The sequence below is a fragment of the Aedes albopictus genome, chromosome 2 (genome assembly GCF_035046485.1).
Source record: "Aedes albopictus strain Foshan chromosome 2, AalbF5, whole genome shotgun sequence".
Lineage (NCBI taxonomy): Eukaryota > Metazoa > Arthropoda > Insecta > Diptera > Culicidae > Aedes > Aedes albopictus.
In genome coordinates, this window is record NC_085137.1 from 273,637,488 (window position 1) to 273,781,666 (window position 144,179).

Sequence of the window (144,179 nt, forward strand, 5' to 3'; positions counted from 1 at the left end):
CATCAATTTCCTTCTCCGTTATGATTATGGTTTATTTTAATAAATCCCATCCTCGTACGCCATTTGTGGTGGGTGGCAACCGTCTTTATTGACAACTCAACAACTTCTGCATTTTCATAAATGCTTGGCTTACTATGTTGCTACTCAACTACCACACCATGTAATGTATAAAGTGTTAGCGCGCTACTGTGTACGCTGGGTAACCGTGAATAGGATAAAACCCAACAATCATTGCCATGTAATGTATAAAGTGTTAGCGCGCTACTGTGTACGCTGGGTAACCGTGAATAGGATAAAAGCGTTTTTTTCGATCATAGATGATCAAGAAATGACACGAAGTTTCCATTTAGATTTTATAGGCCCACATTGGTTTTTTCCAGGTACGAGCAGAGTTTCAGTATGCGTTAATGAAACAAAAGCGTTTGTTTGATTGTTGGTCATCGATAAATGACACAAATCACAATTTCCAGGTACGAACATATTGTCTGAGTTGGTATATGCCCAAGAAAGTCAGCGTTGATAGCATATATTAGTAATCCCATGCAATCAGTCAATGTTACCGCGCTACTGTGTATGCCAGGTCACCCCTAAAGTGTCCAAAGCTCCTATTGCAGCGTTTTAATATGCGTTAATGGCATAAAAGCGCTTATTCTGATCATAGTTCATCAAGAAATGACACAAATCTTGCGTTAATGCAATAAAAGCGCTCATTTAGATCAAAGTGCCCCCAAAAAGGACACAAATCTTGTGTTTGTTTTTTTTTCGGGCCATTTTAGTTACTTCAAGATGACTTAGTTGGTATATGCGCAAGCAAGTCAGCGTTAAGATGTTCAGAGCACATATTGCAGCGTTTCAATATGTGTTATGGCCGATTTTTTTCTCCTCGACTTAACTGGTAAGCCAGGCTTACCCATATAGTTCAAGTTTATCGAGAAATGACACAAATCTTATGATTGAGCTTTATCCGGGCCATAATAAGAACATATTGTCAGGCCAGGCCAGGTACGAACATATTGTCTGAGTTGGTATATGCCCAAGCAAGTCAGCGCTATTATTATTATTATTTATTTTTTAACTAAAAATTTTGCAAGAGGGAAAAACCCCTTTGAGTGATTTCCGCAATTTTGAAATCTTTCTCAAAAAGGCACAAAACCTCTTCATCTTTTCAAAAAACATTACAATATAAACTATATCTAAAGGCTCCTCCGGAAAGCAATCCATAACCGAGCCGCAGTCTTCGCTAAGAGATGAACAAAGGCCAATGTACTCTGTCTGGAACGGAATTTCGAAGACTGAAAAAAAACCAAACAAAGGCAGTATCAAACATTATGAGAAATATCCTGTAAATATGAAAAGAGGAGTTTCATTATTGATAAATTTTTACTTCCAAGAATATCACGTAAGGATTGGGGTAAAGTATAATTTGAATTTTGAATACTTTCAATAAATTTTCTTCGAGGTAAATGGTAACGTTTACAATTAAAAACAATATGGTCAATATCCTGATATGATTCACCACAATCACATAAATTAGATTCTTCAATATTGATGCGGAATAAATGATTATTGCAAATGTAATGATTTGAAATTAATCTTGAGAATGTACAAATAAAATTTGCCCAACATTCAAATGTTTTAACCATGCATCATTTTTTACCACTGGATATATTGAATGACAATAACGACCTTTCTCACTAGAATTCCAATCAGACTGCCAAGTTTCATTTGAATGTGTTTTTATTTTAGCGAAATATTCCGAACTAAAAATTTTACGATTGTAAATTCTTCCACGAATAGCACCTAATTTAGCTAACAAATCAGCTTGCTCATTTCCATAAATTTGACAATGAGCTGGAACCCAAACAAATTTTATTATAAAACCCCTGGAGTGTAAATTATATAACAATTCTTTTACCAAAAGTATAATATAATGTGTTTTACAATTGAACTGGTTGGAATTAATAGAATTTATGGAACTCATGCTATCTGAACAAATAATAAACAAATCCGGTGATAATTTCTGAATTAATTGACATGTGAAATACAATGCAATTAATTAAGCAACAAATATGGAACAAGGAGATTCTAGTTTAAAAAAATGAGCCATACAAAAATTATAAACTCCGAATGCGGCATTGTTTGCAATAAAAGAACCATCAGTATAGTATAATTGTTTAGGATCAATTCCAATGAATTTACGTTCAAATAATAATTTAGCATACCGTGAGTGTTCATATTTTGGAATTTGTTTTAATTCTAATTGAAGGGAAATAGGGTAAGTGACCCAATTATGGCTATAGTACCAATTATTCACCATAGTTGATTTTCACTCTTTAACGGTGTAAATCAGCAAGAAAATTTTTGTGAACAACAGATCACGTTCACAGAAGATGGTTGCACTCATTTAAACTCCACATTTTGCTCAAATTATGGTAGAAACAAATATTTTTCCTTAAAATTTTAGCTTCCTTGCACCCTTTTTCGCCATAGTGTACCAGTTATGGCTAAGCCCATAAGGAATACATGGAAATAGTGCGAAAAGGAACCGAAGTTATAAAATGTGGCCATAATTGGTACAGGGTTCCTATCATTGGCACACGCTGTAATAAATACTAAAAGTAGTTTTTTCTCCGTTTCTATATTTTTCCTGTAAAGCATGGAAGCTAAGCTATGTTTTAACATATTGATGATGATATTGGTCTTCACGTTATTTTTGTACAAATAGTTTTCCTTAGGTAGTGCCATAATTGGTACAGGCACCCTATCAATTAAAGGAATAAATGAATAAACTTGAATGTCACAGTTTTTGAAATAGTTTGTTTTAATGGGACTAATATTTAATGTGGAACAATATATAAATGAATTTAAAATTCTGCATGAAGGGTTAGTTTCATATAAATCCTTTAATATATGAATAATTGAATGATTATTGGAAAAGCATTGTGCTAAAAATTTATTATTGAGTTCTTGAAAACGTATTTTTAGTGGAACAACCCCGGCTAATACTTCTATTGATTGAGTGTGGGTAGAATAGGAAGCAATCAGTGAAGTACTAGATTGAAAGTAGTGAGCTGGATTTTTGTATGGTGAGATGATCAGTTCTCCGTTTCTGCAATAAAATGGTGCAAACAGCTTGGGTTTGCCTAATTTGATGCTGTTTGAGCAAAAGTTTGGGTAACTGTGTTGTTGTATTATTTATTTCTTGCAACTTCAACAACACAGTTACCCAAACTTTTGCTCAAACAGCATCAAATTAGGCAAGGACTCATATAACCCACGCTGTTTGCACCATTTCATTGCAAAAACGGAGAACTGATCATCTCACCATACAAAAATCCAGCTCACTACTTTCAATCTAGTACTTCACTGATTGCTTCCTATTCATTAATTTCAAACAAATTCTAAGACTACGAAATTGAATTTTTTCAAGCTTCGAAAAGTGTGTTTGAGATGCAGATCCGAAAGTAAAACATCCATATTCTAATATAGAACGTATTGTAGTTATGTAAAGAGTTATCATATCTGAAGGATGAGCACCCCACCAAGTACCGGTGATAGTGCGAAGAAAATTAATTCACTTGGCACAAATTTTTTGGATGTATTTAATATGATAACTCCAAACTAATTTAGAATTGTACCAAATTCCAAGATATTTATAATCAAAAACTTGTTCAATTTCATGTCCGCAAAGATACAAATTTACACTGATGGTGGAATGTTTACGCGAGAATATAATAAATTTAGTTTTCTGAACTGAAAAAGTAAAACCATTGTCATGAGCCCATAAAGTAATATTATCTAATGAACATTGTATGTAATGTCGAATAATTTCTCTATTTTTACCGCTGATCGACATTACTTTATCATCAGCAAATTGAATAAAATAACTGCCATTAGGTATTACAGAATATAAATCGCAAGTAAATAAATTATATAAGAAAGGACTCAAGCAAGAACCTTGAGGAAGACCGAAATAACTATAACGAATCATTTTGGAAGATCCATTATGAAAGAAATTCATTATTTTAAATGAAAATAAATTGTAAATAAAATTGGAAAAAATAACTGGAATTTTGTAATGATTCATTTTATGAAAAAGCAAATCAATTAGCACAGAATCATAAGCTCCGGAAACATCAAGAAAGGTGGAAATAACATCTTGTTTTCTATTAAGAGCTAACTGAATTAGTGATGCTAATAGAGCAGTACAATCACGAGTGAGACGATGAAAATATATTATTTTTTTCTGCCCACAACTCCAAACGATTCAAAATCATCCTTTCCATTAATTTTCGGAGACATGATAATAAACTTATTGGTCTACGACTTTCAGCCATAGAAGGATCTTTTCCAGGTTTCAATATACTTACTACTTTTATAGATCGCCATTCTAATGGCAAAATATTTTGACAAAGAAAGGAATTATAAATAGAAAGTAAATACATTTTTCCTTCAATTGGTAAATTTTTAAGTACAATAAATTTTATGTCATCCATACCAGGAGCAGTATTATTCGTAATAGATAAAGCCAAATCAAATTCTTCTAACGAAAAAGCACTAGATAATTCAGGAAAATAATTATTGGACTGTGAATTTTTGAATTTCACTGAATGTTGAACAAAATCAGGACAAATTTTTGATGCAAATTGATCAATCCAATTATCAGAATACTCAAGAGAATTTGGCGTAGAAGAATCATAATTTCTTAAATTTTTTGCAACAGACCATAATGTTGATAAAGAAGTCTCTCTATCAAGGCTTTCAATGAAAGTCTTCCAATAATTACGTTTTTTAAATTTGGTAATCCTGGTAAATAATGCTTCAGCTTTACAATACGAAAAATAATCCTCTCTAGCACCTGTACGACGGAATGTTTTGAAAGCATCAGATTTGGATTTCAATGCCAAATAACATTCATTATCCCACCAAAACGTAGGACGACTTTTCTTTTTAACATTACAATTTGGAATATATTTTTGGGATTTAGTTAAACATTGTATGAGAACATTTTTAAATTGTTCATAATTAACAATTGGACAAACTGAACCATTGAGGTTTATTAATGATAAGGATATTAAATCAGCAAATTTAACCCAATCCACATTTTTCGATAAATCAGGAACTACAATTAATATAGGTAGATGATCACTACCATTAGGATCATCAATTGTTTTCCAAGATGAACAAAACGACAAACTACTTGAGCAAAGAGATAAATCCACACTAGAATTAGTTAAAGGTGGAACAGCAACTCTAGTGAATGACCCATCATTTAAAGTGTTAAGATTTAACTCGTCAATCAAATCTAATATCAAGGAACCTCTACCATCATTTTTTTCACAACCCCAAGCAAAATTATGGGCATTTAAATCTCCCAAAACGAAAAAAGGAGAAGGGACCTTATCTAAAATGGCCTTCAAGTCGAAAATTGAAAATGATGCATTAGGAGGGATATATAAACAAACTATATAAAAATTGAGCCCTCTATCTTGAACAAAAACTACCAAATATTCTATCTGTGTATGAAATGAAAAATTTAAATATTTAAATTGAATTCCTTCTCGAATACCGACCAAAATACCACCAAATGAATCGTTCCTATCTTTTCTAATTATATTGAAGGATGGAATTTGGAAAAATTTAGTATCTACTAATTAAGTTTCATTCAAACAAAATATATCTAAACTATTAATCGCAATCAATGCTTTTAATCTATTTATTTTGGAATTATACTACGGCAATTCCATTGCAAAATATTTAATTTACCAGCATTATTGGAAGCCATTACGATGCAAAAAATGAGGCAATGAGAGGACCAAATGAATTCAGTTTTTCAAAAAGGGAAGCAAGAAAGGGTAAAATTTTCTTTATTAAAGATTTCCAAAATTCACTAAAACCCAGGAGTTCAACTAACTCTTCCAAAATTGACAAAATTGATGATTTATTCTCCGCATTAGATGATTCATTAACATTTGTATTATTATTATTGTTCGATGAAGGAGAATCAACCTTTTGAAATCCAGGAATAATTCGTGAAGAAGAATTCAAACGAGGAAAATGTTTGTCAAAAGACTGTGTAAGCTGAGATGAAAAATTTGCCGAAGGTATTTTATTTGAATTTACAATCTTTTTTCTTTTTGTAGGAGGTTTGTAAATGAATTCATTTGAATTAAAGGAATCGTCCTGCTCATCAACAGCTAAATTGTCAAAAATATTTGGATCACAAAAATTTCCTGATGATTTTAGAATTTGTGAATAAGAAAATTGGTTTTTATTTTTCAATTTTTGATTAAGTTGTTTTTGATTACTAATATAAACAGAACATTCCTTCAAAGAAATATGCTTCTGTTTACAATAAATACAAATATCAGAAATTTTGCTACAATTTGTAGATAAATGAGGTTCACCACATTTACCATATTTAGGTTTGTTAGAACAAAATTTTAAAGTATGTCCAAATTGAAGGCAACGTTCGCAGTGCATTAGCTTTGGGAAATAAAGCCGCACATCAAAAGTTACATTGTCAACCATGACAAAGTCAGGGAGAACTGAACCAGCGAACGTTATTTTAAAACAGTTTGAATGAACATATTTTGTATCTTTGTCATTCACAACTAATTTTGATAATCTATTGCATTCCAAAACTTGAACAGGTGCAAAGTATTATTTTTAAAAATACCAATGCCAAATTTTCTATCATCGTCACAATCTAATGTTTCATCATATATAACTCCATTGATTTCGCACAAATCACATGGAGCATATACACGGTAAGAATTAATAAATAGTTTAGATTCAAGGAGAGAATTAGCATCGTCTCTTGAACTAAAAATAACTCGCAATTTGTCCAAGGAATTTTTTTTAATTTCCTTGACTGAGGAGTATTTTTTATAAATTTCGGAGGAAATAAGCAAAACATTTATCGGTTTTTCTTTTTTCCTGAAATAAACCACAAACGGTCCATCAAATGAGGGAGGGTACACTTTAATTCTAAATGAATTCATATCAGAAGGTCCTGGAGGAGGGTCACCTTCTTTTGAAACATCAATATCCATACCAAACTACTAATACTAAATTAAGCTACGATGAATAAATAAATAATTAATTGGAAAAGTACTTAATTTAACAAACTGAACGTCAAAGGGGCACAGCCAACACCAACACCAGAGAATTTGAACTTGAAACGCCAGAAAACTTGCCAACGCAAACGGGTAAACTTGAATAAACTTGAATGGGGGGAGGTCCACCTCAGGATCCACAGAAACGAAAATCCAAATCAGCTACTACTATGCCTGCAATCCAGTATCACGGAGAAAAAAATCACCTGAAAATGGAAAAAATGACAAGCGCGAGAAAAAAGACCTGAAACCTGGTCAAGGCCTACTTACCGCAATCGCAAGTCAGCGTTGATAGCATATATTATTATAAATTCGGTTCTTCTTCTTCTTCTTATTCTGATCGGTGGTGCTTTCTTTTGCGCACTCACCTTCCTAATGGACCGGCATCGCAGGCCATATGTCCAACCTACTTCTATTTATACTCCGTGGAGTTTACAATTCGTGTTCTTCTTTATCGACTGTTTTTTCTACTTGACAGTTGTGTGTTGGTGTGTTAGCCCTTAGGCTTTACAATTCATTTTAGTGTCCGAAGACTGCATTATTCTTTTATAGTCCGTAGACTGTTACCCACTCACCCCTCTCACCCCTGGAGGGGGTGGGAATTGAACCCATGACCTTCTGATTAACAGTCAGAAGCCTAACCACTACGCTAGATCCCCCCCCCCCCATAAATTCGGTTGGAAATCAAATAACTTTTTTTTGAGAAAAATATTTTTGTTTATTTTGGTTTGTTTACAACATCCATCGGAAGTGACGTATATAATGGTGCATCATTGAACGCACACAGCGCACTACACCCGGTACTGAAAAAAAAAGTGTCGCTAGTCGAAAAGTATCGCTAGTCAAAACGTCGCTATTCGGTTTGGTGCTGGCGTCATAATAGCATTCCCATGCAATCAGTCAAAAGTCCTGAGGTTGAACTTGCTTGAAGTTGCTGCATCCTACTCTTACCCATTTGTCAACAAACGGGAAAGAGCGGGATGAAGCAACTTCGAGCAAGTTCAACCTACGTCGTTGAACAGGACTAATGTTACCGCACTACTGTGTATGCTAGGTCACCAAAACCCCTATTGCAGCGTTTAAATATGCGTTGATGGCATAAAAGCGCTCATTTTGATCATAGTTCATCAAAAATGACACAAATCTTGCGTTAATGGCATAAAAGCGCTAATTTCGATCAAAGTGCAATTTCGATGTGTGCAAAAAGGACACAAATCTTGTGTTTGTTCTTTCTCGGGCCATTTTAATTACTTCAAGGCAGGGATGGCATGTCACGCATAAACTGTGTCCATTTACGCTCATCTTTCACTGAACTTCTCAGTTTTATTTACCTTACTTTTGAGAAAGAGAAAAAACGCACAATGTACATAATGTACATAATTTCTCTCACGCAGAGTTTTTGTGCGGATGATTAGAGTGCTGCGTGAGAACAATGAGAACCCACAAGTCATAATCCCAGTGCGCAATTTCTGCGCGCACGCAGAAAAAACCAGAACTCAGTGCACACGCAGTGTGTTCAAAGTGGTCAATGTTGTTTGAGCATTTGGTGAACCGAAAACATGCCAGTGAGCCCAAAACCCGCTAAGGGGTATCAAATCCTGTGATATCAGAGACATGCAGACGTCTTAAGCTGGTCAAGGACTTACAGTTGATGGATATTTTGGTTCCAAATTCCACCAACATTCAGTGCTAGTGAGCTAACAAATTTTGTTTTTCATATATATAAGGAAAATTTGCAAAAAATTGCAACTAGCGCCGCCTAGCTGCAAAAACTCGAACCAAACGATAATTATTCTGAAAGCCCTTGATCTACCAAACAATTTTGCCAAAGACACCATCTTTCTAAAGAATCAGAATGCTGAGATATGTGAAATGTAAAATTTCTACGCTATCTAGCGCCGCCTAGCGATGAAATCACGAATCATATTCTGAAAGCCCTTGACTAGCTGAACAACTTTGCCAAAGAAACCAACTCTCTAAGTAATCAGGATCCTGAGATATATGGGATAGAAATTTTGTCAATGTTGCATCTGTTTGTCTAGGATATCACATAAATCACAGACAAGTAGATGTGACACAAACGAATTTTCAATCTCATATATCTCATGATCCTGATTACTTAGATAGTTGGTGTCTTCGGCAAAGCTGTTTGGCTGGTCAAGAACTAACCGATAATAACACTTAATGTTCAAAATTCCACCGCTAGGCGGCGCTAGAGAGCAAACAAATTTTAAATTTCGCATATCTCAGCATCCTCGTTTTGTAGAAAGATGGTGTCTTCGGCAATATTGTTTGGTAGATCAAGGGCTTTCAGAATAATTACCGTTTGGTTCAAGTTTCTGCAGCTAGGCGGCGCTAGTTGCAATTTCTTACAAATTTTCTTGATATTTATCAAAAACAAAATTTGTTAGCTCACTAGCACCGCCTAGCGGTTGAATTTTGAATCTTAAGTCTTATTATCGGTTAGTCCTTGACCAGCCAAACAACTTTGCCGAAGAAACCAACTCTCTAAGTAATCAGGATCATGAGTTATATGAGATTGAAATTTTGTTAGTGTCACATCTATTTGTCTGTGATTTATGTTTATGTTTATATTTATATTTGTGTTTATGTTTATGGCCCATCAACTGTAAGCCCTTGGATTTCCAAAATACTTTGCCGAAAAAAACATCTGAGTACTTTCATATTCCTGTGGTACACACAGTATTGCACTGGAAGCACGACTAAAAGCGCTAATTTCGATCAAAGTGCAATTTCGATGTGTGCAAAAAGGACACAAATCTTGTGTTTGTTCTTTCTCGGGCCATTTTAGTTACTTCAAGGCAGGGATGGCATGTCACGCGTAAACTGTGTCCATTTACGCTCATCTTTCACTGAACTTCTCAGTTTTATTTACCTTACTTATAAAAAGAAAGAGTAAAAACGCACAATGTACATAATGTACATAATTTCTCTCACGCAGAGTTTTTGTGCGGATGATTAGAGTGCTGCGTGAGAACAATGAGAACCCACAAGTCATAATCCCAGTGTGCAATTTCTGCGCGCACGCAGAAAAAACCAGAGCTCAGTGCACACGCAGTGTGTTCAAAGAGGTCAATGTTGTTTGAGCATTTGGTGAACCGAAAACAGCCCAAAACTCGCTAAGGGGTATCAAATCCTGTGATATCAGAGACATGCAGACGTCTTAAGCTGGTCAAGGACTTACAGTTGATGGATATTTTGGTTCCAAATTCCACCAACATTCAGTGCTAGTGAGCTAACAAATTTTGTTTTTCATATATATATAAGGAAAATTTGCAAAAAAATGCAACTAGCGCCGCCTAGCTGCAAAAACTCGAACCAAACGATAATTATTCTAAAAGCCCTTGATCTACCAAACAATTTTGCCAAAGACACCATCTTACTAAAGAATCAGAATGCTGAGATATGTGAAATGTAAAATTTCTACGCTATCTCGCGCCGCCTAGCGGTGAAATCACGAATCATATTCTGAAAGCCCTTGACTAGCTGAACAACTTTGCCAAAGAAACCAACTCTCTAAGTAATCAGGATCCTGAGATATATGGGATAGAAATTTTGTCAGTGTTGCATCTGCTTGTCTAGGATATCAAATAAATCACAGACAAGTAGATGTGACACTAACGAAATTTCACGAGATATATGAGATTGAAATTTTGTTAGTGTCACATCCATTTGTCTGTGATTTCTGTTTATGTTTATATTTATACTTATGTTTATATTTATGGCCCATCAACTGTAAGCCCTTGGTTTCCAAGTACGAACATAGTATCTAAGTTGGTATATGCCCCAGCAAGTCAGCGTTGCTGTAAGGGTCGAAACCCAAAAATCATTGCCATGTAATGTATAAAGTGATAGCGCGCTACTGTGTACGCTGGGTAACCGTGAATAGGATAAAAGCGTTTTTTTTTCGATCATAGATGATCAAGAAATGACACAAAGTTTCTATTTAGATTTTGTAGGCCCACATTGGTCATTTCCAGGTACGAGCAGCGTTTCAGTATGCGTTAATGAAACAAAAGCGCTTATTTGATTGTAGGTCATCGAGAAATGACACAAATCACAATTTCCAGATACGAACATATTGTCTGAGTTGGTATATGCCCAAGAAAGTCAGCGTTGATAGCATATATTAGCAATCCCATGCAATCAGTCAATGTTACCGCGCTACTGTGTATGCCAGGTCACCCCTAAAGTGTCCAAAGCTCCTATTGCAGCGTTTTAATATGCGTTGATGGCATAAAAGCGCTAATTTTGATCATAGTTCATCAAGAAATGACACAAATCTTGCGTTAATGCAATAAAAGCGCTCATTTCGATCAAAGTGCACCCAAAAAGGACACAAATCTTGTGGTTGTTTTTTTTTTTGGGCCATTTTAGTTACTTCAAGATGACTTAGGGCCGATTTCTTCACCTCGGCTTAATCGGTAAGCCAGGCTTACCCATATAGTTAAACCTGGTTTAACGCTTAAGCCAGAGTGAAGAAATCGGCCCTTAGTTGGTATATGCGCAAGCAAGTCAGCGTTAAGATGTTCAGAGCACATATTGCAGCGTTTCAATATGTGTTATGGCCGATTTTTTTCTCCTTGGCTTAACTGGTAAGCCAGGCTTACCCATATAGTTAAAGTTTATCGAGAAATGACACAAATCTTATGTTTGGGCTTTATCCGGGTCATAATACGAAAATATTGTCAGGCAAGGCCAGGTACGAACATATTGTCTAAGTTGGTATACGCCCAAGCAAGTCAGCGTTGATAGCATATATTAGCAATCCCATGCAATCAGTCAATGTTACCGCACTACTGTGTATGCTAGGTCACTCCTAAAGTGTCCAAAACCCCTATTGCAGCGTTTATATATGCGTTGATGGCATAAAAGCGCTCATTTTGATCATAGTTCATCAAAAAATGACACAAATCTTGCGTTAATGGCATAAAAGCGCTATAGCGCTATGCAAAAACTCGAACCAAACGATAATTATTCTGAAAGTCCTTGATCTAACAAACAATTTTGCCAAAGACACCATCTTTCTAAAGAATCAGAATGCTGAGATATGTAAAATATAAAATTTCTACGCTATCTAGCGCCGCCTAGCGGTGAAATCACGAATCATATTCTGAAAGCCCTTGACTAGCTGAACAACTTTGCCAAAGAAACCAACTCTCTAAGTAGTTAGGATCCTGAGATATATGGGATAGAAATTTTGTCAGTGTTGCATCTGCTTGTCTAGGATATCACATAAATCACAGACGTGTAGATGTGACACAAACGAATTTTCAATCTCATATATCTCATGATCCTGATTACTTAGAGAGTTGGTGTCTTCGGCAAAGTTGTTTGGCTGGTCAAGAACTAACCGATAATTAGACTTAATGTTCAAAATTCCACCGCTAGGCGGCGCTAGAGAGCAAACAAATTTTAAATTTCGCATATCTCAGCATCCTCGTTTTGTAGAAAGATGGTGTCTTCGGCAATATTGTTTGGTAGATCAAGGGCTTTCAGAATAATTACCGTTTGGTTAAAGTTTCTGCAGCTAGGCGGCGCTAATTGCAATTTCTTACAAATTTTCCTGATATTTATGAAAAACAAAATTTGTTAGCTTACTAGCACCGCCTAGCGGTTGAATTTTGAATCTTAAGTCTTATTATCGGTCAGTCCTTGACCAGCCAAACAACTTTACCGAAGAAACCAACTCTCTAAGTAATCAGGATCATGAGATATATGAGATTGAAATTTTGTTAGTGTCACATCTATTTGTCTGTGATTTATGTTTATGTTTATATTTATATTTATGTTTATGTTTATGGCCCATCAACTGTAACTCCTTGGATTTCCAAAATACTTTGCCGAAAAAAAACATCTGAGTACTTTCATATTCCTGTGGTACACACAGTATTGCACTGGAAGCACGACTAAAAGCGCTAATTTCGATCAAAGTGCAATTTCGATGTGTGCAAAAAGGACACAAATCTTGTGTTTGTTCTTTCTCGGGCCATTTTAGTTACTTCAAGGCAGGGAAGGCATGTCACGCATAAACTGTGTCCATTTACGCTCATCTTTCACTGAACTTCTCAGTTTTATTTACCTTACTTTTGAGAAAGAGAAAAAACGAACAATGTACATAATTTCTCTCACGCACAGAGTTTTTGTGCGGATGATTAGAGTGCTGCGTGAGAACAATGAGAACCCACAAGTCATAATCCCAGTGCGCAATTTCTGCGCGCACGCAGAAAAAACCAGAACTCAGTGCACACGCAGTGTGTTCAAAGTGGTCAATGTTGTTTGAGCATTCGGTGAACCGAAAACATGCCAGTGAGCCCAAAACCCGCTAAGGGGTATCAAATCCTGTGATATCAGAGACATGCAGACGTCTTAAGCTGGTCAAGGACTTACAGTTGATGGATATTTTGGTTCCAAATTCCACCAACATTCAGAGCTAGTGAGCTAACAAATTTTGTTTTTCATATATATAAGGAAAATTTGCAAAAAATTGCAACTAGCGCCGCCTAGCTGCAAAAACTCGAACCAAACGATAATTATTTTGAAAGCCCTTGATCTACCAAACAATTTTGCCAAAGACACCATCTTTCTAAAGAATCAGAATGCTGAGATATGTGAAATGTAAAATTTCTACGCTATCTCGCGCCGCCTAGCGGTGAAATCACGAATCATATTCTGAAAGCCCTTGACTAGCTGAACAACTTTGCCAAAGAAACTAACTCTCTAAGTAATCAGGAGCCTGAGATATATGGGATAGAAATTTTGTCAGTGTTGCATCTGCTTGTCTAGGATATCACATAAATCACAGACAAGTAGATGTGATACTAACGAAATTTCAATCTTATATATCTCATGATCCTGATTACTTAGAGAGATGGTGTCTTCGGCAAAGTTGTTTGGCTGGTCAAGAACTAACCGATAATAACACTTCATGTTCAAAATTCCACCGCTAGGCGGCGCTAGAGAGCAAACAAATTTTAAATTTCGCATATCTCAGCATCCTCGTTTTGTAGAAAGATGGTGTCTTCGGCAATATTGTTTGGTAGATCAAGGGCTTTCAGAATAATTACCGTTTGGCTCAAGTTGCAATTTCTTACAAATTTTCCTGATATTTATGAAAAACAAAATTTGTTAGCTCACTAGCACCGCCTAGCGGTTCAATTTTGAATCTTAAGTCTTATTATCGGTTAGTCCTTGACCAGCCAAACAACTTTGCCGAAGAAACCAACTCTCTAAGTAATCAGGATCATGAGATATATGAGAATGAAATTTTGTTAGTGTCACATCTATTTGTCTGTGATTTATGTTTATATTCATATTTATGTTTATATTTATGGCCCATCAACTGTAAGCCATTGGATTTCAAAAATACTTTGCCGAAAAAACATCTGAGTACTTTCATATTCCTGTGGTACACACAGTATTGCACTGGAAGCACGACTAAAAGCGCTAATTTCGATCAAAGTGCAATTTCGATGTGTGCAAAAAGGACACAAATCTTGTGTTTGTTCTTTCTCGGGCCATTTTAGTTACTTCAAGGCAGGGATGGCATGTCACGCATAAACTGTGTCCATTTACGCTCATCTTTCACTGAACTTCTCAGTTTTATTTACCTTACTTTTGAGAACGAGAAAAAAACGCACAATGTGCATAATGTACATAATTTCTCTCACGCGGAGTTTTTGTGCGGATGATTAGAGTGCTGCGTGAGAACAATGAGAACCCACAAGTCATAATCCCAGTGCGCAATTTCTGCGCGCACGCAGAAAAAACCAGAACTCAGTGCACACGCAGTGTGTTCAAAGGGATCAATGTTGTTTGAGCATTTGGTGAACCGAAAACATGCCAGTGAGCCCAAAACCCGCTAAGGGGTATCAAATCCTGTGATATCAGAGACATGCAGACGTCTTAAGCTGGTCAAGGACTTACAGTTGATGGATATTTTGGTTCCAAATTCCACCAACATTCAGTGCTAGTGAGCTAACAAATTTTGTTTTTCGTATATATATAAGGAAAATTTGCAAAAAATTGCAACTAGCGCCGCCTAGCTGCAAAAACTCGAACCAAACGATAATTATTCTGAAAGCCCTTTGTTGAATACGCCCCGTCGTCATCTACAGCCGTAGGTGACACGTCATTGCTCCCATAGAAATCCATCTGCGCGACACACAATAGATTGATAAGGACATCCAACGAAAACAATCTGTATAATAATATAGCCTATCCAAAGCGTGAATTTCCCATAAGAAGATTATTCTATCGAACTAATAACCATATATTGTTGAACTATTAGCACAATTAGACTAGTTACGTGAACTTCTTGTCGCCGTCACCAAGAATTTAGCTATTATGCCTCTCAAGAAAAATCGGAATATGGCGATTATCTGCCTCTGGCTTCTGATATCAGCGCGACAGTCACTAATCATAACAGCGTCACCAGATTTAAAAGTATATAATTCCACTATATGGGGTTTGACAGCAAGAACACTCATTCCACTGAGCTACTCTTGCCGTTCGTCACAAATACATTCAAAAACATCTGTCACTTCGCGAGACCCACGTGCTTTTGTTTTTGGCGGGAACACTTTTTCTTTTGTTTTGCCTTGCGACTGTCATGCGGTGGTATGCCATGCGAGCGTACGACCGCCGCAGGACTCTAATAAAAGATAAGCGCGACAATATTTACAGTGGTGTAAAGGTGAGCGAAGATAAAAACATATCGACATGCTGTAATAGAAATATTATGTTTACTGCTCCTTTTGTTCACTTAGGCTAGACAAACCATCAAATATTTGCCAGTAGTAACATATTCCCAATGCTAGAACTAAGCTTATAAGCACTAGAGGTAAGCGCTGTTATAATCAATTAATTTACCGTTCTGAAATCATTAATGCATACATACATTTCAAACCAGGGATTCTCAAACGGGAAACGAAGAGAAACTAGTTGCGTGAGGAGAGAATTACCGAATTGATCACTAACAGTAAGCCAAATTTCATTTCCTAAATGTAAATCGCTAACAATCTCTTTTGCCAGGAATTTTGTAATTTTATCATCAATAAATTCACGGAATTACGATCATAGTTCTTCGACTCCGCAACAGTTTACAAAATTCTGTTAATATGTCGAAAAAGTCGACGAATCTTGCAGCGTCTCAGTTCACGGAGCCACGGGAAAGTACATACAACGCCACCGATGGGCTCACGGCAAATAGCGCAGGTTGTGTACCCACTGTCGTCAACTTGCTCCCTCCGAGCTCTGGAAACCAGGTAAATGTTGATGTTACCGATACTAATACAGTTTGTGGAGCTACAGTAAACGTAGCCAACCTTGTCGGCCAGAGGAACACCGGTGCCGCGACCAATGTCCGTAGGAATCCATTACGCGAAGTCCGGAGAAATGTAGACCATCAGTGCCAGCTATGTGATAACCGTGACAATCAGGAGATGGTGCAATGTGATGGATGTGATAGGTGGTTCCACTTCGTATGTGTCCAAGTTACGGAGGATATCGCCAATGTCAGTTGGATTTGTCCGATTTGCAAAACTGCATCTTTCATCGCCCTCCCCACCAACTCCAAACTTCAGTCAAGTGTCCAGCACAGCCAAATTCCACCCCCACGAAAGACCGTATCAAAGCGATCAGCGAGCAAGGCAAGCTCTCGGAGTGAGGCAAGAAGACTGAAAGACCTCGAACTGAAGAAGCTTGAGGAAGAGTTCGAGATGGAGAAGCGCTTCCTCGAGCGAAAGTATAAACTACTAATGGAGTGCGGTAGCGAAACATCATCAACGACTGAGGAATACGAAGATGACAGGCTGTCGAAGATCGAGGAGTGGTTAGCCGAAACGGGCCGCTATGGTGAAGCTGAGGATTCCGGATTAGCAGAAGCAGCAATTGAGCAAACATCGAACAGTTCGAGCAAGCTCGGGGAGCATCAGACTCCGGTTGTCAAGCGAAGCGCAATTCCATCGATTCTCCGAACCAACCAACAGGCTCAACGTCCTCAAGATGATCTACGTCTGCTCCTAGTAGAGCAACGCCATCAGCAATGTCAAGCAGGTTTCTCGGGTTCCATTCCGGATGCTCAGCCCAACCGTCCTCTGCGAGGCGTACAGTATTCTAGCGGTACACGACAGCCGTTTCCACTCGAACAAATTCGGAGCGAACGTCCTCGAGTTGAAGGTCTACCAGAACAGTTAGCTCGTCAACGGTTGTCCGATCACCCGATGTTGGCATCTTCTGGCACGCGCCACCGTCGACTTACCAGCGAAGGTCAAGTAGAGCATCAACACTCACAAGCGCCCGCCAGGGCAACGATAACATCAGCTGTGAACCCAGGTAGGCTAAGCGAGTTCATCCCCGGCCAGCGTTCAACCCCGATCGTTCCTCCTCTAGTCGAGCCCGGCCAGTCAGCTATAAATGACGAAACCGTTTGCATTCTCAATCGGAGTCAAATTGCAGCACGTCAGGCGGTTTCTAGAGATCTACCAGATTTCGACGGATCGTTGGAGGATTGGCCTCTGTTTTTTGCCACGTTTAACTCGTCCACGCAGATGTGCGGGTTTACGAATGAAGAAAATATGCTTCGGTTGCGCAAGTGCCTGAAAGGAAAGGCACTAGAGGCGGTAAAATGCGAATTACTACACCCGTCAAATGTTGCTGACATCATATCAACGTTAAAAATGCTATACGGACGACCAGATGCCATCATTCAGTCTATCATCAAAAGGATCAAACACCTTCCCCCGCCAAACACGGAAAAGCTTGAAACCTTGGTGACCTTTGCACTAACAGTAAAGAACATGGTTGCGACAATTCAAGCTTGTAATGTCGACGACTATCTATTCAACGCAGCTCTTCGTTTCGAGCTAATAGAGCGTCTACCGCCGTCTCTCAAGCTGGACTGGGCAAGGTTCGCCAGAAGTAATTCCAACCCGAATCTCGTTGATCTTAGTGCCTGGCTGTATACCATAGCCGAAGATGCCAGCACAGTAATGGCAACAACATGTACCGATCCACGAAGCCGAGGTGTTAAAAAGGACGGATTTCTGAATTTTCATTCCGAGTCGGAATCAAGCAACGATCCGGTAGTTGAGTCAGCGAACATGCCGAAGTCCACAATAGGAATGGATCATTCTAAAACTATGTGTGTGGTTTGTAAAGGAAGCTGCGTATCTGTTGTAAAGTGCAGCAGATTCGAGGAACTAAGCTACGATTCAAGATGGGCGATAGTGAAAGAATGTAAGTTGTGTCGCAAATGTCTTCGAAGGCACAATGGGTCATGCCGACTGCTACAAAAGTGCGGAACAAACGGATGCGTCTTTCAACACCATCCGTTACTGCATAAACCGGATAACCGCAATCTCAAGCCGTCAACTACAACGCCGACTGAAGTTCCTGCGCCAACAGAAGCAGAACCAAGCTGTAATCTCCACCAAGGCCAATCGGCCGTGCTGTTTCGAATCGTTCCAGTCATGTTGTACGGACCAACGAAAACAGTGCGCACGTATGCGTTCATTGATGACGGATCCGAGCTCACCCTTATTGAGCAAAGTCTTGCTAATGAACTGGGAGTCGAAGGTCCGAAGAAGTCATTGTGCTTAAAGTGGACTGGAGGGACCCGCAAGGTAGAGGATGACTCGCAACAAGTAAATCTTCAAATATCAGGAGTCCGCAGTTCAGCAAAGTTCGACTTGTCGGGTATAAATACGCTCTCGACACTACAAATTCGCCCGCAGACGTTGTTACTATCCGAGATGCAGAAAAGGTTCCCCTACCTCGATGGGCTACCACTGGAAGAGTATCGGGACGTTAGCCCACGGCTCCTCATCGGTTTGGACTACGCAAATCTCGGGCACGGAATCAAAGGCCGAGAGGGAAAGAGGAATGAACCAATAGCCGTGAAAACTCGCTTGGGTTGGATGGTATATGGAAACTGTACGGGAAAAGAATCAACTGACGGATATATGAACTATCACAGCGTTCAAAGATGTGACTGTAATCAAGAAGATGATGACAATTTACACAAGGCGATGAAGTCCTACTTCACACTCGATAGCATGGGAATTGCGAAGCCGAACAAACTTCTCCTTTCTCGAGATGATCAGCGTGCACAAACATTGTTAGAATCTTTAACTCATCTAACAAACAACCGATACGAATCCGGCCTTCTATGGAGATACGACCATGTTCGATTGCCTGACAGCAGACCAATGGCTCTACGACGTTGGAAATGTTTGGAAAATCGGATGAGTAAAGACCCAGTGCTAGCTGGAGCGCTCAAGGAGAAGATTCAGGATCACGTAGATAAAGGATATATCAGAAAACTGACAGCAGAAGAGCTTCGAAGGCCATACGAGCGAGTGTGGTATCTTCCTATCTTCGTTGTCGTCAATCCGAACAAACCGGGTAAAATACGACTAGTGTGGGATGCGGCTGCTACAGTCCATGGCGTATCATTGAATTCTGTTCTGCTGAAAGGGCCGGATCAGTTAACGTCCCTGCTGTCTGTTCTGATCCGCTTTCGTGAGTTCCGAGTGGCGATATGTGGTGATATTAAAGAAATGTTTCACCAGGTGCAAATACGGGATGAGGATCAACATTGCCAACGATTCTTTTGGAAAGGTGAAGAAGATCAACCCAGCGTGTACGTCGTCCAGGTTATGACTTTCGGCGCCTGTTGTTCGCCAAGTACTGCGCAACATGTGAAGAACAGCAACGCAACGTGTTTTGAGCAAGATCATCCAGACGCAGTGGAAGCTATCATCAAAAGACACTATGTCGACGATATGCTCACAAGTACGGAGACGGAGGAAGAGGCTCTGAAACTAGCGAGAGAGGTGAAAGAAATCCACAGTCACGCCGGGTTCGATATTAGAAACTGGATATCCAACTCGAACTATGTTCAAACGACGTTGAAGGATACTTCGACGGAGGAGAAGAACATGAACATCGGAGAAGATGCAGCTACAGAGAAAGTACTCGGAATGTGGTGGAATACGTCAACCGATCACTTCACATACAAGGTGTCCACGCAATATGATGAAGACTTACTATCCGGGAAACATCGGCCAACGAAACGTGAAGTTCTTCGAACGTTGAGGATGATCTTCGATCCTTTAGGCTTCATCGCACATCTACTGATGTACCTCAAAGTCCTCCTGCAAGAAATTTGGCAAACAGCGGTCGGATGGGACGACCCTATTGGAGATGCACAGTTTGACAAATGGCTGACATGGCTCCAAGTGTTTCCAAATATTTGCACTGTTGAAGTTCCTCGATGCTATCGCTCGCTCACGTCGGTGAAAGCTGAAGTGGAACTTCATACGTTCGTTGACGCTAGTGAGAGCGGGTTCGCCGCAGTAGTTTACCTTCGATTCAAGGAAGCAGATACGATCGAATGCGCTCTGGTTGGAGCAAAAACTAGAGTTGCTCCTCTCAAATTTCTATCTATCCCACGGTCTGAACTACAAGCTGCCCTGCTCGGCGTCCGTCTGGCCGATACAATATCGTCATCCCTCTCGATAAAAGCTAACAAGCGTCTCTTCTGGACGGATTCCAAGGATGTACTTTGTTGGTTAAGATCCGACCATCGCCGATACAGTCAATTTGTAGCCTTCCGAGTCAGCGAAATTTTGGAATCGACTGACATACATGAATGGCGATGGATTCCAACAAAACAGAACGTGGCCGATGAGGGAACAAAGTGGATAAAGGTTCCAGATTTGTCCGCTAATAGTCGCTGGTTTCATGGACCGGATTTTCTCTGGCAAGATGAGCACAATTGGCCCGAAGCGCGGCATTTCGAGAAAGCGACTGACGAAGAACTTCGTCCCCACTTGCTCTTTCATCAAACTCCGAATCAGCCAGTGATTAACCCTCAAAACTTCTCGAAGTGGATACCTCTTCTTCGGCAAACTGCATATATCTTCCGCTACGTTGACAACCTGAAGCGTAGTATGGAGAAAGGACAACGTATCGAGGGACCACTAACACAAGAGGAGAGGCAGAACATTATTTGTTCCGGGTAGCACAGTCAGAAGTTTACGCCGACAACGTCGCAACGTTAGCCGCCAATCGTTCATTGAAGGGTTCGTCAAGGCGAATCATACGAAACGATCCTCTGTTTCGGAAAGCGTTTGCCGATGAAGCCGGTGTAGCACGTGTGAAAGGGCGAACAAAGGCGTGTGCGTTTATCGGTCGTGATGCTGCCGAACCCATCATTCTCCCTCGACAACATTATATTACGCATCTGATCATAGCTGACGCCCACGAACGATATGGTCATCAAAACCATAATACGATCATCAATGAGCTACTCCAACGCTATTGGATCCCTCGACTGAAAGCAACGTACTACACTGTGAGGCGAAATTGTCAGCATTGTAAGAATCAGCTCGCAAAGCCAAAACCGCCAGCGATGGCTGATTTACCTCAAGCTCGACTGGCAGCGTTTAGTCGACCTTTCACCTATACGGGGGTAGATTACTTCGGCCCGATTCTAGTATCGGTAGGCAGACATTCCGAAAAACGGTGGGGGGGTTCTCGCCACTTGTTTAACTACTCGCGCCATCCACCTACAAGTCGCGCACAGTTAAACAACCGACTCCTGTGTTATGGCTATCCGTAATATTATGGCCAGGAGGGGAACCCCGGCTGTTATTTACAGTGATCGAGGCACTAACTTCCGAGCTACCAGTAAGGAATTGAAGGAAGCGATCGAAAATCTCGACTACGATAAGTTGAGGATGGAGTTCACCTCACCCCGCACCCAGTGGACCTTCATACCACCGCTATCCCCGCATATGGGTGGCGCGTGGGAGCGGCTAATCCAAACTGTCAAGAAGAACCTGAACATACTACAACCCAATAGACTACCTACCGACGAGTTGCTGCTGAACGCGATGGTAGAGGTCGAAAACATCGTCAATTCTCGACCGCTAACTGACATCCCGATCGACAATGACAACTCTGCCGTGCTAACGCCCAATCACTTCCTGTTGGGATCAGCTAACGGTTTGAGGTCTTGGACACCATTTGATGACAGCCCGGCTGTTGTGGTGGTGATTTAGCGTAAAACTGGCAACCCTGTTTAGGGCTATATAAATCAGAAGTGATTATACAGTTGTGATGGTTGGGCGGTTGTCCTATTAGTTAGTGTGAAATCAACACCAAATTGTATGTAAATAACTAAAATTTGTATGATATAAGTAAATAATAAATGTATGAATTTCAGCATTGAAGCTGCCATCGAAATGCTGCTTTCAATTATTGTGTGTTCGCGCTAAAGGTGACTCGTCCCAACATTCTTCAATGAATTTGTTGGTCCGCTCTATGGTACAGTATAAGCGGCATGGAGAATACAATGCGGAGACTTGAACAGCTCGAGGAGCAAACCAAGTTATGGAGGAAGCATTGGGAGGAAGAGAAGAAACGTATAGAAGAAGAATATGATCACGAACTGGCTGAAATCGAAAAGGAGTTCATAGAAGGAACAAGAAAAATTCAGTTGGAATTCCGTGCCAAAAGAGAAGCTTTAAGAAAGCAACATTGCACAAATGATGTGCCCAAATCCGTAGTGCCTTTGGCCCATTCTGTTTGTGAAAATAACTGCAATCCGGTTAAAATTCTTCAGCCATCATCAGAATCGCAACCAAGATCGCAACCGAGTGTTCCCGAAGTTCAACCACAAACACAAATCGTAACGAGACCACTGGCAACAATACCATCACCTGTGTCATCGATCGAAAATGGCAAGGAATTAAATAGGCCTGAGGGAATAGTAGAGCGCCAATCGGGAGAACAACAATTTGCTGGACGTCCTCATTGCAACGTAGGCTACAGATGGGATATGGATACGAATTGTTCAATAAATGAAATGGTGCCTGTTATTTTTGATCCCGGTGGCGCCTGCATGAACAATCGTACGGCGACAACAGTGCCTACACTCTTCCATTCATCAGCTTGCTGGCGACAAACGAACGCAACAACTGATCGTATTGTTATAGATTCGATGTTCGTCATTACATGTGAATACGGCAACCAATTGATCAGACCCGTTACCAGTTTTACGGGTGGGGGTATGTTGTGGTGGTGATTTAGCGTAAAACTGGCAACCCTGTTTAGGGCTATATAAATCAGAAGTGATTATACAGTTGTGATGGTTGGGCGGTTGTCCTATTAGTTAGTGTGAAATCAACACCAAATTGTATGTAAATAACTAAAATTTGTATGATATAAGTAAATAATAAATGTATGAATTTCAGCATTGAAGCTGCCATCGAAATGCTGCTTTCAATTATTGTGTGTTCGCGCTAAAGGTGACTCGTCCCAACACCGGCATATCTGAGGAACTGTTATCAGCAATCTCAGCGCATTGCAGATATGTTCTGGAAGCAATGGGTTCGCGACTATTTGCCCACTATTACTCGAAGAACCAAGTGGCATACATCAGCGACTCCGATTGTTGTCGGGGATATTGTAGTAATCGTGGATCCAAAATTCCCCCGAAACTGCTGGCCAAAGGGAAGAGTGATTGCCACACACCCGTCCCCCGATGGACAAATGCGTCGCGCAACTGTACAGACAGCATCGGGAATATATGAGCGGTCCACCGTATCTCTAGCTGTGCTCGACGTAGGCGTTAGGACGAATGCGCTTCCGGAACATCCTTCGCACATTCCGGGGGGGAGTGTTGAATACGCCCCGTCGTCATCTACAGCCGTAGGTGACACGTCATTGCTCCCATAGAAATCCATCTGCGCGACACACAATAGATTGATAAGGACATCCAACGAAAACAATCTGTATAATAATATAGCCTATCCAAAGCGTGAATTTCCCATAAGAAGATTATTCTATCGAACTAATAACCATATATTGTTGAACTATTAGCACAATTAGACTAGTTACGTGAACTTCTTGTCGCCGTCACCAAGAATTTACACTGAAATAAATTTTGTTGTGGAAACTATCGATTCCATAGTAAAATTACTAACCGTACCTATGATTCTCAACCGACAACAATTTCCAGTTAATTCCATTAAAACACTGTCAACTTAACTAGCAGTGCAGTTAACATTACCAAAAATAATCTTAATTTAACAAAAGAGCATTGTATTTTTAACCATACTGTGTTGTAAAATGCGTGTCCTGGAAAAATTAACAATGTTTTGTTGTTGAGACGACTATGCTTTTAGTTGAATTTACTAGAATACATTGTAATTTCAAGCATATTTCAGTTACCTTAACAGATTTTGTTGTCGGTTGAGAATCATAGGTACAGTTAGTAATTTTACTATGGAATCGGTAGTTTCCACAACAAAATTTATTTCAGTGTAGCTATTTACAGTGGTGTAAAGGTGAGCGAAGATAAAAACATATCGACATGCTGTAATAGAAATATTATGTTTACTGCTCCTTTTGTTCACTTAGGCTAGACAAACCATCAAATATTTGCCAGTAGTAACATATTCCCAATGCTAGAACTAAGCTTATAAGCTAGCACTAGAGGTAAGCGCTGTTATAATCAATTAATTTACCGTTCTGAAATCATTAATGCATACATACATTTCAAACCAGGGATTCTCAAACGGGAAACGAAGAGAAACTAGTTGCGTGAGGAGAGAATTACCGAATTGATCACTAACAGTAAGCCAAATTTCATTTCCTAAATGTAAGTCGCTAACAATCTCTTTTGCCAGGAATTTTGTAATTTTATCATCAATAAATTCACGGAATTACGATCATAGTTCTTCGACTCCGCAACACCCTTGATCTACCAAACAATTTTGCCAAAGACACCATCTTTCTAAAGAATCAGAATGCTGAGATATGTGAAATGTAAAATTTCACTGATTCTGATTCTTTCTAAAGAATCAGAATGCTGAGATATGTGAAATGTAAAATTTCTGCGCTATCAAGCGCCGCCTAGCGGTGAAATCACGAATCATATTCTGAAAGCCCTTGAATAGCTGAACAACTTTGCCAAAGAAACCAAGTCTCTAAGTAATCAGGAGCCTGAGATATATAGGATAGAAATTTTGTCAGTGTTGCATCTGTTTGTCTAGGATATCACATAAATCACAGACAAGTAGATGTGACACTAACGAAATTTCAATCTCATATATCTCTCTCTCTCTTCTTGGCGTAACGTCCTCATTGGGACAAAGCCTGCTTCTCAGCTTAGTGTTCTATGAGCACTTCCACAGTTATTAACTGAGAGCTTCCTCTGCCAATGACCATTTCGCATGTGTATATCGTGTGGCAGGCACGAAGATACTCTATGCCCAAGGAAGTCAAGGAAATTTCCTTTACGAAAAGATCCTGGACCGACCGGGAATCGAACCCGTCACCCTCAGCATGGTCATGCTGAATACCCGTGCGTTTACCGCCTCGGCTATATGGGTCCTCATATATCTCATGATCCTGATTACTTAGAGAGTTGGTGTCTTCGGCAAAGTTGTTTGGCTGGTCAAGAACTAACCGATAATAAGACTTAATGTTCAAAATTCCACCGCTAGGCGGCGCTACAGAGCAAACAAATTTTAAATTTCGCATATCTCAGCATCCTCGTTCTGTAGAAAGATGGTGTCTTCGGCAATATTGTTTGGTAGATCAAGGGCTTTCAGAATAATTACCGTTTGGTTCAAGTTTCTGCAGCTAGGTGGCGCTAGTTGCAATTTCTTACAAATTTTCCTGATATTTATGAAAAACAAAATTGGTTAGCTCACTAGCACCGCCTAGCGGTTGAATTTTGAATCTTAAGTCTTATTATCGGTTAGTCCTTGACAAGCCAAACAACTTTACCGAAGAAACCAACACTCTAAGTAATCAGGATCATGAGATATATGAGATTGAGATTTTGTTAGTGTCACATCTATTTGTCTGTGATTTATGTTTATGTTTATATTTATATTTATGTTTATATTTATGGCCCATCAACTGTAAGCCCTTGGATTTCCAAAATACTTTGCCGAAAAAACATCTGAGTACTTTCATATTCCTGTGGTACACACAGTATTGCACTGGAAGCACGACTGCGTGCGCTCTCAACGCGAATTCGCGCACAAAATGTGCACGCAGAAACTGGAAAAACATGTTTGTTCTAACATTTGTTTGAGCACTCATTTTGAGTGTGACGCTGATGGATGCTAGAGAGTGAGCGGCTGGTTTGTGTGTGAAAAAAAGTTGCGTAGTTCACCCTCGCTCTCGTTGAAAGTCGTGTGTAGAGTGTATGTTTTCTCTTCTCACGTTTCGCACTGAGGAGCATACCATCTCTGCTTCAAGGTACGAAGCATTGCGTTGATGGCATATTTGTCATTTGTATGTCTATTGTCTGTGACGCTTTGGTTCAAGCTTTGGTCGTCTATTTGTCTATGGAAATGTCATTATTGTGAAGCTCAAAATAAACAATAATAGCATAAGTGTAACCACATCGGAAAGTGGAGTGACTAATAAATCGCTGTTCGTAACTTGAGTGAGGTATGTGGAATTTCTGCAGCATCCGAGACTGCACGTAATCCGGAGCGACTCGACAATTTGGCGCAGCCGGTACGATTTGTTTGCTACGGTAAGTTTCCTTTACACTGCCGTTCCGGTTTTTGAGAAAGGACTTGAAAGGTGAACGATAATAAATGGATGTTTTGAGTTCTTGATGCTACATGTTCGGTCAGTGATCATCATTGTGTGTATGCTTGAGAGGATTGTGTACGATGTAGATTATTGATTGCGGGGACGATTTGAAAAATTCCATGGCATCGTGAGGGATGTCGAAAGTTCTAAAATGAAAATCGATTCTCTAGAAGTTGGATGCTTAAAAGTGAAATCGCAGTGAAGAAAAGATGCGAGTCCGGTTGATGACCGAAGCGCACATCGAGGATGAAGTGAAAAAAAAAGATGCGAGTTCGGTTGGCGACCGTAGCGCACAACTGAAGAAGAAATGAAAAGATGCGAGTCCGGCTGAAGACCGTAGCGCACACCTAGAGTGTTTTGAAAAGATGCGAGACCGGTTGAAGACCGTAGCGCCAAGAATAGAGGGTTTCAATGCTATTGACAGTTCACAGAGTATGCTTCTCAGGAACCCTTGCGGGTTTTGGCCATTTTTGAAGCTTGGATAGCGGTTCATGATACAAAGCCCAAGAATTATGCGGATTTTTTTTTATGATTGAAGGGGCACAACGATGTCTGCTTAGCAAAAAGACGACTGAGGATCTCAAGGTGTTGAAAGTTGGGTTAGAGGTTTAAATACAGTGTTGTCCAAAAGAGGGTTGCGTTTCAAAAATTTCCGAACGTCCAGGTGGAGCTGTCGATTGATTATACCATGCCTCCAAGGAAGTTGGCTTACCTCAGAGTCCCTGTAGCAATGGAGGCTAGAGTCAATCAGGGGCTTCAGGAAGTGCTCGATGCCGATATGATTGAACCAGTTATTGGGCCATCTGACTGAATTTCTCCAATGGTAGTGGTCCCCAAGGGGACTGATGATATGCGGCTATGTACTGATGTGCGATATCCCAATCAAGCGATACAACGTGAGCACTATCCACTTCCAATTTTCGATAATTTTCTTAATAAGCTCAAAGGAGCGGTTGTTTTCCCAAAGCTTGATGTTCCTTCTGCCTACTACCACGTGGAACTACACCCTGAATCGCGAGAGGTAACAACCTTCATGACGAGCGGGGGTCTGATGCGTTTCAGGCGCCTAATGTTTGGCATAAATTGCGCGCCAGAGATTTTTCAACGAATAATGAGCGAGATGTTGGCGGGCATTGATGGGGTGATAGTTTGTATCGATGATGTTGTTGTGTGGAGAGCGACTGACCGAACACAATGAATGGTTACAAAAGGTGTTGGCTGTAATTGAGAGGAATCACGCTTTGCTGAACAAGGATGGATGCTTGTTTGGGGTGGAAGAGCTGGAGATACTTGGTTTCAAGATCAGCGGTCATGGTCCTGTCGACGACAAAGTGGCAGCAGTCAGAAGCTTAAGGATGCCGGAGACAAGGGGAGAGGTTCGAAGCTTGTAATGATTTTTCTGTTAAAATAATAAAAAAACATCGTCCTATGATTGGTATAAGATTCTTGATACCACCATCAGATTGGCTGTCGATGATATCATAAATTAAGTTTTCTCACCAATCACCAATCAGTAGGGAGCCTCCGCGCTATAGTATAAATAGAGGCTACCAACGCGCATTAGGGGAAGTATTTGTGCACCCTTCGGGCCAGTGACGACCGAATCCAGCCTGCCTGCCGATCGTGAAACGTGAGCAGTTTCGCCGAACGACCTAGCCGATCGAGAGCTGCTGTGGATACGCTGGTAGGCGTCCATCCGATCAGCAACGACCAACTGGTGCCTGTGAATGCCTGATCTCTGCAATTCTCATTGCATGAGAAATCAGATGAGAGTTATCAGAATGTTTTCCCTATCGCCAGTCCAGAGCAATGTTGGTCCACCGAAGGGAACTTTGTGGCTATCACGGATCCGCAGACCGACGTAAGTAGCCTGTGCCTGCAAATCAGTGAAACAATGCAGTAATGTGTGCTTTCTAACAGCGCTTACGGGCGGTCGGTTTTTTTTTTGTACGCCACCGATGCAAATACGCAAGCAAGAAGAGTGCACTGTGAAAAATGCACGAAGAAAATGCGAAAGTTAGGACTAGATTTTTTAAATTAAATAAATGTGGGCAAATGTTAAACCACCTATGCAAAAGTCTAGAAAATTATATGTCGTGATTGTGAGAACACTAATAGTAATAAAGTTTTCTTTGAGTGGTTTTGATTCTTTTACGTTTTTTTTTTCTTTTTCTGATGGAACTCCTCTATTGCTATTGTGTCGGACCTACGACTTCCCGACTGAGAGCTGGGCAACCCTTAAATGAAATATCAGCATTCCTTTTCAGGAATGGCGCTAAAGCTGAAATTTTTGTAACGAGGATTCTTTTTGGACATATAGCCTAAATTTTTATTTTATTTATTTTACCACCGGGAGAAAACGTTACAAGCTTTGCGTCGTTTCATAAGAGGTGAGGTGGACTTGTTTGGTACTGAGCAGAGGACAGCAGAGGACCTGCGCAGCGAGCTAACCGGCACTGTTTATCGTCTGGGATTCTTTGACCCTAATGACCCAACCGAACTGTCACCGAACGTCAGCAGAGGGTCTTGGTGCCGTGTTGACGCAGTTGTGTATGTTCCTGGAGCCGACAATATCTCGGACATCTTCTCGAGGCTGTGTCAGCGGCAGAGATGGGCAATTAGATCCGGACCCGTTGAAAAGATCCGGATCCGTGCAGTGAGTGAGCGAACCGTGGCTCTTTTCCAGAGAGAGCCGGATCACCCGTCCGCATGCTTCTGTACGAAAGACCCGAGAATAGAACCGTTCGCTTCTCTTTGTATCGCTCTGGATTGCTTGCATCTCCTTCTCTCAGACACAGCATTCGACACTCACTCTCTTGATGTGTTATGACATTCCCGCATCCACATTACCCCTAGCTGCGTGTTTGGGTCGTTCGAGTCAGGTCGCCTAGGACAGTCGGATCTGCGATCTTCCGATTGAGCATCGTGTGCGTTGTAAGCGGATCGCATGAGTGAATTCTTCGCCAGGGAACAGAGCAGGGTTTCCCATTGCTCATGTGTACATAAATGTGACAGCGAGCCTCCCACCAAATTGTCTCCCAGCACTTCAAAATCGCAGTGTGCTGCGCTGCTAAGAGGCTCACGAAAATCTGGTGGGTGCGAGCTAGGCACCTAGCTCCCGGGGAGCTCGTCACATGCGCTGCGTGAGCTGTTGGTATCTAAGGTGAAAAACAACTTCTTGGTAACGAAGAACCTCAACAACTTTTTTCCATACAGAACACAAGTGTCTGGTTGGTCTATGCGATACGACTAGGGACTCTCAATGCAAAGGTTAAGGTTTCAATTCTCGTTCGTTTAGGAAGTTTTTGTCGTGAAATTTTCTAATTTAATCAGCACATGAGACGAAGCTCATGAGACATATCTTGAGAAAAATGAGGCACGCAACTTTCAGTCTCAAAATGTACTGTGCTCCTGGGAGCTGACTTGCAATGAGGCTCCCGTACATGGGACTACAGCACGTGTACATCAACTCTGGAACAGAACGCGGTTGGTATACGACTGTAGTGGTGAGGGTTCGGAGCCACCGCTGTTTAGCAGTGTTTGCTTGGCGTGAGGAAAAAGCACGTGTCGTGAAGTTATGACTGCTCAGTGCGGTTCGGTCATTCATGACTAAGCCGCAGATCCGTTCAGAAGATCCGGTTCATTCAAGAGTGATTGATCTCGGTTTCGATCGCTGAAGTGAGCCGTTTTGCTCACCTCTAGTCAGCGGACAGCTCCACCATTCGATGAGACTTCGGAGCAATATGTTTGTCGGCCGTCACGTTGGATGAGATTAGAAAGAGAGCCAGTAATGATGACGTACTCACAGAGGTTGCAAAGGCTATTGAACCTCAAGTGTGGCCATTAGTGTGGGACACGCTTGTATGAAAAAAATAAATCCTCGCTCCAGTCGACTTTTTAGATCCCATTTAGGCCCCATATGAACTGTACAAAATTTCAGCGCAATCGATGAAACTATAATTTAGCGCAAGCGGTTCAAAGTTTGCATAGGATTTACTATGGGAAAAGTTACACTTTCAAACAAAAAATCCCAGAGGTCGCCCTTTGTCCCCTTAATTCAAATCGATCAATGCTTCTCGTAGAAATAACATTTACGAAACTTTCCTTCGAAGACCGCAAAACGATTGGATGCTTGTGGAAAAAGTTATAGATTTATTACCAATTAGTGATCGAACGAACGGCTTTTTGTTTTGTTTTATCAGCAGCACTGCTGCTGCCGTTGTTGCATGGGGTGGCGGGAGGCATCACCACCCCCAGAAACAGCAGCAGCCAAGGCAGCAGCTACAGTGCTGCTAATAAAACAAAACAAAAAGCCGTTCGTTCGATCACTAATCGGTAATAAATCAATAACTTTTTCCACAAGCACCCAATCGTTTTGCGGTCTTCGAAGGAAAGTTTCATAAATGATTTTTCTACAAGAAGCATTGATCGATTTGAATTAAGGGGACAAGGGACGACCTCTGGGATTTTTTATCTGAAAGTGTAACTTTCCCCATAGTAAATCCTATGAAAACTTTGAACCGCTTGCGCTAAATTATAGTTTCACCGATTGCGCTGAAATTTTGTACAGTGCATATGGGACCTAAATGGAATCGAAAAAGTCGACTGGAGCGAGAATTTGATGTTTGTCCCATACTAGTGGCCATCACAGATGCTTTCATATCAGGTTTTTCCGAAGGAACTGGGGTCATAGATGGTCTAATGGTGAGAAATGGCGGAGTCATTTTTCCATCGGGGCTTCAGCATGGTGCGTTGGATATCGCACATAGGGGCCATCCTGGAGTTGTTTCAATGAGAATATGGCCGTATATGGACCGTTTCGTGGGAAATCGCGTGCAAGGGTGTGCAGAGTGTGCATCAGTAAGCCAATACGGAAATCTTGAGCCGATGCTACGTAAAGATATGCCTGATCGTGCGTGTTGGGATTTGGCATTGGATTTTTTTTTCTGCAAAGGAGAGTGTGACACTTTTGGTTAAAGTTAATTGCTGCAGCCGATTTTTGACTGTGCAGCACCGCCCCGCATTCTGTTGCCGGGGGGTCTCCGATGGAGCTGCTTACTGGAGGACCTGTAAGGGACCTGCTGCCTTCATTAGCACTTCACTGTAAGGGAGGCTGTGCGCCGATAAGCGACAGCACGCCAAAGGGGCAGATGTAGCAATTGGAGACGCCGTCATGATCAAGGGCTATGAGACGGGAGAATTTGAGCCTAGCTTTCGACCGGAGTGTTCGGTGATTCAGAGAGGCGGAAGTGACGTTGTTGTTCTTGTTGGCAGTGGAGTTGGATATCATCGGCCTGTAGCGCACTTGAGCGGGATGGCCCATTCCGCATGATGCAACGACCGATCCTACAGATCCAGCTACGACAGATCCCGCTGTGACAGGTGCAGCTATGGCAGATGCAAAAACAGCTACCGAGAATGAGATGACTCGAAGCCCGATTCTAAGGAAACGCCACCACCCAAGCGCTCCAGAAGAATTTCAAATATGCCAGCGCGTTATAACGAATGATTGGGTCAATTTTATTTTGCAACACTATGTCGGTATTAATAAAATTCTTTGTTTTTATGCATATTTCAATCCTTGGACCAGGTGAGGAATACTTACCTTACCGGTCAGGCTAAGGCCGGGGTGGCCTCTGCTGTACATAGTAGCCGCCTCCATTCCACTCGGTCCATGGCTGTTTGTCTCCAGTTCCGCACTCTGCGTAGGGTCCGCGATCGTCCTCTACTTGGTCGACCCACCTAGCTCGCTGCGCTCCACGTTTTCTTGTACCAGTCGGATGACTCTCGAGAACCATTTTAGTGGGGTTGCTATCCGACATCCTGATGACGTGAACTGCCCACCGTAGCCTCCCGATTTTCGCGGTATGGACGATGGGTTGGTTCTCCCAGCAGCTGATGCAGCTCGTGGTTCATTCGCTTTCTCCACGTCCCGTCTTCCATCTGCACTCCGCCGTAGATGTACGCAACACCTTCCGTTCGAAAACTCCAAGGGCGCGTTGGTCCTCTGCACGTAGGGTCCATGTTTCGTGCCCATTAGGCCGTCCCTTATTTTGCAAAAATTGGAAATGTTATAAGTTCGTTAGTGGAAAAAGATCGTTTTAGCTAAAAAATTATCGTATCAAAATTTGAAGTCCGTATCTCAAGGCTAAGTGGTCCCTCAAGGGGCCTAAAGTTGTCAAAAATTGTATGGGACCAAAAAAACATAAATTTTTTTCAACAAAAAAATACGCTAGTCTACTAAAACCGGTGATTTTAGGACCCTAAAGGGTCAAAAATGTGCTTAGAATTGCGATATCTCTACTCGTTTTTGAGTTATTGAACAAAATAGGGTAGGTTTCCTTCGGAATCTAAAAAAATGGTCAAAAATGCTGATTTTTCGGTCGTTTTTTGTCAATATCTTCGAAACGTGTAGAGATATCGCAAATCTAAGCACATTTTTGGCCCTTTAGGGTCCTAAAATCACCGGTTTTAGTGGAATAGCGTATTTGTTTTGTCGAAAAAAATTTGATGTTTTTTTGGTCCCATACAATTTTTGACAACTTTAGGCCCCTTGAGGGACCACTTAGCCTTGAGATACGGACTTCAAATTTTGACACGGTCATTTTTTAGCTAAAACGATCATTTTCCACTAATGAACTTATAACATTTCTAATTTTTGCAAAATAAGGGACGGCCTAGTGCCCATAGAGGACGACCGGTCTAATCAACGTTTTGTAGATGGTTAACTTCGTGTTACGGCGAACTTAATTCGATCGTAGAGTTCTGCGGAGTCCAAAGTAGGCACGATTTCCTGCCACAATGCGCCTCTGAATTTCTCTGCTGGTGTCGTTGTCGTCGGTCACCAGTGAGCCCAAGTACACGAATTCTTCAACCGCCTCGATTTCATCACCGTCGATATGAATTCGGGGTGGCGGGCGCGGTGATTCCTCCCTGGAGCCCTTTGCCATCATGTACTTTGTCTTCGACACATTAATGACTAATCCGATTCGCCTGTTTTCACTCTTTAGTCGGATGTACGTTGGGTGAGGAATTTAGAGTATTTAAACACTATTGATGTACCCTGCGGTAATTGAATTTGTATTATATTTGTCATTTGTATGTCTATTGTCTGTGACGCTTTGGTTCAAGCTTTGGTCGTCTATTTGTCTATGGAAATGTCATTATTGTGAAGCTCAAAATAAACAATAATAGTAGAAGTGTAACCACATCGGAAAGCGGAGTGACTAATAAATCGCTGTTCGTAACTTGAGTGAGGTATGTGGAATTTCTGCAGCATCCGAAACTGCACGTAATCTGGAGCGACTCGTCAAGTGTCTTAGTTGGCATATTTTCCAGCAAATCAGCGTTGATAGCATACAAATATAATCATGCGATCAGTCAGTGTGGACGCGCTACTGTGTATGCTAGGTCACTCCTAAGTGTTCATAGCAACTATTGCAACGTTTTTGGCATTCAAGCGCTCATTTCGATCGTATTTCATCAATAAATGACACAAATCTTGTGTTTGGTCATAATAGTTATTTTTAAGTACGAACATAGTATCTAAGTTGGTATATGCCCCAGCAGGTCAGCGTTGATGGCATATATACGCTGTATGGGTCGAAACCCAAAAATCATTGCCATGTAATGTATAAAGTGTTAGCGCGCTACTGTGTACGCTGGGTAACCGTGAATAGGATAAAAGCGTTTTTTTTTCGATCATAGATGATCAAGAAATGACACAAAGTTTCTATTTAGATTTTGTAGGCCCACATTGGTTTTTTTCCAGGTACGAGCAGAGTTTCAGTATGCGTTAATGAAATAAAAGCGCTTATTTTGATTGTAGGTCATCGAGAAATGACACAAAGCATACTTTCCAGGTACGAACATATTGTCTGAGTTGGTATATGCCCAAGAAAGTCAGCGTTGATAGCATATATTAGCAATCCCTTGCAATCAGTCATTGTTACCGCGCTACTGTGTAAGCCAGGTCACCCCTAAAGTGTCCAAAGCTCCTATTGCTAAATTATAGTTTCACCGATTGCGCTGAAATTTTGTACAGTGCATATGGGACCTAAATGGAATCGAAAAAGTCGACTGGAGCGAGAATTTGATGTTTGTCCCATACTAGTGGCCATCACAGATGCTTTCATATCAGGTTTTTCCGAAGGAACTGGGGTCATAGATGGTCTAATGGTGAGAAATGGCGGAGTCATTTTTCCATCGGGGCTTCAGCATGGTGCGTTGGATATCGCACATAGGGGCCATCCTGGAGTTGTTTCAATGAGAATATGGCCGTATATGGACCGTTTCGTGGGAAATCGCGTGCAAGGGTGTGCAGAGTGTGCATCAGTAAGCCAATACGGAAATCTTGAGCCGATGCTACGTAAAGATATGCCTGATCGTGCGTGTTGGGATTTGGCATTGGATTTTTTTTTCTGCAAAGGAGAGTGTGACACTTTTGGTTAAAGTTAATTGCTGCAGCCGATTTTTGACTGTGCAGCACCGCCCCGCATTCTGTTGCCGGGGGGTCTCCGATGGAGCTGCTTACTGGAGGACCTGTAAGGGACCTGCTGCCTTCATTAGCACTTCACTGTAAGGGAGGCTGTGCGCCGATAAGCGACAGCACGCCAAAGGGGCAGATGTAGCAATTGGAGACGCCGTCATGATCAAGGGCTATGAGACGGGAGAATTTGAGCCTAGCTTTCGACCGGAGTGTTCGGTGATTCAGAGAGGCGGAAGTGACGTTGTTGTTCTTGTTGGCAGTGGAGTTGGATATCATCGGCCTGTAGCGCACTTGAGCGGGATGGCCCATTCCGCATGATGCAACGACCGATCCTACAGATCCAGCTACGACAGATCCCGCTGTGACAGGTGCAGCTATGGCAGATGCAAAAACAGCTACCGAGAATGAGATGACTCGAAGCCCGATTCTAAGGAAACGCCACCACCCAAGCGCTCCAGAAGAATTTCAAATATGCCAGCGCGTTATAACGAATGATTGGGTCAATTTTATTTTGCAACACTATGTCGGTATTAATAAAATTCTTTGTTTTTATGCATATTTCAATCCTTGGACCAGGTGAGGAATACTTACCTTACCGGTCAGGCTAAGGCCGGGGTGGCCTCTGCTGTACATAGTAGCCGCCTCCATTCCACTCGGTCCATGGCTGTTTGTCTCCAGTTCCGCACTCTGCGTAGGGTCCGCGATCGTCCTCTACTTGGTCGACCCACCTAGCTCGCTGCGCTCCACGTTTTCTTGTACCAGTCGGATGACTCTCGAGAACCATTTTAGTGGGGTTGCTATCCGACATCCTGATGACGTGAACTGCCCACCGTAGCCTCCCGATTTTCGCGGTATGGACGATGGGTTGGTTCTCCCAGCAGCTGATGCAGCTCGTGGTTCATTCGCTTTCTCCACGTCCCGTCTTCCATCTGCACTCCGCCGTAGATGTACGCAACACCTTCCGTTCGAAAACTCCAAGGGCGCGTTGGTCCTCTGCACGTAGGGTCCATGTTTCGTGCCCATTAGGCCGTCCCTTATTTTGCAAAAATTGGAAATGTTATAAGTTCGTTAGTGGAAAAAGATCGTTTTAGCTAAAAAATTATCGTATCAAAATTTGAAGTCCGTATCTCAAGGCTAAGTGGTCCCTCAAGGGGCCTAAAGTTGTCAAAAATTGTATGGGACCAAAAAAACATAAATTTTTTTCAACAAAAAAATACGCTAGTCTACTAAAACCGGTGATTTTAGGACCCTAAAGGGTCAAAAATGTGCTTAGAATTGCGATATCTCTACTCGTTTTTGAGTTATTGAACAAAATAGGGTAGGTTTCCTTCGGAATCTAAAAAAATGGTCAAAAATGCTGATTTTTCGGTCGTTTTTTGTCAATATCTTCGAAACGTGTAGAGATATCGCAAATCTAAGCACATTTTTGGCCCTTTAGGGTCCTAAAATCACCGGTTTTAGTGGAATAGCGTATTTGTTTTGTCGAAAAAAATTTGATGTTTTTTTGGTCCCATACAATTTTTGACAACTTTAGGCCCCTTGAGGGACCACTTAGCCTTGAGATACGGACTTCAAATTTTGACACGGTCATTTTTTAGCTAAAACGATCATTTTCCACTAATGAACTTATAACATTTCTAATTTTTGCAAAATAAGGGACGGCCTAGTGCCCATAGAGGACGACCGGTCTAATCAACGTTTTGTAGATGGTTAACTTCGTGTTACGGCGAACTTAATTCGATCGTAGAGTTCTGCGGAGTCCAAAGTAGGCACGATTTCCTGCCACAATGCGCCTCTGAATTTCTCTGCTGGTGTCGTTGTCGTCGGTCACCAGTGAGCCCAAGTACACGAATTCTTCAACCGCCTCGATTTCATCACCGTCGATATGAATTCGGGGTGGCGGGCGCGGTGATTCCTCCCTGGAGCCCTTTGCCATCATGTACTTTGTCTTCGACACATTAATGACTAATCCGATTCGCCTGTTTTCACTCTTTAGTCGGATGTACGTTGGGTGAGGAATTTAGAGTATTTAAACACTATTGATGTACCCTGCGGTAATTGAATTTGTATTATATTTGTCATTTGTATGTCTATTGTCTGTGACGCTTTGGTTCAAGCTTTGGTCGTCTATTTGTCTATGGAAATGTCATTATTGTGAAGCTCAAAATAAACAATAATAGTAGAAGTGTAACCACATCGGAAAGCGGAGTGACTAATAAATCGCTGTTCGTAACTTGAGTGAGGTATGTGGAATTTCTGCAGCATCCGAAACTGCACGTAATCTGGAGCGACTCGTCAAGTGTCTTAGTTGGCATATTTTCCAGCAAATCAGCGTTGATAGCATACAAATATAATCATGCGATCAGTCAGTGTGGACGCGCTACTGTGTATGCTAGGTCACTCCTAAGTGTTCATAGCAACTATTGCAACGTTTTTGGCATTCAAGCGCTCATTTCGATCGTATTTCATCAATAAATGACACAAATCTTGTGTTTGGTCATAATAGTTATTTTTAAGTACGAACATAGTATCTAAGTTGGTATATGCCCCAGCAGGTCAGCGTTGATGGCATATATACGCTGTATGGGTCGAAACCCAAAAATCATTGCCATGTAATGTATAAAGTGTTAGCGCGCTACTGTGTACGCTGGGTAACCGTGAATAGGATAAAAGCGTTTTTTTTTCGATCATAGATGATCAAGAAATGACACAAAGTTTCTATTTAGATTTTGTAGGCCCACATTGGTTTTTTTCCAGGTACGAGCAGAGTTTCAGTATGCGTTAATGAAATAAAAGCGCTTATTTTGATTGTAGGTCATCGAGAAATGACACAAAGCATACTTTCCAGGTACGAACATATTGTCTGAGTTGGTATATGCCCAAGAAAGTCAGCGTTGATAGCATATATTAGCAATCCCTTGCAATCAGTCATTGTTACCGCGCTACTGTGTAAGCCAGGTCACCCCTAAAGTGTCCAAAGCTCCTATTGCAGCGTTTTAATATGCGTTGATGGCATAAAAGTGCTCATTTTGATCATAGTTCATCAAGAAATGACACAAATCTTGCGTTAATGCTATGGGGCACGTTCGGTGTAGTACTAGATTTGTAGTAATGAGCTGAATTTTTGTATGGTGAGAAGGTCAGTTCTCCGTTTCTGCAATGAAATGGTGCAAAAAGTGTGGGTATAATGATTCCTTGCCTAATTTGATGCTGTTTGAGCAAAACTTTGGATAACTTTGTTGTTTATGTTGCAAGAAATGGAGAAAACAACAACACTGTTGCCCAAAGTTTTGCTCAAACAGCATCAAATTAGGCAAGGAATCATAATACCCACGCTTTTTGCACCATTTCATTGCAGAAACGGAGAATTGACCTTCTCACCATACTAAAATTCAGCTCATTACTACAAATCTAGTACTTCACCTATCTGTCCTATAAAAGCGCTCATTTCGATCAAAGTGCACCCAAAAAGGACACAAATCTTGTGTTTGTTTTTTTCGGGCCATTTTAGTTACTTCAAGATGACTTAGTTGGCGCAAGCAAGTCAGCGTTAAGATGTTCAGAGCACATATTGCAGCGTTTCAATATGTGTTATGGCCGATTTTTTTCTCCTCGGTTTAACTGGTAAGCCAGGCTTACCCATATAGTTGAAGTCTATCGAGAAATGACACAAATCTCATGTTTGGGCTTTATCCGGGCCATAATACGAACATATTGTCAGGCCAGGCCAGGTACGAACATATTGTCTGAGTTGGTATATGCCCAAGCAAGTCAGCGTTGATAGCATATATTAGCAATCCCATGCAATCAGTCAATGTTACCGCACTACTGTGTATGCTAGGTCACCCCTAAAGTGTCCAAAACCCCTATTGCAGTGTTTAAATATGCGTTGATGGCATAAAAGCGCTCATTTTGATCATAGATCATCAAAAAATGACACAAATCTTGCGTTAATGGCATAAAAGCGCTAATTTCGATCAAAGTGCAATTTCTATGTGTGCAAAAAGGACACAAATCTTGTGTTTGCTCTTTCTCGGGCCATTTTAGTTACTTCAAGGCAAGGATGGCATGTCTTGCATAAACTGTGTCCAATAACGCTCATCTTTCACTGAACTTTTCAGTTTTATTTACCTTACTTTTGAGAAATAGAAAAAAACGCACAATGTACATAATGTACATAATTTCTCTCACGCAGAGTTTTTGTGCGGATGATTAGACTGCTGCGTGAGAACAATGAGAACCCACAAGTCATAATCCCAGTGCGCAATTTCTGCGCGCACGCAGAAAAAACCAGAACTCAATGCACACGCAGTGTGTTCAAAGGGGTCAATGTTGTTTGAGCATTTGGTGAACCGAAAACATGCCAGTGAGCCCAAAACCCGCTAAGGGGTATCAAATCCTGTGATATCAGAGACATGCAGACGTCTTAAGCTGGTCAAGGACTTACAGTTGATGGATATTGTGATTCCAAATTCCACCAACATTCAGTGCTAGTGAGCTAACAAATTTTGTTTTTCATATATATAAGGTAAATTTGCAAAAAATTGCAACTAGCGCCGCCTAGCTGCAAAAACTCGAACCAAACGATAATTATTCTGAAAGCCCTTGATCTACCAAACAATTTTGCCAAAGACACCATCTTTCTAAAGAATCAGAATGCTGAGATATGTGAAATGTAAAATTTCTACGCTATCCAGCGCCGCCTAGCGGTAAAATCACGAATCATATTCTGAAAGCCCTTGACTAGCTGAACAACTTTGCCAAAGAAACCAACTCTCTAAGTAGTTAGGATCCTTAGATATATGGGATAGAAATTTTGTCAGTGTTGCATCTGCTTGTCTAGGATATCACATAAATCACAAACAAGTAGATGTGACACTAACGAAATTTCAATCTCATATATCTCATGATCCTGATTACTTAGAGAGATGGTGTCTTCGGCAAAGTTGTTTGGCTGGTCAAGGACTAACCGATAATAAGACTTAATGTTCAAAATTCCACCGCTAGGCGGCGCTAGAAAGCAAATAAATTTTAAATTTCGCATATCTCAGCATCCTCGTTTTGTAGAAAGATGGTGTCTTCGGCAATATTGTTTGGTAGATCAAGGGCTTTCAGAATAATTACCGTTTGGTTCAAGTTTCTGCAGCTAGGCGGCGCTAGTTGCAATTTCTTACAAATTTTTGTGATATTAATGCAAAATAAAATTTGTTAGCTCACTAGCACCGCCTAGCGGTTGAATTTTGAATCTTAAGTCTTATTATCGGTTAGTCCTTGACCAGCCAAACAACTTTGCCGAAGAAACCAACTCTCTAAGTAATCAGGATCATGAGATATATGAGATTGAAATTTTGTTAGTGTCACATCTATTTGTCTGTGATTTATGTTTATGTTTATATTTATATTTATGTTTATGTTTATGGCCCATCAACTGTAAGCCCTTGGATTTTCAAAATACTTTGCCGAAAAAAACATCTGAGTACTTTCATATTCCTGTGGTACACACAGTATTGCACTGGAAGCACGACTAAGAGCGCTAATTTCGATCAAAGTGCAATTTCGATGTGTGCAAAAAGGACACAAATCTTGTGTTTGTTCTTTCTCGGGCCATTTTAGTTACTTCAAGGCATGGATGGCATGTCATGCATAAACTGTGTCCATTTACGCTCATCTTTCACTGAACTTCTCAGTTTTATTTACCTTACTTTTGAGAAAGAAAAAAAACGCACAATGTACATAATGTACATAATTTCTCTCACGCAGAGTTTTTGTGCGGATGATTAGAGTGCTGCGAGAGAACAATGAGAACCCACAAGTCATAATCCCAGTGCGCAATTTCTGCGCGCACGCAGAAAAAACCAGAACTCAATGCACACGCAGTGTGTTCAAAGGGGTCAATGTTGTTTGAGCATTTGGTGAACCGAAAACATGCCAGTGAGCCCGAAACCCGCTAAGGGGTATCAAATCCTGTGATATCAGAGACATGCAGACGTCTTAAGCTGGTCAAGGACTTACAGTTGATGGATATTTTGGTTCCAAATTCCACCAACATTCAGTGCTAGTGAGCTAACATTTTTTTTTTCATGTATATAAGGAAAATTTGCAAAAAAATGCAACTAGCGCCGCCTAGCTGCAAAAACTCGAACCAAACGATAATTATTCTGAAAGTCCTTGATCTACCAAACAATTTTGCCAAAGACACCATCTTTCTAAAGAATCAGAATGCTGAGATATGTGAAATGTAAAATTTCTACGCTATCTAGCGCCGCCTAGCGGTAAAATCACGAATCATATTCTGAAAGCCCTTGACTAGCTGAACAACTTTGCCAAAGAAACCAACTCTCTAAGTAATCAAAATCCTGAGATATATGGGATAGAAATTTTGTCAGTGTTGCATCTGCTTGTCTAGGATATCACATAAATCACAAACAAGGGGATGGCCAAAATGTTTGGGATAGGCAACTTTTTTTTCTCTCACAAAAAAGTTCAACAAGCTATAACTTATCATAGAGCGCTTCAAAAATTCTCAAATTTTGACTGTTTGTCAACCTATTATGTGTGCATCATTGGTACAAATTTGGGCTCGATTGATTAATATTTCGCAAAGTTAGAACCGTTCGCGTAAAACACTATTTTTCAGACAACTCATTTTTGAGGTGTCATATCTCAGAAACCAGTGAACCGAATTGAATGAAATTTTGAACGTACACTAACAATATGTAAATGCTTCACAAACTATTAAAACATAAATACTTTTTAAACGATGTAAAAAGTTATCATGGATTGACACTTTTTGGATTTTTCTCGAAAAAAATGTATTTTTTTACATCAATGTCAATAAACTTTAGTGTTGATATCCAAAGATATTCCACTTCTGTTCTCAAGTTATCTCTAATCAGATATATTAGAGGCTATTGAGATTGAAGGAAGAACTCATTTAGTATTTTTTGTGTGGTATTGTAAATTTGACTTATTTTCCTCTATATGGGTAACCATTTTAATGCGGTATAACTTAATTCGCCGTGAGAAAATATTACATTTTATAACGTCGTATTAAGTATCAATATATTGTTGATAAACGTAAAAAAAAATCATTCAATTCGGTTCACTGGTTTCCGAGATAAGACAGTTCAAAAATTTGTTGTCTAAATAATGGTGTTTTACCCGAACGGTTCTAACTTCGCGAAAAATTATTCAATCGAGCCCAAATTTGTACCAATGATGCACATATAATAGGTTGACAAACAGTCAAAATTTGAGATTTTTTGATGCACTCTATGAAAAGTTACAGCATGTTGAATTTTTTTGTGGGAGAAAAAAAGTTGCCTATCCCAAACATTTTGGCCATCCCCTGTAGATGTGACACTAACGAAATTTCAATCTCATATATCTCATGATCCTGATTACTTAGAGAGATGGTGTCTTCGGCAAAGTTGTTTGGCTGGTCAAGAACTAACCGATAATAAGACTTAATGTTCAAAATTCCACCGCAAGGCGACGCTAGAGAGCAAACAAATTTTAAATTTCGCATATCTCAGCATCCTCGTTTTGTAGAAAGATGGTGTCTTCGGCAATATTGTTTGGTAGATCCAGGGCTTTCAGAATAATTACCGTTTGGTTCAAGTTTCTGCAGCTAGGCGGCGCTAGTTGCAATTTCTTACAAATTTTCCTGATATTTATGAAAAACAAAATTTGTTAGCTCACTAGCACCGCCTAGCGGTTGAGTTTTGAATCTTTTGAGTCTTATTATCGGTTAGTCCTTGACCAGCCAAACAACTTTGCCGAAGAAACCAACTCTCTAAGTAATCAGGATCATGCCACAAAAGTTCAGCTTATTGGACGCAGTGGCTTTAATTCCATAACAGGGGAGGAATAAAAATCAGGATCATGAGATATATGAGATTGAAATTTTGTTAGTGTTACATCTATTTGTCGGTTATTCATGTTTATGTTTATATTTATATTTATGTTTATATTTATGGCCCATCAACTGTAAGCCCTTGGTTTCCAAGTACGAACATAGTATCTAAGTTGGTATATGCCCCAGCAGGTCAGCGTTGATGGCATATATACGCTGTAAGGGTCGAAACCCAAAAATCATTGCCTTGTAATGTATAAAGTGTTAGCGCGCTACTGTGTACGCTGGGTAATTGTGAATAGGATAAAAGCGTTTTTTTCGATCATAGATGATCAAGAAATGACACAAAGTTTCTATTTAGATTTTGTAGGCCCACATTGGTTTTTTCCAGGTACGAGCAGAGTTTCAGTATGCGTTAATGAAATAAAAGCGCTTATTTTGATTGTAGGTCATCGAGAAATTGCAATTAAATGCGCGAGCAACTGCGCGAGCAGTGTAAGACAGAGTGCCTACCACCGGGGGTAAACGAGCGTGCCGCTGCATCGCGCGAGCAAAAAATTTATTTGCAGCGCAATATCGAGTTCTGAAATTCTGTGCCGCTACATCGCGCGAGCAAACCGTTAACCAACATGCGCTAGAAGTTTTAAAATAACTTATGAAGTGTGAGCCAAGCTTTGAACGGTATTTCCTGTATATGACAATTTAACTGAAATTTTACTCCAATTCAAAATTCTAAAAAAAATGTTCGGGGAGCAAAAAAGTAATATCGTCAAACTTTCCAGGATGCTCCTACAGACATATGGGAACGTGACTGCATCTTTGGTTTTGGGCCCTAGGCCGGCAATGTTGCCAAAATCACGATATTTTCTGTATATAACAATTTAACTGAAATTTTACTCCAATTCACAATTCGAAAAAAAAATGATCGGGGAGCAAAAAAGTAATATCGTCAAGCTTCCCAGGATGCTCCTACAGACATATGGGAACGTGACTGCATCTTTGGTTTTGGGCCCTAGGCCGGCAATGTTGCCAAAATCACGATATTTTCTGTATATAACAATTTAACTGAAATTTTACTCCAATTCACAATTCGAAAAAAAAATGTTCGGGGAGCAAAAAAGTAATATCGTCAAACTTTCCAGGATGCTCCTACAGACATATGGGAACGTGACTGCATCTTTGGTTTTGGCCCCTAGGCCGGCAATGTTGCCAGAATCACGATTTTCGCTGTATATGACAATTTAACTGAAATTTTACTCCAATTCACTATTTGGAAAAAAATGTTCGGAGAGCAAAAAAATAATATCGTCAAACTTTCCAGGATGCTCCTACAGACATATGGGAACGTGACTGCATCTTTGGTTTTGGCCCCTAGGCCGGCAATGTTGCCAGAATCACGATTTTCGCTGCATATGGAAATTTAATTGAAATTTTACTCCAAGTCACAATTCGAAAAAAAATTTTCGGGGAGCAAAAAAGTAATATCGTCAAACTTTCTAGGATGCTCCTACAGACATATGGGAACGTGACTGCATCTTTGGTTTTGGGCCCTAGGCCGGCAATGTTGCCAAAATCACGATATTCTTCGTATACGGAAATTTCACCGAAATTTTACTCCAAGTCAGAGTTCGAAAAAAAAATGTTCGGGTAGCAAAAAAGTAATATCGTCAAACTTTCTAGGATGCTCCTACAGACATATGGGAACGTGACTGCATCTTTGGTTTTGGGCCCTAGGCCGGCAATGTTGCCAAAATCACGATATTCGCTGCATATGGAAATTTAATGGAAATTTTACTCCAGGTCACAACTCTAGAAAAAATGTTCGGGGAGCAAAAAAGTAATATCGTCAAACTTTCCAGGATGCTCCTACAGACATATGGGAACGTGACTGCATCTTTGGTTTTTGGCCCTAGGCTGGAAATGTTGCTCAACATGTTTTTCATATATTTAAGGCATAAATCCTACGAATAGGGGCAAAACATTATGAAATTGACGCGAAAATATTTTTGGCCACCTGTTTGTATGGAGCCGCCCCATAGTGGTCAGGATTGGCGCGCATCCTGAAAGGTTAAAAAGGAGCTATTTCATAAATGAGCAAGCTAAAATCAGAATAAGGTTCAAAAGCTCTTTCAACTTTTCTATTTCATATGTAAATAATAAAATAAAGTTCACTATATCACAGAAAAACTCGCATTAAACGCCTGAAAGTAGACAAATTTCTAATAAAAGAAAAAATATCCATAGACTACCTACCACCGGGGGTAAGCAAGCGTGCCGCTGCATCGCGCGAGCAATTTTTTTTATTTGCAGCGCAAACCCGTGTTCTGAAATTGTGTGCCGCTACATCGCGTGAGCAACCCATTAACCAACATGCGCTAAAAGTTTTTGAGTAACTTATGAACTGTGAACGATATGCATTCTTTGGAAACGAAATTAAACTGAATTTTTGTTCCCCGAACATTTTTTTTTCGAGTTGTGACTTGGAGTAAAATTTCAGTGAAATTTCCATATGTGTCGAATATCGTGATTCTGGCAACATTGCCGGCCTTGGGCCCAAAACCAAAGATGCAGTCACGTTCCCATATGTCTGTAGGAGCATCCTAGAATGTTTGACGATATTACTTTTTTGCTCCCCGAACATTTTTTTTTTCAAATTGTGACTTGGATTAAAATTTCTGTGAAATTTCCATATACGAAGAATATCGTGATTTTGGCAACATTGCCGGCCTAGGGCCCAAAACCAAAGATGTAGTCACGTTCCCATATGTCTGTAGGAGCATCCTAGAAAGTTTGACGATATTCCTTTTTTGCTCCCCGAACATTTTTTTTTCATATTGTGACTTGGAGTAAAATTTCTGTGAAATTCCCATATACGAAGAATATCGTGATTTTGGCAACATTGCCGGCCTAGGGCCCAAAACCAAAGATGCAGTCACGTTCCCATATGTCTGTAGGAGCATCCTGGAAAGTTTGACGATATTACTTTTTTGCTCCCCGAACATTTTTTTTTCGAACTCTGACTTGGAGTAAAATTTCTGTGAAATTTACCTATACGAAGAATATCGTGATTTTGGCAACATTGCCGACCTAGGGCCCAAAACCAAAGATGCAGTCACGTTCCCATATGTCTGTAGGAGCATCCTGGAAAGTTTGACGATATTACTTTTTTGCTCCCCGAACATTTTTTTTCGAATTGTGACTTGGAGTAAAATTTCAATTAAATTTCCATATGCAGCGAATATCGTGATTCTGGCAACATTGCCGGTCTAGGGCCCAAAACCAAAGATGCAGTCACGTTCCCATATGTCTGTAGGAGCATCCTGGAAAGTTTCACGATATTACTTTTTTGCTCCCCGAACAATTTTTTCCGAATTGTGAATTGGAGTAAAATTTCAATTAAATTTCCATATGCGGCGAATATCGTGATTCTGGCAAAATTGCCGGCCTAGGGGCCAAAACCAAAGATGCAGTGACGTTCCCATATGTATGTAGGAGCATCCTGGAAAGTTTGACGATATTACTTTTTTGCTCCCCGAACATTTTTTTTCGAGTTGTGACTTGGAGTAAAATTTCAATTAAATTTCAATATGCAGCGAATATCGTGATTTTGGCAACATTGCCGGCCTAGGGCCCAAAACCAAAGATGCAGTCACGTTCCCATATGTCTGTAGGAGCATCCTAGAAAGTTTGACGATATTCCTTTTTTGCTCCCCGAACATTTTTTTTCGAACTCTGACTTGGAGTAAAATTTCTGTGAAATTTCCGTATACGAAGAATATCGTGATTTTGGCAACATTGCCGGCCAAGGGCCCAAACCCAAAGATGCAGTCACGTTCCCTGTAGGAGCATCCTAGAAAGTTTGACGATATTACTTTTTTGCTCCCCGAACATTTTTTTTTCAAATTGTGACTTGGAGTAAAATTTCTGTGAAATTTCCATATACGAAGAATATCGTGGTTTTGGCAACATGGCCGGCCTAGGGCCCAAAACCAAAGATGCAGTCACGTTCTCATATGTCTGTAGGAGAATCCTAGAAAGTTTGACGATATTACTTTTTTGCTCCCCGAACATTTTTTTTTCGAACTCTGACTTGGAGTAAAATTTCTGTGAAATTTCCATATACGAAGAATATCGTGATTTTGGCAAAATTGCCGGCCTAGGGCCCAAAACCAAAGATGCAGTCACGTTCCCATATGTCTGTAGGAGCATCCTAGAAAGTTTGACGATATTACTTTTTTGCTCCCCGAACATTTTTTTTTCGAACTCTGACTTGGAGTAAAATTTCGGTGAAATTTCAGTATACGAAGAATATCGTGATTTTGGCAACATTGCCGGCCTAGGGCCCAAAACCAAAGATGCAATCACGTTTCCATATGTCTGTAGGAGCATCCTAGAAAGTTTGACGTTATTACTTCTTTGCTCCCCGAACATTTTTTTTCGAACCCTGACTTGGAGTAAAATTTCGGTGAAATTTCCGTATACGAAGAAAATCGTGATTTTGGCAACATTGCCGGCCTAGGGCCCAAAACCAAAGATGCAGTCACGTTCCCATATGTCTGTAGGAGCATCCTAGAAAGTTTGACGATATTACTTTTTTGCTCTCCGAAATTTTTTTTTCGAACTCTGACTTGGAGTAAAATTTCGGTGAAATTTCCGTATACGAAGAATATCGTGATTTTTGCAACATTGCCGGCCTAGGGCCCAAAACCAAAGATGCAGTCACGTTCCCATATGTCTGTAGGAGCATCCTGGAAAGTTTGACGATATTACTTTTTTGCTCCCCGAACATTTATATTCGAATTGTGAATTGGAGTAAAATTTCAGTTAAATTGTCATACACAGCTAATATCGTGATTCTGGCAACATTGCCGGCCTAGGGGCCAAAACCAAAGATGCAGTCACGTTCCCATATGTCTGTAGGAGCATCCTGGAAAGTTTGACGATATTACTTTTTTGCTCCCCGAACATTTTTATTCGAATTGTGAATTGGAGCAAAATTTCAGTTAAATTGTCATACACAGCAAATATCGTGATTCTGGCAACATTGCCGACCTAGGGGCCAAAACCAAAGATGCATCACGTTCCCATATGTCTGTAGGAGCATCCTGGAAAGTTTGACGATATTACTTTTTTGCTCCCCGAACATTTTTTTTCCGAATTGTGAATGGGAGTAAAATTTCAGTTAAATTGTCATATACAGCGAAAATCGTGATTCTGGCAACATTGCCGGCCTAGGGGCCAAAACCAAAGATGCAGTCACGTTCCCATATGTCTGTAGGAGCATCCTGGAAAGTTTGACGATATTACTTTTTTGCACCCCGAACATTTTTTTTTTCGAATTGTGAATTGGAGTATAATTTCAGTTAAATTGTTATATACAGAAAATATCGTGATTTTTGCAACATTGCCGGCCTAGGGCCCAAAATCAAAGATGCAGTCACGTTCCCATATGTCTGTAGGAGCATCCTAGAAAGTTTGACGATATTACTTTTTTGCTCCCCGAACATTTTTTTTTTCAAATTGTGACTTGGAGTAAAATTTCTGTGAAATTTCCATATACGAAGAATATCGTGATTTTGGCAACCTTGCCGGCCTAGGACCCAAAACCAAAGATGCAGTCACGTTCCCATATGGGTAATTCTCGCTGAGACCGTCCCACTATTTACACCTTGTCTTCAAAAATGTTTAAGGTTCCGATTTTCTGAAAGCCCTCGCCTAAAAAGTAAGAAAAATGCATTTGGTTACTCAAATTGATGGACCCCCCGTTAGTTAGTGCCACAACAATTTTTGCAGACCCCTCGATTTTGGTCAAATGGAGGCTCACTAAAACCGTTATAACTCGAAAGTTTCACTGAAAACCACCTCAAAACGAAATATTGTTGAAAAGAGCAGAGATAGAGCTACTATCTACAATAATAAAAAGTTGGGTCGGCCATATTGATTTTGGCCGCCATCTTGGATTTTTATACAAAAACATTTTTTTCACCATGAGGGCAACCGCCGATTTAAGAAATTTTTGCATCAATTGAAAGCTGGGACATTTATACATAACATATCAAAAAATTAGAGATGTCTTTTTCTTCTTTCAAAAGTTATCTGCCGTTTCGTAAATCATGCCACTTTTGCGCACTGGGCCCGGTGCCGACCGTTTACATAATTGCAGCGTTTTTTCGCAGTGTTAACAAACAAGAATTAAAATTCTGAACCCACTAATGGAAAGTTGAAGGTTTAAGCTTTTCTAAACACTAAAAAAAGTTATAAAAACAATGCCCGCATCATTGAGAAACAGTCAAAACGGAAACGAACCTCCGATTTGGCCAAATTTTGCGGCACGCGCCTTTGTGTATACATGCAGGCGTAAACTCGGATGCTGTTGCATGTCTTTGCCGGTGCGCATGCAAATGTATGGAGAAAACGTGGCTCAATTTACAAAACTGTAGATAACTTTTAAAAGAAGAAAAAGACATCTTTAATTTTTTGATATGCTATGTATAAATGTCCCAGCTTTCAATTGATGCAAAAATTTCTTAAATCGGCGGTTGCCCTCATGGTGAAAAAAATGTTTTTGTATAAAAATCCAAGATGGTGGCCAAAATCAATATGGCCGACCCAACTTTTTATTATTGTAAATAGTAGCTCTATCTCTCCTCTTTTCAACAACATTTCGTTTTGAGGTGGTTTTCGGTGAAACTTTCGAGTTATAACGGTTTTAGTGAGCCACCATTTGACCAAAATCGAGGGGTCTGCAAAAATTGTTGTGGCTCTAACTAACGGGGGGTCCATCAATTTGAGTAACCAAATGCATTTTTCTTACTTTTTAGGCGAGGGCTTTCAGAAAATCGGCACCTTAAACATTTTTGAAGACAAGGTGTAAATAGTGGGCCGGTCTCAGCGAGAATTACCCATATGTCTGTAGGAGCATCCTGGGAAGTTTGACGATATTACTTTTTTGCTCCCCGAACATTTTTTTTTTCGAACTCTGACTTGGAGTAAAATTTCTGTGAAATTTCCGTATACGAAGAATATCGTGATTTTGGCAACATTGCCGGCCTAGGGCCCAAAACCAAAGATGCAGTCACGTTCCCATATGTCTGTAGGAGCATCCTAGAAAGTTTGACGATATTACTTTTTTTCTCCCCGAACATTTTTTTTCGAACTCTGACTTGGAGTAAAATTTCTGTGAAATTTCCCTATACGAAGAATATCGTGATTTTGGCAACATTGCCGGCCTAGGGCCCAAAACCAAAGATGCAGTCACGTTCCCATATGTCTGTAGGAGCATCCTAGAAAATTTGACGATATTCCTTTTTTGCTCCCCGAACATTTTTTTTTTCAAATTGTGACTTGGAGTAAAATTTCTGTGAAATTTCCATATACGAAGAATATCGTGATTTTGGCAACATTGCCGGCCTAGGGCCCAAAACCAAAGATGCAGTCAAGTTCCCATATATCTGTAGGAGCATCCTGGGAAGTTTGACGATATTACTTTTTTGCTCCCCGAACATTTTTTTTTAGAATTGTGATTTGGAGTAAAATTTCAGTTAAATTGTCATATACAGGAAATCCGTTCAAAGCTTGGCTCACACTTCATAAGTTATTTTAAAACTTCTAGCGCATGTTGGTTAACGGTTTGTTCGCGCGATGTAGCGGCACAGAATTTCAGAACTCGATATTGCGCTGCAAATAAATTTTTTGCTCGCGCGATGCAGCGAGGTGGTAGGCACTCTGTCTTACACTGCTCGCGCAGTTGCTCGCGCATTTAATTTGGATCTCTTCACGGCGATTCGCTGGCTAAACTCAGTCATCCGATGTGAAACAAGCAACGACGACTGCCTAGTTTTCATTCTCGTCGTCGACTTTTTTGTTCAGACGGTGATGATTTTCAGCCCTGTCTAAAACAATCAAACCCAATATGCATCATAAAATCAAAAATAATTTGTCGGATGATTTTTTTTTACTTTTTAGCGCTGTTTGCAGTTCAGAAGAAATTTTTCGGCCTATCTTGATGCATGGGAAATTCCTTGCCTGAATCGCCCAAGAAACCGTTTTTCTTCGATCACAGTACGCAGTTGCGAAGAAATGACAGTTCAAATGGCAGTCACCGTGGAAAGTTTCTGCCAGGAATCGGTCAAGAAGTTTCTTGAGCGATTCCTTTCAAACACCAAACTAGGCTTTTACCACAATTGTTAATGAAACAATCAAAGCATTATAATATAGGAAATCTTCTTCACCAAGTGGTCCACCACACTCTGCTGTCAGTCTCCTCAACTCCTTGCTTGCTGTGATCATCAGAAGAAAACTCGACTACCACATTGAATGTATGTATTTATGTATCAATCAACTATCACCCTTTTCATCGCATGTCAAAAAATCATGGTAACATAAAAAAAAACAACTGATGCTATCTATCTCATGGATTACCTTATTGTTATAATACGAATTGTCACTAAAAAGGGGAATCTTTCTAATAAAACAGCCAACAAAGTTTGTTGAGCCAACAAGCTATAATAACATTTTAGAATATAATAAATAATTTTAATAAATTAAACTTAAATACACAGCCAATTTAGAAAGCCTTTAAATCATTATTGTAATGATCTTTAAACTTGATGGATCCTCGTAAGCTTTTAGGTTTTTGTTTATCAGCAACTTTTTTCCTGCTTGTTGCATATGATTCTAGTGCCACCTGATATGATTCTAGTTTCCTATTAAATGTGTGACCGTAAGGGAAATTTTGTTTTAACTGTTTAGAAAGAGTGATTATTTCAGGCGAATTAAGTGCACTAATAGTTGTGTTATCTGAATTAATTTCATTTTGGTTATAATTTTCCCATGTTTGAGTACTGCTGCTATTCTTATTCTTAACCAAGTCTAGTTTCTTTGACACATTTACACGAAAACGTGATAATTTCTTATCCATTGATGTTTGGATACCTCTCTGTATCAATGTTGTAGTTGATGGCTTAATTGGATCACTGGCATTTCTGTATCGTGCAAGTTTGCGTTCTTTTTGTTTTAGACGCTTGGTATTGAATATTGATAAAGCAGATTTTTCTGTTTTCTTGGAATTACTGGCATTTTTTGAAGTCGATGAATTCATTGTTTTGTGGACAACAAAACCGATATCTTCCTCTTTCAAATTTGAATAAGCTGTTACTTTGTCCAAGTGTTTTGTATTGTTTTGTTTTGGCATTATTTTGTTTAGCTCGGTTATGGTTCTATCAAAATGCGGGATTTTATTCAAATTATGTTCATTGCGGACATTCAAACTATATAAATCTGAAGATGCGACTTTATTTATACTATCGGTAGAATTGTGTGTCTTTGGTATAGTGTTATGAGTTTCGAATAATGTATGTATAGTTGCTTCTACCTTTTGTTCTTCACGTTTCTCTAAATCACGAATGACAGCATTTTCAAAATGCGAATAACCTGATATACCTAAATCGGACATTAGAGCGTCGTATTTGTTGAGCATTGCCTTATTTGAAGCAAGAAATTTCTGCAGTGTTTTTGGTTTGTTAAAAAAGTATGGTATGTACATTGGATTATTTTGTCTAGTAAATGGAGTTTCAACAATATGTTTTCCAGTATTATACAATGATTCTGAATAAGGCTTGTATTTGAGCAGCGGAGCTTCATTAGTAAGCGTTTTCAACTTGTGTGATTTTGTGAAATGATGTGGTCCTGTACCTATCTGATTTGAAACATGAGAACGAAGTTGTACTAAAGCTGAATTCAGGTTTTTATATTTCAAAGTGCTCTGAGTCAATCCCGGTTTGATAATTTTTATTATTTTTCTGTTTTCTTCTAGGTTACTGGTAACAGTTTGTATCTGATTGCTTGGTGCAGCATTTAATTTCTGTGAGAAAGCTGGAACAGAAGCTGTATCAGCGATTTGGGATTGGATGACATAACTATCTCGGTTCTTCGGGATTGTAGCAGATCTGTAATTTAAAAAAAAAGTTATATATATTAGGCCTGTCCAGTTTTCAAAAATGTTCTTTGATTCTCAAGTCCACCATTATATTTTGATTGGTAAATATCCAAAGTAAGATACTGGTCAAAATTTCATTAACAGTAAGATGCGCATCAAATCAATTATGTGTTTTTCGACTATTGTCGAACTTAAAAAAATCATAACTATACTAAAACTTGACGAAAAATAATTCTTCTACCACGAATAGGAAGATATTTTTGTGGATTCTATAACATTCCCTAGAAAACCATTCCCCAGAAAACCAATCCCCAGAAAACCATTTCCCAGAATGTATCATTCTCCTGAATGTACCATTTTCCAGAAATCCATTCCCCAGTATGCACCATTCCCTAGAATGCACCATTCCCCAGAATGTACCAATTCCCAAAAAAGCTCAATATACTCTGCTAAAAATTTTTATTCGATACACAATCAGTACAATTTTTATCCTAATGGTATTATTATAGACAAGGATTTTAACATGATTGTATGTCATTCCCCAGAAAACCATTCCCCAGAACGACATTCCGCAGAATGGAATTCCCCAGAATGACCCAATCCCCAGAAATCCATTCCCCAGAATGGGACATTCCCCAGAAAAATATGAGAATCAGTAGTTCCATGGGAATTCTGGTGAGCAAGCAACACACATGTTATATAAAAGTTACGACAGCGCAAGTTTTGGTTGTATAGAAGTTTATTTTACGTTATTTCAACACTATGTTAGAATTACGTAAAATAAACTTCTATACAACCAAAACTTGCGCTGTCGTAACTCTATTATAACAAGTGTGTTGCTTGGGTTGTTTTTAGAGCTCAAGGTGATGTGACCGAACTTCAGCGGAAGACCTTAAGTGTTCTGGTCTTTTTATTTATCCATATTATTTTTCAGTTTATGAAATGTTTGTCCTAATGAGCCACCATCTTTTTATTTCATTTTTCATAACACTGGTATTTGCATATTAAACTTCATGCAAAAATATGGAACTCTACAACTTAACGTACTGCTGAAACAGTCATGCCGAGGTGTGTCCAATAGAATAGCTACTTTTTTCATCTGAAATTTGCCTTCTTTAATTAACAGGCTGTTCTTTTTTGAATTTTTTGGAATTGAGATTTTCTTTTTATTGGATTTTATTTAAAGTTGAATGATAAAATGTCTGACATTAGTTACCATTCTTATAGAAATACAACCTTCTTCAAGTAAGGTTGCCGCATTTTTGTTCTTAACTCAATATTCATTTGAGATACACTGAAGAAGGCGTCATTATATGTAAACCATGTCCATTTGAAAGTTATCTCATTCAACGATTTTAAATTTTCCAGGACGGAAGGGTGATTTGAACCACGCTAAGGTATTTTGATCTTCTGCTGGAGTTCGGTCAAATCACCTAGAGCTCTAAAAACTAACAATTCACCTGAATTCCCATGGAACTACTGATTCTCATATTTTTCTGGGGAATGTCCCATTCTGGGGAATAATTTTCTGGGAAATGTCCCATTCTGGAGAATGGATTTCTGGGGATTGGGTCATTCTGGGGAATTTCATTCTGGGGAATGTCGTTCTGGGGAATGGGTTTCTGGGGAATGACATACAATCCTTTCATGTATACTCTTTGGAATCAGAATGTTATAATATGAATGATATATTATATTAACTGCAATGGAATAATTTGATTATACTTTCAGGGAAATTGAGGTGAAACAGGCTTTACACCCCGCTGAAGCAATGTCGTAAGTACAAGAATCATTCGTATAGAAATTATCTGCCAAACAAGCTATTTGTCAGCTTATATGGTCATTCAAGCTTTTTGATTGTTTTTTTTTTTTTCATTTAACCCCATTGTACCCTAAATTTCCAAATTTCATAGAATGTAGAGATATTACTGGTTAGCTCTTCGTCAATATTAACTCACATCATGCATAGAAGTTTCAAGTTAAAGTTGAGGGGGTCAGAAGCAGAGGGGTGTAAGTGACCAAAACTTGATTTTGAGATATTGAACGAAAACTTTGACATCTTATAAAAAAATCAACAATATTCGTAAAAAATTGGATTCGCTCCGAACACTCTACTATCAAGTAACTCCACCATCTGAGATGGAAACAGACATTATATACGCTGTTTTTTTTTGCAGATAGGACAATTTGATTTTTTGGGTTAGTGTCACTTACACCCCTTTACCACCAAATTGTTGACTTACACCCCTTTGGCACCAAACAAGTTCTCAATAGGCCATATACTCTACATGTAGACTCAAGTATTACTATGAATAAAATTGTCCCTAAAATGTTTAAGGGCCTGTTCATAAACTACGTAGACTTTGAGGGGGACGGGGAAGTCTGGTGTAAGTCTACGGTCCTTACAAATTTCGAAAATTTTGTATGAACAAAAGTCTACGAGGGGGAGGGTCTAAGGTTGCCAAAATCAAGTCTACGTAGTTTATGGACAGCGTCTAATTTCGTTTTAAATGAATAATGCAAGCAACCATGATGATGTGGAAGAATTATTACTTTTCTGAATTCAAAAATCAGATGAAGTATTGAGAAATAATGAAAAAGCCCTAAATTTAACCCTAGTGGGATGTTGGGATTATTATCCAGGCTTTCTGGACGAACACTGCGCTATCGTGATGCGTCTAGCGTAACATAAAACCTTAGTGACCATTTTGTCGGATCATTGTTACGTCATTGTAGCGGTCCTGCCGACCGAAGGAAGCATTTCCCTCCCTGTATTGAATAATTCTAAAGATCAATGATCACCATTGATCTAAGAAAGACCCTTTATTTCCCCATGGTGCTCCACGCAATTATTGGATTACATCACATGTGGATTTCACGGTCATGTTTATAGACCAACGCCGGTTAACCAAGAAACAAGCGATGCAAGCAGAGAGAATGCTTAGTGCTTGTTGCTGGTTGACCTGGTGATGTAACGTTCTCGCTCCAATGCCGGAGAAATGTTTTCGTTTTAATTTTTGTTTGCCGCCCGGCAGCGCTGACTGAACCCCAACAAGGTCTCAGTCACGTGGCCGAACTAATGAAGCCAGAGCGGACGACGCCCGGTTTTTCTTTTCTCTTTTCTCTTATTTCTTTTCAGATCGGGAGAATGAGTTCTTGCGACGGAAAGTTAAAATACCCGCGATTGACGCCGGGGCGTTGTTGTATTGTTGTGGTGTCGTTGTCCGGTGGGATCGTCGTCCGTGTGGGATCGTTTGCGGCGTGAGTTTGGTTGGAGTTTCGGTTCGCGGGTGTGGTGCATCGATTTTATTATTACATACAATCTATCTTTAGTTAATAAAGTGTTTGTAGTTTGTTTCAGTGTACCTAGAGTTACATTAAGTGAAACGAAAGAAAGCCAGTGCCGTGACCACCACGGATATACATACTGGTGACAGCGCAAAAGCGCTAAACAAGTGCAGGCACGCTGTTTGTGACTGGAAAGTAAAAAAGAATAAAAACCTATTGAAGTATCTTAGACCCAGCTGGTTACTACAGAAGATATCGTGTAAGTGTTGCGCAAAAAACTATTAGGCGAAACAGTGTGAATCATTCAGTTGAGTAGAACTCTTGAACCGTGCACAGTTTGAGTGTGATGCTGATCTCGGATTCCTTTCAACGAAAATTGTTGTGTTACTCATCGAGTCAAAACAGAGAAGAAGTTGGACCCACTGGATACTACTGAGTCGCACATTTGCAAACCGCTTGCAAATCGATCACTGCCAGATCATTTCCTACAAGAGGAACTACGTATCTTCATCGGACCCAGCAATATGATGCAGAATAATGGTAAGTCGAATCAATATTTTTTTTAATTGAGTGATTTTAAGTGAAGTGCGTATGTGTATATGATTTTAGTTCTCTTAGCACAAAATGAAAGTTACAACATTCTAATAGAATGCTATTATTGTATTTTTTTTTATTTGAGTTTGAGAAAGGCAAGTGACAAAAATTGCACGTAAATAAATCCTTTTTTTTTATAATTATATTTGTTGGCTTTTTCACATGAACTCTTGATCAAATTGAAGATTATGAACTATGAATATTGCAATCTTTGGAATGCTTGAACATTCTATGGCAGTTTCGTTTCTCAAGATCATGTTAGTAAAGCATGTAGAAAAGTTTTATTATTTGCGAATAAATCCTTTTTGCTTTTCTCACACCATAAAAACATTAAATAAATACCACTTGTATTCGATCCACAGCCCTGAGTAACGGGAGCAACATATTTTGACTAATTAGATAAAGTGTTATTCAATGAATTTCTTATCCATTTGTTGATCAATTCAAAATATTTTGGTGGTAAACAAAATGTACGATATTGCAAAATTTATAAGAAAAAAATAATTTTAAAGAATCATCTGATTTAATCATGTGGTTATAGAGGAACGAATCTATCAAAAATCTATCAACAATTTATTTCCCGGTTGGTTTCTCCTACTATTCTAACGGATTTGGGATCCCTTAAAAGAAGGTTAGGATCTATTGTAAACTATAATAGCAATTTTACCTCGATTCAACATTATCCAACCACGTATTGCAATAACATGATATTTTTTAAATTTATATCGTACACCTTCAAGCTGGTAATTTCAAGAATGACCAAAACGCACAGCGACACAAAATAAACATGTTAGATAATGTGACAAAAAAAAAACAGCAATTCTTTTGATAAGTGTAAGAAGGGCTCCTTCCACCATTGGTGGATTAAATCAGATCTTTTTGTTTTTAATCTCGGAATGCTTGAAAAAACAAATTTGTTTTTTTTTTCATTTTTATCATTTTTTGTATTAATATTTATTATTACTTATCAAAAATTTAGTAAGAGGGACAATCTCCTCGCGATTTTCTTTTAATCCGTTTGCACAGACCGTCAAACTTGCCGAATGACAAGACTAGACGAGATAAGGGAGTACGTAGAGAGGGAATTTAAAAATCTCTGCAAAAGCAAAAATAGGGCAAGATCATTACAGGGTGTTCTAACGAAACAAGAGCTTCTCAAAGACCATTTAATCGAATTTGAGACACTCGTAAAAGCGTATGAACACAGACATAACACAGAGGACTGGAACAAATTGACTGACGATCTAGAATTCGTCAGAACACGAGTAAACCAATCGCTGAAACTTTTAAACGGGACATCGATAGCCCCAGAAAGATTAGAAAATAGGTCAAGGAGAAATTCAGACTACTGCCTTGAAATGCAAACCCCTGCATTAGGGCAAGGTGAGCCCTTAGAACAAGGAGATAGTCAGGTCTGGGAAACCCCACAATTCTCATCGTCGTTTAATAGCTCGAGAATAAGTCAAATTCAATTCCCAGAACACATAGGTTCAAGGGAAATAACACAAGAGGAACGTAGCTGTCAGGATCACTCAGAAGAAATTGATCTGGACAACACGAGCTTCATTAAAACATTAGACAATCTTAAATTAAAATTTTATAAATATAGTGGGATACTAAATAAATCATTTAGTAAAATGGCAAACCCTGTCCCATATGATTTCCCCATGGTAACAGCGGTCCAGTGTATTCCAGAATTTCACGGAAAACCAGAGGAACTTCAACTATTCCTCATTCAAATAGAATACTTTGCTAATGGTATTCCAGTGGGAACTCCACACACACCACTATTGAACGTGGTGTATACAAAGCTGAGAGGGGAGGCACTACTTCGCCTCCAGGACATCCAAGATGTGACATGGCCGGGGATGAAGAAAAAATTAGAAGAGACTTTCCAGCCAGAAATAGAAACACTAAACCAGGGCGGCACAGAATCATTTGACAGTTATAAAACACGTGCGATGAAGTTGTACCGGTATATTAGCACCATGCCAGACCATGGGAACGATTCCTACGTAGGATCGACATTACGTAAACATTTCCTGGGAGGACTCTGTAGTCGCGCGCTAGCACTAACGGGGAAATCCCAGAGGGATAAAACATTTCCGGAACTCCTGAAATGGCTCGAGAGAGAGTATGAGGAAGTGGAAGAATTAAGAGACATTCATAGGCGACTACAACCGGGTCGGGTTGATAAGCCACGAGGCAATAATAACAACAACAATTACAACCGCAACAACAACAATTACAACCGCAACAACAACAATTACAACCGCAACAACAACAATTACAACCACAACAACAACAACAATTACAACCACAACAACAACAACAATTACAACCAGAACAACAACATAATTCCATAATTGTAATCAACCAAAACAACAACAATTACAACCACAACAGCTACAACAACAATGGTTATAATCAACATAACAACAATAGGGCCGTTAAAAATAATAGGAATGGAAGCGGACCAAGTAACCAAAATGGACCAAGATACCAAAATAATTACAACTTTAGGGAAGGAAACCATAATAACTACGGTCAAAGAGGGCAACAGCAGAACCCACAAAGAAATCGGGACGAAGGATACCATCAAAGGAATTTCGATCACCCGTCAGACCAGCGACGTGACGGTTCAAAAAACTGAATAGACGGGATTCCGGTGACTCACAGGGATCCCGACATAAACATTGTTTAGTTACAGACGCAGTTGAGCACCGAAACACAGAACCAAAAAAAAAACAAGATTACATTAAGGAAGGGGTAGTTCCCATCAAATTCACTAAGGACGAGCGTTTTTGTATAGAGATCAGCACACTTGAAGCCCCAACAAAAATCACCGAGTTTTTGTTAGACACGGGAGCACAAGTAAATCTCATAACTGCCAAACGAGCAAAAGAAATCGGAGTAGAAACAATTGATACCAGAAAATTCTTATGTATCCAAGGGATAACAAAAAACACTATAAGGACGATTGGTTCAATATGGGTCAGTCTGAAAATAGCGGATTTTGTAATACCAACCGAGTTTTATGTTGTCCAAGAGCTTAGCATACCAGCGATTCTTGGAGCAAAGTTCATTAAAAAACACTTATATTCCATTGAAGAAAACTTCAAAGCAGGGGTTTTCAAAACGAATGCCATGGAAAGACTACCTTACATGCAAGAAGACCGAGTAAGTTGGGATATCTTAGATTTCATCCTACGAGGTATTGGAAACCCGAAAAAAATTGAAGATTATGTACAGCCGGAAGAATTAAGTGATTCCGAGTCTATGTACCAGGAGGAAACATACACTAAAGAAGAAGAATACTTCGAAAACACTTTAGTGAATGATGACTTAGTAAAGTTAAATCGGGAAATGGGGGAGGTTTTCATTGCCAGAAAACATACATCTGGATTCGAACAAACAATGGAACACCCTCAGCTAACGACAAACAAAGAAATGATAGATCTAGACGGGAATATGGATTATGATGTAGTCGGAAACCGAAATTGGAAAAAAATAGAGGACAAGAACGTTTAAACAAACTCATGGGTAGAGTCAAATTGGATCACTTAGACGAGGGAAATAAGGAAAATATCTTTCCCATGATCAAGGAATTTGAAGATGTCTTTTTCTTAGAAGGAGATGACTTAACGTTTACTGATGCCGCTGCCCACGAGATTGAAACAACTTGAAATATTCCCATTAATAAGCGACAGTATCGGTTCACGGAGGCTACGAAAAAACATATCAATGAGCAAGTAGATGAGATGCTGGAACAAGGAATCATACGACCGAGTAAGAGCCCCTGGAATGCACCCGTATTGTGCGTGCCAAAGAAGCCTGATGCAAATGGGAATAAAAGATACAGGATAGTCGTTGACTTCAGGTCTCTGAACACAATGACAAAACAATTTGTATACCCGATTCCAATAACACAGCGTAACAAAAATTAGCTTTTGGTCTGTCTCAAGAGCAAACTTATGTGTCTCCGAAGGATTTTGGGCCGCTGAATCCGAATCCGGACTCAGATTTGCTCTAACACGTCACAATTTTGAGCTATACCTCAATTTATAGGGCAAAATATGCGATTTTGGGCTTATTTGACTGCAAGCCATTAAGCAAGGAAATATTTTTTTTAAGCAATCAAAAGGTTAGTTGGTCAATCAACATCTAAATTAACGATCCATGCAAAATATTTCGTTTTACCAAATCAAATTTGAGAGATTTAAGCATTTTATGTTAGTATGTAAACTTGCATGCAACTTTTGGAGGGTGACTTGTATGGGAAATATCGTACCTAACTTAAATCGCTTAAAACTATTAAATTTGATTTGGTAAAACGAAATATTTTGCATGAGTCGTTAATTTAGATGTTAATTGACCAATTTATCCTTTGATTGATTGAAAAATATATTTCCATGCTTAATGGCTAGCAGTCAAAAAAGCCCAAAATCGCATATTTTGCCCTATAAATTGAGGTATAGCTCAAAATTGTGACGTGTTAGAGCAAATCTGAGCCCGGATTCGGATTCAGCGGCCCAAAATCCTTCGGAGACACATAAGTTTGCTCTTGAGACAAAAAAATGTTGCGCTGTGTAATCAACGAATTGTTGGATACTATCGGAAATAACAAATACTTTTCAACATTAGATTTAAAATCGGGATTTTACCAAGTCCCTATACACCCAAGGGATGCGGCCAAAACAGCTTCTTCTACTCCTAAGGGTCACTTCGAGTTCACGAGAATGCCGATTCCAAAAACTAATGAACACAGTTTTATACGAACTTGGAGAAATAAAAGCAATAGTCTACCTTGACGACATAATTATTTTTGGGGAAACGATCGAGGAACATAATTCTAATCTATACCGTGTTTTGGAAGCACTTCGAAAACATAATCTGAAGTTAGAACCAGAGAAATGTCATATCCTTAAGGAAGAAATTCAGTACTTGGGGCACATAGTTGACCAGGATGGAATTCGACCGATGGGTAACAATGCTGAAGCAATTAAAAACATGAAGCTTCCCGCAACTGTGAAACAGGTGCGCTCATTTTTGGGATCAGTAAATTTTTATGGAAAATTTATATTTAATATTGCAGGACTAAGAAAACCATTAAACGACTTACTAAAGAAAGATGTTAAATTCGTATGGACCAACGAATGCGAAAAAGCTTTCAATGAACTACGGGAATATCTGTCATCAGAACCATTACTGGTCAGACCAGACTACGATGATACATTTGTAATTACAACGGACGCCAGCAATTATGCAATAGGAGCAGTATTATCGAATGAGAAACGACAGACAAACCGATAGCATTCGCTAGTAGAGCGTTAGTAGGTGCAGAGGTTAGGTACCACACCATTGAAAAGGAGCTTCTAGCTATCGTATGGGCTTGCGAGCACTTTAGACATTACATATATAACCAACGGTTCATCGTTTATACCGATCATCGACCTCTAGTTTCGATTTGGCGCCTTAAAGAATCATCTCCTACACTAACTAGATTAAGGTTGAAGATGCAGGGCCTCGAGTGTGACATACGCTACAAACAGGGAAAAGAAAACGTTGTTGCAGACTTTTTATCACGACTACCAGGAACTGAAAGCCAACATCATGATAATGAAATAAGTAAAGCGACCATCGCGGTAGTAACTAGACTTCAACGCAAAAATAACGAACAAAATGAAGTGTTGGACAGTATTATTACCCCAGACGAAGCGGAAAAAAAATCAAGGTAATGAATTGTTCGATATCGATCCTTTTCCCTGTGACGAAAAGACTGATAGAGAAAATGAACCAGAAAACGTATACGAAGAATATTCAGAGCAAGTCAGTGAAGATATGATAGACATTGAGAAGCTCGAAATTTCGAATACCCTGACCAACGACGCGGCAGATGTCAGACTGGTTATCTTGAATAGCAGGACGGCTCACAAGGAAATGTCACAGTTATGTGAACTACCACATGGGATAAAGGACCATGTTGACAAAGGATTTATATCTATACCAGATATGACTATCATCGGGTTCATTCTGAATGGTAAAAATAATACGCTTATAAATAGTAAGAACTTCTTTTACAAGCTCCATGAGACATTAAGGAGAAACTTAGCCTTCATGACTGTGTAACGGGACCCCCCCGGATCACTTTCCAAAATTGCAACCGAACGCGTTTACTTAAAGATATGTCATCATCTATAAAAATTCTCCAACACTTCTTAAAACTACACTACTTTATTTTCCGAATATAAATATTTTAATTTCCACAGTGCACTGAATTAGAAATGAACATCTACAAATGAAACACACTAACTGACTATCTAAACCACTAAACTGAATCACTAACTGCCTGAACTGAACTACTTTTTCACAAGTTTAAATGGGAAAAGCCTAAGCAAACTGGTCTCAACTAATTTTTCCAAGTTAACATGGATAACAAGAGTAGTCGATAAGCCAAAAATGGCGTCGAGCTCAAGCTCCAAGATTAACAATGGAAAAATTCTAAACACAAACTGACTGACCTCGATCCTTGGATCTGCTACCCCTTATATAAGGGTCCTCTCCCTAACCATCAACTCTTATTCTCCTGATCATAAGTATGATCCGATCAAAATTTTCCAGGACTCTCTCCGAGACCAGAGGGAAATTTATTTCCAAATGCCCCATGCATAATTGATTATTAATTACGCTCTTTTCTAATCTTTGCATCTCCCACATCCGTGAGAGCAATTCTAAACTCTTCCCTACACGGATGATCAATTTTCCCTATGCCTCCCATTTCGCCATCTCACATCCGCGAGATTAATTGAGCCTCCAGAACGAATGGCCAATTTATTCTCTCCTCTGAGATTCGGACCTCCCAAAAACTCTCCCCAAAACAAAACAGAAAGGCTAAATCTCCGATGCATCTTAGCATCCCCCATCCACATTCTCACATCTGTGAGATCATATCAAAATTCTGAGGGGAGCGAAAGTACTCGCGAATTCAATCTCAAAATTTCTTGCCTTAGTGGCTGAGTCATCAAGGGCCACACCAATCATCATCATCCCCGAACTTGATTTTTCATGAACGCACCGGGCGATCATAAATTTATAGTGTTTACTTTTCTTCGTCGCCCGTCTTAGTTTTACGATCACTCATGCGTTAGAATTTTCACGCCTTCTAAGCATGGATGTGTGGACGGTCGTCCGATCGATTCAAAACATAATTTTACGATCCAATTATGATCGTCGTCTGTGATTACCTTTCTTTTCGGGGAAGGTTATGCATTTCCAAGTTTTTTCTTGTTGCAAAAACAATCAGATCATTCTTCTCAACCCATTTTACGATCGGATTTCTAGGCAATTGTTTATTTCATCAAGACGACCCTGTATGTACTTGAATTTCGTCACCCAGAATACAGGCACAGAAGGCTTCAACATATGTTGAAAACCATGCCCGATGTTTATGCCATAAAATATAAGCCGAGATCCCAAAATGTTGGTTTCCCTTTCACTTACTTTGGCATGAGCGAAAAATGCAAAATTGTTGCAAATGATTGGGGAAAAGGGTGGCGTACGCCCCATTCCCGAGAAATGGCAAAAAATATCGTTTTGGCAATAAATAGCTGAATCTCAATTCAGCGGTTTGTTGCATTCCCTTACTTTTCCCGCAAAAAAATTAAGAAATTTCTCAAAATTTCTTAATTTTTTTAAAATGTTGGTCATGTTTTTGGTCCTATGATTTTTTTCCGAATAAGAGTTGATTTACATACTGCTTTCCTTCTGCTTATAAATATTATTTTTATAGTGCTCTTGTTTTGTTTCCATTGAATCTGATTTAGTAATGTCCCTGGCTGATCATTTTCAAGTTAAGTTTAATCCTCAAAAGTTTTATAATAAGATTATTGTTCTTGTTTTTTCTTGTTATTGTTTTTTTTTTTCTAGATTCATACCTGTGATTCTAAATGGCAACTGTTGACTCCGTATTCCGCTACCGTTTTCGCCGTGATATTGTGATATAAAAATACTTTGATTTTGATGAATCCCGATGTTTCGATGTTGTTGGTCATGGCTGAGTCTTTAAGTGAGTCATTAGGGCAAAAACCAAGCATCTTCTTCTCATTGCTTCGTTGTGTTTATCGGTGATTAACTGTTGTGCGATTCCCATACTGCTTCTTTGATTTCTCCTAATGGTTGATTTCCTTTGTAACGGTAATTTTTTCCTCGTTTGTGACTTCAATTCTACGTGATTCTTGAAACTTTTGCTTATTTCTGGTTCCGTGAGAAAAATCTTGTGTCCACTTGTCTATTCGATTGAAAACAGGATATTCACGCATAATGTCCTTTTGATTCCAATTAATAGTCTTAAAATCATTGTGGTGAAAAACGAATTTTGTTGGTTGTGTTTTTTTTTCAGTATATCGATTGGTTCTTGCTGCCTTAGGATACTGTTGAAATTTGCGTATATGACGACAGCTAGAAAATGTGGCTTTTTCCTGCTGAAATATTTGTTGTATTTGTCGTTAATGCATTTAATGTCATCCTTCCTCTAATTGGTTGTGTTGCTGTTACTTGCTCAGCTAAGAACATTTTGACTATTTCTTTGGTGGAAATTGTTTGTTGCTAGTGGCAAATGCAACTTGAGAGTTATGCTGCTGTTGAATCATCCACTAATAAATGCCGGCTACAAGAATTTTGATGTTTTCTCGTCCGAGAATTGGTATTAGGAAATGGTTTATGTGTTTGTGAAATATAAACCAGGTTGGTTAATTTGATGTATGAGTGATCATTTTCCTTCCCAATAGGTTGAAATCCGCGTATAAACACTTTCTGCAACAATTATCTTTGACTGTAGAATATATGCTCCGTTAACCCTGATGTTTGATGTTTGATGCTCAGTTTACCCTTCTGACCAACCTAATAGACTCGCCAATCATGAACTCGTTGTAGATGCTGGAACTTTTCTTTCAATTACCGTACATCCCTGTTAATACGGTTCCGATGTTGCTCGTTGAGCTCTGATTGATGATTTCTGGAACTTTTTCTTTCATTTTCCATACATCCATGTTTGTATGGTTGAAGTTTAAGCTTGTTGCCTTTGAATTATTGTCTTATTATTCACCTTTCCTAATGACCTATGTTTTCTCTTGATTCTTATTCATCTAGAAGCTTCAAACGACTATTTTGCTTATTAATTATGAGCACTTTACAATTGATATATTTTTATTGAACACACGTTATTATGAAAAATTTTCCAACAAATTCCCTTAATTGACAAAAGCCATGCTAATTGAAATTTTCATCTCCCACCATAAATGGAAAAAAATTTCCAACATTTACAATTATTTGAAATAAAATCAATTTCCCTTCCTGTATAAATGTTAAAAAAAATCTTGTTTAACATACCCGCAGTTTATCAAAAAGTTTTTTAACTTAAACATTTGAAAATTAATTTCGCAAAAATAATCCCCACGTTTCTGTATTGTGTTATGTGACAATATTTCATAATTTTGTACTTTTCGGTAAAAGAGAACTTAGCTCTTACATTTGCTCCTGAAAAAAAAAATATATATATATGTTGGTTAGTCTTCTGATTTCTTACCCATATTTGTTCATTAACATCAACTACACGATCGCTTCTTCTTCATCCTGTGTCCGTCGCATTTGATCTATCATCTCTTCTTCTTCTCTCTTATGTGTCTGTTGCTTGTACTGCTGAATTTCAATTAATGCTTTTTTATGCGTCTTCTTCTGTAGATGAACAAATAGTTTAGATTTTATTTTTGGTTTCAGCACTTTTATTCTTATTCTTCCTTATATCGACTTGGTCATAAATTATCGATTTGAATCATTGATGCATGTTAAAATCAATTTTTTTTGTATATTCATGATGTTTTTATATGATTTTCATTTTTTTTTAATATTTGGAACAGGCAAGACCGACAGTCTTATTCTTATCTTTGGGAGCAATATTTGGCTGTTTTTTTTTTCATTCAAGAACTTTATCGTACCATTACAGTACCGTACCTTGATGAAATCAGGAAGTTTGTTTTTCCTGGTGGTAGCTGGGTATACCAAACCGAACCATTTTTCATTTTCTTTGTTTACCATAACGTTTTCTTTTTTGATTGTTTTTCGTTTCATGGTCATGTTATTCATTCAAGAACTTTTTTGTATCGCTGGATACAGTACCTTGACGAATCAGGAATGTCTCTATTCCTGGCGGTAGCTTGGTTTACCAGACCAGACCATTGATTTATTTATTTATTTTTTTTTTCATTTCTGGACCCAAGGTATTCATTATTGTTTGATGGCTTATTTATTATTCATTCAAGCACTATGTGTATCAATGGATACAGTACCTTGATGAATCAGGAATGCTGCATTCCTGGTGGTAGCTTGGTTTACCAGACCGCGCCATTTTCGTTTTTTATCGATTCTTCGTTTCTTCGCGTTTTTTGTTTTTTTATCATTTCGTGGCATATTTATTTCATTTATTATTTATTATTCATTCAAGAACTTTTTAGTATCGTTAGATACAGTACCTTGATGAATCAGGAGTGCTGTATTCCTGGTGGTAGCTAGGTTTACCAAACCATGCCATTTTCGTTTTTCCGTTTTCTTTAGCATAGTTTTTTTTTTCATATTTCATGTTTTATATTTCTTGGCATATTTATTAAGCATATTATTTATTATTCATTCAAGAACTTGTTAGTATCGTAAGATACAGTACCTTGATGAATCAGGAATATTGTCATTCCTGGTAGTAGCTTGGTTTACCAAACCTCCGATATTCTGTACTTTAGCAATGTGGGGAAAACAAAACTGTCCAATTCCATACTTTTCATTTTCAAACATCTCGTTTAATATATTCTGCACATTCATTCTGGTGTGGCCAACACCTTGTCCAATCATTCATTCTTGCAAACAAACATAGGTAAATAGATAAAACTATTGCCTGACTTTTAACTTTCCAAATGGTACAGAATTTGACGACTCGTCGACAATGTAATTTCCATTATATGCCATATTTTTTTTTTTAGTTTCCGATGCCAGATTTAGTTTTTTTTTGTATATTTTTATCTTTATCTTTCTCTATCCAATGGATATGGTGCACCTTGGTCCGAATAATGTTCATATGAATTTGTATTAATTGTATTAATGGTTCTGTATCAGCCTCCGGTTGTATGTATTTGTCCCTTTATTCGTTGTTTTTTATTATTATTTTATTTTATTTTTTTGACTTGTCGTATTCAAATTAGAAGTATTCAGCTCATTATCGACCTGCTAGAATTTCGTTACGATTTTTTTTTGTAATAGGGGTATTTAGTTCATTTTCGTTAAAAAATTTCCCATGGTATAAACATGCATCAATGTTCATTATTTCATTCATGAAGATTTTGGTAGTGTCTCTGTCATTACTATGTGATCTATTACCTAGGAAACTCGCTATTATGTTATTAAGCGATACTTTGCTTTATCATTTTTGTTAAAAATAAAATCTGCAAATTGATAGCGCGCTTAAAGCAGCAATACGATCGACCGGTGTACTCATTCTCAAAAAATACATGTATTACTCGTTTCCGTATATCTTAAACGTTTTATTTTATGTTATTATTCCTTATTTTCATGATTTAGTAATTAGTTCAATCAGATGTATTTTTACCTATATATTACACAAACTTAAAAATTTCATTACTGTTGTAGCCCAATCATTTATACTTTGTTATGCGATTGTTTTCTCGATTTGTTCTCGTTTTTTAACCCATACATTTGCAATGAACTGAAGGTATAATCTAATTGATCCCTAATCAATGATGAGAAAAAAAACAAGAGGCGAATCTATTCTTGTTTGTTTTTACCACATGTTTCTTCCCTTGGAAAATTAAATCCATTATGTTTATTGCAAACACACTTCTTCACTCCTTCTCTTCGCACACGAAGGCATTGACACCCAAAAATTCTACAGCAACAGTAATTGCTGCGACAACAGTAAGTGGCTTGTGACGATAGAAAATGTGCATCTGCAAGCAAAACGAAAACGTTGTCGCGTCTCTTTCCTTATCCGTGATAGCCGAAAGAAGAGAAAACAAATTTCAGCTTCATTCCGTTTTCGACTTGCAGTGCTATAGGATACCGGAGAAAAGAACATGGTAAGTGTAATTCAGCTAGAAAAATTAGTTTTCATTTTTGTTTTTAATCTGATTTATTTTCTCTTTTTTTTTTCTAGGGATGTCACATCGTCTTTATTTGGGACATGCAACTTAAAGAATGCTCAGAAGTTAACCAGGTCATTCGATGGGACCTAGGCGTGTTCCGTGCAGTGGACTATATCTACCCGTACAACAAGGCCGGGGATTCAGAGTGCGCGAAAAAAAAACATATCCATAGAAATTTATGTCAAATAAATTTCGAATCATTCTAATCCATTTCTAAGTGCTTTTAATATTTTTAGTTATTATTATTTTTTTTTATTTTAGATATTGTATTGATGTATTCAATAGTAGTGTCAATGTGGGAACGAAAAAGGGAAAAAAAGGCAAGTTTTTTTTTCTTCCTTATTATTACTTTTAAGTTTAAAATTTCATAAATGTTGGAGTTTATTTTTTTTCGTAAGATATTTTTGTGTTAAACAACTTTCCAGATTCTAAAATTGGAATGTTTTGAACCTTTACGTTATTTGAAAATTACATTGCCTGACAAACTATTGAATATTTATTCTCATATTTCCCAAATGATCAATGGACTTGAACGTTTAAACATTTTTTTGCTTCCAATGTACACATCTAGCGAAAGACCGTGAAATTCTTTCAAGATTGTGTCACTATTTCCTGACACCTAAGCATTCTCTCTGAATTGGAAAAATGGATTTTTTTTCAATGTGACATAACCTGTCCAAATATTGTGAAGGCTTTATTTTTCTGAATGCAATAACAAAATTTGAAGTACCTAAAATATTCCTCAAGATGTCTTTCAAACTGGTAAACAAATAACAAAATTTTAAATAGGACTATTTCGATCCAATCATAATGGTTTCCCAAAGTTTTTCTTTCGTATGGACATTTCATTACCTGACAGAAAGTTTTTATTCCCATTTATGCAATTCCCATCTTGCAATTAAGTTAATTGAATGCAGTTCTTTTAATTAAAGTCGATATTTAAACAACAACATTTTCTAGATTTGTATCTTGAATGTTATGATAATCATATTATTTTTGTTTTAAGGTTCTTGCTATTTTCAGGATAAATATTTAAATTATTTTGTTTCATTTTTCAAAACATTTTAAACTTGGCATACATTTTCATGCCATTCCTGCATTATTATTCAACAATAACTATATCATCCAGATAAATGATGGTTAAAATTATCCTTGATTTTATAGTTTCCAAGAATTCGATTTTTTTTCATGTTGCATTTAAGGGAGTCCTGATAACCTTGTTTAATTTTTTTAGTTTTTTTTTTGCAAATTTGTGTCTGCTAAAAAAAATCGGTAGACACAAACGTTTGAATTTCCCTTTAGATTTAAATGAAGTTGTTTATTGTGAAATTTGGCAGGAAATTGATTGGCACAAAACTCATCGAGATACAAAAATGTCTGCAATGCATCTTGAAATCTATTGAGTTTTGGAATGCAGTGGGAAGTGTTGAGAAGTTTTGTTGAACTGCTGCAGACATTGCTCAAAAAAATGCAAATTGCTTGCAGCTGGTAATTGCTTGGTAAAAAAATGTAAACATCATAATTCGGAATATTTTTATGTTTTATTTTTTTTTTATTTGCCAAAATCTCTATTTATTATTGCTTTGAATTCCATGATTGCAAATTTGTTTAAAGGAATTTACAGCATAAATAGAACATAATAGATGGTTAAAAAGCATTCATATGCTTACATTACTTTCCTCACTTCTGTTGTGTATAGTAGCCTTGAATTCACGATTATAATTTTTCGATTTATCAAAAAGGTTTGTTCAAATTCTTAACTGGAACACGCTTTTTGACTCTTTAGTTTTTTAGATATACATACAGTTCATTTGCACACGAAAAAAATAGTTAAAAACAACGTGTGGAAGTTAACCGAATGTTTGTAAATTATTCAAAAGTTTGCTGTTGTCCACTTTAAGAGTTCGTTTAATTTCAACTTTAACAGATTGGATCATTTTGATTATTTGCTTGCACTACATTTTTAGTTGCACGTAAACAGTTCCTTGATTTGCACAGTTTCGCACCAGTCAGAAATGACGCACCAAATTTCTTCTAAAACGGAAATTCTTTTCCGCTGTCACCAACTGTAACGGGACCCCCCCGGATCACTTTCCAAAATTGCAACCGAACGCGTTTACTTAAAGATATGTCATCATCTATAAAAATTCTCCAACACTTCTTAAAACTACACTACTTTATTTTCCGAATATAAATATTTTAATTTCCACAGTGCACTGAATTAGAAATGAACATCTACAAATGAAACACACTAACTGACTATCTAAACCACTAAACTGAATCACTAACTGCCTGAACTGAACTACTTTTTCACAAGTTTAAATGGGAAAAGCCTAAGCAAACTGGTCTCAACTAATTTTTCCAAGTTAACATGGATAACAAGAGTAGTCGATAAGCCAAAAATGGCGTCGAGCTCAAGCTCCAAGATTAACAATGGAAAAATTCTAAACACAAACTGACTGACCTCGATCCTTGGATCTGCTACCCCTTATATAAGGGTCCTCTCCCTAACCATCAACTCTTATTCTCCTGATCATAAGTATGATCCGATCAAAATTTTCCAGGACTCTCTCCGAGACCAGAGGGAAATTTATTTCCAAATGCCCCATGCATAATTGATTATTAATTACGCTCTTTTCTAATCTTTGCATCTCCCACATCCGTGAGAGCAATTCTAAACTCTTCCCTACACGGATGATCAATTTTCCCTATGCCTCCCATTTCGCCATCTCACATCCGCGAGATTAATTGAGCCTCCAGAACGAATGGCCAATTTATTCTCTCCTCTGAGATTCGGACCTCCCAAAAACTCTCCCCAAAACAAAACAGAAAGGCTAAATCTCCGATGCATCATAGCATCCCCCATCCACATTCTCACATCTGTGAGATCATATCAAAATTCTGAGGGGAGCGAAAGTACTCGCGAATTCAATCTCAAAATTTCTTGCCTTAGTGGCTGAGTCATCAAGGGCCACACCAATCATCATCATCCCCGAACTTGATTTTTCATGAACGCACCGGGCGATCATAAATTTATAGTGTTTACTTTTCTTCGTCGCCCGTCTTAGTTTTACGATCACTCATGCGTTAGAATTTTCACGCCTTCTAAGCATGGATGTGTGGACGGTCGTCCGATCGATTCAAAACATAATTTTACGATCCAATTATGATCGTCGTCTGTGATTACCTTTCTTTTCGGGGAAGGTTATGCATTTCCAAGTTTTTTCTTGTTGCAAAAACAATCAGATCATTCTTCTCAACCCATTTTACGATCGGATTTCTAGGCAATTGTTTATTTCATCAAGACGACCCTGTATGTACTTGAATTTCGTCACCCAGAATACAGGCACAGAAGGCTTCAACATATGTTGAAAACCATGCCCGATGTTTATGCCATAAAATATAAGCCGAGATCCCAAAATGTTGGTTTCCCTTTCACTTACTTTGGCATGAGCGAAAAATGCAAAATTGTTGCAAATGATTGGGGAAAAGGGTGGCGTACGCCCCATTCCCGAGAAATGGCAAAAAATATCGTTTTGGCAATAAATAGCTGAATCTCAATTCAGCGGTTTGTTGCAACTGAAGCAAAAAATCTCCATGTCATTTTTTTTCGAAAAATTAAGCAATTCGAGATATTAGGAATGCTTCAATTTACGGCAGGCAAATTTAATAAACACATGTCTTTGTACAATGCTGAATCAGAACGCATTCCAGTAGAAAAAAATCAAGTCGAAACCATCCTTCGCGAATTCCATGATGCACCCCTAGGCGGTCATGTAGGAGCCAGACGAATGAGGAACAGGTTTAAAACCCTATTTACATGGGAAAATATGAGGCGAGACATAGAGAATTACACAAAACAATGTGCACGGAGACAAATTTCGTTCGTTTGAAACAAAAATATTCATGTTTATTCGGTAAACTGATAAAATATTTAAAACTAAAATATTAATTTTTAAAACAAACTCAATTACATATTGATTTCTCCAATACCCATTGAAGAGCCCCCCGTTCCGCCGTCGAGAACATAAACAAAACTCTCAAGTTCCAGCTGCATCACCAAACAAGTTTTCCTCTTGCAAAAAAAGGCAAGTTTCACCAAAAGTTTCCACGAAATCCCATTGATTTCGGGAGCGTATGTTATCTACATGATGTTGGCATTGAAAGTGCCACGCGGGAAGTGGATTTTCCTAGAGAAGGAAATAATTTTGTTAATTTAATTGGAAAACAAATATTTCCGTAGGGCCGACCTGCCACAAAAAAACAAAAATTTTTACATTTGTTTCTAACATTACCAGTCAGAAGATACATGTTTGTTTCAAAAATGGATTGAATTTGCTTCAAATGTGACGTTCGATTTGCTCCAAACAGTTTTATTTTTGTTGCCAGAACAAATTGACAATTTATTTGAGTTTACCTGGAATATTTTTGATTTTACCATGCTTTTTTCTGCGTGTGACTCGTGTCAAAAGAATAAAATCAGGAAAGCCCACAAAATCCCAATGAAGATCACGACCACATCCATAGAACCTTTTGAAAAAGTTTATATGGATGTTGTTACCTTACCGGATTCAAACAATGGCAATAAATACGGTTTAGTTATACAGTTTACGAGATATCTAACAGTCGCTGCCATGGCAAATCAAGAAAGCCACACCGTAGCCAAAACATTTGTAGATAACTTCATATGTAAATTTGGTGCCCCTATGGAACTCGTAACCGATAACGGTGCAAATTTCGTTAGCAAACTGATGAAAAACGTTTGCAAAATTTTGAAAATAAAGAAAATTACAACCACAGCATACCACCCACAGGCAAATCTCGTTGAAAGGTCCAATAGGGAATTGAAAATCTATTTACGGCAATTTATTGGTGGAGATCCTCAAACATGGGATCAACTCCTTCCACACTTCACATTCCAGTATAACACCACGATCAATTCGTCAACTGGTTTTACACCATTCGAATTGTTATATGGCAGAGCCGCAAGAATTCCGAACTCAATCTACAAGATGAGAGATATGGAATTGACCTATTCCGATTACGCCGATGAGCTCAAATCCACCTTAAAACGCCTTCACGATAAATCACGAGAAAATCTGCTAATATCGAAAAAAGAAACGAAAGGAGATTTATGACAAGAAATCAAAGGAATGACAGCCAATGTGGGGTGACAGGGTCCTTGTATGAACATAGCACGAAATTAATCCCAGCGTTAAGTGAAAACATTTCAAAAATTTCATTCTACGATCGTAAGAAACTTTTTGACCTAGGAGTCGATGTAGATGTTCTCAAAATTGAGAAACCTTTTCTGGAAAACTTAATTTACTCACCCCTTTCTTCGTGGTGGACAGTTACAACCGTAGGAACAGGCGCATTGATAATGTTAGTATTTTTAATTGTTCTTTTTATCTGCTGCTTTAGAGGACGAATATCGTGTTCGAATCAGAGCGGGTATAACTCTACTGATCCAATCAAACCGAGACCAAGTTGTCCCCCTCCTCAAAAGCCCACAATAAGGAGTAAAGATATAGTTCACTTAGGGGTTATCACCCCACAGGAAACGGTCCGACACGATGAGCTAATAGGGAAAATGATGGATATTTTGTCGAATCCAGAGATGAAGTCTCATGGAACAATTGTAACATAATTATGTTACGGAGAGAAGGTAGCCGAAGCCTACCGATAACACAAGTTTACAAAATAAAACGAAAGTCGTGAACTTCTGTCAACGACCAAAATTTTTGAACCATAATTTAGTGCTGATTTCGAAACCGACCATCAAAATTTTTTAAGTAGAACAGTTTTTGAGTTTTAGCTCAATATCGAGTTTTGCAACTTTTCAAAATATGTAATTTACTAAAATTCAAATATATTGTGTTTTGTTCAACCAATTTTAAATCTTTTTCCATAAATTGAAAGCTGAATACAATACCATTCGATCATCTGAATACAGGTTTTGCGTCAGATTGATGAAATTCAAGATATTGGCGAGTTTTAGGTACGATCTTCTTAAATTTCAGCAAAATTCCCAAAAATTTTTGAAGAAATGTATTTTTTTCAATAAGAAAAAAAACAACTTAAAAATTCTCTTTCGACGTTTATTTGACATATCATATGTAGGCGAGTTACAGTAAAAATTTCAGATCAATCGAAGCATTGATTACGGAGAATGAGATGTTTGAAGTGAGCGACTTTGCTTAAAAATAGAACAAAAATCGATTTCAAATCATCAACCTTGTATGGAAAGTCGAAAAAAATTCCGCTCTACTGTAATTTTTTTCTTTCGCGTTTTCGAACTCAGGGCATGATTCTACACCAGAAATGATCATCAGCTTACCGAGTTCAAAAATGCTGTAAACTAGTGTAATAGAAGAAATAGAGAGTGACTACATGATACCAACCACATTAACTATTACAGAAAGAGAGATTGATATGAATAATATCAGTGCAAATATAAGCGAAAATCATATTCATCTGTCACCGCTCAGGATAAAGTGGTAAATTGAATAAATGAAAAATGAGAGGAATTTCATACCCTCAATAAATACAAAATGAAAATTAAAAGTGAAATGGAGAGGTATTTCATACCCTCTATAATTATAAAATGAAAATTTAATTGAAATGAGAGGAATTTCATACCCTCTATAAAAATAAGTGAACATTAATTAAAAATGAGAGGAATAGAATACCCTCAGTAAATATAAAATGAAACATTAAAAGGGAAGTAAGAGAGGAATTACATAACAAAAAAAAATATTGATAAACTATGAGCCTACAGCTAATTTATAACAATGAATGCGTCCGTCAAACTCAGTTTTGAATGTACCGAAGGGCTGGAAAACCAGAGTAACTACTATTCTGTAAGGGCCATAGATATCAAAGAACAAAGAGAAATAAATAATTAAGGAGAGGAAAACACACCCTCCAGAAATACATAAAATACAAGGAAATAATTGAAGAAAAATAATAAAGAAGAGCAATACACACCCTTCAATAACATAATAAACGGAAAATTTGAACGAAAGGAGAGATGATTCAGGAGAGGAACACGTACCCTCCAATGATTTAATAGTACATAAACTAATACGAGAGCAAAATTAAGCGTTTTTTTTAACGAATATGAAAACTTAAGAGAATTAAGAGAGGATTTACAAAAGCCCTCTGAAAATTTAAATGAAATTATGAGAAAATTAAAAACACAGAAAGGAGACAAAGCAAATGTCTACAAATTTTGACGAAAGAGGAAATCCAAAACCTCTACGAAATAATGAAATATTAAGAGAGATTAGAGGAACCCATATCCTCTGTAAGAATAATATGGAATGATATTTACAATGTGGTTTTATACACAAGTTAATCAAGAGAAATGGAGTATACTTACAGGCCCAACCTACAACCTCAAAAGGGAAAGGGGTGGAGCAATGCCGGCAGCCAAGGACTTGCCACAACAAACGGAGAAGGACGAAAAAGTAAGGTACCTAGAGACTCGGTGAGTTCATTTTATTTTTAAGCTTTTGCGGATATGCAAGAGAGATAAATAGATTATTGCCTTGCATCCCTGCAACATTATGATGTAGTATGTAAGTTTGTTGTTTGTTGTTGTTGAAATCCAGATTTGATGGAATATAAAATGCAAATTGTTTTTGGTTGACAGAAATGATCTTCTGAAGATGTTTCAATTGTGATCAATTGTTTTTTTTTTCCTTACTTTCAAGTTTGTCACATAATTTGCCGAAGGCATAAGGCTAATGAAGTAGGCCAATTCATGGTGAAATATTTGATTAATATTACACATGTTAAACCTATTAAGAAAAAAGGCAAAAAAAAACATTTTTCGAAAAAAAAACAATATTTGAAAATATATATTAAAAAAAACAATATTCGAAAAAAAAGTAAGATATGTTCAAAAAAAAAAACATTCGAAAAAAAAGTATTTCGAAAAAAAAATAATTAAATGCCTTTTTTTAAAAGTTAACAAAATATAGTTCGTATTTAATTCGTACTTTTTAATCTTTAAAAATAAGGGAGTATTTCTTTTACTATTTATTGGAGTGATTAACTTAATTGATATAGGAGACGGAATTTGAATTTTTCGTAGGGACAGAATAGGGTCAGAAGGATCATGGAGCGGTAGTCTGCGATGCTAGTCATGCCGACAAGGACGAGCCGTTGGGAGTTGCCCGATTAAGACGAACAAGGTTTACACGTTTGAAGGTGATGGTTTAGCGCCGATGGAGAAATGCTGGGCTGTTGCTGCTTAAATTGCCATGTTAGACCGGAAATCCTAGTCTTTGATTTCGGGAGTAAGTTATGCATTTGGAATAGGAAGAATATTCCGAGCTGTGCCAAGGGAGGAGTCATTAGGCATCTGAAATGCTGAAATATGACATGTGCCAGCTGAATCCGACAAACTTCACGGAGTTGAATGGTGACATGGAAGAGACACTCGACGAATCTCTGAGAGTGGTTCGATGGAATGGGAATGGTGATAGGTAGCTAAAACTACTCAACACATGAAAACGACTTTGTGCAGATAGAAGGTTGTTGGTTACGTACGTGCAATGGAAGGATGTTGGTTACTATTTGGGAGGTACTCCGAGTTTAAAGAATATGGCGGTTGGTTGAGAGATTTCGTTCAATGGACAACCCTTCAAATAACCCGTTTTTGGTGCTTGAAATCTAGTTTCGGTCGATGAAACTTCTATTGCAACACAAACACGAAGTGGCATTTTGATAGACTTGAGCGTCTGGAGGAAGGTTAATCATCTTAGAGTAGGGAAAGAAATAAGGATTAGTTTAGTTCGTTTTTGCAAGAGAAAAAAAAACTTAGTTATATTTTTGTTCTAGAAAAGGTAGAATTGAATAATGTAGAGTAGTCCTTGGGATAATCTTTAACCCGCAAATGTATACGCTAGCTGCTTCACAAATAAAAACTTAATTTAAGGGGGGGGCAGCATTTCCCTCCCAGTATTGAATAATTCTAAAGATCAATGATCACCATTGATCTAAGAAAGACCCTTTATTTCCCCATGGTGCTGAAACAAGCAATGCAAGCAGAGAGAATGCTTACTGCTTGTTGCTGGTTGACCTGGTGATGTAACGTTCTCGCTCCAATGCCGGAGAAATGTTTTCGTTTTAATTTTTGTTTGCCGCCCGGCAGCGCTGACTGAACCCCAACAAGGTCTCAGTCACGTGGCCGAACTAATGAAGCCAGAGCGGACGACGCCCGGTTTTTCTTTTCTCTTTTCTCTAATTTCTTTTCAGATCGGTAGAATGAGTTCTTGCGACGGCAAGTTAAAATACCCGCGATTGACACCGGGGCGTTGTTGTATTGTTGTGGTGTCGTTGTCCGGTGGGATCGTTTGCGGCGTGAGTTTGGTTGGAGTTTCGGTTCGCGGGTGTGGTGCATCGATTTTATTATTACATACAATCTATCTTTAGTTAATAAAGTGTTTGTAGTTTGTTTCAGTGTACCTAGAGTTACATTAAGTGAAACGAAAGAAAGCCAGTGCCGTGACCACCACGGCTATACAAGTAAGGACCTACAATTTAATCATCATAGTAGTTTCAAAAATGTAAGTTTATTTTATTTTTAAATGTAAATAAAAATACATTTAAACCTGATATATTGAAAAGCCAAAAATTATAGTAAACCGGCTGTGCGGCTTTTTGATACACAGCTCCATAGAGAAGTCCCCCGTTATGTGTATTGGGGCCTCTTTTGCCAGTTAATTTTTCAAGTTGTTTAGAATCTTCCCCGGCTCGAAAAAAAAAAACGCAAATGTTCACGCCAATCGTTTTAGATATTTCCGAGTTTATAAGGATAATACAGACAGACAGAAACTCATTATTAACCCGGGAGCGGTCGTGTCGTGTACTGAGTACACGCGCCATGAAAAATACACGCTTGTGGTATACAACGTGAGCGTGACTTCGCTGCAGGTGGTCGAAGACGCGACTGCTCGAGGGTTAAATGTATAAATTGATAGGCGTGCGCTACTAATACATGTTTTATCCTTCCAAATTATGGAAATCGCCAACAATACGATTTAATCTAATGATTTATCATACGGATTCTAAAACAGAGCCTCAACGACACCATACACGACGTAATGATGCACTTTTAGTGTAATACTGCGTATGTAAACTCGTCCCTGACAGTGGTTTCCAACGAGTACTGAAATTTGGAGTTTAGACGTCTCACGATTTCAAACGGTAATTTGTTAACTGCCCTTCGTTTCATCCGTGTTTGGCAGCCTTCTTTTAGGAGAAATAGACCTAATTTTCCATAGAAGAAGACTGCCAAACACAGCCAAAACGTCGGCTAGTTAGCAAAGCACCGCTTGAATTCGTGAGACTGAACAAAATTTTGGTAATCAAATTGATAACCTAATTCTGATCTTCACGATCGTCATAAAATCCTAAATTTGGGAATGAACAATTGTGAATAAAATGCAGTGTTGTAATTTTAATTGGTACATTATCGTCATTCGTACTCACGATGTGCAACGAAAAGAAGGTGATATTGTCAGCCAGTCGAGTGAAAGTTTTACCTTTTTCCAAAAGCTAGACTTTGCAAATACTGGCGTGAGTGAGAAATGGATAATGAGAAGGGCAAATGACGAAAAGGTAACTTCCCCTCTCAGTAAGACTCGAAATAGTACAATACCATCACTGCCATTATTAACTTGAGAATTTAAATTGATTGAAACAATGTTGAGCAATACTTCATGTAAATATAATAAATTACTTACACCCCTCTGCCTCCAAACAAATCTCCTCAACGGTTAAGCGTCATAATTTCAATCAATGTTTAAATATGCTCAAACATTTTTAAAAATTATGGGTCTTTGGCAACAAGCAAAGCTGATCTCGTAGAATCACGTGCGATATTTATTTCAATTTTGAATTTCACAGCGTAACAAAAATTAACTTTTTGTCTGTCTCAAGAGCAAACTTATGTGTCTCCGAAGGATTTTGGGCCGCTGAATCCGAATCAAGGCTCAGATTTGCTCTAACACGTCACAATTTTGAGCTATACCTCAATTTATAGGGCAAAATATGCGATTTTGGGCTTTTTTGACTGCAAGCGCTCAATAGCGAGGAAATATTTTTTTAAGCAATCGAAAGGTAAATTGGTCAATTAACATCTAATTGAACGACTTATGCAAAATATTTCGTTTTACCAAATCGAATTTGATAGTTTTAAGCGATTTATGTTAGGACGATATTTCCCATACAAGTCACCCTCCAAAAGTTGTATGCAAGTTTTCATACTAACATAAAACGCTTAAATCTATCAAATTTTATTAGGTTAAACGAAATATTTTGCATGAGTCGTTAATTTAGATGTTAATTGACCAATTAACCTTTTGATTGCTTAAAAAAATATTTCCTTGCTTAATGGCTTGCAGTCAAAAAAGCCCAAATCGCAAATATTGCCCTATAAATTGAGGTATAGCTAAACATTGTGACGTGTTGGAGCAAATCTGAGCCCGGATTCGGATTCAGCGGCCCAAAATCCTTCGGAGACACATAAGTTTGTTCTTGAGACAAAAAAATGTTGCGCTGTGTTTTTGGTCACTTACACCCCTCTGCCTCTAACCCCCTCAGTTGTTTTAATTTAAAAACAATAAAACTCGAACAGAACCCTTCTTACACTTTAAAAAATTATTGTTGTATTATTTGTATTTAACATATTTATTTTGTGTAATTGACCAAAAGTTCTAGAAAATATTGTGGATTTGGCATCTAGTGGATTGGTTTCCAAAATAGCATCATGGACTATGGACTAAACTACCAGAAATGCTAGACACCTCCTAGAATATTGTATGGAATGTTTAAAAAATAGCTTACATATTCTGGAATATTGTATCTTTTGTTAACTGCCAAAAGATCTTGAATCGATTAACAAATGCGTAAGAAAATCAGCGAGATACACTCTGTCTAATATCTCTTAATCAGTCGAATAAATTAGCTCCGAAGTACTTGGTATTCATGGTTAAGGTGAAGGAAGGACAATAATCATATATCTACTAAGTTAATCAGTTTTGGCATTAGCTAGTTATTTTGGCTGTCCGGTTTTTGCATTTTTCCCACAATATATAAATTCAATGCTTTCATTTAACATATTGTTAGTTTTCATAGAATTCCTGTGTATTTGTAATTTGTTATTTATAATTTTGTTGAAAACAATAACCTGCTAGTATATACTTTGTATGAGGTCAGCATTATTTATTGAAAAATAACTTCCCATAGACTGGTCAAAAACTAATGCAAGATAACAAATAAATATAATAATAATAAAAAAGAATTTATTGAAATACTCTTCGTAAGATATCTCAGTAATCAAAAGTCGAATCGAAATAAAATTTCAGGGCCTTATACAAGGATATTGTAGCTTTCATTTGGTGGGTAGAGAACCCAAATCGGTTGACAGACGGGTGAGATATTTATTATGGTACCCTTGGTCAAAAATCTCTCAAAAAGTTAACCTGTATTACTCCCAAGTACTCTTTGAAAGATATCTCGGTAACCAAATGTCCAATCGTAATGAAATTGTATAGGGTTCTACTAGAATGTTGTAGCTTTTATTTGGTGCCAGGAGAACCGAAATCGGTTGACAGGCGGCTAGGACATTTATTATGATACACTTGGTCAAAAATCTCAAAAGGTTTAGTTGTATAAATCCTAATTATTCTTCGAATGATATCTCTGTAATCAAATGTCCAATCGAAATAAAATTTCTGGGCGATCTACTAGGATGCTGTAGCTTTCATTTGGTGCCAAGAGAACCCAAATCGATTGACAAACGGCCGAAATATTTATTATGATACACTTGGTCAAAAATCTTAAAAAGTTAAGATGTATGACTCATAAGTACTCTTCGAGAGATATCTCGGTAACCAAACGTCCAATCGATAAAAAAAATCAATTGCGTTCTACTAGGATGTAGTAGCTTTCATTTGCTTCCAAAAGAACTCAAATCGGTTGACAGACGGCTGAGAAACGCGCGTGACTTTTTGTAACGCACATACACACACACACATACAGATATTTGCTCAGTTCGTCGAGCTGAGTTCATTGGTATATGAGACTCGGCCCTCCGGGCCTCGGATCGAAAGTTGGTTTTTCGAGCGATATTTATACCCTTCTTATGGGTTGCTTGTTTACTGAATTGGGTCTCCAGTTAGCCTAGTGGTTAAGGCTATGGATCGCCAATCCGGAGACGGCGGGTTCGATTCCCGTTCCGGTCGGGAAAATTTTCTCGACTCCCTGGGCATAGTGTATCATTGTGCTTGCCTCACAATATACAAATTCATGCAATGGCTGGCAAAGAAAGCCCTCCAATTAATAACTGTGGAAGTGCTCAAAGAACACTAAGTTGGAGAGAGGCAGGCCAAGTCCCAGTTGGGACGTAGAGCCATAAAGAAGAAGAAGAAGAAGAAGAAGAAGAAGAATGGGTGTAAGAAGGGTAAAAATAAGTTTATAGGGGAGTTTGGGTGAACTAAGCTCTAAAACTATATGCTGCCGTCACCTCCCGTCTATGGGGCTATGCGCAAACAATATTTAGGATATTTTTGGAGTATATAAGCAATGGCTCATCGTTTGGAAATGTTTGGAATCGGTGGTATAAGGATGGGAACTACTCATATTTGTATGCGGGAAAACTTAAATATAACCAATAATTTGAGATCAAACTCGCCAAAAATGGTTTCTTTAGGAATAAACCATGTGCATTCGATCATTTATTTAGTTATTGTCACGTGAAAAATCATAAATAAAAATAAAAAATGAATTTCTACCTTGAAAATATACCATTGCCTTATTGACCCCACAACACCCTAAAATTCCAACATATTAATAACTTTTTGTATGTAACGTTACTCAATGGGAGTGGGGCGATGGTATCCCAGTGAAATAATCATTAAAATCATAACAAGTGTCGTGAAATAACAGAAATTCACAAATTTTAGGGGGAACTGGGGTAAAACGGGCTCTATAACTCGCTTCAGAGAAGTTGCCCGTACATGAATCATCCACCAACCAATTCTTGAGAAAATTTGCTTTCGAAGAAGCCATTGATGGTCACATAGTGTCTTGCCTTAAGAAAGTTATAAATTTTTTCCACTTTTGGGCTTGATTTTGCCCAATGTGCGCTGGCCGGGGCCACCAAGAATTTGGTGGCAATCAGTGAATTGTACCAGTACTCAAGTTATTAACAAATATCATAGTTGCTGACCGCCGTCGCATCACTGCTCCTGTATACAGAACGTTTACGCAAGTATGTGAGTGTTCCGTGACGTATTTCTCGTCACTTGCGTGTGTCTAGAGCATTATGATCAGTTGTTAGTGGCCCCAACGAACGAACACGATTCGCTAATCGGGGCGCAGTCGTGACCCAACCAGCGAATCCGGATTGTATTAGCGCTAGTTGAGGTTGACAAAGTTGGTTGTTGGAAAATGACAGCTTTCAAGTATTGTAGAAAGCCATGGGTTGCTTGTTTACTGAATGGATAAATGAATGCATGAAAATGCATTTGAATGCAGCCCATTTTTTCATACATCTAATGTTACAAGAGTGATCCGCCCCTTGAGAGCACATGTGCCGCCGATTCCACCCTGTTTGCACACTACGGACATGAGGGTGAATCTGCATGCCCGAACCTGTGCAAGTACCACCTGAAGCACCCATGGCCCGACAGGAATTGTGTCAGGTGAAAGTTCACTTCGCCATGGGGCCTATACGTCCACCGGGACACGCTCGGTATGAGCCTGTGTGTCAACCTACCCTTGGTTAAAGAGTCCCAGACTCTCTGCCATTTCACCATAGACGAAGTTCTGGCGTTTCGTCGCGCACCTCTAGTACCTCTTTCATCGTAGCATTCAACATCCTCGGCCAACACCAGTGCTATCGGCATCATGCCCGCTAGCACGCATACCGCGTCTTTCGAGACGGTCCGGTATGCACTGGCCACTCTAAGACACATTAGCCTTTGTGTACTCTCTAGTCCAGTGATTCCCAAAGTGGGCGAAATCGTTCCCATGGGGGCGAAAATCAGGCCCAGGGGGGCGAAAATTTGAAAAATCAAAATTAGGGGGCGAAGATACTGAAAAGGGGGGCTATTTTTCAATTATTGGAAAACATCAATAGCAGTGCTTCCCAAACTGTGCGCCGCGGCGCACTGGTGCTCCGCGAACATTCTTTAGGTGCGCCGCAGGATCTTGAATCAAAACCAATAGATCAAACTCTAAATTTTTAAATACCTTTTATATGTTTTTGATTTATTTAGTGAAACTAGTGTCGCCTTGCAACCTTTTATAATTCAATTCCAAATCCTTGTCTTCTTGAGGAAGACTTCGAAAAAGAAAGTCACGCAAAGGGAGTTTTCCTCTTCCAAAATTTTAATTGAGGTAAATATTTGACGAAACCTTGAATTTTCAAGTGCACAAATTAGAAAACCAAAACTTCGGTTTGCGCTGAAAAGATGATCGATAAGTTTCCTGTTTATGATAGCTTATTGATTAACTTTGCAGCGCAAATCAACATTCAGACCTTCAGATTAGTACTTGAGGTTTGGCGGTTCATATCTCCGCTTTAAAAAATAAATATTCCATAGTCTTCTAATGTTTTACAGAACTTGCGATATCCCAATAAAAGTTTTGGATTTTTACCAAGTTTTTGAATTGCGGGATTCTAAAAATGTTCTTTGAGATTCAGAAATTATTAAACAACAATATATTATTCAGCTTGGTTTTCGAATTTATCATTAGCATGTTATTCAAACTAAATATTTAATGGACTTTTTGAAGTGCTTTCCAGAATTATTACTGTCAATCATGGCCTTTATGCTGTTTCAAACGTTTTGGGACAATATTTTTAATGACATCACTATCGTAAAGCAATTCTAAAACGAAAAAAAACTTATCGCCGTCAGTTGTCCAGACAGGTTCTAGATAATCTATTTTTATGTGGCTAAAATATGAACGACTCATAAAAAAGTGATCATTTTCCATAACAAAATCAGAAATTGCCAATAAAAAAGTAGGGGTGGGAGCAATAATAAACTATAAAATTTCCATAAACAAATCAAAAAGTGCATAAATAATTCAAACTATTTGATTTTCGAGCAATTAAAAATATCAGAATTTCCACAAATAAATCAACAATTGCAATAAAAAACTATATTTTTTCCAACAAAAAAGTTTAAATTTTCCATAAATAAATCTGATTTTTCCATAAATAATTCAAAAATTCCCAATTGAAAAATATCAAAAAAGCAATTGAAAATTAAGCAATAAATACGAAATAATGAGCAAAGTAAAAGTACTGGTTGAGCCATACGGTGAAGCCGCATAGAGGATTGAGGAACTGAGGCGGCAGAAGGCCGCCGAAGTTTCCGAAAGCCGATGCGCCGCAACTGCGTCGATTCGGTTCTAGGCAATCCACAGATCCAAGAATTTGCCCGGTATAATGCGAACAGAGATGTTATCCTTTTTTAAAGTCCGACGAGCGTTAGCGAGTTCGGACAGCAAGCGATTGTCTGTTAATTTGCACAATAGTTTCAGTTTTTCTATCATAGTTCTAAGATGTAGTATGTTCGAAATTTTTTGTTGGAAAAAATATAGTTTTTTATTGCAATTGTTGATTTATTTGTGGAAATTCTGACATTTTTTATTGCTCAAAAATCAATTATTTATAAGAAGTTTTGATTTATTTATCCGCTTTTTGAATTGTTTATGGAACTTTTATAGTTTATTATTGCTTCTTAAATAGGGGTTATTTATTGGCAATTTTCGAATTATTTATGGAAAATTTTTAATTTATTATGGGACGATTAATTGGCTGCCATTTTTATATCCATTTTTTTCCAAATTTCAGGAAATTGCTTCATTTTGAAAATATCCCCACAAAATATTTTGTTTGTTAAGTTCTGTGAATCTTCAAGAAATTTTCGTTAAAACAATTAATTTTAAGAACCTTTATTTCAGATATGAAGAAAACATAACATAGACGGATTTTTTTACGATTTGTATTTGAAATTTTGAACTGAAAGAGTTCAAATGATAAACAAATTTTGTTAAAAGTTGTTGGTGCGCCGCGACATTTTCGAACTTTTCAAAAGGCGCCGCAAGTCGAACAAGTCGAGAATGTCAACTGAATCCTGTTTTGTCCAGGATTATAGAGAAAAGTGCTGTCACTATTAACCTAAACATCGACTTAATTTTACAGAATTATTGGTATTTATGTGGACTCTTGGGCAAAATTGATAGAAAAAAGACTGCTACACATATTTCTGAAGGGTTTCTGTGATTCTGAAAATCTAAAATATATAACTTGAACAAAACGAACAAAATCATTATTCTTTTTGTTTCTATAGCAACATGCTGTCGTCTTCTTCGCCTTTCAGCCAAAAAATCTTTGGAAAACTCAATACACATTCTGTGATAACACAAAGAGAGGATCGATGAAGAGAACTCGAAAATGTTAGTTAGGCCCAAATGAAAAATCAGTGTCGACTTCTACAATATTAATATTTCCGTATTGTTTTACCACAATCAACAATTAATGTCAAAATCTAATCTTACTAACTAAGAACAGCCTATGTTTAAAAGAAGGCAAAATTTACTAGTTGAACATCAACGGTTTCGATGCAAAACACTATTTTTAGACAACTAAACTAATATCTCCCCCAAGTAACCATGGTGCTGAAGCCTTTTTGCGTGCAGATGTACGATGTATTTAGAGCAATCAATACTTTACATGCAACTTTAAGGTTGATTTAAAGTGGAAATGGTTAATTATAAAATCAAATTAAGATTAAGATTATACTGGTATAATCTTAGTTCAGTCGCATAATTGCCATTTTCACTTTAAACCAACCTTAAATGTTCATGTAAAGTAATAATTGTTCTAAATACACCGTGTATCTGCATGCAATAAGGCTTCAGCACCGTGGTTACTTGGCTAGTTCAAATAGTGATTTTTTCCTTCTTCTAAACACAGGCTGTTCTTTCTAGTTTCATTGTAAATATGACTAGTTTTTGGCATAAATTGTTGATTATGTTAGAACCATAAAGCAATATTGGTATTGCGGAACTTAGACCCGTTTATTGTTCCTATATTTAAAAGAAGGAAAGATTCATGGTTAAAATACAGTAGCTCCAACTTCAACAATTATTTTAACAGCATAAAAGGAGAAAACGACAAAAAATATGGCCATTCGGCAAAATAACTTTTTGATCAAATGACATTCGACCCAACGGCCTTCAGTCGAATGCCCTAACACCATTGGTATTAAGATTCTACAACAGTAGCCGGAGCGCCATTAGCCATAATACCAAAGCCCAAATATGTTAAGCTCACATATTACAATTACCGTGATAAGAGAATATATTGGATAGAAATGGCGCAAATAAACTAAGAAGTTCATCCAGAAAGAACAGCAGATGATTAAAAGAAGGAAAAAACTATGCTGGAATTATAAGAATTAATTTCCTCAAGAACAAGCTTTTTATAGCATTTGATCAAGTGATATTCGGCCTAATGGTAATGGCTTTCGGACAGTGACAGTCAGGCTAATGGTATAGGTGAAACCGTCGCTTGAGTTATTAGTTCTGTGTATTTTACTCGTTGCTTACCTTTGTTTATGATATTCGATTGACTTAAGTGTGTGATCAACAATTCCGGATAATTTTGCTGTTTGGCACAAAAAAATATTATTTAAAGAGATCATGTTATTGTTATTGTCAAGAATAATCTTAAAAAAATACTTTTAATTGAAAGCAGGGAATCTTTGAAAAATATAAGTAAAGCCAAAAATTCCATATCAGTAAAAGCTGGGAATGTGTTGAAAAAAGAAAAATCTTTGATGAGCATGGATCAAATTCCATCAAAATAATATTTGATCAATTGGATCCACATCATGATCAATTTCTCCACAAGACAAATTTGTGGAAATGTACTAATTGAAAAAATAAGCTGTTGTGCGCAATAAAATATTTGAATAACATAACAGATTTAATGTATTGTGAAGTTTAAAAGGTTTGATTCCACATCATTTTTTTGCTTCAGAGTGATTTGTCCTTCTTCGAACTATAGGCTTTTCTTTAAAAGTTACTCTAAAATCATTTCTTGTTTGTTCTTACATCAGTTCCGATAATTTATTTAACTTTGGCACATAAATCTGAACAACAATTAAATTTTACATTTTTACAATCGTTATTGTGGGCTTATCGATCCCAAACAAATAAAGAACACGATTTATGATGATATTTTTTTTTTTAATTATCATTAGATGATTGGGCACACTTCTGGATTGAGAACTTTGGAAAATTTCTGGGAGATGGTACATTCTACATTCTGGCAAATGGTTTTCTGGGAAATGGTTCTTTCTGGCAAACGGTTTTCTGGGAAATGGTATTTTCTGGCCAATGGCATTCTGGCGAATGGTTTTCTGGCAAATATCGCACAATCTTACCAACAGGTTAGAAAAAGCACGTTATTGTACTGAAAAACTTCCTCGAAGACACCATGATGCTAAACGGTATGTTTAAATCAGCAATTGTCCAATATAGTTTTTGGGTTCTTTGCGTGCTATATAAGAAATCTTTAAAACATCAATTCGTAAAAACACCGTTTCTCGAGAAAGACTCGACGGATCTTCATGAAATTTTGTTGGTAGTTGCACAACCCCTGAAGCTCCGTGGTCAACCTTTTCCTTTTTGATATCGTGCATTTAGCCGAAATGGCGATAGAAAAAACTCGGAATTTTTCGATTTTTCAAAATTTCAAATCAATGCCCTCCCCTCTCCCAAGATGGGGAGGGTCAAAACTTCAGATTTATGAGTTTCTAGTCGGGAGCAATCAGAAAAAGTGAAATTTGGAGCTGGGCAAAAAAATTGTCGGACCGTGTTATTGGACAAATCACCGAAGGAATTAATGGAAGAATCCCTAGAAAAAAAATCCCACAGGAATTCCAAGAGAAACTCATGTAGAAATTTCCTCGGTTGTTCTTCCGTTTGTAGTTGCGTAGCACCTAATTGAAATGCTTAGTCAGTTCAACAAACATCCGGTGATCCAAAAAGCATGACGGTGTTACCCCCACCGATGGGTGACGGGCTTACCCGAAAAGCCCACTTTTTCTAAATTACACCGTAATTTCTGAATAATTGTTGAAACTGACCTTTCGATGAATCTTGGCACTGAAGAATAGTACAGATGAGAATACATGATTGATGAAAGTGAATTTCTGCACTTGTTTTGTAATTCCGAGGCTAAATTCTACCGACGAAAAATTACATCTGCCATTGGTGCGACGGCGTGTGTGTTTGTTTTGTTTATTTTCTTCCCGTTTGACAGGTCAATGTTGGTATTATGTGTCTCAAAATAGTAGAAATGGTAAAACCGAATGAGGTGAGTGGCCAAAAATCTAATAAATAACTGTTTTCTGGTAAAATCATTGAGGTAACGGGCTTACCCACCCTGACGGTGTTACCCGCTTTTCCCCTACTAACCCTAGATTCTAGCAGATTATTTTTTCGTGCGGTGAAAGTCCCACGCCGTGCCAAATATGAACTGGAATAACTGGAGGGACCTCTGGGAGGAATTTCTGAAGCTTTGCTTAGAAAACCCCCTGAAACAATCACTATCGGAACCCAACAAGACGTTTATGGAGGATTTCACAAAGGAGAAATTCCTGGAGAAGTCTTTTGAAGAATTCTTGAAAGTGTCACTGGAGAAATTCCCGAAGAAATACTAGTGAAAATTCGTGAACTTTAAGCTTCTACACTCTATAACAGCATATGGTTCTAGAAAACCATTCTCTTTCTCTACCGGAAACGGTCCCGGCATATTCGTATAATTTTGTGGGCTTCATGGCCGTGCGGCTAGAGGCATCAATTATCTGGGCGTTTCGTAAGCCTCGTGGGTTCGGTTCCCGCTCCAGTCGGGGAAAACTTTTCATCAAACGGAAAATTCACCACTGGGTGACATGTTTGTTGTTCGTTGTCCAATGTCTGTACAATCTCTGGTTGAAGACGCTGTAGTGTCTTTTGTTAAATTTGGTTTGTTGTTTTTGTTTTCCATCAATAACAATCGCAAAATTCAATAATTTTGGCCCCTATCCCCCGACTACGCCCATGCTGATGCTATCCGAAATCAATGAAGAAAATCCGAAAGCAAACCAGTCCTCGTAACATTTTACCGTTTTACTAGGCGTAAAATGTCAAAACGTGAAAACGTGAAACGTAAACTGTCAGATTCTCGACGGATAACATCTTGCCTGGAACCGTTTTGATAATAAATCACTTGCACCAACTGTGGTGTTTGTCTCTTGACAGACCACATCTCTTTTTCTTCAAAGGAAAATGTTTACTTTAGCATCAGTTACTTATAATTTCTTTGGGTTTTATTGCATGCTAAACCAAATGCTAAACTATATGCTATTTCTTCCTACGGGGAAGAAATGCCGTAGCTCCCTTCGAAAGGCGAACATCTCAAAATGTGGAGTTCGTATGTCAAGTGTGCTTGACAAGTTTATTTAATCTGATCAATCAAATCGTACCGCCTAGTCGGTGGAGTCGGAATTACCATATCTCCTTTTGTTTTAAGTTGGGCTGACTTCTTAACAAAATTCTCAAGGTAAACACTTCTATCACCAGACCCAACGAATCGCATCCGTCGCGTCGCTATGGTAGCACCCTTCTATGGTGAGCTCTAAACTGTTACAACGAGTGAGAGTGGGTAGACCTGAGGCAAGTTTCCTCTTGGGCAAACTTTTCTCTTTTCTGGCAGCCTGACCCGAAGGATCGCATCCACCGCTTAGGCAAGTTCCCTTCGTGAGGTGAACTTTTATCTTTGGACAGCCTGACCCGGTGGATCGTATCCACCGCTAAGGCATGTTCCCTTCGTGAGGTGAACTTTTATCTTTGGATAGCCTGACCCGGTGGATCGCATCCACCGCTAAAGCAAGTTCCCTTCGTAAGGTGAACTTTTATCTTTGGACAGCCTGACCCGGTAGATCGTATCTACCGCTAAGGCAAGTTCCCTTCATGAGGCGAACTTTTAATATTTTACTACTACCGGACCCGACAGTTCGAAACTGCCGCTACGGTTGTTTCCTTTTAGGTAAGCATTTTTTCGTCGGACATGACAGATCGTATCTGTCATTTCGGCAGCTCGCTTTTCTCAGTTCAAGTCAGTCTTGTTAGAATTTTCTTGACACTGCGTACCGTAGTACAGGAATCATACTCGTATCACATGTCTGTCCGGGGTATTAGCCAAACTCAGTCCTTTTAGCATTGGCCGGACATGTTTTTGAGACTGATTTGAAACGAAAATTGTTCGAAGCTTTACGTCTGTTTGTATGTGATGAAAACGTACTTTTGGTATTGGCCTTCTAAAGTGAGGTTATGTTTTGTGAAATCCCATCCTCGTCGCCAATGTGGTGTTTGTCTCTTAACACTTATACTAATAATGATCGTTACTAACACACCGCCTACTCAGCGGTCTGCTAAACTACCACACCAACTATTACCTATAATCCCACCACCAAATCGAAGTCATCGCTTGGAGCACAAGCGAAATTGCAGCTGCGAAGTAAATTTGAATCCATTTTTTTCTGTTGCGCATCATTAAGCTTATTAAGAGCTACAATATGCTCTAATCCAAATTGAATTGCGACATTTCTCAGTAGGTTGAAAAGCGATTTTCGCACCGCCGTTTTTCTTATTGAACGTCAAAGAAATTGCACCGCAAGTGAACCCATGTCGGGTTGGGGTAAAAACCCAGGTTGGAGCTGGATAATAAAGTAAAATGGCGTTAATATTGAATACCGACTTCGGTAATTTTTTGACGAAATTAGAACAGGTGAAAACAGCAAAAATGTATGGTTCGCATTTCGTATGGGTTTTTGACAGTTGGTGGACTGAGCCTCGTTAAAATCGATTAACGAAATTGCCGAAAAAAATCTGCTGCTCAAATTTCATCAAAATAGTACCGAACAGCAATTCAGGATGGAGTGTAGGCACACTGTTCCTTAATCTTATTAATTATATCTCGACGTTCGTAATAGAACAAGGCCTTCCTCTCTTCAAAGTAGTATTCTTAGAGCACTTCCATTACCATTGCGTGAACTTGTATATTGTGAGGCAAATACAATGATACTCTATGCCCAGGGAGTCGAGAAAATTTCCTTACCGGAACGGGAATCGAACCCACCCTATCTCGATTGGCGATCCGTAGTCTTAACCACTAGGCTAACTGGAGAACCTGTTCCTTTGGTACTATAGTGGCGCACTCTATTGAGTTCTAATAGAACCACTCCCAACTAACAAAAGTAGCTGCATAAGAGCTTATGGAACAAACGCTTATGTAAAAGTGGTTGATTAAGCTTTTATACAGCAAAAATGTTAGTTGGGACTATCACCACTGTACACCGTGTCCAATAAGTTCTCATACAAAATACAAATTTAGATAATATAATTTTATTTTACATCAGAGACCGGTCAGGCTAAGGCCGGAGTGGCCTCTGCTGTACATAGTAGCCGCCTCCACTCCACTCGGTCCATGGCTGTTTGTCTCCAGTTCCGCACTCTGCGTAGGGTCCGCAGATCGTCATCCACTTGGTCGACCCACCTAGCTCGCTGCGCTCCACGTCTTCTTGTACCGGTCGAATGACTCTCGAGAACCATTTTAGTCGGGTTGCTATCCGACATTCTGATGACGTGACCCGCCCACCGTAGCCTCCCGATTTTCGCGGTATGGACGATGGTTGGTTCTCTCAGCAGCTGATGCAGCTCGTGGTTCATTCGCCTTCTCCAAGTCCCGTCTTCCATCTGCACTCCGCCGTAGATGGTACGCAACACCTTCCGTTTGAGAATTCCAAGGGCGCGTTGGTCCTCTGCACGTAGGGTCCATGTTTCGTGCCCATAGAGGACGACCGGTCTAATCAGCGTTTTGTAGATGGTTAACTTCGTGTTACGGCGAACTTTATTCGATCGTAGAGTTCTGCGGAGTCCAAAGTAAGATCGATTTCCTGCCATAATGCGCCTCTGAATTTCTCTGCTGGTGTCGTTGTCGGCGGTCACCAGTGAGCCCAAGTACACGAATTCTTCAACCGCCTCGATTTCATCACCGTCGATATGAATTCGGGGTGGCGGGCGCGGTGATTCCTCCCTGGAGCCCTTTGCCATCATGTACTTTGTCTTCGACACATTAATGACTAATCCGATTCGCCTGGCTTCACTCTTTAGTCGGATGTACGTTTCCGCAATCGTCTCAAATTTACGAGCAATAATATCAATATCATCGGTGAAACCAAGCAGCTGAACGGACTTCGTGAAAATCGTCCCACTCGTGTTTATCCCCGCTCTCCTTATTACACCATCCAAAGCAATGTTGAACAGCAGGCACGAAAGACCATCACCTTGCCGTAGCCCTCTGCGAGATTCGAAGGGACTCGAGAGTGTCCCTGATACTCGAACTACGCACATCACTCGATCCATCGTCGCCTTGATCAATCGTATCAGTTTACTCGGGAATCCGTATTCGTGCATAATCTGCCATAGCTGTTCTTGATCGATTGTATCATACGCCGATTTGAAATCGATGAACAAGTGATGTGTGGGCACGTTGTATTCGCGGCATTTCTGCAACACCTGGTGGATGGCGAACATCTGGTCCGTTGTAGCGCGTTCACCCATAAATCCAGCCTGATATTGCCCACAAACTCTTTTGCAATCGGTGATAGACGGCGGCATAAAATTTGGGAGAGTATCTTGTAGGCAGCGTTCAGTAGTGTGATCGCGCGGTAGTTCCCGCAATCCAACTTGTCGCCCTTTTTGTAGATGGGACACACGATACCTTCCATCCATTCCTACGGTAATACTTCCTCCTCCCAAATCTTGGTAATGACCCAGTGTAGTGCTCTCACCAGTGCTTCTCCACCGTATTTTAGAAGCTCGCTTGGTAGTTGATCTGCTCCAGCGGCTTTGTTGTTTTTCAACCGGCCAACCTCCTCCTCAATCTCTTGAAGGTCAGGGGCCGGAAGTCTTTCGTCCTGTGCACATACTCCTAGATCTGTTACCACGCCACCTTCGTTACTTGCAACGTCGCCATTGAGGTACTCATCGTAATGTTGCCGCCACCTCTCGACCACCTCACGCTCGCTCGTGAGAATATTCCCGTGATTATCTCGACACATGTCGGCTTGTGGCACAGAGCCTCTGCGCGAGCGGTTCAGCTTCTCGTAGAACTTTTGTGTGTCCTTAGCGCGGTACAGCTCTTCCATTCCTTCGCGATCTCGTTCTTCCTGCTGGCGCTTCTTCATCCGGAAGACTGAGTTCTGCCTGTTCCGCGTCTGTTTGTAACGTGCCTCATTCGCTCTCGTACGGTGTTGCAGCATTCTCGCCCATGCTGCATTCTTCTCGTTTTTCAACTGTTCACATTCGCCGTCGTACCAGTCGTTTCTGTGATTCGGAGTCGCGAAGCCTAGTGCTGTAGCCGAGGTACTACCTATGGCAGATCGGATGTTCCTACAGCCAACTTCAAGTGTAGCTGCGCAAAGCTGCTCTTACGTTGGTAGGGCCACTGCTAACTGCTGCGCGTAGTCTTGAGCCTTTTCTATGTTACGAAGTTGCTCGATGTTGAGCCGCGGCGTTCGACTTCGACGCGTGGTGATAACTGTCGAAAGTTTTGAGCGCATGCGTACAGCGACTAGGTAGTGATCCGAATCTATATTCGCACTGCAGTATGTGCGGACGTTGGTTATATCTGAGAAGAATTTACCGTCGAATAGAACGTGGTCGATTTGGTTTTCTGTTTGATGGTCGGGTGATCTCCAGGTGGCTTTGTGGATATCTTTGCGGGGGAAGAAGGTGCTTCAGACTACCATACCACGGGAAGCTGCAAAGTTTACGCATCGCTGGCCGTTATCATTCGATACGGCGTGCAGACTGTTTCGCCCGATTACCGGTCTGTACATTTCCTCCCTTCCTACCTGCGCGTTCATGTCGCCGACAACGATTTTCACGTCACGCGGCGATCAACCATCGTATGTTTGCTCTAACTGAGCGTAGGACGCTTCTTTCTCGTCATCGGGTCTCCCTTCGTGTGGGCAGTGGACGTTAATGATGCTGTAGTTGAAGAAACGACCCTTAACTCTCAACATGCACATCCTTGCGTTGATCAGCTGCCACCCGATCACACGTTGTCGCATCTTGCCCATCACTATAAATCCTGTTCCCAGTTCATTGGTGGTGCCACAGCTTTGGTAGAAGATAGCCGCTCGATGCCCGCTTTTCCACACTTTCTGCCAGTCCAACAAAGTTCCTGCAACGCCACGATGTCGAAATTGCGGGGATGTAGTTCGTCGTAGATTATCCTGTCACATCCTGCGAAACCTAGTGACTTGCAATTCCATGTTCCAAGTTTCCAATCGTAGTCCTTATTTCATCGCGTGGGTCTTTGCCGATTGTATCGAGTCGTATTTTCTCTGTTATTCGCAATGGGGATTTTTACGGGTGGCTTATTGGGCCTACACCAACACTCCTGTCTCGCCGGAGGGCCATCGTGCCAGTTCTGTTTAACGTCCCAACCAACACTGGGACGACCACGCTGATGGGGCTACCACCTTGGATCTAGCTGGGCGTGGTGCAGCGTTTCTTACTCAGCCGCTGGATGCCAGAACAGACGCTGTTTGAGCCGCACCTCCTTGGTGAACAGACACTCGGATCGTACCTCCTCAATCTAGCTGAAGTCAGAAGGACAACAGTGCCCAGGCTGCCCTACCAGCTAAGCACACAACTCTTAGCTGGCGGTCTTTGTCATCGCTTGACCCGTGGAAGCATGAGGTAGGAACTTGTGAGGACCAGAGCTATATTGGACGCTCTCCTTATCGACTCACCGTTTTGCAGCTTATCACACAGTGATTCATATTTTCAAAATGATTGCATGTATTGAAGGGCCACATAATACTGATTAAAATTCCGTTTTCAGAAATTCGATTGCACTGGCACGCAAGAAACATGATCGAAAAGTTTTTCATTCTACGGTAGCTAAATAGAGTCCGTGAGGTTAAATTTTGAGTTTTTTACTGAAGTAGTGTACCAAATGGATATACTAAGACTAAAACAATACAACTTTAAGGATGATATTGTAAGAAATTAGCAAGTAAGCTAATCGAAATTCTGAAAACGGAATTTTAATCAGTATTATGTGGCCCTTCAATACATGCAATCATTTTGAAAATATGAATCACTGTGTGATAAGCTGCAAAACGGTGAGTCGATAAGGAGAGCGTCCAATATAGCTCTGGTCCTCACAAGTTCCTACCTCATGCTTCCACGGGTCAAGCGATGACAAAGACCGCCAGCTAAGAGTTGTGTGCTTAGCTGGTAGGGCAGCCTGGGCACTGTTGTCCTTCTGACTTCAGCTAGATTGAGGAGGTACGATCCGAGTGTCTGTTCACCAAGGAGGTGCGGCTCAAACAGCGTCTGTTCTGGCATCCAGCGGCTGAGTAAGAAACGCTGCACCACGCCCAGCTAGATCCAAGGTGGTAGCCCCATCAGCGTGGTCGTCCCAGTGTTGGTTGGGACGTTAAACAGAACTGGCACGATGGCCCTCCGGCGAGACAGGAGTGTTGGTGTAGGCCCAATAAGCCACCCGTAAAAATCCCCATTGCGAATAACAGAGAAAATACGACTCGATACAATCGGCAAAGACCCACGCGACGAAATAAGGACTACGATTGGAAACTTGGAACATGGAATTGCAAGTCACTAGGTTTCGCAGGATGTGACAGGATAATCTACGACGAACTACATCCCCGCAATTTCGACATCGTGGCGTTGCAGGAACTTTGTTGGACTGGCAGAAAGTGTGGAAAAGCGGGCATCGAGCGGCTATCTTCTACCAAAGCTGTGGCACCACCAATGAACTGGGAACAGGATTTATAGTGATGGGCAAGATGCGACAACGTGTGATCGGGTGGCAGCTGATCAACGCAAGGATGTGCATGTTGAGAGTTAAGGGTCGTTTCTTCAACTACAGCATCATTAACGTCCACTGCCCACACGAAGGGAGACCCGATGACGAGAAAGAAGCGTCCTACGCTCAATTAGAGCAAACATACGATGGTTGATCGCCGCGTGACGTGAAAATCGTTGTCGGCGACATGAACGCGCAGGTAGGAAGGGAGGAAATGTACAGACCGGTAATCGGGCGAAACAGCCTGCACGCCGTATCGAATGATAACGGCCAGCGATGCGTAAACTTTGCAGCTTCCCGTGGTATGGTAGTCTGAAGCACCTTCTTCCCCCGCAAAGATATCCACAAAGCCACCTGGAGATCACCCGACCATCAAACAGAAAACCAAATCGACCACGTTCTATTCGACGGTAAATTCTTCTCAGATATAACCAACGTCCGCACATACTGCAGTGCGAATATAGATTCGGATCACTACCTAGTCGCTGTACGCATGCGCTCAAAACTTTCGACAGTTATCACCACGCGTCGAAGTCGAACGCCGCGGCTCAACATCGAGCAACTTCGTAACATAGAAAAGGCTCAAGACTACGCGCAGCAGTTAGCAGTGGCCCTACCAACGTAAGAGCAGCTTTGCGCAGCTACACTTGAAGTTGGCTGTAGGAACATCCGATCTGCCATAGGTAGTACCTCGGCTACAGCACTAGGCTTCGCGACTCCGAATCACAGAAACGACTGGTACGACGGCGAATGTGAACAGTTGAAAAACGAGAAGAATGCAGCATGGGCGAGAATGCTGCAACACCGTACGAGAGCGAATGAGGCACGTTACAAACAGACGCGGAACAGGCAGAACTCAGTCTTCCGGATGAAGAAGCGCCAGCAGGAAGAACGAGATCGCGAAGGAATGGAAGAGCTGTACCGCGCTAAGGACACACAAAAGTTCTACGAGAAGCTGAACCGCTCGCGCAGAGGCTCTGTGCCACAAGCCGACATGTGTCGAGATAATCACGGGAATATTCTCACGAGCGAGCGTGAGGTGGTCGAGAGGTGGCGGCAACATTACGATGAGTACCTCAATGGCGACGTTGCAAGTAACGAAGGTGGCGTGGTAACAGATCTAGGAGTATGTGCACAGGACGAAAGACTTCCGGCCCCTGACCTTCAAGAGATTGAGGAGGAGGTTGGCCGGTTGAAAAACAACAAAGCCGCTGGAGCAGATCAACTACCAAGCGAGCTTCTAAAATACGGTGGAGAAGCACTGGTGAGAGCACTACACTGGGTCATTACCAAGATTTGGGAGGAGGAAGTATTACCGTAGGAATGGATGGAAGGTATCGTGTGTCCCATCTACAAAAAGGGCGACAAGTTGGATTGCGGGAACTACCGCGCGATCACACTACTGAACGCTGCCTACAAGATACTCTCCCAAATTTTATGCCGCCGTCTATCACCGATTGCAAAAGAGTTTGTGGGCAATATCAGGCTGGATTTATGGGTGAACGCGCTACAACGGACCAGATGTTCGCCATCCACCAGGTGTTGCAGAAATGCCGCGAATACAACGTGCCCACACATCACTTGTTCATCGATTTCAAATCGGCGTATGATACAATCGATCAAGAACAGCTATGGCAGATTATGCACGAATACGGATTCCCGAGTAAACTGATACGATTGATCAAGGCGACGATGGATCGAGTGATGTGCGTAGTTCGAGTATCAGGGACACTCTCGAGTCCCTTCGAATCTCGCAGAGGGCTACGGCAAGGTGATGGTCTTTCGTGCCTGCTGTTCAACATTGCTTTGGATGGTGTAATAAGGAGAGCGGGGATAAACACGAGTGGGACGATTTTCACGAAGTCCGTTCAGCTGCTTGGTTTCACCGATGATATTGATATTATTGCTCGTAAATTTGAGACGATTGCGGAAACGTACATCCGACTAAAGAGTGAAGCCAGGCGAATCGGATTAGTCATTAATGTGTCGAAGACAAAGTACATGATGGCAAAGGGCTCCAGGGAGGAATCACCGCGCCCGCCACCCCGAATTCATATCGACGGTGATGAAATCGAGGCGGTTGAAGAATTCGTGTACTTGGGCTCACTGGTGACCGCCGACAACGACACCAGCAGAGAAATTCAGAGGCGCATTATGGCAGGAAATCGATCTTACTTTGGACTCCGCAGAACTCTACGATCGAATAAAGTTCGCCGTAACACGAAGTTAACCATCTACAAAACGCTGATTAGACCGGTCGTCCTCTATGGGCACGAAACATGGACCCTACGTGCAGAGGACCAACGCGCCCTTGGAATTCTCAAACGGAAGGTGTTGCGTACCATCTACGGCGGAGTGCAGATGGAAGACGGGACTTGGAGAAGGCGAATGAACCACGAGCTGCATCAGCTGCTGAGAGAACCAACCATCGTCCATACCGCGAAAATCGGGAGGCTACGGTGGGCGGGTCACGTCATCAGAATGTCGGATAGCAACCCGACTAAAATGGTTCTCGAGAGTCATTCGACCGGTACAAGAAGACGTGGAGCGCAGCGAGCTAGGTGGGTCGACCAAGTGGATGACGATCTGCGGACCCTACGCAGAGTGCGGAACTGGAGACAAACAGCCATGGACCGAGTGGAGTGGAGGCGGCTACTATGTACAGCAGAGGCCACTCCGGCCTTAGCCTGACCGGTCTCTGATGTAAAATAAAATTATATTATCTAAATTTGTATTTTGTATGAGAACTTATTGGACACGGTGTACAGTGGTGATAGTCCCAACTAACATTTTTGCTGTATAAAAGCTTAATCAACCACTTTTACATAAGCGTTTGTTCCATAAGCTCTTATGCAGCTACTTTTGTTAGTTGGGAGTGGTTCTATTAGAACTCAATAGAGTGCGCCACTATAGTACCAAAGGAACAGGTTCTCCAGTTAGCCTAGTGGTTAAGACTACGGATCGCCAATCGAGATAGGGTGGGTTCGATTCCCGTTCCGGTCAGGAAATTTTCTCGACTCCCTGGGCATAGAGTATCATTGTATTTGCCTCACAATATACAAGTTCACGCAATGGTAATGGAAGTGCTCTAAGAATACTACTTTGAAGAGAGGAAGGCCTTGTTCTATTACGAACGTCGAGATATAATTAATAAGATTAAGGAACAGTGTGCCTACACTCCATCCTGAATTGCTGTTCGGTACTATTTTGATGAAATTTGAGCAGCAGATTTTTTTCGGCAATTTCGTTAATCGATTTTAACGAGGCTCAGTCCACCAACTGTCAAAAACCCATACGAAATGCGAACCATACATTTTTGCTGTTTTCACCTGTTCTAATTTCGTCAAAAAATTACCGAAGTCGGTATTCAATATTAACGCCATTTTACTTTATTATCCAGCTCCAACCTGGGTTTTTACCCCAACCCGACATGGGTTCACTTGCGGTGCAATTTCTTTGACGTTCAATAAGAAAAACGGCGGTGCGAAAATCGCTTTTCAACCTACTGAGAAATGTCGCAATTCAATTTGGATTAGAGCATATTGTAGCTCTTAATAAGCTTAATGATGCGCAACAGAAAAAAATGGATTCAAATTTACTTCGCAGCTGCAATTTCGCTTGTGCTCCAAGCGATGACTTCGATTTGGTGGTGGGATTATAGGTAATAGTTGGTGTGGTAGTTTAGCAGACCGCTGAGTAGGCGGTGTGTTAGTAACGATCATTATTAGTATAAGTGTTAAGAGACAAACACCACATTGGCGACGAGGATGGGATTTCACAAAACATAACCTCACTTTAGAAGGCCAATACCAAAAGTACGTTTTCATCACATACAAACAGACGTAAAGCTTCGAACAATTTTCGTTTCAAATCAGTCTCAAAAACATGTCCGGCCAATGCTAAAAGGACTGAGTTTGGCTAATACCCCGGACAGACATGTGATACGAGTATGATTCCTGTACTACGGTACGCAGTGTCAAGAAAATTCTAACAAGACTGACTTGAACTGAGAAAAGCGAGCTGCCGAAATGACAGATACGATCTGTCATGTCCGACGAAAAAATGCTTACCTAAAAGGAAACAACCGTAGCGGCAGTTTCGAACTGTCGGGTCCGGTAGTAGTAAAATATTAAAAGTTCGCCTCATGAAGGGAACTTGCCTTAGCGGTAGATACGATCTACCGGGTCAGGCTGTCCAAAGATAAAAGTTCACCTTACGAAGGGAACTTGCTTTAGCGGTGGATGCGATCCACCGGGTCAGGCTATCCAAAGATAAAAGTTCACCTCACGAAGGGAACATGCCTTAGCGGTGGATACGATCCACCGGGTCAGGCTGTCCAAAGATAAAAGTTCACCTCACGAAGGGAACTTGCCTAAGCGGTGGATGCGATCCTTCGGGTCAGGCTGCCAGAAAAGAGAAAAGTTTGCCCAAGAGGAAACTTGCCTCAGGTCTACCCACTCTCACTCGTTGTAACAGTTTAGAGCTCACCATAGAAGGGTGCTACCATAGCGACGCGACGGATGCGATTCGTTGGGTCTGGTGATAGAAGTGTTTACCTTGAGAATTTTGTTAAGAAGTCAGCCCAACTTAAAACAAAAGGAGATACAGCGGCCGTTCGCTCGTTGCAAAATGTTTACTTTGCAACGAGCGAATGCCATTCGCTAATTGCAACGTCACTTTGACACTAAAGTGCATCGAAATGCACTGCCAGCATGACTGACAGCATAAATTTGACACTTGATTGCTTTTTAATTGTAAACACGTGTCAAATTTTGCAATTAGCGGACTTGCAACCAAAAAGCGTTGCAATGAGCGAGTTTGCAACGAGCGAACGGGTTCTGTATGGTAATTCCGACTCCACCGACTAGGCGGTACGATTTGATTGATCAGATTAAATAAACTTGTCAAGCACACTTGACATACGAACTCCACATTTTGAGATGTTCGCCTTTCGAAGGGAGCTACGGCATTTCTTCCCCGTAGGAAGAAATAGCATATAGTTTAGCATTTGGTTTAGCATGCAATAAAACCCAAAGAAATTATAAGTAACTGATGCTAAAGTAAACATTTTCCTTTGAAGAAAAAGAGATGTGGTCTGTCAAGAGACAAACACCACAGTTGGTGCAAGTGATTTATTATAAAACGGTTCCAGGCAAGATGTTATCCGTCGAGAATCTGACAGTTTACGTTTCACGTTTTCACGTTTTGACATTTTACGCCTAGTAAAACGGTAAAATGTTACGAGGACTGGTTTGCTTTCGGATTTTCTTCATTGATTTCGGATAGCATCAGCATGGGCGTAGTCGGGGGATAGGGGCCAAAATTATTGAATTTTGCGATTGTTATTGATGGAAAACAAAAACAACAAACCAAATTTAACAAAAGACACTACAGCGTCTTCAACCAGAGATTGTACAGACATTGGACAACGAACAACAAACATGTCACCCAGTGGTGAATTTTCCGTTTGATGAAAAGTTTTCCCCGACTGGAGCGGGAACCGAACCCACGAGGCTTACGAAACGCCCAGATAATTGATGCCTCTAGCCGCACGGCCATGAAGCCCACAAAATTATACGAATATGCCGGGACCGTTTCCGGTAGAGAAAGAGAATGGCTTTCTAGAACCATATGCTGTTATAGAGTGTAGAAGCTTAAAGTTCACGAATTTTCACTAGTATTTCTTCGGGAATTTCTCCAGTGACACTTTCAGCTTATCACACAGTGATTCATATTTTCAAAATGATTGCATGTATTGAAGGGCCACATAATACTGATTAAAATTCCGTTTTCAGAAATTCGATTGCACTGGCACGCAAGAAACATGATCGAAAAGTTTTTCATTCTACGGTAGCTAAATAGAGTCCATGAGGTTAAATTTTGAGTTTTTTACTGAAGTAGTGTACCAAATGGATATACTAAGACTAAAACAATACAACTTTAAGGATGATATTGTAAGAAATTAGCAAGTAAGCTAATTTTCTTGAAAATGACCATTCTATTAAAGACTAGCTGTCCCGACAAACTTTGTCTTGCCGTCCTGTGGTGGTTTGACAACTGTTGAGCTCAAAATAGCACCGCACTCTAGATTGGTTTCATTTCGATCGTGCTGAATTCTTTCCCTGCTCTTAAAAATCAGTATTTTATATATTTTCTTATTTTTCTAGTTGATTTTCGTAACTTTTCGTACATATAAACACAGCCACCACGAATACGAACCAAGCCGTGCAAGAATCATGCTAATCAGTCCATCCGTTCTTGAGTTTTGTTGCCTCAAAGAAACTTCTAACTCATTTATATATATATATATATATATATATATATATATATATATATACAACTTGAACGTAAATTTTAGGCAACGTTTACCACTTCGTGGCCGAGCGGTTAGCGGCGTCAGTCGTTTAGGTGTCTCGTAAGCTTCGAAGTGCGGGTTCGATTCCCGCTCCAGTCGGGGAAAACTTTTCGTCAAACGGAAAATTCTCCACTGGGTGTTATATGTGTTGTCCGTTGTCGAATGTTTGTACTGTTCAGTCTGTAGAGGCCGTAAAGTCGAAGATGTGTGTGATTGTCTTTTTTTGTGCTGAAAAAAATCAACTTTTTGTAACTCGTCACATAAATAACTATTTTAAATATTAAAATAAATATTTTGCATGAGTCGATAATTTAAATGTTAAATGACCAATTTATCCTTTTAAATTGGTCATTTAACATTTAAATTATCGACTCATGCAAAATATTTCGTTTAACCAAATCAAATTTCTTAGATTTCAGCATTTAATGTCAGTTTGTACATTTGCATGCAACTTTTGGAGGGTGACTTGTATGGGAAATATCGTACTTAACATAAATCGCTTAAAACTATCAAATTCGATTTGGTAAATCAAAATAAATGAGTCGCTAATTTAGATGTTAATTGACCAATTTATGCTTTGATTGGCTAAAAAAATATTTCAATGCTTTCAATTGAGGTATACCGTCAAATGGGGTAACTTGCAACACTTTTTGACTTTGACGCAATATTATTGAAAATATGAACTCTTAAAATAAATTGTAAAGCAGTGATCCTCAGCCCTACCGTCTTCGCGGGCCAAAATTGATTTTAAGAAAGAGGCTGCGGGCCACTAGTCATTCAAGAATTTGTTTTCAGCAGTTTACAGGATCCAATACAAAATTTTAAAAATTTCTGAAAGAATCTATTCATTATGTAATGGTACAATTAAAGCATTTTTTAAATAATTTCCAAAAAAAAAATGCTAGGGAAATGTTTTGATGATTTTTTATTTAAATTTTTGCGGAATTTCTTAGGAAGCCAATGAAGACGTGCCCTGAAAAGCTGCAGTCATAATCTTTAAGAAATATTTGATGCCAATTTATGGAAAATAATTTTGCAAAGATTGATAGAGAAATTTTCAAATGAGGTCCTGAAGAACGTCTGATACATTTCCATACAGAATGTTGAGAAAACTCTTTAGCTGATAACTCCAAGGAAGAAAAAAAAAGTCCAGTGGAAATTTATACAGATTTTAGAAATTTAGATTTCTTAAAATAATTCTTACTGGACTTGTAAAAGAATGTATTACAAAATTCTGAGAAATTTAAAGTTTTATAATATATTTCTTAAGTATGTTTTGCATACTTTTGATTTCACATTTTGTAGAAATGTTTGTAAGCATTGCTAGAGAAGTATCTTGCAGAATCCCTGACATTTTTGTGGAATTCAGAGAACAACATCAATCCTATGATGTTTTTTTTTTTTTATTGAACAGAGTATTCTTGATGAATTTTGCAAAAATATAGCATCAATATTTAAGGAAAAGTACAATATTCTCAGCAAAATTGAGCTGATGAATGTAGCCGATTCAAACGGGAGTATGATCGATATTTTAAAATTGTCTAAACTTCTTCGCAAATTACAATTTTGAATATTTTCAGAACAAAATTCAGTATATTAGAAAACATATCAATATTTGGTACAATTTGTGATATCTCGGATTACTAAAGTCTTCTACGGTTCGGAAAACTAATAAATATCCTTTCAAAATTGTAAAGATCAGATAAAATTATTTGGTACATAAAGTAAGCCAAACTCAGTTTTTTGAGAAATATCATTGGCTGTCAAACTTTGGAGGCCATTTATTCAGAGTTGAATATACTGACTCAGAAAAGTTTTGCAATTTATGCATGCTGCTGTTGAAAATTTCTCCACAAATCACACAGTAGCTCAGTAGTTGATAGCCATTCTCATGCAAATTCTAAGATAAAGTAATATTTCTGATTGTCATCATAAAACCTGCCAGCGGGCCATATTCTAATTTATTTCAAAATCAGTTCGCGGGCCGCACAAAACCAATTCGAGGGCCGCATGCGGCCCGCGGGCCGCAGTTTGGTGACCACTGTTGTAAAGCATCGTGTACACTAATTACTACGAGTAGAATATTATGCAGTACTTGATTTACCAAAATACGTTTCCACCCAATCAGGAGGTGCGAAATACATGTTTGTTGCAAGTTACCCCATCTGTGGGGTAACTTGCAACATATGACGTAAAGCTAAGTTAGCTACCATTAAACTGCACTAACATTCTAGTACTTGGTCGTATCATAAGTTTTGATTTAATGCATGAAAAATGCATTGAAAAGATGTACACTTACCAGCTGAAATATCAGTTTTAACGAACAAATTGATATGTCTTACAAACAAGAGTATATCGTTTCACAACAGATCACACGTCCCTCAAATATAAAATAAATATGGATCTCGTGACTTAGTACTACTTACAAAATGTCATTTCATGAACAGTAGAGTAAGTCATGTATAGATAATTTTCAGTTTGCAGTGGTGTTTGGCTACTTCAGCTAAAATAACATGACTTAAACACCCATTTAACTTTGTAAATAACTATCAAAGCCGTTCATTTGGGCATTCCACTGAAATACTTTGCTCAATATAGACCCAAAATTGATGTTGGTGATTGTTTCGAAACGCCCATAAACTAAATTCAGCTTTCAACAAGATGAAACAAGAATAAAATTTCAAAATATAGCAATCCTTAACAATGTTTGAAGGTCACGTGCAAAAACTGTAATTGTTGCGACGGTATCGCGTGTATTTGGAGTGAAACTGGCAACTGTATTGTCCAATAGGAATTAATTAATTAGAATATTTAGTGTTAAGTTGTGCGTCGAGTGAGACAGTTCGTTAGAGATTAAGAAACTATCATGTAAGTTATTTATAAGAAAAATGAAGTGTAAAATACTACAAATGAATTCTATTTAATATAGCATTGAAGCTGCCGTATAATACGCTGCTCTCAGTATGTCGTTCATTAATCCGGAAGAAACTCGCGCCAACAAACTTCAATGATGCTAACTCATCAACACGAAGAGGTCGGTATGGCTACCCGACTGGACACCCTCAAGCAGCAGCTCGAGGAGTTCAAAGAACGGAAAGCGCTTTGGCGCAAACAGTGCGAAGATGAGGAGAAACGTATGAAGCTGGATTTCGAGCGCCAGCTAGCGCAGATTGACGAAAAGTTCTCCTACGCTATGGAGAAAATTGATTTGGAGTTCAGTGCGAAAAAAGAGGCACTAATACGCAAACACAGCGGGAAAGTTGTCCGAGAACAATCGACAACAAGGTCCGATTCGTGTGACGACAAACGCCGTTTACAGTTTGCTAGCTCCAATAACTCCAATTCAATCACCACGAAATCTCATCCAGATACTGCCCCTCCGCGATCGCAAATTGCCCAACGACTTTCTGCTATATGCGATGAAAACAATGGCATCCCGCACACGGTCCCCATCGTATCGACGACAAACCATTCTAATCAGAATCAATCAGCACGCAGTGTGCAGCTTGCTCCTGATCTGATAGAGATGAAAGTAAAACAATCGACGGTCAATGTGGCACAAGAATGTGCACTAGTGAAGAAGGCCCCCGTCGTCGTCGTCAGTGTTGAACGCAACGCTGTTTCTAGATGTGTTGTTTTCGACCCGGGTGGTGCTTTGTATAAGATAACCGCACCGATCGTATTGCACAGTGGTACAGGAAGGTGTTATTGGGGACATTTAATGCGGGACATTGTAATCAAAAGATTTACAAAGTGATGAGATAATTAGTTACCAGTTGTCACGGGGGGAGAATGTTGCGACGGTATCGCGTGTATTTGGAGTGAAACTGGCAACTGTATTGTCCAATAGGAATTAATTAATTAGAATATTTAGTGTTAAGTTGTGCGTCGAGTGAGACAGTTCGTTAGAGATTAAGAAACTATCATGTAAGTTATTTATAAGAAAAATGAAGTGTAAAATACTAAAAATGAATTCTATTTAATATAGCATTGAAGCTGCCGTATAATACGCTGCTCTCAGTATGTCGTTCATTAATCCGGAAGAAACTCGCGCCAACAGTAATAATTGAGTCGACATTCGAAAATAAGCGCGTTACGGAGTTAGTTCATGATTCATTTCTATTACTTCTATTCTAAATATCGTGAAATGAAAATAAATACTAGACATTTTTATCCATTTTAAGAGTTGCAAGTAATCCCATAGTGGTTGTCGAATATGATAAAGATTTTTTACATTACTTAGTCGAAAAAATTATTAAACTTTTATTGATTAGTTAAGCTTTCTATTAGGTACCCTCACTGCACGCAAGGTCGTCAGACTTATTGCACTTACCATAGGAGAGAGGTAAAGCACGATTTCCATACTTGTTTTTACGGCATAAAATGAGCAAACTGTTTTAACAGTGTAGCTAAACAATAAACAAAGTAACAAAGCTGATTTTTCCACTGAATTAATCTTTGGTATGCATAATCTCGATAACAGAAATAGTGGAGCATACTAGCTTTCATTATGATGAGAAAATAGTTTACATTTAATGTACGTCATCGTGTTGCAAGTTACACCCCTGTTGCAAGTAACCCCGTTTGACGGTAGCTCAAAATTGTAACGTGCTGGAGCGAATCTGAACCCGGATTCAGCGGACTAAAATCTGTTAGAGACACATAAGTTTGCTCTTGAGACAGACCAAAAGTTAATTTTTGTTTCGCTGTGTAATAGATGTGTCCATACTGTATCCTAAAATTAAAAAATAATTTAGCATATAAGAAGCACGCAATAAAACTCTTGGCATTACTAAATGTAACGAAGAACGGCAGACAGAACCTTCAAAAAGGCCAAATACAAGGTCGAAACGTCTGGCAATACAAAACCAGTCGTTTTGTATTTCCCTAGACTGAGAAATACCAGGTAAAACTAGAAATTTCATTTTTACTGTGTCCTCCGTTGCCATTTTTTCAAAGAAGTGAGAAAGACAGAACAAAACGGTTCAGAAGCTCATTGCGCATGCACACTGACGTCATCATTGTCTCCTTCTCTTTCTTTCCTTCGGCGTCGGTCCATAAAACCGTCCTTGCCCTCAAACAAATTTTTAGGGCAATGTTTACAAATCGTATGAGAATTCGCTGAGGTTAGGTTTTTGCTGCAAGCCTCTATGGTCGAACACAGTAAATTAATTCTTGTTTTAGTTGTATGAAAATTACCTTAGCTTACTCACTTAAAATAAATTACAGTATTCGGTAAACAAAAATCACCGGTCCGTTAACCGGTTTGTTTAATCACAGATTAACGGCAAAATCACAGGTGAAGAAAAGGTAAAAATAAGAAATCACAGTAAAACTGGAAAAATCAGAAAATATACAGGAAATCTGTGAAATTTTTACTGATGGGGCTATTTTATTGCACTAAACAAGGTAAACGCTCCCTTAGTGGTGGTAGTAGAAATTTAGCACTATTTTGACTGAAAAGTTAGCAAACGCCGTTTTCAATAGATGCATCATGATAATTTGCTTATGAGAATCAACCAGTTTTATGATTGATTCAAAATCTTATGTTAAACAATTATGTTCCTAAATTTTTGCACCTACACCGTGTCCAATAAGTTCTCATACAAAATCAAATTGAATTTATTTCACATCTGTAATTTGGATTTTCAAAGTAAATTGATTAATTGAAAGACCATCTAACGTTCAAGTTGTATATATACAAATACAACTTGAACGTAAATTTTAGGCAACGTTTACCACATCTGGTTGATTCACAACATTCTCAGATTTTGAATCAATCATAAAACTGGTTGATTCTCATAAGCAAATTATCATGATGCATCTATTGAAAACGGCGTTTGCTAACTTTTCAGTCAAAATAGTGCTAAATTTCTACTACCACCACTAAGGGAGCGTTTACCTCGTTTAGTGCAATAAAATAGCCCCATCAGTAAAAATTTCACAGATTTCCTGTATATTTTCTGATTTTTCCAGTTTTACTGTGATTTCTTATTTTTACCTTTTCTTCACCTGTGATTTTGCCGTTAATCTGTGATTAAACAAACCGGTTAACGGACCGGTGATTTTTGTTTACCGAATACTGTAATTTATTTTAAGTGAGTAAGCTAAGGTAATTTTCATACAACTAAAACAAGAATTAATTTACTGTGTTCGACCATAGAGGCTTGCAACAAAAACCTAACCTCAGCGAATTCTCATACGATTTGTAAACATTGCCCTAACAATTTTTTTGAGGGCAAGGACGGTTTTATGGACCGACGCCGAAGGAAAGAAAGAGAAGGAGACAATGATGACGTCAGTGTGCATGCGCAATGAGCTTCTGAACCGTTTTGTTCTGTCTTTCTCACTTCTTTGAAAAAATGGCAACGGAGGACACAGTAAAAATAAAATTTCTAGTTTTACCTGGTAATACAAAACGACTGGTTTTGTATTACCAGGTTTGGGAAATACAAAACGACTGGTTTTGTATTGCCAGACGTTTCGACCTTGTATTTGGCCTTTTTGAAGGTTCTGTCTGCCGTTCTTCGTTACATTTAGTAATGCCAAGAGTTTTATTGCGTGCTTCTTATATGCTAAATTATTTTTTAATTTTAGGATACAGTATGGACACATCTATTATACAGCGAAACAAAAATTAACTTTTGGTCTATCTCAAGAGCAAACTTATGTGTCTCTAACAGATTTTAGTCCGCTGAATCCGGGTTCAGATTCGCTCCAGCACGTTACAATTTTGAGCTAATACCTCAATTGAAAGGGCAAAATATGCGATTTTGGGCTGTTTTGTCTGCAAGCCATTAAGCATTGAAATATTTTTTTAGCCAATCAAAGCATAAATTGGTCAATTAACATCTAAATTAGCGACTCATGCAAAATATTTCGATTTACAAAATCGAATTTGATAGTTTTAAGCGATTTATGTTAAGTACGATATTTCCCATACAAGTCACCCTCCAAAAGTTGCATGCAAGTGTACATACTGACATAAAATGCTGAAATCTAAGAAATTTGACTTGGTTAAACGAAATATTTTGCATGGGTCGATAATTTAAATGTTAAATGACCAATTTATCCTTTCATTGGTTAAAATAGTTATTTATGTGACGAGTTACAAAAAGTTGATTTTTTTCAGCACAAAAAAAGACAATCACACCGTCTTCGACCTTACGGCCTCTACAGACTGAACAGTACAAACATTCGACAACGGACAACACATATAACACCCAGTGGAGAATTTTCCGTTTGACGAAAAGTTTTCCCCGACTGGAGCGGGAATCGAACTCGCACTTCGAAGCTTACGAGACACCTAAACCACTGACGCCGCTAACCGCTCGGCCACGAAGCCCACCGGCATGCCCCGTTGGATAAATACGAAGAGTGCTAAAAATCAAGTTTTGCAACGAGTTTAATACAAAATTTTATGCAATGATTTTTTCATAATGCAACTCATTTGAGTTGCATAATGTTCAAAATACAACTCAAATGAGTTGCATTATGAACATTATGCAACTATTTTTCATTATGCAACTCATTTCAGTTGCATTATGAACCAGTTCGGAAAAGTTGACCATTATGATACAAAATGAGTTATATAAAATAGAAATTATGGTACTGAATTGCATAAAAATATGTCCATCCTTAATGGCTTGGAGCCAAAAAAGCTTAAAATCGCATATTTTGCCCTTTGAGTTGAAGTATAGCTCATAATTGTGACGTGCTGGATCTGAGCACAGATTCGGATTCAGCGGACCAAAATCTGTCAGGGACACATAAGTTTGCACTTGAGACAAAAAAAATATGTTGCGCTGTGTTATTAACGACCTGAACTGTACAATTACGATAAGGTTTTCACCTCCGGGCAATACAAAACTAATCGTTTTGAATTTCCCTAGACTGGGAAAGGCAGTTAAACAATAAATCATTTTCCAGTCGAAATACACGCCACGATCTGTCAAACTTCCCATGAGAGAGAGAGAGAGCAAGACAGCAACAAAGTGTACCCAGGCTAATGATGCTTTTGGAGGTATTATACGAATCAAAATAAAATCTACTTTCGCGACTACTTTTACCCGCAGTCAGAGATACGCGCGAGAATCAAAATAAAATCTACTTTCGCGGCTACTTTTATCCGCGGTCAGAGATACGTGCGAGACAGTCGCCTAAGAAAACAGGTCTGTTTTCAAACTTTCCATCATAGCGCTCTTTGATAATTCTTGAAATAATGTCGCCACATGGCCGGGTGGTATGATGACTGCTGCGACTGCACGTGACATTTTCACTGCGATTAAATTTCGTCCATCATTGAAGGCATTGGAAAGTAGTCGCCACAATTGTGTTTTTCTTCCAACGTACAATAAACTGGAAGAATAAAAAAGCTAACATGTACACCTTGATTCACGGCACAAGTGTTTATGTGTTGATATGTCACTAAGGGTGCTATTACACCCTTTGCCCAGACGCCAAATATTTGACCACTTTTGACAGATAAATTTTGGCAGGTTGTTTGGTTCTGTTTGGCCCTATTCGTTTTTGAGAGTGACAAATATTTTTGTTTACCAGGTACACCTTGGTCAAAATTTAACTGTCAAAAGTGGTCAAATATTTGGCATTGGTCAAAGAGTGTCATACTAGCTTAATCCTTATCAGGTGAATTAGATGGTTACAGGGGTCACCACGGTGTTGCTACTTGTGTTAAACTGAAATCTCTTTTACACACTTTCTAAATTGATATTATACTTATGACACACATGTGATACAGGAATCACTGTACAATTGCGCTTGAAATGAGTGCCACACCGATAATTATCTTTTTTCAAGTCAAGAATTGCCTTGACACTGCGTACCGTTGTACGTGTATCACACTCGTATCGTATCACATGTCTGTCCGGGGTATTAGATGTGTGTTTATGTACTCTTAATGTGATCAGTAGAACCTCGATTTTGTGCTTAATACTCACATTCTTGAATCAACTACAGCTAAAATAACCAAATATATGGAATATATGTGAACAAGCTGAAATTATAAACATGCTAAATGGTAATACACAATCACTTTCACTCAATTTTAACATTTTCCTCACATTAATCTGTGCCTGCTTTTTCGATAGTGTAAGCGCCATAACGAGCTTAGATCTAAACGTTTAGCTCCCTATACACAGAAACAATGAATACAGCACCACAGTCTACTAGTTGGTTTTATAATTTTTCCTCCTACGTTAAACACCCGAATAAGATAGCGGAACTAAACTTAATATATATGCAAGTCGTGCATCGAATTACCGTAGCGTGAGCATTTCTGTTTCATACAACGTCTGAACGAAAGCAAAATGAATGTTATGTAGAAAAACGGAAGCATTTCAAACGCCAACGCATATACACGCTATTTGATGGGAGTTGTGTAGGTGTTGAACATGTTTTTCTCGTATGGTTATTACGCTATTAGCACAAATGTAAATAGCAACGAATGAACTGAAGGGCATACATCAAATTGAAGTTCAATATTTAAATTCTGATTCAGGAATTTTGGACAGACCGAAACGGTTTTATACTTTGTATTGTGTACACCAAAAGGTACACATAATTGTTATCCATGTCTGAGGATCGGGTTGTGGAATTACAGTTTAACACGACTGGTTGTCTTGATAATCATAACATTTCTATTTTATTCAAATCAGTATCTAACAATCATCTCCATACATTACATCTTTCTCTCATCACTTTGTCTTTACTCTTCTCTCTCTTGTGCTCATCATTTTAACCTACCAGTGGTCACTATTCTTTGAACAACATTTACAGCAATGAAATTGGATACTTCTGTCCTAATTACGTGGAACACCTTCTCACGTGAAGTACCGACAGGCAAAAAAAACGTGGAACTATTTTTTTGCACATCTCAGCAGTTAGTGAACCAAATTTCAATCTTTTTGCGTTATCGAAATCCTACACTATCCTAGAAAGGTTTAGCGAAAGCCGATTGTGGTATTTCAATAACCATAATAATGTGACACATTTTACAATGTATACATTTTACTATTATTGTTTATTATGAGCATCATCAATATGACATTTCCATAGACAAATAGAAAACCAATGCGTCACAGACAATAGACATACAAATGACAAATATAATACAAATATCATTACCACATCTCCCTTTTTTTAAATATTTTTTAAGTATATTATCATACGTTTGACAAGTCATCCTGCATCGAATATGTTGCGTTGATCCATCTGGTCAGCTGAACATTCTTTCATGCGGTGTGTTGCTACAATGTTGGTATTGCAACTGTAGTAGTTGGCTTTCATACTTTTTAAACAGACTTCCAAACTTAGGGAGTTTCTCTTATTGTTGGTGTAATAGAGGATTACGGTTAGCCGGTCCAACTATTAGCAACAAAAGAAGTAAAACCCGTATGATTGCTAAAAGTCAAGTGTGTTTTTCTTTATTCAAATCGGTGTATTTATATCGTTTTGTCCCACATATTACTTTGGGACGAACCAGGGTAGATAGGGTATTTTAACCAATAGTGGACCCCTTAGTAGCTGAAAATTGCTCTGATCGTTAAAACAGTATGATATTCCAATTAAATTGCCCCTGTCAACGTTTGCACAGCGAGTTCTATGTCTTTCTTGCACATTGCACACAAAAACCTTACCAAACCACCCTATATTTCCCATAAAATAATCATTTCAAATCTGGCTCAAATTATCCTATAGTGGTCCCCCCGGGGTCCACTATAGGATTGTTGGGGTCCACTATAGGATAAATCGTATTCTCTTACCATGTTAAAACGGAGACAATAGTGGACCCCCTTGGATTTAACCAATAGTGGTCCCCCAGATTTGTTTACATTTACAAATTTGTTCAAAAAATCAAATTATTGCTTTCCAGCGTAGCTCCACCACTTGTAACTACTGGCTGGGAACATGATCCATCGTCTCCCGGTGGAAGTTCACCGGTAAAAACAGATTTAAGCAGGAAAATTAGGAAAAATATAAGGGGGTCCACTATAGGTAAGGGGTCCACTATTGGCTAAAATACCCTACCTGGAGTGTCATGTTAACGAAGGCTCGCCTTTCGTGGGAACGCCGCTGTCAGCAGAACATGTCTGGACTGAGGCTGTCTAAGCCGGGCGCATATTGCATTCACAGTAAATACACCGACGAACTGACGTGACTCTGGATCTCAGCACATGACCGAAAACATAAAACGATCAATTCAAAAGCCAGTGATCGCAAATGTCAAATTGAAAGTGACGTTTGACAAAATGACGACGCCTACACTGAACGAAAACCCCCGCCGAACGGAAAATGATTCTTCATTCAATGCGATACAGATCCGCAGAATCTCAATTTCGAATGATTTCACAGCAGAATTATTTTACTGCCTTCTACTGAATAAAAATCATCCTATTATAAAACAAAAATAGACGCAAACATAAATGATTTTTCGCTTGACGTTTGTTGTGAATGATTATCATCACCAAATCATCAGAAAGCATATTCCACTGTGTTCCATACCGAAAATCATTCGACCATTGAACGAAAATCCCCACCGCTCAACGAATGAATCCTCATTCGAGCGTATGCTCAAGTGCTTATTCCCAAAACTGAATGACAATCCCGACCGAATAATTTTCTAAACAACAATGGCGGATTTTTATTTACTCTTTATATTCTATTATTTTGTATGTTGTCTGCCTTTCAGTCAAATATGAAAAGATGGAATTAACATATGAGCATTACGCCAAATCAAGCTGGACATACTTTATCAAAGCCGCGTTCCGAAAATCATTTAGTTTTAGTTTGATTTTCATTTAGCTGTTGGAGCGCCATGCCAGTTCAAAATTTCAAAGTTGAAGTGCCGCAGGAAAGGTGTCGCGTAAAAGTGTTTGACGTCGTCGAAGTGTGGAAAAAGTGAATGTAAGATTTAAGTGAAATGTGATTTCTGTATACGAAAATTCTAAATAAAGTTTAATTCATACAATGAAAATTTGTTATACTTTTTTTTCAAAACATCTAATATTACAACCATTCTACTAGTTTGCTTGGAATTGACTTCAATTGAAATCAGTTTCGTTCAAACTAGTTGTGATGGTTGTAATATTAGCTGTTTTGCAAAGTATTAGAAAAAATGAAATACATACAACAACGTCTATATGAGCAACATCAGATTTTGCAAATAATTTCATTCATAAAACGACCGGTGGACTGTATGGGTTTTGAATGATAATCATCCGCTCCTGGATTTGTTTTGATTCTGAATTGTATGATTATAATACTTACTTTGAAGGATTTTTATACCGTGTGTTTTGATTCTGTCAGATAAGCATTTGAATGACAAGCTTTCAAAAATCATCTGATTTTAGGCATGGGGCTCGGATGAAGCAATTTTCATTCAATTTCTGGCGGGGATTTTCGTTCAGTGTATGCAGGCGTCGTCTTGTTCGAATGATTTGTAAACAAGAACACGTGGTAGATGATCATATGAGTCTGCAGCTTCGTCGGAACTCAGAATGTAGCATTTCATGGTTTACTCATGCATTTGAATAAAAAAATAAAGAAAATTATGTTCAGTCGTAGTGAAATGACACCAATTTAGTAGCTGTTACCATCTGCATTCTTCTCACCCACCGGATATAACGGACGTCTCGACGGCAACGTCCGTTGCAAAAGTTGTTGCTGTGCTGTTGCTGCTTCGATATGGAGTGCTCGGCCAACCACTTTTTCAAGTTTTCTACAGAAAAATCTCAGCCCCTATTTGCTCAAGCAATAAACAATATTGCTTCAGGAACAATTATGTTGGATATTATCCAATTTTCCTGAAGAAATGATAATGTTGATATTGATATAAAATTAGCAGAATATCAACAAAACGGTGAAGGCAGCTCTGACGAGGACGACGCCGACGACGCCATGGAATGTAAACACGCACTCTTGAACAAATCCAAAAAAGAATGAAATTTTGTGTGATTATTTCGCATTTTGCACTTACAAAAAGTTACATTCAGAACAAAATTAATTGATTTTACTTATTTTCGATAAACATGAGGAGTATGGGTAATTATTGTCATTTTAAAGAGCATCGTTTAACATTGGAAAATCTTTCCATTTCAACACACGTATGCGCGGTATTATTTAAGAGTGCTCGATGTTGTTCGATTATAATACTTCTGAACGAAAATCAACAGATGGCGATAGTGTTTCAACGGTTTTTAATTTAAACTTTTGGACGCGCATTTCACGATCCGTTGCACTAGCCACCACGTCAGTTTGTCGGTGGTAAATACTTAAATTGCATTATCGTGCTTTCAGGTGCACCATACAATGATGGTCACACATAATTTTATGACGGTGTGTTTAAAGAAGAAAGTTAACAAAAAAAGATGATAATCATAAGGAGCATCACACCATTCCCCTACAGAAATGATTGAACTTGTGAAATTATTTTAAGACACTCCAAATGCCTAACCTGTATATAAAAGATTACAATTTCATTTTCCTTTTTTTTTTACAATATTTTGTTTTCAAATGCTGTAATACAACTAAACACTTATTTTAGGTAACTAACCGAATTTCTAACGTCTCAACTTATAGTTGGACTTTTTACCCATCTCTTTTTTTCACTTATTTTTTTCGTTTCTTATTTTTTTAAGAGATTAGGCTCGGATTTGTTAGTTTTACTTAACTTAGCTTATCTTTAACAGAAATGATTTATAAAATTTTGTTAAGCGCACTTGTTTGCACAATATCCTTCCTCCTGATAGACAAAATTTGGTTACAAATTATGTGGATTTTAATAATGTATTACTCTGTTTTTATGAACGGTTTGAGATTCTCCTGACGCGCAATTTTTAATTATGATATTTAGATGATTGATAGTGGTAACTATAAATGGACCTGAATAAAGAGGATCTAATTTTCTGCAATTCTCAATTTTTAGCCAAACTTTGTCATGTATCTTTAAATCAATTGGGTTCGCTACTTTAACTTGATTTTCGATCCTTCTGGTTTTGTTTTTGTCTAACATTTCTTTTGCTTTGATAGTAGATTTCTGTATTCTGAATTGAAGCTCTGCATAGTAATTTTCATGATTGTAAACTGGCTCAATGTTATTTGAATCTTTAAAGGAAGATGGAACATTGACATTTTTTTCCGAAAACTAGTTCAAATGGTGAGAACTCATGATCAGTGTGTGGTGAAGTGTTGTAACAGAATGTGTAGTATGGTAACCAGGAGTCCCAATCGTCACGTTCTTCATTGATGAAATGTCTCAAACATTCATTCAGAAAACGATGATTTCGATCAAGACTCCCAACTGTTTGAGGATGGTAGGCTGTGGCAAATTTTTGAACTATGGACAATATCTTACATACATTATTAAAAATTTCATTTTTGTACTCTGTCCCCATATCCGTTTTAATAGATTTTGGACAGCCATATATAAGAATGAAAGATTCTACGAAAGCTTTAGCCAATGTACTGGCTTGCTTATCAACTATAGGAGTTATAACTACGTATTTAGATAAATCGCATTGTATCGTTAATGCATAACGGTTACCGTTATTACTTTTAGTGAAAGGCCCTACAGTGTCGACTGATATCAGGTCGAACACTTTAGTAGGTGTTGTAGTATGGACAAATTCTTCATTTGTTCGTTTTCCATGTTTGTTTCGTTTGCACGAAATGCAGTTTTTTACGTAATTGGTAAGTGTAGACTTCATATTTACCCAATAATAGTCTCTTCTTAGTTTCATCAATAGCTTATTGATACCTACATGACCTCCCAAAGGGGTATTGTGGTTTTCGGCTATCAATTTAATAATGTCATCTTTATTAGTAATTACTTTTGCTTTTTTGTAAAGTATGATTTCGACGTCTTTAAGCAATTTGTTGCAGCAATCTTTAAAATGTTGAACGTTCATATAGGAAAATACAATGCTGCTGAATTCAAGCGCTAACTTCTTTATATGTAATCTTTTGGCCATATTGTTTATCTCTTCAATACTTTTGTCGACATCAATAATATTTCCATTACAGGTAAGTTGCACTAATGCTAACTCCCTTTTCTTTGTCTTAGATGCAGGGATGCCAGATGATTTTTTGAAAAATCTGTATCACTTTTTTCAAAAATCTGTATCCCATACAAAATTTGAGAGAAAAATCTGTATTCCATACAAGAATAAAATAGCTCCTCTGGCTAAAATATCTGTATTTCATATAAATCAAAATCTGTACGGATGCTCAAAAATCTGTATAATACAGATAAATCTGTATATATGGCATCCCTGCTTAGATGTTATTTTAATTGTAAGTTTTTGGTTTTGCACTTCAAATACTAATTTTGGTAGTTTGAATGCATGTACATTGTTGACAGACTCATAAACTTTGAGGTGATCAATCTCAATAGCATTATTATCTGTTGGTAAACTTTGCAGTTGTTTTTGTTTTGTCTTAGACCTTGTCTGAACTGCTAAGACGAACATTGTCTTAAGTTCCTCAGAATTGATAATGACGCGTGAAAGGGCATCGGGGCCGGCGTTATTTTTGCCTTTAACGTATTCAATATCAAAAGTGAAGTCCTCTAAATCTGTTCTCATTCGTGTCAATTTAGACGAAGGTTCTTTCATAGAAAATAAGTATACTAGAGGACGATGATCAGTTTTGACCAGAAAACGTCTTCCGTATAAATAGGGTCTGAAATAGTTGATTGCCCAATGAATGGCAGTTAATTCTTGTTCAATGGTTGATTTATTGCTTTCCCCTTTTGTAAACATTTTGCTTGCATATGCAATTGGTAATTCAGCATCACCGTGCATTTGGGATAGCACTGCACCACAAGCTTGTTTTGACGCATCCGTGCTTAAAATAAACGTTTTGTCAAAATCTGGAAATTGCAAAATTTTTGGTGATATTAACATCTTCTTCAATTTATTAAAAGCATTTTTACATTCATTACTCCAATCGAATTTTACCTTTTTCTTTAAAAGAGCATTAAGTGGAGCTGTTATATCTGAGAAGTAAGGTATAAACCGCCTGTAGTAGTTACAAAACGCTACAAAACGACGTACCTCATCAGCATTTTGTGGTTCTGGGTAGTTTGAAATGACTGAAAATTTGGATTTATCTGGCTGAATCCCATCAGCTGAAATGTGATGTCCTAGATAAGTGACATCAGCGCAAAAGAAATAACATTTAGCTGGATTCAGTTTAAGATTGTAATGTTGAAGTTTCGCGAAAACTTTTTCTAAATTTGCTAAATGGTGTTCTATAGAACAGCCTATGACAATGATGTCATCTATATAAAAACGCGCACTCAAGAGGTAGACCACTGAGAGCAATGGTCATCATCCTTTGAAAACTATTTGGAGATATTGATAAACCAAAAGGTAGTCTATTGAACTCATAATGACCTTGGTGAGTGGAGAAGGCAGTAAATTTTTTTGAATCATTTTCTAGTTCTATTTGGTGAAATCCTGCTGTCAAATCAAGAGTCGAAAAGTACTTCGCTCTCCCGAGTTGATCAAGTATATCGTCAATTCTTGTAAGTGGAAATTTGTCAGCTACGATTTTTTTGTTTAACTGACGGAAATCACAAACTAAACGATATTTATTATCGCTAGTGTTTGATTTTTTCGGTACTAACAATAATGGTGTGTTGTATGGAGAAGTTGAATTTTGAATAATTCCTTCATTTAGTAAATTATTAACTTGTCGTGTTATTTCAGATCTGTGTACTTCAGGTATTCTGTAATTTTTTATGTATACCGGAATTTTATCAGTGACTTCTATATGCTGTTTATAAAAGTTATTGCAGGTTAGTTTATCATCTTTCAATGAAAATATGTTATTGTACTTTTCGCATAGTTTAGTTAATTTTTGCTTAACCTCTTCTGCTATGTTCGGAAGGGTTAATTCATCTAGTAATTTTTTATTTCTGTCATGTTCATGTACTTCATCAAACATATAAACATGGTAATGCTGTAATGGAATCACCTGTTTTGAAAAATTCTTATTGATTTTGACTGGATCATTGGTTGTATTTATGAATTTAGCTATAGGGTTATTTGGATTTATAATCGCTTTTCCGCAAAATACTCCTGTCTGAATTTCACTTGCCTGAAGCACACAATCTTCCTTAACATCGTTTATCAATATTTCCCTGTATACTTCACATCGCGGAGGTAGTATAATAGTTCCTGTTAAGTGATCATGGATTGGAATCTCAACAGGACCCGAATTAGTAATGCATGTTAATATCCATGAGTCATAATCAATTCTACAATGGTATTTGGAGAGGAAATCTCGGCCTAAAATACCATCGGTAGGTATTGGAAATTCTTGATTAACTATTTGAAATTTATGAAACACTATTAAATCGTTTGTTACGTGCAGATCAATAGTCATTGATCCAAGAGTTTCTGTACTGTGTTCATTGATACCTGTTATTATGCACTTATCGTCCACAGCGATGATTTCATTTTGGTTTAATTTGTTCGGTTTCCAAACAGAAATTTCTGCTCCTGTATCTACTAAAAATGAACATACATGTTTTGAGTTTTTTGGCTGAAGATAAACAAAATTTGTAAAATTTGTACATACGTTGTAAATACGTTTTACTGTTGGTTCGACACTTGTTGTAACGAGATTTGCCTTGGTGCTTGTTGTTGCTGTTGCTGAGGTAATTCTGGTCTTGGTCCCCCAACATTCTGGTGCTGGGGGGGCTGTACGTTTCCCGCTTGATTATAGGAAACTCTGTTATTTTGATGAGAGTAACCACCACGGAAATGGTTACCACCACGGCTACTGTGTTACCCGCACAAAACTCGCGGTAAAACTTCAGCAGCAAGTGACCCTTGGAGCTGTGTCTCAAGGTCGGCTTACTACTGCTACGGTACTGCTGCTGTTGGTTGTGCTCTGCCTGGTGTCTTGGTCGGTGGACGAGCGCTCGCCGATGCTGCTGCGGGCTGGACGGCCTGTCCGCCGGCGGATTTACAGCTTGGGGTGGTGGAATGGTGGTTGAAAAATGGCTTGGTGGATCGGTGGTAGATCGACTTGTCGGAATGCGATCTACGCGTCTCGCTGGCGTCTTCCCTCTTTGACGGACATCGACAGAGCCCAGGACAAGGCCGGAGAGACTCTGCCGAGAGGGGTCCTCCTTAACGGTTAGGGCACCTTAGGGCCCGAGGAACAGCTCTATTGCGGATCTATAGCTCGCAAGACCAGAGCTCAGAAGATTCCTTTACGTATTAGGCGTAGTAATCAACAAGGGACCACCAGGCCGAGTCGTGTGCTTGGCCAACTCAAGTTGGCGTTCAAAATGGCGGTAGTGTACCGTAAGGTAACACAAAAGGTCCTGTGAGGGCAACGGGTATAAAATGTACCAAAAAGGCCGTACTACACTAAACTAGTCTTTAGGTTTAACTAGTTTTAAGAAAAGTTATCACTATAGTTCACTAATCATACCTGGTTGAACAGTAGCTAATCACCCGTATTGTTTCACCACTCACTTTTCAAACTTCTAGGGACACTTTTATTTAACTTAATTTTAACGATCCGAAGCACACGAACGCCAGATACTTTATGAGGAATGGCGGGTCCTTGTGGGCCAATCCCTGCCTTTTCCTCTTTCAGAGACGACTATTGTTGCCACCCCCTTTTGTCCTGCGGTCTACGCCCGCCTCATAATGTTGTTCTCCCCACTATGTCTCAGGCAACATGTCTTCTACTTGTCCCCACTCTATACCGTTGTAATGTTCTAACAATTTGAAAGGAGACTGGGCGAATCTGGGCCCGGAATGTACACCAATGACCCATAGCTCTTTCGAAAGGTCTAATTGAGACAAGAAAAAGTTGCTATGAGGCCAAAAATATTCATCATGGGAGAAAAAAATTATTTGACATTGTATAGGACGGATTTTAGTTGTTTTTGTTGTAATTATTTGCATTATTTTTTACAAGCAACCAATCTCAAATAAACCAAATGTCTCATCTGTCAGTGTTATACACATTAATATTACAAAAAGCAGATAATAATGATTTCAGGAACAGGCCATTGCATAGAAAAGGTTGGGGTTTCTGCAAGTTTTTTGGGAAAAAGTGGAGGGGCACGTAGTGTATTAATCTATGTATCAATATTATTATAGTGGAATGAGTATAACTAAAGGTATTCTACCTAAAAACCCTTCTTTTGAGCAAGTGCTTGTGCAATGTACGGATTCTAATGTTGAAACACAGTGAAACATATCAAAATATAAGGGGAGTATGAAAAAACACTTTTTGAGTCAAGTGAAACTTGGCATTTAATTAAGGTGTTTTAATTATGTATGTGATGCACAAGGTTCTATGGATAATATTCATTGCTATACCGCCAGGATACCAGAAATATTGTTACTTTAGGTAGACGACAATGCTTTCAATAAGAAGCTCGGTTACTTGGGATGTTTGATCTCAGCCAAAACATTGTAACCTTGGGAATAGTAAGTAAATTCAATATACATATAATTGATCTAAGAAGATTCGGATACCGAGAGAAATACCTAGGGCTATTCCAAAAATAAAACAATATGCAAAAAAAGCAGGAGATTAATGGAGCAAGATGCTAGTAAAAAGCAAAGAGTTAGTGGAAAAAGCTGACGATTTGAACAAAAAGCTTGTATTAGAGCAGGAAGTTGAAGATTCTGGGAAGAAGCAGATGAATCCTAGAGAAGTCGAGGAAAACCTCAAGAAACTTAAAAAAACTGGGTATTCCGGAAAGCAACCGAGGGCTCTAGAAACATGCTGGTGGTTCTGAGGAGGAAGTGGTGATTTCAAGGGAACTAGAAAAAAATAATGGAATTTAAAGATAGAAGCTTTGGATTCTAGCTAGGATTGGATAAGACTGAAAGAAATAAGGGTTTTTGAGGGACAGCTGTTAGTGTTTGAATACACGGGCGATTAATTGTGATTTAATATGACTGATATCGAGAGTCACAATAGCAAGCTTTGTAGGCGATGTGGGAACGAATGTCATAAGGCGCAAGGCAGGTCAAACCATCCCAAGTGCTTGATTTGTTGCGGGAAATACGCGAACAATATGTATAGCGGTCCTAGTCTTCAAAAGAACTTTGTTGATAAGTCACAGTACAAACCTGAACTACTGTGACGCAAACCTGCAACTGCTGATTCGGACAGTCGCTGAGTGGGAGATGGGTATCGCCGTCATAACGGACCACCCATACCACCCACCGATAATGGCAACTGGATCGGCGATATGAACAACTGGTGAATACCCCGTCCAGGAGTAGGTGTTGGAACAGTTCACTCAGATACTGGACTGTATGACCGCTGAGCTGATAGGGCAAAGACCGGGTGACAGGTGATTCCAATGCCTGGATCGTGTAAAAGGTATGCCTTTTCAAGAACCAGCATGGTCAGACTCTGCTAAAGGCTCTGATCATGCCAGGTTTCACACTGGCTAATGTCCGTACTGAAATGTCTTTAGCCGGAAAGGAGTCGATTATTGACTATAAAGATTCATCCATGTCAATGAGTACTTGTAGGCCGCACCTTTGCAGATTTTGTCGTACTTTAACACGAGGATATTTTTTTAGTGCAGCGGCTTCAGAGTTCCTGAACTTGGCATTGCTCATCATCGCCTTCAAAATCTCTTAGTGCTTAGACTCGTTTGTCTGGATGACGAGGGTGTCTTCCTTCTTGCCCTTGGCATTTTCCCTTATACTTCTTCTCGTCTCAGCATCCCTAAGCGCATGTTCCTCATTCTTCTTTCTTCTCTTCTTCTGCCTGTCCACAAGGTCCAGAAAGCGTTCTCCCCCTTACCCACCATTATCTGTGGTCGCTGAGGACCTACACATAGTCGTAAGCGCCTGCTCCCTTCGATCTGGGACGAGCCGGCCGATTAAGGCCCACCCTTCCAAGCTTGCAAGTATTACTGCTCTTCGGGTTAAAACCGGCCTTACGAACGCCGCCTGGTAGCACCTCTCCTGTTGGCTGCGCAGCCACCTCCATTTTTCTGCACTCTACTCATCCCTATTTTTTATGGCCTTCATCAACCATGATTAATCCATGACCTCTCCCGCCATGCGGGTCAGGAAGAAAATGGGGTTCCTTATACTGGCACTTCACGCACAGCTACCTTATATTGTCCCTACACTGCTTAAAGAGTTTCCTTGCTTACCCGCTTCGTGCGAAGAGGTTAATCCCCAGAGAACCAGGAGTCGCATAAGAATGCAAGTAGTACACCGTAAAAAGTGCTATTTTAAGCTTCTATCGCATATATGTATGGCGGAGGAATAATTTTCATCGCATATGAGGTTATTTTTGTACTTATTGCGATGTATCTGGAAAAGTCGCATAAGAATACATATCAACCCAGGTAACCAATAAACAGTTAAAATGGCATTAATTCGGCACTATATGCGCCTTTACAGCAGGTCATTAAATGCTAATCTGCCGTATATGCGCCGTTAGTGCTAATTAAATGCAGGTTTTGGCCCGATATACGGCTGATTAAATGCTTATCCCTCCTATCCCCCAGATTGTCAAAAATAAAAACAAAATATTTCCCCTGCCAATTTTACGGCTTCCCTTTCTGTTCTTTTGTCTCACTCTCCTGCTGTGGAACTTTTGAGGCTTGGGGCATGTCCTGAACTGCTGTTGCTTTTATTATGCTGCTTTTAACCAAATTGGGATTCGATCCCTCGATCCTCGGGTTGACGATGGTGCTGAACCGCGCTACAGGGTAAGCTATAGATGATCAGATAAATCGCGTTGGATTTGTGATCTATTTAGGCATGAGTTCGTTATGCTATGTGCTCGGCAGGTGCTGATAATAAAATCGATCATAGAAAACTAACCATGGAATTAATTGCCAATGTTTTCCCATTGATTTTATTCATTGTTGTCTATGATTGACTGTACATGCGAATGGTGATGACTTCTGCAGAAGTAGCACGTAGATTAGAAGTGGAAATGTTTTTAGGTTCTAGCATCACTTATCTCTCTTAGCAGTTTCATGGCTATAAAGTAGCAGTTATGATGCCAGTTAACCAAAATATACCGTGCATTTGAAATGCTACGAATCTGCTGTCAGATTTTAAGTAGCATTTGAATTGTTAATATAGGGCGGTTTAGCAGTCGAACTGCTATGATACGGCAATAAGCAGGCCGAATGCAGATATAAAACAGAAATACGGCTTATTCAAATGCTTATTGGTTACCTGGGAACTTTGCTATTTTTATTTTATATTTCTCAAAAGTGTGCGAACGAACTCGCAATGTATCAAATAAATTCGCTTAATAGCATACTGCGATGATTACATATACGACTTCTCTTGGTACTTGTCATATTATGTCAGTTTAACTTGCATTGGTGTACGAATGAAATCGCATGAATGAAAAAATAAACTCCTTAAAGGGAGCATAACAACTCGCATAAGCTAGAAACGCTTACGTTGACATAAATCGCATTATATGTGAAAACATTGAAATATTGAAAGAGGTGCTGTTGGACTTTCCACGCAGTGCCAAATAACTACAAAATAGTGAATAGTCATCGTTATGGTTATAAACTCATTAGTTTTGTTTTGTGGCTCTAATAATCAACAATAGATGACGCTAGCCAGAGAGGGGAAGTGGAAACAGTGCGTGAAATACCGCTTAGTCGAGTTTATCTCCAGATAGTCTGGCGAATACGCACGTAAAGTGTGGCTCGATAATTCAAAGGTCATTAGTTTGACACTGAAATGACAATAATTGTTTTTTTTTCGAATATTATAAGGTCGCATAAGGTGTCGCAATAAGGCACACCGTATTTCACGTAAGGTGTAGCTTCAAGTCTTTTGGCGTTATTATTGTCCCGCCAATGCACGTATATTGGCTCCACTTTTGCACGCATAAGGCACTTTTGCTGCATCGTATGCGATGTAACTTAACTGCATAAAAGTGCGTATAACACGGTTATAAACTTCATTATACGTGCTAACTCGTTGTAGGGGGCTCGCCACAATCGCTACTAACTGATTTTTGATTATTGTTGTTCTCAGTTTGCAATCCCACGAGTGGCAGTGGAAAAACGTCCACCACGCCATGCATTGACGCGTGAGGGTCAAGCCACTGTGACGGGTGCATTGGATAGATACCCCAAAGGCTTCGTTAACGATGGAGCACCTTCTTCACCACTTCGATCATTTATTCCTTAATTCAAAGATATCCAAGATATTAAAAGTTTTTAACCTTCTCTTCTACTCTTCCAGCTATTGTTAAGTTGTAGGGGTAGTCCGTGTTGACATCGAATGATTTGGTCTTGCAGACATTGAAAGTTAGACCTGTCTCAAAGAAACGTTCGGCTAGGTCATTAAGCTTACTCTGCTTGACAAAGCACCATTGGTCTTATAGGGCTACATCATTAGCCAAATGGGTAAAGCGGACCTGGTATGATAGTTGGAACACTTGACTATCACGCCGAGGACCTTGGATCGAATCCCACTCCCGACAAACTCGCAAAAATGTGAGTTCTTCCTTCGGAAGGGAAGTAAAGCGTGGGTCCCGAGATGAACTAGCGTAGGACTAAAAATCTCGTTAATACAGATACAAAAAAAAATATCCGAATGGAAGTCGTTCAGATGCTTCATAGTGATGGGCTGCTAATGTAGCCTACAATTCGATGCACGGTCAAATGCCCCCACAAATATTTCGTTGATTACGATAAGGAATAGAGCGGTGATAGTACATTCTTGCCTCACAACCGAAGCGATTTTTTTTATACTTCCTTTATATTTTGATATGTTTCACTGTGTTTCAACATTAGAATCTGTACATTTCACAATCACTTGCTCAAAGGAAGCGTTTTTAGGTAGAATACCTTTGGTTATACCCATTCCACTATAATAATATTAATACTTACATTAATACACTACGTGCCCCTCCGCCTTTTCCCAAAAAACTTGCAGAAACTTCAACCTTTTCCTTGCACTGGCCTGTTCCTGAAATCATTATTATCTGCTTTTTGTAATATTAATGTGTATAACACTGACAGATGAGACATTTGGTTTATTTGAGATTGGTTGCTTATAAAAAATAATGCAAATAATTACAACAAAAACAACTAAAATCCGTCCCATACAATGTCAAATAACTTTTTTCTCCCATGATGAATATTTTTGGCCCCATAGCAACTTTTTCTTGTCTCAATTAGACCTTTCGAAAGAGCTATGGGTCATTGGTGTACATTCCGGGCCCAGACTCCATACATTTTTGCCCAGTCTCCTTTGAAACTATCTAACCCTACTCACAAACATACAATTTTCATTCATTATAATTTAATTGACCCTACTAACCCAACACCTAATAACCTAAGAGACGTGACAGTATACAAAATAAACAAATAGCACATATTAAAAATCATAAAATATTGTAACACACGATTACACTATCCCCCTACCTCGGAAAAATAAATGTTGCAACACGTTAAAACATTTATTTTCCTTCACAAAACAAATTAAAATCAATTAAAACATCAAGACAATTACCAAATATATTCACAACAAATTAAAATTAAAAACGTTACGTAGTAGTTAAAATATCTATAAGTTTACGACGACGACATAACACGTTAAAACCTTGTGTAACTAAAAGCGAAATTTCAAATAAAATTTGCTGTAATTAAGCACTTTGTGGTCCCTAACTGTGCCTATGGGCGCCTATGAGCACCGGAATGAACATCTTTGTTGAGTTTCTACTACACTCAATCCGTTACTACCTCATCACGTTCGGGTATGAGGGTCTACAAATGACGAATACAATTTAGTCTACTACCGTGTGTGCTCGCGCGCGTATCGTGGGATGCTGTATCGTCGGAAAGGTGCAGGCTAGATGCTGATGACTTCGTGGGATCTGATTTCGATGCGATAAGTGAACTTGTTTCATATTTCTACTCTGTAGGCTGATTGAACTTTCTCCTTTCTAGCTTTGTTCCACCAGTTGGTGGATCAGGAACAATTCTAAAAAGAATTCCGTTCGATTGGATTTTTATGACATATTAAACAGGTACGTAGCTACACGGTACACACGGTGCATACAGTAGAGTAATGTTTCTTATTCTTGACCCTATAACTCTATCTCCTATTCAACTCTATTTGTGGCATTATCTTTTGTTATTGCGCACTAACAAAAGATTACAATTATGATTCAATCCGGATTGATATACGACACAGCTAAATTAATTTCTCTCTTTCTCTTTACAGGCAAACGACTATACAGCAACGACACAAACCGTGTTTGCTGAGGACGACAACGACGATTGACTTTGCCATAAAGCGATGACTAACAACGACGACGACGACGACGAAGTGGATCCACGATAAATTGTGCGATAACTTTTATGTAGACTTCGACGAATTTGTGGACGAAAAGATAAAATTGACGATGCAGCGACGACATAAATGTGGAAACGATGAGACTATCCACAACGTAGATGGCGACGACATTTAACGAAGGGGGACTACAATGTTCGATGAATGGAACTACGACGATCAATGAATAAATTCACACTTTGGTTCTATGATGACTCAAACCGATTGGCGAACACAAAGTAATATGACAACGATTAAAGACTGTGTGGTTCGACGATGACCTAGGATGACGACGACGACCTACACACAACGATGAACACAACTAAACTTCAGCTACTTCGTAACTAGTGTCCTTTAAGCTATTCTATTGCTTTAGACGACTGAAAGTTTTACTTTTAGGCACTTTTATGCTGCTCATTGCCCGGACGCAGATCACTGGCAGAAAATACCCCGAGACTCCGACCGGTTTCGTCTGCTACCTCGTACGAGCTGCTTCCCCGTTTCGCGACTACGGTGCACGGCGTGTACAGAGGTCCATATTTAGCATTGTAATGCTCCACCGCGGAGGACTGCCTGAAGTTCCGTTTCAACACCTTCTGGCCAATCCGGTAAGCTGGAGCAAACTTCTTATGCCGCAAATTGTAAACTTTTCTGCATTTCTCATTACTCTTTTCTAAGTTTTCTTTCACCTTTTCAAACAGTTTTCCTCCTACGTCTTTCCTGTACTCTTCTCTTGCCTCTATCGACAGCTCTCCTTCGTCTCTCTCGCGTCTATGCTCATCTCCTTTCACTACCTTCTCATGGCCGTAGAGAATTCGGTATGGAGTGAACCCGGTAGAAGCATGAACGGTAGTGTTGATCAGCTCTCCGATGTCTGCGACCCTGGTGTCCCAGACCCGCTGGTCTGTTTGCATGTAAGTGCGCAAACACGCGTTGATGGTCCTGTTGGTCCGCTCCACAGGATTTGCTTGGCTGTGGTGCCTCGAATTGGGCCAATGACGGATGCCTCTCGCCTTCAGCAGAGATTGGAATTCCTTTCCGGTGAAGGTCGTGGCATTATCGTTGATTACCTCTTCCGGAGTTCCATACCGCCGAATCCAGACATCTTCAACTATTTTGCAGACTCCTTTTGCCTCAATCCTTTTCACCAGAACCAGGATGACCCATTTAGAAAAGATATCCATTAGGACTAACAAATGGCAGTTCCCGTTCCTGCTTCTAGGGAGACTCTGGATGAAATCTAGTGCTAATATCTGTAAGTTTTTGCTTACCCATTTCTGGAGCTGAAGCTGCATTTGTCGGCTTGCATTGCTTGCACGTGGAACAAGCCTGCACGTGACGCTTGGTATCTACTGCCATTTTTGGCCAGTAGTACCTGATCTTGATTCGCTGCAAGGTCTTCTCGTATCCTGGGTGAAGGACGTCATCGTGCTCCTTCCGTAGCACAGACTCTCTCAGATCCTCCGGTACGCATAGCTTCCATTCGAACCGATAGTCCAATACGTCCGAAGCTATCGACACAAATTTAAACAACTTCCGGTCCTCAATTTTGAAGTCTGCGAAGCTCTCTGGATCCTGCTCGACCTTGCGAAACTGCTTTGAATACCAGTCGTTATCCTTACTGATGTCTAGCACCTCTACCGACCTGGAAAGCGCGTCCGCAACTATGTTTTCTGACCCCTTTCTGTGCTGAACCACCATGTCGTATTGTTGCAATAGAATACTCCAGCGGCTCAGCTTTGACGAGGGCTTCCATTTCGTGTTCATAATGAACGACAGCGCCGAAGAGTCTGTGATGAGCGTGAATCGGGTTCCCTCTACATAAGGCCGAAACCGTTCAATCGATTCCAACGCCGCCAGACCTTCCTTTTCTGCCGCTTTCCAAGCCCGTTGCGGCGTGGTAAGCTTCCGCGAGTAGTAAGCAACGACGTGTTCTGCTCCTTCGACTTCCTGCGTCAAAATACCAGCAATCGCCAGGTCACTGGCGTCGGTTTGAATTTTGAACGGCAAGTCGAATCGAGGGTTAGCCAAAACCGGTGCAGTTATTAGCTTTTCTTTCAAAATATTGAACGCCTTTTCCGCTTCAAAATTCCAACTTACGACCTTCGGTTTTCCCTTCAGGAGATCCGTCAGGGGAGTGGTCACTTCGCTAAAACAGTCAATGAAGCGACGATAGTAATTAACCATCCCCAAGAACCTTCTGAGTGAGCGAATTGAGGATGGTCTCTCGAAGCTGACGATCGCTTCAACCTTATCGGGGTTCGGACGAACTCCACTTTCCGAGAGAATGAATCCGAGGTATGGCAACTCTGGAACGCAAAATTTGGATTTTCCCAAGTTAATCGACAAATTTGCCGCTACCTCCTCCAAAGTCCGTACATGTTCGTCAAACGAGTTACTGGCAACAACAATATCGTCCAGGTATACGAAAACGTTGGGTTCCAGTTCCCCGTAACCCAGGACCTGGTCCATCAGCCTCGATAACGTTGCTGGGCTGTTGACCAGCCCGAACGGTAGCCGGGTAAACTGGAACAGTCCTCGCCCGAAAACCCAGAACGCCGTGTATTTCCTCGAGTCCTCATCCAAAGGGATTTGCCAAAAAGCTTTGGACAAATCGATGGTTGTCAGGTATTTCGACGAACCTAATCTGCCCAAGATTCTATCCTGATGCGGCAGTGGATACGCATCCCGTCGAGTCCTCTCATTCAACTTTCTCGCATCCAGGCACATCCGAACCTTGATTTTCTGCTGTCCGTCTTCCTCGGTTTTCTTCATTACGGGGACGATCAATAAGGCCCAATCGCTGCTCGATCGCTCTACCACTCCTGATGCTATCCACTTGTCCAGCTCCTCGTTCACATTCCGTTGTACTTCCGGGGACCAAGGGTATGGGTTCAGACGTACAGGAGGCGCGTTCTGAAAACTCTCCTGGAATTCGATTTTGTGGCTGATTAATGATGTAGTTTCCAAGGGTCCTCCGTCGACAAACGCCTTAAACTTGTTCTTCACCTCTGCCAGACGATCCTTCTGCTCCTGTGTCAGCATACTAGCTTCTTCCAACTCTACTCGCTCGGCCTCGGCAACTTCGCGATTCTCCAAGGAGTTCTGGACTGTGGGTTGAATATTGAACAACCTCCAGAAGTTCATACCTAATATGAACCTCCGCTTCATCGAAGGAGCCACCAGGGCAGTGAGAATCCGCGTTTGACCTTCAAAAGTTACCGGCAGGTTCACGTAGCCGTTGACTTGCAGCCGATTTCCTCCCGCTGTTGTAACCTTCGTTTCGGTGCTGAAAACCTTCAACTTCAGCTTCCGGAATAAATTCTCACTACCAGTCCCTAGGATGGATACCTGCGCTCCGCTGTCCAACAATCCCACTAATCGCACTCCCAACGCATCTACTCCTGCAAAAGGCCGATTACTCCTTCTACCGCAACGAGTAACTCGCTAACATCCGAGCAATATGGAACGAATACTGTCGGAGGCTTTTTCAACGGGACTCGACGACCTCCTACGCCGATCCTTTCAGGTTTTTTGCACAATATGGGCAATTGTCCCTCCTATAATTGTGGAAGCCACAAACGGTACAAAAGACTTCCTTCGGAGCTAAACACGCTGAATGATAGTGGAACTTTCCTCTGCAGTTAAAGCACGTTGTCCTATCCGGAACCTTGTACTCCGTGACTCGTTTTTCTAACGCCTGCCTGCTGGATTCTGGTTGGCTTTCCTCATTTTCTCCCTCCGAAGGAGCACTCTGCTTCCTCTGTGGAAATGGCCCTGGTTTATCCGGAGTTCTTTTCCAGTTTGGTCGATTCTGCTCTCTGCTGCCTTGAGGTTGATCTGATGCCTTCCAGGTTTTTCCACCGGACTGGTTCCTACTCTGGAACGGTTTCGCTGAAACCTCATGCACCTGAGCCGGTTTCTGCGTAGATTCCTGATCTCTGCCCCTGTACATCCACATGTTGACCGAGTCCAGCTTCCTTCCCCACTGTCGAAGGGCTTTCAAGGTCCGGACTCCTTTCACAACCAACACGTTTTTGTAGTCGGACCGAAGGTTGCGGAAGACGATGTCGAACTGCCTTTCCTCCGACGGTGGAACGGCCATGTAGCGGAAGATTTCGACTACCGCATTGTAGTAGTCCTGGAACTTCTCAGCACGCCTTTGTCTCCGCTGTGCAGCCTGTTGCTCGTAATGGAAGTCCATATCCGGAGGCTGAAACTCCAACTTCGATTCCGCAACCAGCTCGCCCCAGTTGCAGAAATCCCTGTTCCTTTTGCCGTCCATGTACCAGGTCCTGGCATCTCCCGCAAACAGGTGAATGGCCTCGCTGAACAACATCCGCTTACTCAGGCCCTCCGCTTCCGCCATGAATTCCACCTCTTCGATGAACTTGTTCAGCTTCTTCCCATCGTCCTTCCCATCGTCCTTCCCATCGTATCGCATTTTCCAGTCTGCTACTGACCGAGGTCTACGCCTGAGTCCTCGTGAGCTTCCTGACTCCGCTTCTGAACCACTTTCCTCTTCAATCTCGCTGTCGACAAACCTTTCCTTTTGAAGCTGCTTTTTCTCTTCCCTACTTCCCATTTTCTGGCCTAACTGGACTACGTGATGTACATTTTCGTGAGATTCTACCGACCCGGACGATTTCCTATCCCTTTCCTCGCTCATTCTGCTTAATCGTTCCTCAATGTAGCTGTCCACATGATCTATCAACTTCTTAAGCATTTCTTCAGACTTCCCTACACTTTTCGCTTTACTAATCTTTTTCTTTGGGCTAATCGCTTTCGCTTTCGCCTTCTTGCCAATCCTCTTCTTTCTGCCTACTTTCTTTTTCCGTTTATCTTCGCGAGTACTTCCACTTGAATAGTCTTCCTCCTGCCAATCTACATCACCGGGGTCGTCATTTTCTTGGATACTAAGACCCATCAGATTCCTACTGATTCTGTCGTCTACAGTTTGACCTGCATCACGACTTTCGTTCCGTGAGGAACTCAACAGCCTCAAAACCTCGTCTTCTAACCCTTTCACATCTACCATATCCTTCAGCCTATCCAATCGGTAGTACAGATGAATCAACCTGGTTTGCACTGCCGACATATCGGTTTTCTTCGTCCTACTGTTCTCAAGCTTATCGCGGATCTTGGTCAACTTCTCCTTTACCTGCATCAGCTCTTTCTTGCATCCTTCCTCAGAATCTATCACTTCCATTGAAAAATCACTAATTTCGCGTTGCTCTTTCAGCTTGTGCCGCAATTTCCGTTTCTTCAGGTCACGCGATTCCCCGCTTGAGTATTCAACTCCGCGAATGACCAGTTCATACTCCAACTCGTCATCGAGCAGATGGTCAGTGTTCATCGAACGATATTGTAAAAGCAACGATTGGAAATCCATTTTAAAAAAGTAAATCAAATTCAGTTACACTAACACTAGGAAAAAGTTCAAAGTTCAAAATAAAAACGCAATAAAATATTTACAGAAAAAATCACTAACAACTAAAACTAGAAAATCAAACGAAAATAAATGTAGTAGATTTTGTTTTTTTTTGTGTATTTTGATGTTCAATTCAGGACCTTTATCAATTCAGTTACTTATTCTAATCGTGTTATTTGTCGAAGTTCAATTTTTAGAAATTTTAACTAATTTTTCTTTGGCGCAAAAGCCTTAGCGCTCTTTCCCGACTCACCAAACTGGCCACTGTCTTTCAATTTAAAAAAGATCCTAATATGTTTCGAGCGGTGTTGCAAAGTGCACGGATCCTACGCCAACCGACAGTTTGCGTACTCTCCTGCCGCCTGTTAAAAAATCTTCAGATTTTTAAATTCTACACGATCCTCCGATTACCTTTCGTGTGTTGTAGTTGGGCGCCAAGTGTTACCCGGACAAAACTCGCGGTAAAACTTCAGCAGCAAGTGACCCTTGGAGCTGTGTCTCAAGGTCGGCTTACTACTGGGCAATCGGAGGGGCTTCACGACCAACGTGCAGACACTGTCACCTTACTTGGGTTATGGTACTACAAGTATGGAACTATGGAATTGAAACTATTGGTTTTATTGAAAATTTACTATTTTAATGGTGTGGGTGGTATTTATTGGAAACTATTGTAGATTGTGGGTGTGGAGTGGGTGTTTTATTGAGAAATTGAAGACGTACCGGTACTGCTGCTGTTGGTTGTGCTCTGCCTGGTGTCTTGGTCGGTGGACGAGCGCTCGCCGATGCTGCTGCGGGCTGGACGGCCTGTCCGCCGGCGGATTTACAGCTTAGGGTGGTGGAATGGTGGTTGAAAAATGGCTTGGTGGATCGGTGGTAGATCGACTTGTCGGAATGCGATCTACGCGTCTCGCTGGCGTCTTCCCTCTTTGACGGACATCGACAGAGCCCAGGACAAGGCCGGAGAGACTCTGCCGAGAGGGGTCCTCCTTAACGGTTAGGGCACCTTAGGGCCCGAGGAACAGCTCTATTGCGGATCTATAGCTCGCAAGACCAGAGCTCAGAAGATTCCTTTACGTATTAGGCGTAGTAATCAACAAGGGACCACTAGGCCGAGTCGTGTGCTTGGCCAACTCAAGTTGGCGTTCAAAATGGCGGTAGTGTACCGTAAGGTAACACAAAAGGTCCTGTGAGGGCAACGGGTATAAAATTTACCAAAAAGGCCGTACTACACTAAACTAGTCTTTAGGTTTAACTAGTTTTAAGAAAAGTTATCACTATAGTTCACTAATCATACCTGATTGAACAGTAGCTAATCACCCGTATTGTTTCACCACTCACTTTTCAAACTTCTAGGGACACTTTTATTTAACTTAATTTTAACGATCCGAAGCACACGAACGCCAGATACTTTATAAGGAATGGCGGGTCCTTGTGGGCCAATCCCTGCCTTTTCCTCTTTCAGAGACGACTATTGTTGCCACCCCCTTTTGTCCTGCGGTCTACGCCCGCCTCATAATGTTGTTCTCCCCACTATGTCTCAGGCAACATGTCTTCTACTTGTCCCCACTCTATACCGTTGTAATGTTCTAACAATTTGAAATTTGAAACTATCTAACCCTACTCACAAACATACAATTTTCATTCATTATAATTTAATTGACCCTACTAACCCAACACCTAATAACCTAAGAGACGTGACAGTATACAAAATAAACAAATAGCACATATTAAAAATCATAAAATATTGTAACACACGATTACAACTGTACCCACCGCGGTTATTATAACCACCGCGTTGTCCATATCCACCACGACCTGCATAAGTACGCCTACCCGAGCAGAAGAGAATAACAACAGCATAACAAAATGCGTTATTTTGGCAAAATAACTGCATAATGGAATTAGTAATTTTCATGTTATTAACATAACATATTGAGTTATAAACTTGTCTGTCACAAGCGGCAAAATAACAAGTAACATAACAAAAATGTGTTCCTGAAAAATCAATTTAATAACATGTTTTGTTAGTGGCAATAACAACTTAATAACAGTGAATTTGGGGAATATTTCAATAACACATTTTGATATTAAAGAGTTATTGATAACATTCCGAAAGCAAAATTAGAGTAAAAACTAACTTTTTTTACTCATTTTTGGGTAATTATTTTAACCTTCCTTTTGCATTACGTTGGCAGCAGCTCGCTGACGTAGTATACGATTTGGGTCAAAAATGACCCTAATGCCAAAGGAGGGTTAAGCGTGTTATTCTATTTTTAGAAAATAATAGGTCACATAAAAAAAAATTCGAATTCATTATAAAACTTACAAACATGGACGGGATTTGAACCTCCAATCCTGCTATCGTAAATTTTCTGTCGCCTTTACCAATGAGGCTATCACAGCACTTGCAGTGAGGGACGATAGAAGCCTTACTGGTTCTACGTACTGCCAGTTTCCCTATTCCCCCATTTCATGTTTGCCAGTCGCAGGACAAAAATAGACAGAGATTTGAATGCAAGATCAAACAATGAACCTCTCTCTCTTACCAACAGCGCTATCGCGGTGCGCAGACATGCGCACTGAAACACTAATAACAGTGGTGGCGTTCGCATGGCCCGTCGTCGGCTGTTTCGGAACAAAGAGAACGACAAAAAAGTTGCTAGTCGACTATTTATGATTGAGCTTCGTCATGGGGTGCATTTTGGCGGCGACAAAGATTCTTTCCGGACGGAGATGATTTTTTTTTATTTTTTGTTTTGTTCGCGTTGTGAGAACGGCGATTATACCGTACCTACGTGAGCGAAGGTAAAAGGTAATTATATCATATGCCGATATGATTACTTCTGCAGATGCTGTTTAGTTTTATTCTGTTTTAGATTATTTTTAGTAATGAAAAAAGATATTTACGACATAATGTCAAACAATATATGATCGAATAATAATAGATCGAAAGAAAAAAGTTATAATAGACAAACGCAATCATCAATTGAGCAGAATTGTCTGTATAGTTAACATTTTTATTGATTAGAATTATTTAGTAGGTACCATATTTGCTATATCCACTCCCACTAACATTCATTACTTCGAAATACATAGTCTGTTTGGTACTTTTTGACGTTATAATTAGAGGTTAGAATAGCAGAACTGTTAAAATGACATATAAATTCAACTAAGTTTACTCAATTTTGAGATTAAAAAAAAACTCATTTGCAGATGTATCACTTTTTGAAGCCAAAATTTTACTTAACCTATAAGAATTGGGAATCGTAGAAAAGTGATAGGAATTTGGCACCGTAACGGGACTGGGATATTGAAAGAAGGAAATTAATACAAAGATAAACATATCAATAGCTATGATGCTGTATTTACCCAAAAACTCAAATTATAGCAATGAATAAAATAAAAAATACGGAAGAGTCTGATGAAATTTCTAGAAGTTGCAATACCTTTATTTTTTACTTCATAATATGAAACAGCAGACAATAAAATAAAGAAGGTAAACTATGTAATGGTTATATCTGAGATAAATTTTCTCCGATTTTGACAATATTGATCTCATTTGATCCAGATTTATTTTTTCCATCAAAAAACAAATCCGACTGAACCGATCTGGTCATCGTGAGTTAAGAAAAACTCGAATTGCCATACACGTGGAATTTTCCATAGACCAGCTGCAATTGGCTTCTTTAGTGGTGTTGAGATAATTCCATATTCACAATCTACATGCCAAACTGAGCCGAACCAATTTGAAAATCGATTTAAAGTTTGTATGGGAGCGATTTGTCGCATCACCCCTCGTCGCATTTCGTACTGGGCGGAGCTGTCAAGCAGTTGCCCAGCTGTCAAAAGGTGATTTCAAAAAATCTTTTTGTAATTGAATTTAGGTATCAAAATAAAGTTTAAAAAATCTGAGAAAAATCATACTGGCTTAAAAAAAGGTGCTCATTCGAATAAAATCAAAAAATCAATAAATTATTCTTAATTTATTTGATTGGGTACAAATTAAGTACCTTATCAAGAAAAAAAAATGTTAAATTTAAATTTATACGTTCAATATGTAGTCCGTCCAAAGTCTTACACCGTTAATTAGATTTTGTTTTAGATTTTATAGAGGCATTTTAAAATCATCTCCTGTGTGGTAGGGATAGGATTTTTCAAAACACCACCGTTCTTCTTCTTCTTCATGTACCATCAAATCACCAATAGCATATCTGCCCAGCCTAGGCCCAAAGTATTGACTTCAAAGTAATCATTACAAAGCATAAATGTCAATTTCTTGATTTTGCTTTGGCTGACCAAGCCATGTGTGAAATTACACTGTTGAAAATGCTTTGACATCCATGTGCACAACAGAACGTATGCTCGATGAACAAATTGGGATTTGGATTATGAAAATGCTACGGTCAACCTTACCGTAATCGGTCGGCCGAGGACCGACCCGTCAAGAGTCCGACTGCACACTAATTGTCATACCAATAAGTGATTGGGAGGCAGTGCCCGAAACTCTTGACAATTAAAAATAATTTCCTCTCCCGCTTTGACACACGTGTGCACAACAGTGTTATGTGTTAGATGTTCATCTAATCCCATCCGAAGGAGGTTTGGATTGTGAAAAGAAGATAACCATGTACGACTGTGGAATCGAGTTCAGTTCTAGGCCTGCTGGCGACGGAGATAGCCAAGTGACTCCGTAGCTTAAAGGAATAGAAGCGCCAGTCTAGCGAATTGGGAATCGTGAGTTCGAGTCTCACCGGAGTACGTGGATTTATTTTCATAATTAAAATCTCAATTTGTTCATCGAGCACATGTTCTGTTGTGCTGCGCGTGGATGTCAAAGCGTTTTCAACATTGTAATTACGAAGCATGTTTCACGAGGGACCATATCTTTTCAATACGCCAACTCCAACAATGCCGATATTAGAATAGAGGAGCTTAGAAGCAAAGGGGTGTAAGTTACAAAAACCCACTTTCGAGTAAATGAGCTTTGAAGCTTTTCACCAGTTCTTCATCCCATTCAAAATGTATGGAGTTTCATTATCAACCCAATTTTCTCTGATTTACTGTAATTTTTCTAATCATCATAAAAATAATCTTTAAAAAGTTCCTGTGAGCTTGAAATCTGAAGATTTTTTGATATGTTCAGCTCAAACTCGACAAAACGGTCACTTACACCTCTTTGCATCTGGGCCCCTCAATAGCATAAGGATATGTTCCAGAAAATTTGGACTTTTGGGAATACCGCGTAATCGTTCTATTCGCATAACCAATCAATAAAAAAAGATTTCTTATTCAAACGAGTCGAAGTTCACTTAAATCGGTTCAAAGTTGAAAAAGTATGAGTACTTTTCAGTTTTGAGGGTAGCCGGATACGCTTCCGGCATTCTACGCAATGAAAAACAAGCAAAACTGCAGCCCCTCAACAGCAATTGAATGTTTTTTTTTTTTTTTTTTTAATTTTTCAATTACATAGAATAAAGCTGTTTCCTTATAAGCATTTTCTGATCTTTTACCTGCTATCCATCGACCTTTTGCTCTACAAGCAATGAAAAAAACCAATGCTTAATCAAATTTCTCATTTTTTGTAATAAAGCTAAAAATTAAAATTATTTCATATTCTGATATAATTATGTTATTTTTGCAACTGATTATTTTGTTCAGTTGCAAAAATAACAAAGTTATAACAGAGTTTGTTCTGATTTATTTGTAACAAAACTAGTTACAAAAGATTATAACATATTTTGTTATAATTTAGTTTGAAAAAGTTTGAAACAGTCCATGTCATAACAAAATTATAACATAATTTGTTAGTTATATCACATTAAGATAAAATTATGATATATTCTTGTTATGTTCATCTAGTCGGGTATGGCCTCCACTTTAGCATCCTATTCTACATCATATATGACTTCGTGATGGCTGAGAATTCTATATATTTGGACCAACATGTGAGAATGCGAACTTCAGTTTCTCTTCCCTAATAGGTGTATTTTCAACTATTCATGTACCTATCTTTCAAATAGGTAGATCCCACTTCATCCTCTGGAACGACAGGGAAAACATGTGAAATACAAAATATTTCTGAAAAATCCCATTCAAAACCATCTACAATTTTGGATTGAGCTGTCTGTATTAGCTTCGTTCAAACAAGTTTACTCCATAAGTTTGACATTTTTATCATTGAAATCCAAAGACGGAATCTGGAACGTCCCTTTGAAAACCTTAAAAACCTTCAATATCGTCTGCTATGTTCTCGTTTAGATGAATGCAGGGTGCTGCGCCACTTGGGCAGTGGCTGGTATTTTGGGTACTTTTCAGCTACAACTCAGTCAATTTCAGAAATTAAGCAAAACCCCGCGCCGCCCAGCAGGGACTTTGTTTTGTACACATTACAGCACCTCCATGTCACGTAATATACCACCTCTTATCAAATGTGATACCGTAAGCGTACCAAACTTTGCGCACCTAGGGCCTAACTTTGCGCACTTTGCACCCGAGTAGAGGAGAATATCAAATTAATAACTACGAAATCACATAACCTGTTTTTATATCTTGTTTTGTTATTATTTTATTATCAAGGCATAGCTTTTCAATACACTGAAACCTCCATTTAAGTCGATGCATGGCTGATCGAAAATAATTTTTACAGTGCCGGCAATGACTAAACTATACAGTTTTATATTTTTTGACAAATCTCCTTTGTCATGCGAAGTGTGAAAAAATATAAAAGTCTATAGTTTTGTCATTGCTTGCACGGTAAAAAATATTTTCGATCAGCCATGCATCGACTTAAATGGAGGTTTCAGTGTAACAAATTTTGTTGGACAATCTCATTTTGTTATAATCAAGCTATTGATATACATTCACTCAGGTACATTTCAATAACATACTTTGTTGAACTACAAGTTTTGTTATTGTTGTACTATTGATCAACTTATCAACAATAGCACAAAAGTAGCAAGTTTTGAAATCAAAGCAACAATTCGATAATAATTACCTGTCCTTTAGCTTTGTTCCATTTTTGTATACATTTAGGACGGAATTTTCTAATCGAATGTTCTGAAAATTCCTTAAATAGAGTATTGTTGCATTTGGGCACTTGTCGCTATAACTAAGTCAATTTCAAACCGATTGTTTTGAATATTTGTACAGAGTTAGATACTGTACGTGCCTCTGGATTCTGGACAAAATTTCAAATCAACGTTTGAAAATGACTTAGTTATAGCGGACAGTGCCCAAAATAGGTACACCTACCCAAATGGTACAATACCCTAATATTCGGAAAAACACTCCGAAGTTCTGGAGAAACCTTTCGATACCCTGGACAAATCTTCAAAAATAACTCGTGGCGCAGTATGCTTAGAAATTCCAAAAGTAATTCTTCTGAGCAATTTTTAGAATTCTTGGCAAAATGTTTTAAAAAACTTCTGCAGAGTTCTTCGGAAAAAAACTCCTGGATAAATTAGGAGCACGGTGTGCCAAAAACCGTTATTATCAAATAAAAATGTCCACCAATTTGGCACCCGTCATTCGAAAGATATACTATCCTAGTATCTACTCTGAAAATTTGAAAATCTTTCATCGAGGGAAATTGAAGTTTTTGTCATTTGAAGATATTGCGTTATTTCTATAGAATTTTCATATATGAGTAAATATGCACATATCGTGGTTCAACGGCCATTTATGATTTCTACAAATATATGTACATTATTTTTTCAAATACTTATCAAAATGTATGATATTCAAGCATAGTTTCAGCAAATTTGACAACATTTTATTAGAGGAATCACAAATAACAGTTATTTGAATAATTTACTCTGATATCCCAACATATTTCCCTAATATGTTACCTGTAATCCAGTTACTTACGTACAAATTTCAAACCCGTATACGTCATCAAAACATTTTTTTGCAATTTGTATTGAATATACGTGATTGTTGGGCATATATGCGATAAATTTGAAACCATTATATTGATGGGTTTGATAGTCACGCTGGCTTAAGAGTTTAAGACATTTATAAAATAATTTGAAAAAGTGTTAGGAAGAAAAACTACCACATGTTTAAAATATGTTCTAGTCTATTATAAAAAAGTAAAAATGTGTCTTTAACGTGGATAACCGATCTTTGTAAAAAAATATCCATCAGATAATTGGAGTTATAGCTTACGGTATTGGGTATCAACTCCAATTTATAAAAAAATAAGTGATAATCTCATATTCACATCCTTAAACAACTGTCATGAGGTGTTAAAAATCGTACCAACAACAATATATGTTAGCATGGGTTGAAATAGACATTTCACTCCTGCACACTTTTTGAGTTCCATTTTGGTCCCATATCAACTGTGCAAAATTTCAGCACGATCGGAGAAACTATGCTTTAGCGCCAGTCGTTTTAACCCTCTCTTTCCCATGGTAGCACAGGTAATCCACTACTTTGCACTGTTCATACAAATACAGGATAAGTTAGATCATTCCCATTTTTTCGTCAGATGTTTGTATATGTTTAATGAACTATTATGCCAAATTTGGTCAAAAATTCTCTGCTCGTTTTTGTTTTAGAGTTAAATGAACAGTGCAAAGTAGTGGATCACCTGTGCTACCATGGGAAAGAGAGGGTTAAGTTTTCATACAATTTACTATGGAAAAAATCCCCTTTTCAAAGAAAAATCGCCACAGGTGGCCCCTTAATCCCTAAAAATTAGATTTATGAATGATTTCTGTAGGAAATTTGACGAGGAATCAACCCTCCGAACACCACAAATCGATCTAAGGCATGTGGAAAAAGATAACCGAAAGAAAACCGAATTGCATGGTAACGCCGTTTAACATGTAAGGATTAACAATAAATAATAATATATCGTCATTGATCGGGTAAGGCTTTATATTTTTTTTAACGAACATTACATCGCTTTGCGGTCTTCGGAGGTCTGAATTCTCGTGATGTTTTCTTCAGAGATTACATAATTCATTTTTATGGATCAAAAGGAGACCCCTAGCGAATTTTTCTTTGAAGAAGTAAATTCTCCTCATACTAAACAGTATGAACATTTAATAAAGGCGGGAGCTAAAATATAGATTCTTTGATTGAGCTGAAATTTTGCACAGTTGATATGAGGGCAAAATAGCACTCAAAAAGTATACAGGAACGAGAGTTTTCCCATTTTTCCCATATAACCGTGTCCCAGACTAATACATATGGAACAATAAATATAATCCTGTGTTTGACATTAAGGTTGAAAATTGCATAAACAATTTATATTAATTTTCCTATACTTCAAAATGATTAGCTATTGTGCTTCTTGTCGTATCTAATTCAAAGTTATCTTTTTGTTTAGAAAACGAAATATAATACTTCTTTTAAACTTCCGATCATTAGAAACCGTGCATTTACATAGCATTTCAAGTACAATTTAATAACACATAATAAATCTATGAGACTTTATAAAAAATCACTTATTTATACATAAAATCGTACGTGTATAAGCGTACGCATGGATTTCTTATCATTGTTGAAATTTCAGTGGTTAAATAGCTCAGATTCAGCTAGTAAGAAGATACTCGAAAGATACACTTTTTAAATTTATTTTACAAACGTCTTAAGCTCCCATACCATTGTGATTATCAAACCCATCGATAGAATGGTTCCAATTTATCGCAAATTGGATCAAAAATCACAAATATTAAATACTAATTTCTGAAAAGGTTAACATTTTTGTTCTGATGACATATACGGGTTTGATAGTCGCATGGAAATAATTGGATTATAGCGATTATAAGTAAAATTTAGGGAAATAGAGTAAATTATTCAAATAACTGTAACTTGAGAGGAATCTCAAAGGAAGGAATTTAACAGAATGTTGTCAAATTTGCAGAAACTTTGCCTAAACATCATACACGTTAGTATTTGAAAAAAATAATGTT

General features: G+C 39.1%; 2 protein-coding genes, 1 long non-coding RNA gene and 1 other non-coding gene across 4 annotated transcripts; 2 read left to right on the forward strand and 2 right to left on the reverse strand.

Moving 5' to 3' along the window:
• Positions 1 to 7,705: 7,705 nt before the first annotated feature.
• On the reverse strand, positions 7,706 to 7,780 carry Trnan-guu (transfer RNA asparagine (anticodon GUU)). Its single transcript has one exon. It is a non-coding gene; the product is annotated as a tRNA-Asn (tRNA).
• A 38,715-nt stretch (positions 7,781 to 46,495) lies between these two features.
• On the reverse strand, positions 46,496 to 112,726 carry LOC134288092 (uncharacterized). The gene is made up of 3 exons (XM_062851813.1): positions 112,557 to 112,726; positions 112,434 to 112,489; positions 46,496 to 53,058 (listed from the first exon to the last, which is right to left on the reverse strand). Exons 1-3 carry the CDS (start codon positions 112,593 to 112,595, stop codon positions 51,678 to 51,680), a joined length of 1,476 nt encoding a protein of 491 aa, XP_062707797.1. The 5' UTR covers positions 112,596 to 112,726; the 3' UTR covers positions 46,496 to 51,677.
• LOC134288090 (uncharacterized) lies at positions 53,842 to 60,851 on the forward strand. Its single transcript, XM_062851812.1, has 2 exons — positions 53,842 to 54,824; positions 56,188 to 60,851. The coding sequence occupies exon 2, from the start codon at positions 57,974 to 57,976 to the stop codon at positions 59,294 to 59,296; it is 1,323 nt and encodes a 440-aa protein (XP_062707796.1). The 5' UTR covers positions 53,842 to 54,824; positions 56,188 to 57,973; the 3' UTR covers positions 59,297 to 60,851.
• Positions 61,527 to 85,742, forward strand: LOC134288091 (uncharacterized). Its single transcript, XR_009997746.1, has 2 exons — positions 61,527 to 69,064; positions 69,142 to 85,742. It is a non-coding gene; the product is annotated as an uncharacterized LOC134288091 (long non-coding RNA).
• Positions 112,727 to 144,179: the final 31,453 nt, after the last annotated feature.

What these genes read in the sequence shown, in the direction of transcription:
- LOC134288092 (XM_062851813.1), bottom strand. Translation starts at nt 112,595, where the DNA reads ATGGCGCTTACACTATCGAAAAAGCAGGCACAGATTAAT. An exon ending in AAAAGCAGGCACAGATTAAT is followed by an intron (nt 112,490 to 112,556) that starts GTGAGGAAAATG and finishes TTATAATTTCAG; the next exon opens with CTTGTTCACATATATTCCAT. An exon ending in GCTGTAGTTGATTCAAGAAT is followed by an intron (nt 53,059 to 112,433) that starts GTGAGTATTAAG and finishes TTTAAATTACAG; the next exon opens with ATCTGCTACAATCCCGAAGA.
- LOC134288090 (XM_062851812.1), top strand. Translation starts at nt 57,974, where the DNA reads ATGACAAGACTAGACGAGATAAGGGAGTACGTAGAGAGGGAATTTAAA.